This window comes from Struthio camelus, chromosome 1, assembly GCF_040807025.1.
Source record: "Struthio camelus isolate bStrCam1 chromosome 1, bStrCam1.hap1, whole genome shotgun sequence".
NCBI classification, from domain to species: Eukaryota; Metazoa; Chordata; class Aves; order Struthioniformes; family Struthionidae; genus Struthio; species Struthio camelus.
Genome location: NC_090942.1, coordinates 136,888,240 through 137,029,629, shown reverse-complemented (window position 1 = coordinate 137,029,629; position 141,390 = coordinate 136,888,240). Strand labels below are relative to the sequence as shown.

The 141,390-nt window shown below is 39.0% G+C and overlaps 2 protein-coding genes across 3 annotated transcripts; both read right to left on the bottom strand.

The window, feature by feature from the left end:
- Positions 1-24,229: 24,229 nt before the first annotated feature.
- EIF1AX (eukaryotic translation initiation factor 1A X-linked) lies at positions 24,230-35,116 on the bottom strand. The gene is made up of 7 exons (XM_068918182.1): positions 34,867-35,116; positions 33,770-33,853; positions 31,824-31,927; positions 29,229-29,279; positions 28,218-28,299; positions 28,022-28,113; positions 24,230-25,590 (listed from the first exon to the last, which is right to left on the bottom strand). The coding sequence occupies exons 1-7, from the start codon at positions 34,880-34,882 to the stop codon at positions 25,585-25,587; spliced, it is 435 nt and encodes a 144-aa protein (XP_068774283.1). The 5' UTR covers positions 34,883-35,116; the 3' UTR covers positions 24,230-25,584.
- Positions 35,117-40,141: 5,025 nt separating this feature from the next.
- RPS6KA3 (ribosomal protein S6 kinase A3) lies at positions 40,142-118,239 on the bottom strand. 2 transcript variants are annotated; one of them, XM_068918160.1, is made up of 22 exons: positions 118,085-118,239; positions 104,761-104,817; positions 82,156-82,272; positions 79,896-79,977; positions 75,094-75,174; positions 73,948-74,027; positions 71,498-71,604; positions 68,908-68,945; positions 68,360-68,502; positions 65,031-65,101; positions 61,021-61,109; positions 60,661-60,725; positions 60,454-60,556; positions 59,695-59,819; positions 57,536-57,661; positions 55,634-55,723; positions 51,938-52,096; positions 47,978-48,139; positions 47,712-47,788; positions 46,537-46,654; positions 42,182-42,322; positions 40,142-40,932 (listed from the first exon to the last, which is right to left on the bottom strand). In XM_068918160.1, exons 1-22 carry the CDS (start codon positions 118,154-118,156, stop codon positions 40,810-40,812), a joined length of 2,226 nt encoding a protein of 741 aa, XP_068774261.1. In that variant the 5' UTR covers positions 118,157-118,239; the 3' UTR covers positions 40,142-40,809. The 2 variants fall into 2 exon arrangements, with proteins under 2 accessions (XP_068774261.1, XP_068774271.1); XM_068918170.1 differs by having other exon boundaries at positions 57,536-57,658.
- Positions 118,240-141,390: the final 23,151 nt, after the last annotated feature.

The window sequence follows — 141,390 nt, the reverse complement described above, 5'->3', positions numbered from 1 at the left end:
TTATGACATCCTCTTAAGTTGAAGCAGTAGTGCTTTACACGTGGGCAAGTAAGAACAGAAAGTAATGATCTGGAATTGTCTGTAACTGTTTTTTGATATTTTCACATTCTAATGGTTGACACATTGCTTTAAAGGAGAGAATATTGGGTTTAATACAATAATGCATCTACCAGCACCTAAGAAACAAGACCCAAACTGTTCTTTCTCAGATTTTACTTTGGATACTTTGTGGTTCTGTAACTACCATACTTGATGGGTAATTTACAACCTTAAAGCCTTAGTATACACACATACACCTGGGAGTCAGGAGCTAGTTTCAGATATATTTTTGTTTCCTTCTTTATGGCAGATAAAGGAAGTCTGGGAAATCTTTTGATTTTGAACGTTTTTAAAGGAAGTAACGAGCTGTTTAATTTTGTCCGTACTTCACACAACCGGCTGATTTTCTTAACTGTAGCAGCTAAAGGGTCTTCCCCACCTGTGGTGAGACTACAGTTGGTACCTGTATGCTTAGAGTTGGAGATGTCACCTCACTGGAGCATCATATCCCTCACTAACTCTTCCTCCCACCTTGGACTACTATCCCTTCATATCACACTAAAGGAAATCGTTCTAGAGGAGGCATGTCACCAGGACCAACGTGAGGCTCTACCATTGAGTGGTAGGAGAAGAAATACATAATCTGACAGTGCTACAGCCTCGGGGAGCTGAGGGACAGGACTAGGGAGTTTCTCCTCACCCTTAAGACTAGTAGTGCCAATTACCATAGCAATGCCTGTGAGGGCAGGGAGATGGATAGAGAGAAGCTATGTGTGCTGGGGCACAGCCAGCCATTTATCATCAGCTCTTAAGCATGAATTATGTAGCAATGCAGGAATTCTCCCTGGTGCAACAAAGGCATGTCGTGCTGAGCCTACTGACCAGAAGGGTGTTTTTTGCTAATCGGTTTTGTTATTCTGCTTTCTTAATCTAATGTCCATTCTGTCCCTCCATGAATGAAACTCATTCTAGATAGCATAGTAGCTATCTGGATATTTCAGTTAGAGTGATTGGCCTAGCAGTGCTCAAAAACTGCATGCCAAAGATGCAAAATCCAGTTCTCCAAGGCAGCGTTTAGCTACTTTAACTGCAAAATCATCCTTTCTTTTCTAAAATTCCTAGATTTCCGGTGCCACGTTCACTATAGCTCTTAAAACTTCTGAAACAAATTGAGTTCCTGCACCACAACATTTCATAAATTGTACAAATTCATCTGAAGACTAGTACTCTTCTGCACTGGATGTGCTAGGGTCCTCTGGGAAAAACAGAACACAACTCAGAAGTTCAAAAGAGTACTGTAGCACTTGAGGGAGAAAGCTGAAGAAAAGTGGCATGTATAACATTATAGTTACTCCTAAGATTCCCCTATCATAGTTTGTAAAGCATAGTTGTACTTACAGAGTTTTAGAGAAATTAGGTTTGCAAGTGGCAGAAATGCTCATGAACTTAATGACCAATAAGAATTCTTCCTCATGAAGGCTACCAAAAAATTCTTGGACACTGAGTCAATAAACTTAGATGCAATGTGATAATCCAGAAAAATCTCTTTTTCCAGGTTGCTTGAGAACTTTATATAAAATGGGCTGGCGGTGTCATTCCTGAAGCTATCTTCAGCAAAATGGTGGTTAGTCTTGTAAACACTCACAATTTCAAAACCAAAAGTCCTAGTGGTATTTCAGAACAACTTCTACCTTTTAGTCAGGAATATTTTTAAAAATAAAGCTGAATTTGCCCCGGCTTCCATTTCTGTTAGTCTTTAGCTGTCTAAGAAGCCAAGGATGCAATACCTGTAATTAAACAACTACTTTAAAGTTCCCTTGGTTGAAGAGCATGACGAATGTGAGCTCAGTCTGAGAAAGCTTGAACTATATCTGTCCAATGTTTTTTTTATGTACTCACAAAGCTGAGAGGTGTGATTCAATGAATAATATCAGCCTGATGTTAAAAATATTTTCAGGATGAATCATAATGAATTGTTTTTATATTTGTCATTCAGCATGCCAAGGCTATATTAGTCCTCCTCCACATTAAAATATATATTCAAAAAAATTATACTGTGTTAAATCACAGATCGTCTACCCTAACATCCTATACCATATACAATTTTATACTCAAAGAAACTTTGAATTCAGGGCCTGTGCTCCCTTGCTTCTCACCTTTATCTTTGGAGGTTCAGCATGTCCTGCTGGAGTTATTCTGCTTTGACACTATTGGGGTCATCCTCACAAAAATAAGTGAAAACACAGAGAAAGAGACAGAGTCTCTCATCACCTTGTCCTTCACTATATACTGAAGGTACAGGCGTTCTAAGTCATGTACAAACATAGACCTGCCTACACCCTGCTTTTCTAAGCACAGTAGTGGAACGAGCAGTGGTGGAATGCGACACAAACCTATTTCATACCTGATTTAAATTGGATATTTTTTCATCAATGTTTCGTTAAAAGGGTTTCTATTTTTTCTCCAGCTCTCCCATAAATAAGGCATAGCTTATTTACCACCAGATATCTTCTCCTCCAAATTCAAAACCTTGTAAGTCCTGAATCGTAAGCGCCATGTTATTAATTGCTTTGCAGATTCATGGCGAGGTGTCATTGGGGGTTGTGACCAGAAGTTAGATTTTGACACGTTTTGGATTACTTTTGGTGCTGGCAAGATGCTGGAAAAGATTCTTTACTTCAGTATTAGGCAAAGAAAAGGCAAAAGCTCTGTTAGCTTGTCATGCTTTAACAGGATGTGACACAGTCTTAGCGTTTGCTGGGAGAGGCAAGAAAAGATAAGCCTTGCTTAGGAAGGAAAGAATGTCTGCCCTGCAGCCATAGAAATGTTTTCTAGGTTTCTCTTCACCACCTGCTGAAGTGATTGATATTTGCCTGAAGGATATGCAGTTATTTGTAGTATTTTTGTGTAACTGCACCAGTATACTTTGCCAGGAAAAGGAACATTCTTTCCCCATCAGTACATCTTTTCATGTCAGGAAGATTATGTAATATTCATATATGATAGAAGAATGGCCAGGTTTACTAATGAACAGTTCTCAAGGTTACGGAATATCGAATCCTAAGATATTTCTACTCTGACTGAACCCATAAAATGGCATTGTGGTAGCTAACTTGATTAGTTTAGTTACTGTTGAGTAATAACTATAATGCATAAAGTGGTGAACTGGGCCAGAAAATCAGTGGAGAATTTGGTTTTGTTTGATTGTTTTGGTTAAGCTAGCATCTTGTGTACAAGAAATTAAGCCATCTTGAAAAGACAGGAAGCCATGATCACAACGGGGTGCAAATCCCTGGAATGTATAGACCAGGGAGCTATAAGAAGCCAGGAGATCTTGACAACTACATAAATTTATGTGTAGTGCTACATAATGTGTGTGGACGACTCTTAATCTCACACTGCAAGTGAGACCAGTTGCATGCTCCATGCAAACTCCTCTGCGTTTGACTAGAAAGCCCAGTACCTCAGCTTCTCTGAGTGCTATCAGTAAGATGGCACTCTGGGGTAGACGTAATAATTGGAGGAGGAAAGTCAGTGTGGTTTAGGACTGCTTTCATTACTGCTGAATTTACCTATTAGGAATCTATGACAGACCCAGATACATTAAAAGAAAGATCAGTGACTTAAGAATGTATGTAATAATGTGCTCAGCACAGGAAAACAGAAGTTGCATTCTGATTGCGTCTGTTAAAAGAAAGGGCAAGAACATTGGAAATGGTGAGAATTTTGTTTACTTTCATAATCGATTCTCATTCTTCCTTAACTTTCACAGCCATTTAATCATTTAAACATTTAATCGTGCCTGTGACCTGACATATTCAAATGTAAAGAACGCAACGCTGGTCACTGAGATTCCTCCGGTTGCTTCAAAGCAAGCTGTATCAGGATATGCCTATCGATGCTTACAGACTGTTTAAAATGAGATCAGTATTTTTGAAGCCAGCAGTGTTTGAAAAATGGTAGCTGAACCTCAAATCCATGGGTCTAAAACACTATACTGCACATTTTAACACAGAGGGGGGAATTTTTTATTGACAAAACTTCTTGGAGAATGTCGCTTATGAAATGGATCCTTAGGCAGCCCTCCACTGATTTCATTGTGATTACCAATTACATAATCTGCCTGTGAACAGAAAAATCAGATATTTTAATTCATAATGTATAGACAATCAACAAAAATAAATAAATATAGATGCTAAAAAGGTAAAATAACTCTCTACAGAAATTTCACAGAAATGTCTTTAGATAGTTGTAGTACATTTCACAACCTGAATAAACAACAGATGTTAATCAAACATTAACTTACCTTAATTACATAGGTTAAAGATCACTCTCATGTACAATTAAGAATCAGTTTTCTATTTCCCTGGGAATCAGCAATTCATGAGACATGCTGTTTCCCCTCGGTTTGAATTATGTAAGAGTTATAACTAAGCAAACATAGTGAAGGTAGTTTGCAAGTATTTATGAGCACGTAATTGAAGAACTCTCTAACCAACAAAAAAGAGACTAAAATACAAAATAAAAATATCTGGTAACTGCTAGTAAGTTAATAAAAATCAGTATTACAGATTCTGTGGAAATAATGCAAAGACCTATACCAAATGCATAATGCTGTTTTTTCAGTCTCTTAGTTTATTTCATGGATTCTAGCTCTATTACGATTTAGTCTTCCCCTTGAAAATCAGGTCTAATTACATTTCTAGTACATATCTTGTAATTGGAGAATCTACCTTTTTTTTGCCTCCCACTGGACTGTCCAAAGTTTGTTTTGATAATTACTAGAGACACTATTTACTCTAACTTCAAGCTCAGGGATATGACCTGATGCAACTAACCTGACTAGCTGGAAAAAATGTTGATGTTCTTAGAGATGGCTAAACTAGAATTTCTGTTCAATGGGCATTCTACTATTTCGGAATTTATTTTTATTCCAATTCAGTAAAAAATAATAGAAATTACTTATCTGTAGTCAAAATGTTTTCAAGACAGACTCTGCATATGAAGACTGTTTTTCTTGCTGGCCATACAGTAGAAAGTTTTCATAGCAATGTCCAATAGCACTCGCACATATCTTGTTACTTCAGTAGAGATATCTATTAGCACATCCCTTCCAATCCAGGGACCTAAACTCTCCCATAATTATACAGTTATTAGGGGTACTTCTTCTCTTTTCTTAATGACATGACCGAGATCTCCATCTCTATCTAAATCCAATCCCAGACGGTCTAGCATACTGCAGACTCTTAGTGATACTCCAGTAGAGTATTTTTACTAAATGACTTTGACTCAAACAGAATTTTTATGCATACAGTCCCTCTTCTTTTCTAAAGCTATTAATGTATAATGCTATTTCACCATCTTTTACTTTTATCTCCTGTCTTTCCTGAGTAATGCATGTACTTCCATATCAATATTTCAGTCACAACTGCTAATCTCCCACAAGTCTCTGTACTAGGTAGTTTTGTATTTTGACTCAGTTGTTGTGGATCCTCTGTGTTGTTGCAGAGGCGTAATAGCTTCATCCTGGCCACCCTGAGTTTTCACCCAGTACTTTCTCATTCTGGTAACCTAATGACTGCTCTTATCATTATTGGCACTTGCACTGCTCTGACCCTCTGATATTTTTTTTCAGTATGTTATTATCATGGAGATTAAATGAGTCTTTCCCGGTTTTGTTCCTTACTTTTAAATTTAAGGTCTTATCAATCAAATTACCCTTGATCCCAACCCAAAACTCAAACTATTGGTTGCATGATCCTCTTCCAAGAATGTTTCCTATAGCAGACCAACCCCAAACTTTCCTACACGACTATCTGTTGATCTTCATTGTCCGGCTGTGTCTTTCCTCTAAATCTTTACAGACCAGAAGAATTCAATTTGTATTGAGATTTTTTATGAAATACATTTAAATTGAGTTATAATTTCAGAAATCTTTTTTTGTGTTTTCCTACTAGTAGATAATTGCTTCTGTAAGTGGAATCATTTTTCTACGTTCATTCATGAGTCTTGAGCTCTTGGAGCAAAAGCTTGTAATAGAAAGACCATCTCCTGTGCAGTTTAGATTACCCAAACTAAATAAAATTATTCTCATGTCTTAAATTAGCCACTGCCACAGGACAGAAGTAAAAGTGATCTTTTCCAGCCATGAGGAAGAATTTTGGCTAAGGTATGTGTCTTTTGATCAAGACCTGCAGCTCCTGAATGAGGAGTAGCAAGAGAACAAGCAATGGATACAGGTGTCAGCACCCTGGAACATGAATATCTGATAGCAAGTAGCAGTTCTAAAATGTCTTGGATTAAATTTTTCATTTTTCCTTAGCTACTAGAAGTTATGCAGAGTAGAAACCTTGGCTTCTGAACTCCTTGTTACTTTTAATGATTTTTATCCTTACAGAGACTGATCTTAGCTGTAAGCCTCTCTGAAGCCTACTATCACTGAATGAAGATGAAAGAGTACGTGTGAAGAAGAAGGAATTAAATTGCACAGCATAACCATCTTTGCTTATCTCTTAAGATTCACAGTGATGGAATTCCAACTCTAGACATACGGAAAAGGTATTCTGCAAAAACCTACAAAGTTATCAAACACAGAATGTTTTCTAGCTTTGTCATCTTCGTATTAAATGTAAGATCATATATCCAACCATCCAGTCAAAACTGGAAAGTGTATTACTTCAATTTATTGCTTTAAAAGCTCCTCCACATGTTGTGTCTGTAAAGGAGATGGCTCCTAGTTGAAGCTGATGTCTCTGAAAAGGATACCAAGGACAGAGGAAAAAGAAGACTTCTTTGCAGTAAAACTTAATAGACACAGCTAAGCAAAACACAATATCAGCTTATTTTTTCCAGACATCTGCTGAGAGGACAATGCAACATTTGGCACGCAATTCCCTAATGCAAATGCAAAGAGATGGATTCTCTATCTGATCTCCTGTTCACAAGCAGAGACGAAGTGGTGACAGCCCTGGTCTCACAGGGCAGCCCAGGCTGCAGCAGCCATGGGATGATGGAGGCTGGGTCTGGGGGAAGGCTGGGAGGGGAACCGTGGAGCTGGGACTTGGCTTCAGGGAGCAAACATTCAGGAATTGCCAGGCAGAAGCCCCTGGGGAGCTGCCGTGAAGGGGAGAGTGCTCAGGAGAGCTGGCTGGTTTCTGAAGGTAGCTTACTGGGAGCTCGGGAATGAAACATCTTGTCATGTAGGAAGACTAGGAATCTCAGGAGAAGGCCTGCTTGGCTGAGCAGAGAGTGTCTTGGTGAACTAGCACACATGGAGGACCTGAAGAAGGGGCAGAAACAAGGCCAGGCAGCAAAAGAGGAGTATAAAAGCAGTGTTAGGTACATAGATGCAATATCAGGAAGGCCAGAGCCTGCTGGAGCTGAGACTACTGAGGGCCAGGAAGGGCCAGGTAACAGGAGGGGATTCTACTGGAAAAGCAAGTTCAAGGAAAATGAGAGTCTGCTGATGAATGCCCCTAGTGACAACAGATGACCATGAAAAAGCTGATGTACTCAGAGCCTTTTTTCTGCCTCTGTCTTCACAGGCAAAGCCTGCTCCCAGACCTCTGCATGTTCAGGCACAGCTGGGGAAGGAAAGAGACTGTGAACAATGAGAGATGAACTTAGGGATGTATTCTGATCCATGGGACTGGATGGGATTCCCCCCAAACTCCTGGAAGGGCTGGTGGATTTGATTGTGAGGCAGCTGTCAATATGGTGATCCAGGCTGAGCCTAGTCAGCAGGAAAAAGACTACCATTATATGCTTCTTTAAGAAAGGCAAGAAGGAGGACCCAGGGACTATCGGCTAGTCAGCATCACCTCAGTCACTGGAAAGATCATGGAGCACATGATCAAGAGCAGTCAATTCAGGAGGGTAACTCAATCGTGCTTGACCTGCCTGATTACCTGCTGTGACAAAATGGCTAGCTCTGTGGGCAAGGGGGGCATGGTGGAAGTCATTTACCTTGACTTCAGTATGGCTTTTGACACCACATTGGAAACTGTCTGGACAGTCTGGCTCAGAGGCAGCACTCAGTGATACAACATTTGGGTGGTAGTCAGCAAAGCACCTTGCGGTCAATCCTGGCACCCATAGTCAATGTCTTCATTAATGACCTGGATAATGAGGGAGTTCATTCCCAGCAGATCTGCAGATGGCACTAAAGGGAGTGGCTGACAATTCAACCCAGAGGGATTCTGAGAAATTTAAGGGTTGGGCCAACAGAAATCTCCTGATGTTTGTAAGTTCTACACCTAGGGCAGCTGGAATAACGCCATGCCTAGATATGGGCTGGAGACTGACTGGCTAAGTAGCAGTCCTGCTACAGTGCAAACCAGGTTGAATGTGACCCTGCAGCATGCTCTCATAGCACAAGCTGCATGCTGTGTTACATTGGAAGTGTGGCCAGCAGATCAAGGGAAGTTTGTGGCTCAGCTTTAGTGATGAGACCATACCTGGAATACTGTGTTTGGTTTTGGATACCCCAGCTCAAGAAGGATGTGGAAAAACTGGAGCGGGTTCACTGGAGCGCTAATAATGAAGCTCTAATGAAGGAGAGGCTGAAGGAGCTGGACTTATTTAGTTTCAGGAAAAGGAGGCTAAAAAGTGATCTAACATCAGCCTACAACTATTTGAAGGATGATTACAACAGCAACAGAGCCAAACTCTTCTTGGCAGTGCCAGTTGATCTAACAAAGGGCAATGACCACAGTTTACAGCTGGGGAGGTTAAGGTTGGCCATGAGAAAATAAAATCAACAAGAGGGTAGCATGGCATTGGAATAGGTTGTCCATAGAGGAGGTGGGATCTCTGTCCTTGCGGGTTTTCAAGACTCAGCCAAAGCCAGGACTGCCATAATCTAGTGTTGAGCTAGTCCCACTTTGAGTTGGACTACATAACCTCCAACAGTGCCTGCCAACCAACATTTCTGTGATCTTGCAGCAGGTGTCAGGTCTTCTCAGCATCTTACCATTAAAATCCTATTATTAAAACAATCTGTTTATTAACCTGTTTGGTTTCATGAGTGGTGACTGAAGATTGTCACCTAGCCTGTTTGAAAAGAGAAGATTCAACAGATGGCAAACACCTTGGGTGAGTTATGTAATTGGGACAACTCCTCCTATCAGCCACTTTTCAGAGATAGAACTATAGTAACAAACTTCAGCTAAGCAAAGGCATTAAACCCAAATTCTGTTCTACATCCCTCACTAGCTTGCCCTGGCATCCATTCACCTTTCCAGTTTAGTTGACTTAGCCCTCTACTGCGTTAAAATCTATCTAGACTCAATCACTCTTTTTGCCATGTCTGAAACAAAGAGGACCTACATTAGTAATTAGCCTTTCTCTGGCCTTCTGTTACCAACTATACAACTTCTTTGCTCTATGGGAAATGCTTTGGTGTAAATAGACATCTTTTACTGTGAACTATATTGATACCATAACATCACAGCCCAGTAATTTCCCGCTCTGAGTGATACAGATGGATACATCTATTCCTCAGGCACACCGAATTTTTCTTGCTCTGTCAGGATACATTGAGATGATAATTTTCCTCTAAATCTGTAGAATGCCATTGCCTTTATCAGTTAGGAATAAGCTACATGTGAAAGACAGTCCCTTCTGAACAAAGTATAAATCTGTCAGATATTGCAATTTAGCTTGATGTGATGGAGTGAAACAAATTGTAATAGTCCATCTGATGCCTACATTTCAGTAGAAAGATAGTTTCAAAATTAGAATTCTATCCTCAATACACTAGAGTTATAGAGCATCCTCTGCAACACAGGAAAACAACTATGAAAGAATTCTGGCACTACTTTTCTGATGCTCTCTGGAGGCCACAAACTTGAGTTCTAGCAATGCTAGATGGTACAGAGGAGAATGCCTTCAAAAGAAGGTGAATTGGCTGAACCTTGCATACTTAAAAATCTAAGGAAAGGACTTGCCTTAATACTTGCAGGAGCCAACTTTCTATGATAAAGAGAGCCTACGTAATTTCTGTAATCTTAGGTAAATGACAGTAAGGTAATTTCATCAATAAGATTTTTTAAGTTCCACTACTAATAGAACTTGCTTTATTGTATCTGGGGGAATACTGATCTACTCTTTTCTTGTCTAGAGGCATGGGGATTTTGTTTTGTCTTAAGAAAAAAGAGATCATAGAGTGTATCCACATATTATACACAGCTGAATTCTTCCTTTTGTTGTGTGTTTGACCTTGAATCTAACCTTGGATCTTCCAGGTTTCAATGGAGAAATGACAGGACATGGTGATCTAAAGGAGAGGAGCAGAGCAGCTATACCAGGAGAATCTAGAATGAGAAGGGACCTGGTGGGATGCAGCCACGAGTGCTGAGGGAGCTGCCTGATGTCACTGCAGGGCCACTCTCAATAATCTTTGAAAGGTCATGGCAATTGGGGGAGGTTCCTGAGGACAGGAAGAAAGAAAATGTCACACCTATCTTCAAGGGCAAGAAGGACGATCCAGGGAACTACAGGTTAGTCAGCTCCACCTCAGTCCTTGGGAAGATGATGAAGCAAATCCTCCTTGAAATAATTTCCAAACATATTAAGGACAAGAAGGTGTTTGGGAGTAGTCAGCGTTTACTTATGAAAGGGAGATCATACCTGACCAACCTGATAGCCTTCTATGATGAGATGACTGGTTTGGTGGAGGAGGGGAGAGTGGTAGATGTTGTTTATCTTAACTTTAGTAAGGCTCTCAACGCTATCTCCCAGAACATCCTCATAAACAAATTGATGAAATGCAGGCTAGGTAAGTGGACGGTGAGGTGGATTGAAAATTGACTGCACTGCTGGGATCAAAGGGTTGCGATCAGAGGCATGATGTCCAGCTAGAGGCCAGTCACCAGTGGTATACCCTATTGGGGCCATTCTTGTCAGTATCTTCATTAATGACCTGGATGATGGAACACAGTGTATCCTCAGCAAGTTGGCAGATGGTACAAAACTAAGAGGGGCAGCTGAAACATCAGATGGTTGTGCTGCCATTCAAAGGGACCTCAACAGCCTAGAGGTTTCCTCTATTCAGTACTGGTGACACCTCATCTGGAGTGCTGTGTACTGTTCTGAGCTCCACAGTACAAGAAGGACACGGATCTACTGGGGCAAGTCCAACAAAGGGCCACAAAGATGATTAAGCACTCTGAACATCTGTCATACCAGGAAGGGCCAAGAGAGCTGTTTTGTTCAGCCTGGAAAAGAGAAAACTTGGAGAGGATTTTTTCAATGTGTCTAAATCCTGATAGGAGGGAATAAAGATGATGGAGACGGACTCTTCTCAGTAGTGTTCAGTGACAGGACAAGAAGCAATGGACATAGACTGAAATACAGGAAAATCCATTTAAGGAAAACTTTTTTACTCTAAGGGTGATTAATACTGGCATTTCCGTCCTTGGAGCTATTCAAAACCTAACTGCACAAGGTCCTGAGCAACCTGCTCTAGCTGATCTTGCTTTGGACTAGACGGTCCTCCAGAGATGCCTTCCAGACTCAACTATTCTGTGCTTCTGTATCTAAAGAAGGGGGGACAGAGCAAGCATATTGGGAGAATCTAGGAACAGAAGTGATGTACCTCAGGGTGTTCTGAAACATTGTATCTGACCTCTTTTTTCTTTTGTGAAGGTGGAAGCAACAGAAGTCTCCTTTTAGCCTCCTTTCATCCTTGTCTCTTGCAGGTCCAGTGCCTGATCCAGCTGTACAGTGAACAGCTGTGTGCTATGTGAACTGCCAATGACTGCTGGTTTGATTTGTGTATGCCTGAAGGTTGCTACTCAGCCATGGAAGAGGTCTTCAAGTTCTAGAAGCACTTGGAAGACTGATATGAAGCTACTTGAAGCTCTTTTGTCTTAAGTATTGGAGATAGAAAGCTGTGTCTTTACCTATTTTTAGTGGTTCCTGATACCAAGGCAGTAACAAATAAATATGGCCTTTGAGTAGACATAGGTTGGGAGTTTAAAATGGCACCTTACTCATCAAGCCTTGAACAGGCAGGCCCTCAGCAGTGACAACAATGACATTATTCCAGGAGCTGCACTTGCTGATTTCCTTGGAAGAAAATGCGTAGCTTTTCTTCCCTAGGAGAAAGGCTGCAATGCTAATTGAATAAAAATATGAAGAAATGATCTTACAGAATCAACACGCAACGGATCATAGACTTAAGATTAAATCTTCGTATAAACATGAACTTAATAATTCCAAAACCTCACAGCTCAAACAAGCACGCCTCTGAAGGTCTTTCTGATATGAGAAGTACGTCCTTCCTTCAACACTGGCATTTACTTTTCTCAGCTGGGATTCAGTAGATATAAATTAGACCTTTGAATCTTACCCTTAAGTTAACAAACTGAAATAACTGATAAAAGCCTTTCCACGTCCATCCTCTGCAGCCAATCCCTTTTGGCAAGCCTGTAGTTTTGAGGAAAAAAAAATTTAATAGATTGAACTGAACTTCAGCAATTGAAAGTTGAAGAAATGGTACGATAGCCTCAAGACAAAATAGCTTGAATTTAGCAAAAGTCCCAATCAGATCAAGATATAAGCACATATAAAATCTGCCATCTTGTGCAGGAGTGTTTATCTCCATTTCGGAAATCGGCAGTGACAGTCTGAATCTCACTTATTCTCGCAACTAACTCAATGGCTATTAACAAAACTAACTTCAAAGATGCAGAGTTGAAAAAAATTTCCAAAAAGAATTCAGAGGGTCCATAAAACATGAGAATTACATCACCACCCCACTTCCCCCATTCCCCATTTGCAGTCTATGTCTCAATAGTTACAAGAGTAACCAATGCCAGGGTCTGTGGTGCAGCTTACACTAAAGATACAGGCACATCTGATTGCATTAAAGATGAAAGCTGATCAGGAAAAAATTTATTATGCAATGCCTTCCAATTGTATTTCTTCACCTCATAAAACTGCTCCATTGAGACAGAATTACTCAGTTAGCATCTGGAACAGGGAAGTTAGGAGTTCTCCGATTCTTTTACTCAATTTCCAGTCTCGTCTTTCAGAGCGAGTGCTGCAGCCGTCACAGCGGACAAGCCTTCCAAGGAAACGCGAGACTCAACTTCTGAATGTAAAGGCAATCTGTATAGAAGAGTACATAGAGCAAACTAGAGAACAGTGTATTCTTTAGGAACTTTCAAGCACTAGTAATGCTGGTCCACGACAAATGCAGTTGACTTAAGTTATACTCCCATTGGTAAGACATATCGTATTGATAACTAGCTTCAAAGAAATGCATTCATTTTCAACTAATGTTAGTATTGTTAGCCAAAGTAAAAGAGGAATGATATTGTGGGGAGCAGAGCGGAAAACTGGTTGCTTTCTACATCAGTAGAAAGGTGAAAATGAAGGCAGGTAGTCAGAGCTAGGTGTATCGGAACATGTGACTGATAGTATAGACTCCTGCCAGCACTTCTGTTTTTGTGAGAGCCTCAGGCCCTGTGAAACAAGACAAGAAGGGAAAAAAAAAAAAAAAGGTCAAATAATTTCCATACAGTATGAGACTGCAATTAAAGTAAGAATGATTACTAGCACCCTCTGTAAAATATGAGATGCTTGTTTCAGACTGTAGCAAAGAACATGTTTGTGTTGAGACTGCCTCTGAAACCCTGTGCCTGTTTTTGTGCTTCCCAGCATGAGAAAAATGACCGAGTCCGGCAGGAGGCTACTAAGATGGTTAGGGAGCTGGAGCACATGGACAGCCTGAAAAAACTGAGTTTGTTCAGCCTGTAGGAAAGACGGCTGAGGAGAGATCTTACTGCTGTCCACAAACAACTACCTACTAGGGGGCTGTAGAGAAGTCAGAGCCGGACTTTTCTCAGCAGTGCACAGTGTGGGAGCAATGAACACAAGTTGGAACACAGGAAATTCCAATTAGATGTAAGGAAATTATTATTAGTTTTTTTTTTTTTTTTAACCGTGAGTTAACCATGAGGGTGGTCAAACCCTGGAACTAGGCTGTGGAACCTCCATCTTTGGAAAGACTCAAAGTCCGATTGGACAAGGCCATGAGCAACCCTCTCTAACTGGCCCTGCTTTGAGCAGAAGGTTGGACTAGCAACCCGCAGAGGTCCCTTCCAGCCTACGTAATTCTAGGATTCTAACACCTAACTATGGCCATGATTTCCTCAAAGTCTTCAGAGGCTATACCAGCTTACAATAGTCTTCATACATCCACTGCTGTTCTCATACCCAGTACATTTCTCCCTGAACTTGGCTGACACAAACGTGAACTGAACTGGAAAAGTAACTCAGCTTAAAAATAGGTTTGCAAAAAAACAAAATTTTTTTCTTAAGCAAATTAATTGCACTGATCTGGTTCATAATGTAAAGCACAAATTGTTGCATTAGTGCACAATGACAGAGGTCCAAAAAGAGCATTGTATGGGAAGTACCTTAAAATGAATGATCCAAAAGCATTGTCTTTCTAATAATCACACTGGTAGATTTTTTACTATTTAAGAAACTCTGATGCTTTAATAACAGACCTTTGTTTCACAAGGTTTCCAGTCCTTTGTTGTGCCAAGCCTGCAAATGCAACATTGTCCTGCCAACACAACAATGCAGAAATAGTCTAACCCAAACAGCAAGTTCATAAACTGGTCAATACTCAACTCTATTCTAATAAATGGAAATCTAACCTTCAGTGCCATTAAGAGACTAATTTCACACTAGAACTACAGTCGGGAACTTTAGTTAAGACAACTCCCATTCTAACGCTAATTGAGCTCAGCCCATGAGAGAATAAGGTTTCTGTGGCTTCTGATTTCTTATTATTGTATAAATCTGCTGACAAAATTAGACAAATATAATATTAAGTAAACTAGGTGCATTCATTATTACCATGAGAAACTGTGTGGTAACACAGGAAACTGTTAGCAGACAGGAGACTCTAATCTGAATGCTTGATGTAGGCGCAAGATGTAATAGTCCTTCTGCCTCGCATTTTCTCCTGACATACTGTGCTGTTCATTGTGCCCTGAGAATCAGCGCTAACTCCCCAAATATGATGAAAGTTTAAATTTCTCCAAAGTCTACCTTTGTCAGTAGTCTGTGGTTTATACCTTCTCTCTCTAGGGATGCATGTGTTATATACAGTGGCTTTGCACAGGGATCAAGCATACAGTTGGCTCTTACTTTGCAGCCCAAAAGAATAAGTTCTTCAAAACCTATTGTCCAAAGGCATATTCCTACTGTGCTACACATACATGTGATTATTTGAACTGGAAACATTTTTAGAGCTAACAATACTTTCCTTTGCCAAACTCGACACTGCACAATCAACCTATAAAAGGGGAAGAATGCGCCCCATCTTCTGAATCTCACACCCAAATTTTGTTGAGGGACTCAGACAGAAAGGAAGAATGTGTATTTTAAAGAGTTTCCAGTTCTTGGTGAATGACTTTTTGTTCCAGAAGACTTTCAAAGGGTGGATGCCTCTGAATAGTGAATCCCCCACACCTTCACCTGACCTACACAGTTGAATGAAGGAGGGTCTTGGAAATCTCTTAAAATAGAGGCTAAAGGAGCACACAGCCACTGCACCATCAAATCTAAATGCTTTTAGGCATACTTGGCACTAATGCTTCAGAGCAAAGGTCTGACCAGAGCTTGAGACAGCGGCCTTGCAGATCTCAGTAACTTCCAGAGAATGCTGAAGGGCTCAGAGAACTACCGTGCCGGCTAAGTGCAGGAGGGGGATCTGCTCCGTGGCATATCTTAGCAGTCTGCTAGCAAGTGAGGCAGACACCTCCATGACTCTACAGAAGCAACACAAATTTGAAGTCTTTCAGACAGGCTGGAAATGGGGAGTGTCCAACAGAAGCCTGGAGAGAGACTTGGTTTGAAGTTGAAGGTCTAGCCTAGTACATGATGAAAAGAATTGACCTCAAAGTTTTTTTCAGTGCAGAAAGATGAGCACACTTTCCCCCTTGTAAGCTACTGCTCTAAAATGAATCTGCTAGCATATATGTCCACTAGCATATATAGTGCTGCCAGTAGATGACTTACAGCTGCAATTTTTTAATGGATGAACAGATTGCAAAGGGAAATTGCTTTTTCACCAAAAAGAGCAAATCTTGTGCCACTAGCTTTATGTAACACAATTGATATATATTTTTGTGAACACTTGAAGCTCATGTCCCTGGACCGGAGTTGAGCATCCAATACACATTCCTAGTGATTCGCAGCACCAGAGCATGCATGTGCAACCTGATCACGTGTTGAACCAAAAATCTCTTTCCTGGTTTTTTTTTTGAATGTCCTCCTCCCCCCCTAATTGCCATAACTGAAAAAAGAAGAGGGTTGTCATGTTAGATTGAACACCAGCTGGGGAAATCCCTGTGCTGGTAAGGATGAAAATGGGAGATCATACAAGGAAAAAAAAATCATCATATAAGATGTGTTTCTTGCGTTCTTCTCTATCTGCTTTCAGTCATTTTCAAAAACAGGATGGCAGGGTCCAGATGGTCCTTTCAATCTGTCCCAGAATGGCTATTTTCACATGTTTTTCTATGAAGTACTTATGTTCCAAATTTGAGATATTGCGAAATACTGCCGGAAATGAAATGCATTTAACTTGAAGCCCTATTATTTTAGATTAAAAGAGGATTAATGGGGAAGTGCAATGGAGTGTGGTGGAGAGAGAAGGTATAAGATTGTGAAGGATAATAAACAGAACCTTACTTTTTCTGCTGCCTCTGGATTTCTTAACCCAGAGCTTAAACTTTGTTGCAATGGAAAAAGATGGGTAGTGGTGGGGACAGAACAGCCACGTACAACACATGTCAAATCTACTCACTGTTCTAGTAGTGTCCCTTAAGCATCTCTTATCCCATACAAGCAATAGACCGTTGCTAGAAGAAAGTGCACTGAACAATAGGCGTAGGCTATAGTAAGTGAAATGTCAAGATAAGATACCTCCTTAACTGAATTTTGCTTAGTGAGTTATGTATGCTCTTTGAAGTAGCTGCCATAGAAATCAATTTTGAAAATGTTTCTGAAAAATATTAAATTGCCTTTGGCTTGATAAAGTGTTTTCTAACTTTAATATCCACATTAAATTATTTTGTAACATAATTAGCTATGACATACAGTGAGATAACATTCCTTGATCCTTTGAAGTTTTTGGAATAAGCCAAGAGATCAGCTAAACAGCTTTATTTCTGTATGTCTGTGCTCAAATTATACACATAGGCTCTCCCCTTGAGAAAAGTATGCTTTTTGCGGGGTGGGGGGGGGGGGAGAAAGAAAAAAAAGTATGCTTACATTAAAAATTAGCCGTGGAAAGAAATACTGAGTGCGGTTTACTGTAACCACATCCTTATGAAAACAAGTAGCTGATGCTTCTACCAAGTTCACACATTTGTGTGTTGAGGTAAAGTCACAAGAATATTATCTTTAAAGAAAATACATGGAAAGGATAATTAAGGCATATTAAGCTATTAAGTATGCTGTGTTGCCATGATAACAATACTTCCCACGATAGAGGGCTGCAAAAGTCCCTTGAGAAATCTCAACAATGATCAGTACAAGAGAACCAATCTGCAATGTGTGTATGGAGAGAAAAAAAAAATGAAGAAATGAATACACAACAATTTTAAAGATATGAGGAGTCTTAGATCCTATATGAAAAAACAGTACTAAGATGAATGAAAGAAGAAGTATTAGTTTTTAAAAGCATATGTAGGAGAGCCTTTTCTGTTCTGAATTAGTACTTGCCTATCAGGAAAACATGGCTTCTTCCAGCACATAAATAGAACAGAAACGAGGCTTGGATGAAGAATTTTCCCAGTGTTTTGGGTTTTCAAGTCTAAGGAAGCTCTAGGAGGACCCCTCAATACCTTTTTGAAGAATACTGCAGTCTCAGCTAGGAGAGCTGTAGCACAATAGGGATGTCAGCAGAGCCTCCTAGTGGAAATGCAGCATATATTGACGGGAAAATTTTTTTTGCTGACCCAGTATTGTGTAACTAAAAGTGTCTCCGTCAACTTTGTTAGCATAGCTGCTTCTATAGCAAGGTTTTGCTAAGACACTGTTAACTAGACCACCAGACATTAAGTGAGAAATAGAGTTCAGGGACTCTCTCTCATGACAACCTGCTGCTTCTAAGATGAAAAGACACTTACTTATCCTTATTGCGCAATAAGAATAAATTAAGAATTTATAAAATCACATATTAATGTGCTACAATGATATATGCGCAGATGATTTCGTTCTGTACTCACATAAAGTAGTGCATGAAAATTCCTCTTAAATATAGAGTAAAGATTATTCTGAAGACCACTTTTAAGGAAATTAACTGTTTCAAGAAGGTTTTGGGCATTAAAGAGGAACACAATTGGGTGCTAGACTCTCCCTCTGCTGCTTTTATTATTTTATTTAGGAGATGTCAGTCTACACAAAGGAATCAGATATGGTCACGCTGTCTTCTCAATCTATATACAGTTATTGCTAATTGGCACTCAAGCTGTTTCTTCTAAACTTTTCCCCATGACCTAAATTGGTCTCACACCTTCAATATTTTTCGATCCTCTAACTTGTGCTTAGGTAACAATTGCTAAGTTAACCTAAGCTGCCTGTAATAATACATGTATGTCCAGCTATTAGCTGTATTCTTTTCTCTCATGGTTACCACATGTTTTTCCCTGTATTATCATACACTAAGTATTACAGTTAATCTTGCCTTTTCATAGTCCTAAACAGTAAGTTTACAGCAGTTTATTTTACAAGTTTGTTTTCTTTTCACAAATCAAGCTAAAATACCTACCAGAAAGCAACAGATTGGATCAAAACCTAAAGCAACATTTCATGAAGCAGGAGATGACTCTTTCTAGCTTTGTAGGCAAGATGAATGGCTAGCAATATCATAGTATCAATTCAAATTGGGGAGAGGAGGGAAAGAGAAGGAGGCAGCCTGTTGAGGTTTACTGCATGATTAAATACAGAAGAGCACTAGCTAATTTCAGCTTTTTCACTTACTTTTCAGCAATTGTGTGTTAGCTGACAGTAGTATACCAATAGACCAGCACCAGCATATATTCTACTTAGGGGTGTAGTAATAATATTTGTAGTGAGTCAGTCCCTAGGATGTTGCAGATTTCCAGTGCTTTGGTGAATTGGTGCCCTAATTTGGGAAGAGATTTCTGTTCACTTGCTTAAAACTTTGGCACCAGTAGTGGTCCAAAGGCATGTCACTACATTGCACAAGGTGAAAGCCACTGTGAAGGGGATGTAGCATTATCTATCAACCACAATGGGATACAGGGTGCCCATTACTTCTATCTTAGTCATTCAAGTGGTACCTAAAAAGGCTGGAAACCTGGACCCACTGGGCTTAGGGCACACACTTTTAAGATGCATTCAGCTGACAGGGCTGGCAGAACTATTCAACATCCTTATGAATACTAAGTCAAAAGAAACACCCACACTTTTGTTTTTTTTTTTTCTCTAAAATGGCCAGTTCCATGACAGTAGATGCTACAGAACCAGATATTCCATTAAAAAATTCACATGCCTTAGGTTCCCTGAGAATAGGACACTGCAGGTCCTTCTGGTTAGGCTAACAGCTGTAACAATCTAAACATCACTCCTCCAGAGCTTAGTATGTTTTTTCCCCAGTTATAGTGTGCATAGGAGTAGATTTCCCCTAACAACTCATCTCTGGTTTCTTCCTTTTTTTTTTTTTTTTTTTTTTTTTTTTTGTATTCAGGCACCTACTCTGCAGTCAATTAGAGGCAGAGAACTGTGAAGTTACAGGGTCAATCTGAAGAACAAACTCTATACATTCTGCCATACCCTACACAGTCACCTAGCACTGGATACTTCTGCCTTTTTCACAAAAACTCTGACTTAGGATCTAGCTGCATTCTTTGCATATCATTCTTTGCTAGACACATGGGTCCCTATGACTGAGTTGGTACAAGATTCCCTCTAGTCCGCCTGCTGCTTCATCAGCTGATAGTGAGCACACCAGTCCTATTCTAGAGCAACTTGACAGTCACTGCTCATATATCCCAGAAGACCTTAGGTACAGATGAACTTGAGGTCCTTCACCTATTTTACTTGTCTGGAAAAAGACAGGAGCAGGTTTAGGTTCAGCTGGCTTCTACCCAAGTTTGCAAAGGTGCAAGAGAATGGGAAAGTTGCAGGTGTGAAGTATAGCATGTCAGCTGGCACTTCTGATCCACAAGATTTGAGAAGCAAACTCCTCCTCAGTTTTCCCCAGAGCCAATGTGGCATCCATATGCAAAGGCAAATGTTAATTTCTGTTATTTCATCTTGGAAAGTGGGTCATTGGTTTCTCAGCTAATCTCCAGCGCTACAACTTCAACCACTGTAGTTTTGGTATAAATCTCTAGTTTTAGTCATCAGCAGGGGAAAACTTTCCACTAGCTCCGGCAGCAAAAGGGTACGATTCCTCTCAGAAACCTTGTTAATGCGTCTTTCTCTCAACATTGTCTAGCACAATTAGCTTTAAAGCTTTGTAAGTCAGAAGCTGTTTCCTCAAGTGCTTCATGGACTTGTTGGCCTTCCTCTGAAAGAACAGAGATTAAACACAGAGTAACTAAAAGACTTCTCAAAGGTTGGCACAAAGCTGAATCCTCTTTGACAATAGGTACCACTCGTGACAGGACACATGCCCCAGGCAAGTCTGGGTGTCCCATAGGAATACTCCAGTATATCTGCCGTTCTTTGCTATGTCTGCTACTGATGGGGACAGCAGTATTTATCAAATACTGTTGTTGTTGACAGTGACAGATTTGCACCTCAACTGATACTTACATGCATGAATCAACTTTAGGAAGAAGGTGAGCTACTTCAAAAACCTTGAAAAAAATCTCAGTTTTTTCCACTCCTAGCAATAATTACTATTGCAGACACTAGGCACTTCAAGAGTTCCCAAAAATCCAGTGGTAAAGACTCCTTCTACCCAAGTAGAGGAAATCTGCCAAGTGTTTTTTTCAGTAGCTTGTCTTCTTCCTCCAGAAGTCAAACAAGCACTGGCACTTAGCTGGTTATCTTCCTCAGTATGGGAATAAAACTTACTAACTAACCATAAGGAGTAGTGCTTGAAAGGCAATACAGTTGCTGGTGACTGTTGGAAGAGACTCCCATATCATTTCGGCTGCCACACAAGATGCTAGACTGGAGATACCCACTTTTACAAGAGGGAAGAATAAGTGTCTATATAATACCGTAAGGGTATTTCAGAACGCAAATTTACTGTTAGGCAAGTGATGCAGTAAAAGGCCCTTCTTTGATTGTTACCAAGGCTGTTTTAGCTTCTGATTAACCTTCCCTTTCTTGAGCTGACAGCTTGAGTATAAAACAAAACTGCTGTGCAAATGTCCTTTCTGCCCACAATTTGAGGAAAAATGAAGAAAGGCTGATTCATAAGACAGATAACACGAAAAGTGCTAGAGGTGGGGCCTGCCATAGCAGACAATAGATGGGGTGGGGAGGGAAGTGTGTGAATTATCTGAACCACTGTCTACACTAACACACTACACATCATTCTAGTTGAAACAAACAAGAGATTGGTCACTCAGTGCGGCTCTGTCTCATCTATAAGTGCAGAGGAAAAAAGAGCATGTCTATTCCATGAAACCTTTACAGGAAAATCTGAAAGCATAATGGGTGTAATTAAAAAAATCTGGATCCCAAATGTGAACCATGAGTAGACCATATATGAAGAAGCACTTTAAAGAAGAAACAGAGATTCAGGTGCTCCAGACAGTGGTACCCTACTTCTAGTTCCTATTTCCTGGATGGAATTAGGACAGGAAGGTACTTTTCCATTATTTTCAGCTAGCTTCTATACTTAGTTAAGATTGTGAATATAAAAATAAAAAAATTGATTTTTAGCATTAAATTTGATGGGCAAGATATATCACAAACAACTGAATTAATCAATAGGAACACCAACTTAGGGATACGTGCTTGTGATTGATTAAAAAAAAAAAAAAAAAAAAGGAAGGTATCCTCTCTGCTCACCTCTCCTCCTTCCTTTCCCAAAGGGCACGCATATCCACAGAAATAAGTTCTACAGATTAATTTTGTATTGCATCAGAATGAGAACGTGCTGTCAATAACCACCTTCACAAAAGCCAACAACAGGCACTGAATTTAAAAGGGACAAATAAAACTGTACTGAGACTACTCCAAGATTATTTCAGGTAATAATAACAACTCCTGCTTCGTCGTCTTTCAAAAGGCTAGGTTTATTCTAACTTTCACGTCCTCACTTCTATGAACTACCCAGATAACTTAGTGTTCACAGATGGAAAGCTAGACTTGAGCCCTCTAACGCAACGAGATGAGACAGGTGTTCAGGTCCCATGATATTCAAGTTAAATAACAGCAAACGATTATGATTTAGATAGACTGCTCCTGCTGTTGAATAAGCTTCAGCATCCATCCTCAACAGAAAACAAGACTTACCTCACAACCTGAGCCGCCACAGGGAGGAGGCAGTTCCAGCATTAGTTTGAAGTCAGATATCATGCCACAAATCCTATCAGTTCACCACAAAGAAGCTAATTAGGAATAGACCTGGGTACCACACCAAGCAAGTCGTCACTCTCAGTCAATCAGCTCATTTTCACTCATGCCATCTTTCAGATTCCCCAGCCCTACCAAGTCATACATTGTGCAGATGTATAATATTCGTATATACTAGCACATATGATAGAGTCACATGATATAACCTGTCAACAGTATCATCTAAATAGTACAGGCATCAACGTTCTTGGATTACCAGCTCCTCCTCTTCAACAAGGAAAGCAGAGTTGTCTACTTTTTTTTTTTTTTTTTTTTAATTGGCTGTGTCTGAATAATATCTGCTAAGGATTAGGGTGGAAAAAGAAATACCTGTTGTCCAGCCAAACGCACAGCAGCGATTACAAGATGCAGAAACAAGGGTCAAGATCAGATTTGGAACAATGAACAGAAATCATGTTTCAAAGTTTTAATCACAGAGAAAACAGTAAAGTGGGAAACATCTCAGAGAACATGAAGATTAAACTTGAGCTGCAGAAACTCATCTTTGAATCCCTGCTTTCAATTTACGCTACAAGTAAAAAGCCTGCAGCAGTTCCCTAAAACTGAACAAAAGTCTTAGCTACTTGTGTAAGTTGTTTTCCTCCCACCACGGAAAGGATAAACAAGAGGAGACTATATAAAGCTGCCTGAACTTGGCTGAAAAAGTTTTAACAATGGACAGAAAAAAGAGATGAGGAAGCATGTTCAAGAAAGGCAATGCAGTCTAGCACATAAGAAAAATCACAGTCTTGAGCCAAAGCATTAATCAAAAAATTAACAGCTAAACAGTAAATTTCCTAAAAAGCTCTGCAAAGAGGTCTGGCTATGCCAGACATGAGCACATGAACAAAAGTTGGAAGAAACCTTGGGGCAAAGCCAGGAACAAAATTTCATCCCTGTCCATCCCAGAGCTGAAGTATCCATAACACACCAGAGAACCCTGATACAGTGAATGAAATGCCTTGCAACAGCATGGTATTCATTTGTATTTCTCCTTGTCACTGTTCGTGTACTCTATATTTTTCACAAATGTACAATATTAGTTTTGGCAAGTATAAATTCCGTAATATCTGTCTCTTCAGTAAACATTCATCATGATTTAATCATTAACCTTTCTGCTAGTACAAGTAAAAAGAGCATACACCTTCTGCTCTTGGATCTCAAGGCAAATTTTGAGCTTTTAACCATTTTCAGAGCTGTTCATAGTCTGTTTAGTATGCTTAGGAAAACAATAAGCTAGGGAACGGTTTATAAACAATTTCATGAAACATTACAGCTTTTATGTTCATTTACAATTGAACTGTACAGGCATACAAAGACAGTAACTTAATACACTTTCAGATCAGTGTAGTAAGAATGTTATGTTAATAGCATCTTTTCCTGATATTTAGCAAGTCTTTACAATGAGTACTTAAAACCCATGAAACATGTGACAAAATTACTTAATACTGATGAAAGGTTAATAACCCTACAGTAAGATGCACAATCCATATAAGGATAATAGAAACTGCAGGAAAAGAAAAAGGTAAGAGAGAAGACATTTTCTTAAATGCCCTGGAAGTTTCAGATCTAGCACAGAACTCCTCCTTAAAAATCACATAAAGCAATGACGCCACTCCGTCTTTAAAGCCATTTGGTTTTTATCTATTGGGGTAGTCACTTTACATCATACCAAAAGACTGTATAACGAATACAAGTATCAAGAATCAGATTTTTATGGCACAAAATAAAGTTTTCTATTAACCTGCTTTCAGAGTTGTTAAATACATAATTAAAGATACAGAAACTAAGGCTGCCACAAAATAATATTTGCATGATGATGTTAGTCTTTATTCAACTGGTTAGCTGACTCCTCCGGTCAGAAGCTGGAAAAAAAATCTTTCCGTTAGTTTGTTTCAGTGATCAATTCTGGACGAAAGGATCCTTTTCCTAAATTTGACACAAATTTAATTTCTCATTTATATTGTTATTCAGAGTTCACATAAGCTTTAATGTTGTACCTTACAATGTATGGAATTAAAGATTAAAATAAAACTCTACTTTTAACATAACCTTTTATAGAATGTAAAAATATTCTACATGCTTAACATATCAAGAATGTTAGGCATTCACTTTGGGGAAAAATTATTTTATGTATGTTTCTGCACAAAACCAACTGTTTATGTTTTGCATTAATGTCTCTCTTAAGTTGGGTGCCACCCAGTGTTCATCTTCTGCAACTACAGCTTAGCTACTGTACTTATAATACAGAAGAGCTACGCATACAAGACCGTTTTTAACAACCGAAAATTTGAGATGCTGCTTACTTATCTTCACTTTTCCCCTACCCCTCCTCTGTGGCAAATTTATATCTTTGAAATAATGAGTGTTTAATTATCAAAATCAGTATAAAAATAGCAGCATGCTACTAGACATGAAAAGCAGATTCTTACATCATGAATTTAAATGCAGATTTCTGCCTTCATTTTATATTATCAAAATTTTTTTAAAGTTAACATCAAGGCAAGGGGTATAAGGACAGACACTGCATAGTATGATTTGATACTCATCTCAACTGGGTATTTAATCAAAATCCATGATAATTACAGGGTTAACAATTTTTATTTCAAAATACAGGTTTAACTGGAATTGTAGTGATGAAAGCAGAAGAGGGAAGAATGCAGTCTTTTACAGCCCACGTCACTGTATCTCGCTTACATCCAGAGGTAAAAGCTCTAATTGGTGAAGAGACAAAATATTTGTGGCATTTCATTTAACCTTTGTGATAATCCAGCATTATCCGTTTCTAAAGAAATATAAATACTTTAAAACAAACATTGAAAATAAATCCTTTTGATGTAACAAACTACACTCTTTACTGAGAATTTTCAGTCTTCTTAAAAGAAAGGGACTTCACCCAAAAAATAATCGAAACATCAATGTAGAACAATCCTTGGAGGAAAAAAGTTGGAATGTAAACCTCTTTGTTCCAATTTAGATCTGAAAAGTAAAAAAGAAAAGACTCATGTGTATTCATTTCATATACATTTTTCATCCAGCAACTCTGCCTTTAAACTATTTTCAGTTAAAACAGGAGACTTCAAAAACAGTCATGTTTCTGCCTCAGCTCATCTCCCATTTTTCTCAACAGTTACTCTTCTCCTACATCCTAACCATCAACCTTACCACCCTTCAGCTATGTAAATGAGCAATTATGCCAATATGTTTGCATATCTACATACATATTTATATGTGTACATATAAACAGTACAGACATAAGCCTAAAATTCTCAGACACAGACAGACTACAGACAGAACTGAGTTTAAGGGTAACTTCCCAAAGTACTTGCCCTATTAAAATGAATTCAGGGGCAAATGAACAGTTTTCAAATCATTCTTCCAATATAAATGACTAAGGAAAATTTCTACCAACTCTCTCGCTTTAACTATGGAGACCGCAATCCATCCAAAATATATTGAGATGATCTTCACAGAGCTCACTCATATTTTATTTCTTTGTGTGTGTTCCTTTCTTAAGGCATATGAGTATTAGATAGCACAGCAGACAGAAACTTTAAAAAGTCTTAGCTGCACAATTCAATACATTCTCCCACACAGAGATCCGTTAGTTTGCAAATTTTATTCTTTCAATATTCCTACAGCAACCTAACGCCTTAACATCTTACAATAGCTTCATTATTAAAAGCATGTATTACTTAAGCTTTTTTAACTTCAGTAAGCTAAAACCTCAACCAGTGACAGGTCCAAAGTGCTATTTTTAAATGTCTGGAAAAAAAAAATTCATTAAAAAAAATATTTGTTCAAATGTGTCAGATAGTGAGAACCTCAAAAAGGTTCAAAAATGATGTCAGAACGTTTAAAGTGAATTAGTCATATTACCCATTCAGAGAAAGGAATAAAAAGATGAAGAATTAAAACATAAGAATATACTTAGAATGGTCTATCCAATTAAGTTGACTCACAAGCTCAGTAAGTTACTACTTATCCTCTGAGCCAACTGACCCTGCACACATTCGTTCTTCAGTCCTCACAGCAGATTCTGCTTCTGCATTTTAGTATATAGATTTGAATTATAAGTAATGACTTTACTATTAGAATTTGAATTACAGAGTGTGCAGGGTCAGTTACCACAGCCTAGTGATAAGCAGTACCACAACTGACTCTGACATCTACGTTCAGGATTACAGATAACCTTAGTAGCTGCTAAGACTCAGCTTTTTATGATTTTTATGAAATTCACAACACACAACAAAAACTGAGATTTAAAGACTTCTTTTCTTTTTTTAAAAACAAATCCCTCAGTTATTTCTGCAGTTATTATTAGATGGTGAGCCTGCTAAAACTGCAGAGAAATCAGAAATCCACATGTTTCCATGCAGTCCATCAAAACAGTTATTTTCATTTTCATCATTTGCTACACCTATATAACCTGTGACCTGTTCCAGTAATCGGCGTCCAATGTAGTTTGCATCAACATGGTTTACGGCTCACCCTGCTCGGGATGAACTGGACACATCCACTCTGCATGGCAAAGAGGCAGATTCACAAGTCCTTTTGCCTTCTCCCTCAAAGATCTCTAGCCTACCATGCAGGAGACACAAACCAGTTCCACAGCTCTGGCTCTATCTTGCTATAACATCTGCTCTGCTTTCCATCATTAACTTTTTTTTAAGAAGTTTAAACTTCAGAGAACAGTGCGGAGGGCTACATTCAATTTCTTCAATATGAACACGGCCAGTTACACCCACGTACGTAGTCGGATGTACTGACTGTAATTACAAATTACTTTTGTAATTACAACTCCTCACATATATACGCACACACATATATATGTGCATACAGATACAGAATCACTTGAAGGGTGCTGCTATACAAATCTGGGTCTTTGGGACCGAATTATTTCAATGATTTAAGCATCTGAAGAAACATGGTAAAGAAGTTTTTTTTTTTTTTTAAGGTAGTGAGAAGACGCTTTGCAGCTCACCATATTTGCATTTCAACAACATGACACCAAGCATACATACTTTGCACAGAGGAGAATGGTCAACTAGAATAGCATTGTAGGAGAGAAGAGAAAATGGAGAGGTGGCACGCATCTATCCATACCACTTGCTGAAACAGGCCCTGGCTCAAGCAAACATCTGCCAGGCTTGTCTGAGGAAAAACACGCAACTGTTCTGCTCCAGAGAGGATTCTAGGAGCTGATAAAGTGGAAGAACAGGACCCTGGAGCAGTACAAACTGAGAACGTAAATACATTGTCATAAAAGACTAAGAATAAAACTCTTAACCAGGTGAGCTATTCTAAATATTAATGTTATTTTACTTGCACTAAAACAATGAAAAACAGTTTACTGCTAAAGATGACCACTTCAAGCATATGATATTAAAAATATATTTTTATTACTCACGTCATCAATATCTTCATCATCATCTCCAATATCATCAAACTGGATTTCATCATCATCCCCAGGACCAAATGTGTCTGTTTCATTGATTTTAGCTGAAAAATAGTTTAGAGAAGTTAAGGAGTACACTTACACCAGGTCAAGATGGACTCGATATTCTTGTCCAGGAACTCCCAATTTGAACTGAAAGGATTCTTACCATGTTCTGGAAGCTCCCCATATGCTTTCAGACTTCTAGCTTCATCTGCATTGTACTTTAGAATAACATCAGCCTTGTTATCCTAAATAAGAATTTATTAGAAGTTATTAGTCATCTGTGAAGGCAGACTAGCAAATCCCATATAATTTATATAAAAAAGGAATGTCTTTTTCTTTCTTTCCCCTCCAGCTCCTCTAATTCTGAAGCAAAAAGCTGCTCATTTGTAGAAGGATATCTTCATCTCTTCTGGGTGAGATTTAATATTCTACTATTGCAACTAGCCCGAGAAGTTCAGTTTTATGTCTTTGAGATTAAGCTTTCTTCAGAGAAGATAAATAGTGAGGTGTTTGGTGGTCTCCACAAAAAATCTGTCACAGCTTCCTAGTTTTAAACATTATTGCATATATTAAACTGCTTAAGATTACTATTCCATAATATATGTTTCAGAAGTAGAATCTATCTTCCAACAACTGATGACACTGGATTAACATTCACATAAAAGCATTTATCCAGTGAAAATCTGTTAAGTGTTTTTCATTAACCTTTAAATCAGGTGAAACTATATTATTCTGTTTTTGGAATTTAAGGAGAAACTAATCACCGATTAGAGTGACCTCTTAAGGTTAAAGCCTAAATACCAAGGCTCCAAGATTCTGATTACCACAATAAAAAAAAATGTTTGATGCTTAACTTCATCTTCCTTATATCACCAGGCTCAAGTACCAGGCAGCTACGCCCGGGAAAAAGAAGCCTGGTGCGATGCCAGCAAGTAGCTTCACCCACAAAGTCTCAGGGTACAGTTAAGTTTAGAAGAATAAGTGGAACCAGGATTTGCCATCTATTTATGGCAAGTTTTCTGCAGTACAAGGAATTAAAAATCACTGTTTAGCATAACAAACACAAACGGGAAGAAAGTTAGATGGGAATTCCCTCAGCAAGCTGCTACAATTTAACATTAAGTACAGCCATTTGTTATAAATTCTTCAATGCTAAATTGCATAGAGGTTTTACCTGGTAATCTCGTAAGCCCACCAATATAATATCAGATGTATTTATCCAAACCTGAAAGAGTAAACATTTGTTATAATCCAGGAATTCAACTTTTTGTCTTATAATACAGAATTCAAGCACAGCACATTTAAGTTTTTTGAAAGATATACCTTTCACTACAGCCTCTATTTCCACTTTCTAATCAATTAGCTGGAAATGTTCAATTTCATATTTTAACAGCAAAACCAAGCTCATAAATATTGGTAAATATATTACTTAACTAAGCATGTTACAGAGCTAAGGTACATCAAAGCCCTCCAAGAACTTCAAGCAGACAAGGTGGGCTATTTAGCTATAACTTTGGTGAAAAGAGCAGACACTCTGTCAGGTGACCACTCCACCAGGGCAAACTGAATCCCACAAGGGCAAAAATGAAAGAAAAAAGCTGATGAAGGGGGTGATGGAGAGGTACAGTGAAGAACCCAAGAAATCTGAACAGAGTTGTTTCTAGTGACTATGTTTGACTGATTAGTCAAAACAAAGCCAGAAAACTGCAAACCAAGAAACATTAATTTATATGCCCAAGCCAGTTCTGTCCTGTATTAGCTTGTTTTTTTTGGAGATGGAATTTCAGTCAAGACTTCCCTTCTTCTAGGTGCAAGGTATAGCTAAGGGATGCTTTCTGTAGTGAGAAACGAATTCTGCACCACCTAGCATTTATTTATGTACATTCTCCATGACCTTTAACAGTTTGAGTGAGTGTACTGACTACTGAAAAGTATTGTTTGCAGGCAGCTAGCAGGACTCGCACTGGTACCAAGATACATGCGTTCACTGGTCTGTGAAGACAAACAAGTGGAGCAATCCAGGACTGCTAAGGTGAGCACAATGGACATATCTTTTTACTGAGAACAGAATCTCAGATGCGCTCCTCTGTACCATATACCATGTCCCCAGAGAGCAAAGGAGAGAAAGCTGTACCATCCTGACAGTGGTAAGAGGGGACACTATCCAAAGGTGGCAAAGTTAAGACTGCAAACACTAACATCAAGCTTTCCTGAAGGCAAGAAGTTCTCCAGATCAGTTTTGCATTAAAATATTTTTGGAAACTAATGAGGGGACACTAAAGTAAGAGCATCTGAGGTGCCTGAAGGAAGCTATAAAGAAGCTTTCCCCAAACCCCTTACATAGTTATTCTCGGACAAGTCACCCAGTGGAAAGACAATAATTATTCAGTTCTTCCCGAGCTCAAATAGTTTACTATGTGGCATAAAAAAACCCTGATTCTTGACTGTTTCAGGAAATGGCATACAGAAAAGCATCTCTATGCAACCCTTTTACTCTTCTATTTTCCTATGCTGAAAGTCACTCTTCATGCTAACAGAAGTTCTCCTGCAAAGGTAAGCACTGATCACTTGGTTAAAACAGCTGTTTCCACATAGTCATGGAGCTCCCCAACCACATACGCAACAAAGGAACTTTTCATTTTGGATATGTTAAAAAGAAAAAAAAAAAACATAGCACATCAATTCCCATGTGTAGGAAAATCACTCTGCCATCACTGAGCGCAACAGCACCCACAAATCTTGAGGTCATACAATATTGGGATAGGCCAGTAATGCCAACAGAGTTTTAGCGGGAAAACAGTTCAGGGAAAGAATCTTCTTCCCTGATTATTCCCTTGTATTACTTCTAAAGAACTATACTAGTTCTTAGGCAACCTAATATTCCTGTAGTAATTTAGGGAGAAAAATACCTAGCCAGTATCTCAATTTTGCCAGAGTTGCCACTTAAAAAAGGCTTTTCTTTTCAAGCATCTGACATTTCTTTGGTCCTTTTCACATAATGACAACATTAAATAGTATAATTGATAGTCTAATTAGGTAGATTAGACAGTATAATTGATGTTTCTTTCCTATAAAATATTTAAAGTATCGTTTCACTAAGTTGTTTAGAGTCAACAGACTATGCATCACTTTTTATAATCAAAGCTATTACGGGTATTCTTCGTGGTGTTCAGCAAGCCTTGAGCGATTCAATGAACGTGAGAATACCAAACTTGGGCTGAAATCAATCTGGTTCATATTAGTTTAAAGCACATCAGAAGAAAAATAAGTCCCAAACATACTCAAAAAATATAGAAAGTCTTTGTTACAAAAGACACTGACCTAGTGACCTTAAAACTGGACTACTGACCCCTTCTGCAAAGTCATTTAAATAAGCATATTTTGCATTTAAAGCATGACAGTTCACCCTGCAAAAATTTAAATCCAATATAAATGCAATTTTATGAAGCCCAAGTAGTTAGGATGTTTCTTCAATATGAAAAGAGTTAATATTTCATAAACAACCCCCAAATCTGTCCTGAAATATACAGATCAGAAAAGCAGCCCTTCAGCTATGAGCTACACTTGGAATCTAAAGGTTGCCAACTTTTGTGCTCAGACAATACAAACAGAAGAACAAAGTAATTTAATATTAAAAAAGTTTGAAATACTTTTACTAAAAGACTAAAAAATGTAACTGTATTTTGAAAAAAGCCACATATGTATTAATTTTTACTGTCAATACTCATGCATAATACCACTATTTTCTACTTAAATGCTTTAGAATTACCTTTTTTCTTAGTTTCCCTCTGATATGACATAACCTCTTCACACCATCAAAACATAATGCCTCCAGTCTTCCATTGCCTAACATCTTGATCACCTGGGCATATTCTGAAAGAGATAGTAACATATGACAACACTTCCATACAAAGACAATTTTATGAAACAACTAGTAACTTTTGTCACCGTAGCCAAAATCTGCTGTAACATATTATAAAACATGAACAGCTGAGAGGAACTTTGATCAGTCATAACACAGGCTGCTAAAGTTTTCATATCACTGTTGATGCTAACGTTTTCCAACGTTTTCCATGCTCACCCTTGGTTGTTTCCATGCTTTTGTTTCCTCCAGAATGTTTACTAAAGATAATTTTACAGCTATCAAGTAGAGTACTCAGTCTTACACACTCTGAGAGTTTAAAAGTTTATTACAGCATCACATCTGCTCTCCCCACTGACAAAATCTTGCATATCATTGAGGGAAAAGGAGAAAGTGGCACTTGAACATTCATTCTCAATTACCCACTGATATTCTGACTCCCTTCTGCAGAGGTTCTATAGAGAAAGCTGCTGTTCTTAAAAGAATGATACTCTCAGAAACTGTCTGAAAGCATTCCCGTACTTATCAGGATTCAAACGAGAACACGAAGCTTCTCTCCAAACCTTGTCCCTCGCTGCAAGTCTCACGTTTCCTTCAATCTCCTTCTCTCACCAGGTTCCAGAAATCACAATTAAAGCACTTCGCAGACACTACTAAAGTTTGCAGCATGAGGTATTATGATTTAACTAAACAGAAAGAAGCTTGCAAGAATCATAACACCATCTGACCACCCGTACTCTCCAGGATTAAGAAATTTTCTCAATCGGGCAGAGCTGTATTTTAATATTCTAAAATCTTTCCTTAGCCCAAGCTAGACAGTTCAGCAAATCACCACATCGGAATCTCATTAACTGAGAACAGTATTTAACTAAGCAGATCTTCTTTGGGAGTTGGAAAGGATTTTAAGCTTTACAGGTGCATCAAAAGTCAACTCCTTTTTCCTTCTGTCACAGAATTATCAGCAAGAGATTCAGAAATATGTTCAGTTGTCATATATGCCTTTAAAATGATGAGAAAAGCTTCAGTGATTTAAGTCAGTACTTTTCATGTACTTCTTTTGATTAATCTACCAACTAATTAGTTGGCTGCTAGGCAAGTACTCACATATAGGCACGCTAGTATGAGAGCATTGCACGCAAGACAGGCTGAGCTAAAAAACAGATGAGGTCACTGCCACCAACAGCAAAGGAGAACGAAACAGTCGTCACCACCCTCTCAGTCATATACGCATGGTGCTTACTTTACTTGACAAGATCCAAATAAGGACCTTACCTATTGCTCCCGTTTGAACAGTTGTTAAGACATCCCACTCCCAACCCAGTATGCCAATTCAACTAAATCAACAGAGGACAGTGGAAGAACACTGAGCTTGCTTTTTTGCCGCGTTAGTGATTTCAGAGACTTCACAAGAAGATTCAAGAAATGCCAAGAAATTTGTTAGCTTAAAACAGGAAGCAGGACTGAGCTAGACATCCAAGCAGCTACTGAGAACACTGATTTAGATCACCTAAGCTAGACCCTCACACCGAGTAATCCAAAGAATTTCCACAAAACGTTTACATGTGGATGGCATGACACACAGCATCGCAATCAGGTCAAGAAAAAGCAAGCTTCGCTCTTAAGTGGTGAATCTCTAAAATTTCCCATTTCCTAATATCTTCCTCTTACACTCAATGTATCACTCAGAACTCAAATATAATCCCTATAAGAACGCATCCTTCTATTCTGTAGTAACTGTGTATGTCTCAGACAGTCATGCATGTTTGCTTTGTGGTCCAACATCCAATGTATGTCACTTCCAATACTGGACTGAAAACACTGGTATTAATGGCTTATTGCAGTTGAAAACTCACCTTGCCCGTCCTCCTTGAACACCAGTTCTCTTTTTTCTGATTCATTCTCATTCTTACCTCGTCGTCTATTTTTACCTCCTTTGCCTAAATTAAGAGGGGAAAAAAAGAGCATGTATTACTACCTAGTTAGTTTCTACCTATAAATACAGTCAATGAAATAATCTATTAGACCTAGGGGGATTTCTGTACTTGGTCTCAGTGTGGCAGTTTTGAGAGTTTATTATACAGATCTGGATTCTTGCTTGTTTTCAACATTTTCGGCTCTAAATTTTTAACTGATTGGGTACTGATGCACGAACTACAAGATTAGAGCTTCCACTATTTAAGATTTCTTGGTCGCTCAGGAACGACAGTGGCTTCAAAAGGGATTCGCCCAAGGTCTCCATTTGCAGTTTCTGCAACTGCTGCTACCAAACACCTCATAAATAATGGTGGGGCAACCAGATGCATGCATCCAACTAAGAACAGAAGCACTTGAGCTCTTATTGCAGCACTGAACCCCTGAAACTCAGAAGAAAGCTTACTTTCCCAGTGAAGATGTCCTTTTAAAAGGCACACACGTGGCAAAAAGCCTTAGCTGCTCCTCCTGAAGGAGCAGGAGAGCAGCACATACGTTTGTTCCCTCCCTCCTGTTAAAAAGCAGCTGTTTCCTCTCCCCCCCTCTCTCTTTCTTCCCGTCCCTCGGGCATGGGGCGGCGGGAAGGGGGAGAAGCAGCAGGTCGCAGCGAGCGCACGGAGGGCCCGGTCGACGGCCAGCAGGGCCGCCGCTGACAGCCCGGCCCGGCCGGGCAGGCCCCAGCGGCCTGCGCTGCGCAGCAGGGCCCCGCGCCACCGCCGCCGCCTCGCCGGGAGACGCCGAGCCGGGGGAAGCGTCCCACGGGGGCGGGAGGGCTCCTCCGCCGCCGCTGTGCCCGCCCCGCCCGCCGGCACCAGGCCGCGGCGGCGCCCACGTGAGAGGCGGCGGCGGCGCGCGGGCAGCGCCTCCCCAACGGCCGTCCGGGCCTCCTCGCTGCTGCCGCCGCCGCCGCCGCCTCGGCGCGGGGAAGGGTGGCGGCTGGCCGGGCGGCCGTGGCAGGCGCGGGGCGGCGGCTCCTCACCTTTATTCTTGGGCATGGCGCCGGCCGCTCCGCAGCGGGGAGGCCGCGGGCAGGGAGGGCGGTTGGGGCTTCACGCGGCGGCGGCGGAGGCGGCGGCGAGTCGGGGCGAGCGCGGGCGCTGCGGCTGCGGCGGACTCGTGCGCTGCGGGCGCTGGCGGCGGCGGCGGCGACGAATCCCCCTCCGCCGACAGCGCCCCCCGGCGGGCGGGCGGGCTCGCCGCAGCGCCGCCCCGCCACCCTCGGCGCATGCGCGCTCCGGCCGCGCCGCGCGCATGCGCGCCTCGGGGCTGCCGGCCGCCGCGCCGCGCTCGGCGCGGAGCCCCGCGGCGGAAAAGCATCAGTGGGCACCGCCGGCTCCGAGCGGGCGGCGCCGCGCCATTGGCCAGGCCTCTGCGGAAGGCGGGTCGCGGCGGCCAATGGGAGGCTGCGCGCCGGAGCGCTTGGCGGGAGCCTAGTGCGGGGCGGGGCCCGGGCGTGAGGTAGCGCCCGTGGGCCGCCCCTGCCGCCCGCTGAGGCTGCCGGGAGCGACCTCGGCCGCCGACCGTTGCGGGCAGGGTTGGGGGGAGCCGCGGCTGCTCTAAGGTTTCTTCGAACGCTCCCGGGACAACGGCGACCCCAGGAGTCCTGCTGCCCCCTTCTCGCAGCCCGGCCCGGCTCTTCCCCCCCACCCCCCTCGGCCGGCCCCCGACCCAGCCAGGCCTGCAGCCCCTCGGGAACCGCAGGCCCTGGGGTTCTGCAGGAAATGTAGGAAACGGGTCAAAAACCCCAACCTGGGCCCCACAACTCTTGCCTTGCAGAGCCTGCAGTTACCGGCAAGCCCAAGAGAAAACGCCTATCTCAGTTACGGGGGAAAAATAAAAGTTGTCACAAGCGAGGGTGTGAACGTCTCCCACATTCGAAGTACAGCGGAAGCGCTGTGAGGGTCCGGTGTTAGGTCTCCTCCTCCTCTGAGCTGCCCGAGGCTTGCAGGCTGTCGGTTCAGTTAATTCAGGACGTCTGAGTGTAAAATGTCCATCCATACACGACTTGGATCTGGAGTTGCACGTTTCAGGCGGGAGATGATGGCTCCCCGTTGACTTTCGATAGCTCCTGGCCTGGCTGGTTCTGGCACTTGACAGAGTTTGGCTTTCGTGGTCATTTACGTTCTCCTTGTGGAGAGGTTAACGAGACCTTTCGCAAATCCTGGGTATATCCTCCATCATAATTACTATTGCAGTCATTTTATGTAAAATATGACAACTCTTAAATAAGGTTACTAAGACTGCAGTCCTGTGAGCTCCTCTATTATGAGGTTATGAGCCTGGAGTCATTTTTTGTTTATGGGGGACATATGTGCATATATTCTCATTTTCTAAGTGTTTAAAAGTTCAGTAAGACTTGATAGCTACCCATGAAATTTGCCATTTTCAACAACTATAACAATGCAGACTGTGAATTTTTTTGGCATATTAAGTACTATTTAGCAGCGTTAAATGCAAGTGGTACTTCACAGCAGACTGGAGTCTATGTGGTATTAAAACACAGCATTCTTGCAGTTATTAGATCTTGCTGTTTCAACTGCATTGGGTTTATAGCATCTATTGAGTACAAGCGTTTTTCTTTCAGCTCCCCACTGACCTAAGTAATAAAGACCAACCTCATCAAATATGCAGTAATGTAGTAACGTATTTTAACCGACAAACACCTGCTTATTAAAAATTGTTTCTGGTTGGAAATGCACACTTGGTGGTATGCTGCAAATATAATTCAGTATTAGTTATGAACAAACACAACTACTTTTATAACTGTGCAGAACAAGTGATTATCCAACAAAACACACTTTTGATATGTTTGAAAGTTTATTCATTGTAGAAATTTCTTTTGAAGACTACAAAACCTGCCATTAGACAGGGGTACAAGCAATGATACCTTTCCAGAACTGTTCATAGTTACATCTGGAACAGTTCTATTTACACATTAATAACATGATTGGAACATTCCCTAGATCAGACTTTGAATAAAACAATCATTTAAAGTATTCAGTACAATTTTTTACTAGCATTTCAATTCTATGACAGCAGTGCCAAGCATCTAACAGATGCCGTTGTAACGGTCTAGAATAAGGTACAATACCCACTGATTTTCTGGAACAGTACCTTAGACTCACTTACATGCCATGCTGAGAAAACTAGTATAAAGTATGATTGTACAGAATTGTAGAAAAATATTTTATCTGTGATTTTGTCATTTTTTAAAAATGTTTTTAAGTAGACTTCCCCCCCAACTAGGTTGCAAAATAATTACATCCCTCATAAGTACAACTTCCCTTTGATTAGGTCAAGAGTATCAAGATAAAGCTAATCATTTACATCATTTTCATATGTGAAAATTCATCTATTAACCATTGCTGCTTACCAAGGACCAGCATACCTTGAATCCTTTCTTTCCAATAATAGAAAAGCAGAGCTTTAGTTGGTACACTACATTTATAAAAGCAAAATACACAGAGAAAACACCCAAACTCATATATCTCTTTTCTTATGCCCTTGGCTCTCTAAAAAAAAAAAAAAAAAGTTTTAAATACTTCTCTTGAAAAATTCCTTCCAAGTTTCGTTCAGTATTACAGTGATATGAATAAAGAACTTTGCCCTTACTACATACAGATGTCATTTCATGAGTATTGTAACTACTCTCTCCCACTATTCTCTCATGCTGTTAAACACGGTAATGGTAATTTTACACTGAAAAATAAATCATGGTTTATATAGAAAATTCACCTGTATTGGCAGTTCTTTTTTGCCCTCCATGACTTTGAATCCTAGAGTTACCTGCTATGCGTTTGCAGACCAAGATGCAGTCCAACAACAAAAATTTACACAGTGGGTCATATATTCTCAAACAATCTAACACAAAGGTGCTGGGATTTGTCAAAGACGCATTATGTGGATTTCTTTATAGCTTCTTAACAACAACTGCAGCTACAAGTTGTGTGTATAGATCCAAGAGGGGAGGTAAGGTACATAAACCTACCAAGTCTAGCCTGTAAAACATACTACCTGCATAGATCCCTTTATGCCTTGGTTTAGAAAATAACTTAAAAAGACTGTGGATCTAGACTTTAGCATATTCAAGTTAACTGCCATGTTTTGACTAACAGTTAAAGTGTTCATCCTATGCTGCTACATATATGACATAGTAGCAACACCCTTAAAGTCTAGTCTAAACTAACAGCTTGAGAACGTAGGTACGTTAAAATGCAGGAATTAACTTTGCTTGGCTATTTGACTAACAATCGGTAAGCTAGAAGGCTGCAAAATATGACTAAAATAAAACAACTGAAAGTACTTTTCATTATTTTAACACACATTGCCAATAGAGAAATGGCATAATGCTGCCTCCTTTTGGTCTGTTCTGTGCCAAGTACCTATATATATATCTATGCTCTTACAATGTGGGAGAAATTCCTTCCTGATCCGAAATGCCATTATGAGTGTACTTGGAAGTACTGCCATCCCTTTATTTCAACAGTACCAGTCTTAAATCTTATCTGTTGACTTGATATGACAATCTTCAGATAAATACATTTAAGAGCAACTCCGAAAGGTATGGTTTCCTGATTTGGATGAATCAGACTTGCAGTCACTTACAGAGCTGACGATATTTTTTTTTTCCAAAAGACAAGAAGCTTTTATACTAAATCCCACTGGAACCGCAGTCTTCATCAAAGAGAAAAAAAACCCCAACAACAACATGGCCTTTTTCTGCCTCTAATTAAAGATGTTTCTTGAAGAAAGGATAGATGCATCTGTAGAGCTAGAAGGACCTTCTTTAACGTTAGAACACCAAGTAAGGGGAAAAAAACACTAATCGCTCCGAACAGTTGTGTGTTCAAATTTCTGAGATAATTTAAGAATCTCTGTTCATAAAAGTGATTCTTTTACAATAAAAAGTAAGATATAAAGACTGTATACGTAAAAGCAAGACTATCATTAGAGTCCTGATGAAGTACTGGAACTTGATTTGAGGAGTCTAAGCAGCTAGCTTGGCCAAATTAAGGAGATTAGCATCAGAGCACATTATGAAGGATTAAATATTTATCAGATTTTCAAGAATGGCAATAACATTGGTTCTCTTGCAAGCTTAACAAAGGAAGCTTCCCCAAGGAACTCGGAAAATCTTGCATATAGAGCGAGTCAGTGGTGTTAAAAATGATTCCCCTTTCAACAAATCTCTGACGATTTCAGGGAAACCAGCAAATTAATCACTTCAACAGAAATTTAATACCACTAATCAAGAAAATACCTTCTAGAAAATGCTAGCTTGCACCTATCTTTTGCTTTATTAGATGTTATTGTTCACAAAGAGCTGTTCAGCCAGATCCATATATATTAAAGCTGGAATTCCTATAATGGCCATTTTCTTATCTGGAGTGAGTTGATGTAGCGTACTATTTTGGTAGAATGGGATCCGCCCTAAATTCAAACACACTCCAGTACACCTTCTCATTTGAGCAATTGATCTTTCAAGGCTAGACATATGCCTTTAACTACTTAAGACACCAAGAGGCCAAGATTATTAAAGGCCAGGATTATTAAAAGCTTGTACCAGTATTTAAGCTATGAGTCTTTCACTCTCATTACAAGCTTGCTTCCATCTAGGGAAAAGCTGACTCTGAACAGCTTCGTTTTAACACGACCTTGACAATACTACTTTCAGTTATAATGGTAGTTCCCCATCCTAGATGGACCTGGATGATTCTTCTCTCATTTTCCTTTGGCTATTAATTACAAGTATCAGACAATAACTGACTGAACATTAGCTTAATCAGTTTTGCAACCACAGTGAATGTAGTTTAAGGCTACTTTTTTCAAGCTTCTGCTTATTAGTGGACATCATGTTTTGCTTTATCTTTAACACCGCCTTCCTTATATAATGCCAACATTCACTGAACAAATCCTTTGCAGCTTATAATAAAAGTCAGAACAGAGATAAAATATTAACAATGGATTATAAGAATAAACAACACAGAAATGTCCTCTATCAGAAAGTATTCAGCAATGATTCCTGAGTCCAGAGATTAGATGGGGGAGAATAAAAGGGAAGAGAGGGGGGACAAAAGACAGTGAGATATGGAGCAAGTTATTTTTCCTCTGGGTTACATTATCTGTTGTGTATATAGTACGGTGAGAGACCCACTGTTTAAATTTTGAATACTATAAACAGTATTCTGATTTTCATAACATGACATGCAAATTCAAAAACATGGAAATGTAGAAAAGACACAGGCAAGGAGAAATACATATTCATAGTATTACATTCAATAGCTGTTTAACAGTCAGGCTTCTTTTAGAGCTGTCCAACAACACTGATTAATCCAGGTGAACTGTTTAATCAGACTTAGTTGTCAAAATGATTAATAAAATCTAAGTAAAACAAGGCATGTATACATTAAAGAAAACAGCACAGAAATGTACTGCTCATGAACTGTTTACAAAAACATACAAAATGTTGGATGGCACAAAGTATATAGTGCTAATATAAACAGATCATTTAAGCTAAGTGCTTAACATAAACTGTCCATTTCTACCTGTAACAAAGAATATCTCAGGGGACAAAAAATATTCCTTATAAAAATAATGCTATGTGGTGCAGAGTGCTTTATTCAGTGTATTTTTGACAGAGGTGGTGTTCAGAATTCTTCTGGTTTATTCAATCACGAACATGATAGTTTTCATTGTGTTTCCACTCATCACTCCATCTGAAGCTCCAGTAAGATCAGTAACTTGCCATCAACAGTTTAAAGCGAGAATAGATGAAAGCAGTAGCAGCAGCAGGAGCAGCAGCATTATAGGTACCAGCTGGGACAGAGTGTGCTTGCAGGTATCTGTCAGATATGTGCTACCTGTCGCCATGATTTGTGCTATCATCTTATACCATGGTACCAAATATCTGGTTGAGGTCACTTCACAGGGCTGTTGAGGTAATTTTTTTTATACCTCTTCTCTGAGCAAGAGTAGAACGACCGACTGGCTCCAGAACCGGTGACTGATTACGATTCAAAGCAGAGTACGTTGCTGCCATTGCACCCTGATGTAAGAATGCCAGAGGAGAAAACAAGAATAATACACTGTAATGGACATACATACTAGAGCTCACACAACATTAAATGACAAGAGATACAAACAAGTTTTAACTTCCAATCTGTTTTCATCTACAGAACGGAAAATACCACTGCGTTACACAAAAAACTGCAGTGTTATATGTGAACGTTTTAAAGTATAATCAACAGTTTTCAGATCATCTCAAGCAATTTTACCATGATTAAAAAAACAAAAACAAAAGGTATAAGATATCTTGCAAAATTAAGTTATTTCTCCATGCTTCGTAAAATAATTGGGGAATGAAATCCCATCAGTGGACTGTCCCTTTTTAGAACTTATATAACCATTTCAGTTTTCAACAAAATATTCAAGAGTTGTCCACCTTATTCAACTACATAAACATTTCTTAAGCTTAAAAAAAAACTTAGCAAATTGTAAGCGATAGAATCAGAACTTGCTCCTCTTCCTTCTTGTGCTTTTGGATGTGAGAAATTTGTAATAGCTGACCTGGATCTTAATTACACTCTTGAGATGCCTTTTTATGTTGTTTGGCAAGAATTTTTTGGATACAGGACTGAAGGCAGGGTGAATAACAAAGGAAAAGAATCCAACTATTTTTGATTTCTACGCTTGCTCAAAGTGAAAAAGTATGTTGGGGTCAACACCAGACTGTGTTTCAGACCACAGAGTGCAGTACTACATTCAATAGCTATTTAACAGTCAGGCTTCTTTTAGAGCTGTCCAACAATGCTGATTAATCCAGGTGAACTGTTTAATCAGACTTTAATCAGACTTCAATCAGTACAATACCATATTAATTAATATTGCCTCTTCTACTTCTTTTTAGCTTATACTGTGATCATGAAGTATTCTATTTTCATTTAGTCACGGACACCTAAATAACCTGTCATTAAAACTGTAAAAATAGCTAAGCTACAGTTCCTCCTCCCCTACAGTCACCTGACAACACTTTCACTGTCAGAAGAATGATTTATTTTATCCTGGTTTCTTAGGAAATCAAGCCTCCTAGTCTAAGTATGTAGATTTATTCCCCACAAGTGGTTCATATGAAATCCTATTATATATTACAAGTTCACTTCATGGCTTAACGCAACTCCCAGTCATAACTTTTAAATAGTACTTAGAGGAAACACATGGTACAGAAACTGCTTTTCTGTACATTTGTGTACAGTAACTTTGGCTAAACAGCGAGCTGAAGAAATAAATCTACTTACCTTCACCAGATGGGGAGCATCCTGCCTGTTCAGCTGGTATTGAGGCAACTGGTCACAGTGAACTATCCAGGGGTGGCTAAGTACTTGGGCTGCAGTCAATCTTTGATGTGGGTCAACATGAAGCATTTTTGAAACAAGGTCCTGTCAATAATACATAAAGAGTCAGCTCACATAATAAAAAAACCCTTAAGCTTTACTCTTAAGATCAGCTTTAAAACTGATTAAAACTGAAGCTTTCAGTAGTATAATATATATAATATATATGTGTGTGCATAGATATATAAAATGTAATATATGCTACATATATAATGTAGTATATAATACAAATTAATAAGCGTGTGTATGCATGTGTATATATATATGTATAAAATGTCAGTTTGAAACAGCTGAAAAGCTGCCCAGCAATGTCAATACTAGTTTATTAATTATGTGACCTATTGGAAATTAGGTCATGTAACAGGAAAAGTACCCAATTAAGGGATGCAAAATACACAAGCAAGCATAACAATAAGCGTACTGGGCTAGAGCAGAGATCCTGCTATATCGGGGGCAGGGGGATGGCAATGGCAAATAGCAGATATTTAGGAAAGAAGTATTGAAAAAAGAACAACTGAGAAAATAAAGACGATCCTTTCCCTAGCTTGTCTCCCGAGTTTCTAGTAATCTTTCAAGAACCGCACAAGTTGGAGGCTGAATTTTAGTACCACTGTTAACCATGAATAAACCCTCATTTTGCTGTTGATACTTTTGTTCTTCCTCCTCCTCAAATACCTTTTGCACTTATTTCACAATTAAAATAGCTTTTCATGCAATACACTATTTATTTTCTTTGGTTTATATCTTCTGCAGAAGATATTAACCGAACGATCCTTGATTCCCCTAATATAGCCATCACATGAGAAAAAAGGAGTTACTATTTTGTTTTTGCCTTCTCTGTGTTATTAGTTGAATGATCTCTCTCGTCTGTCAGTCACCTCTTTTCAGCTGAAACATCCTATTCTGTTTAGTCTTCCTATGGAGGGGACTATAAATTCCTGATCATGATTTCATCTCTTTTTGATACAGCCTTTTCTATCTTTTTTTCAAGTACAGCGGCAAGAACTGTAATCAACACAAGATGTCAGAAACGTAAATTTACGCAGCAGCATAGTATTTTATAGGTGGTTTTAGATGTCAACCTATCAGAAAGGGCAAAACATAAATAGCATTTCTACATCAGATGGCCACCGTGGATTGCAATTACATTTCAGTTACATTAGCAACATCAGTTACATTTTCATAGAAAACGTTCTCTGTTTTGTAATTCAGATCAAGAATCTACACAAAGATATTATTAAAAAGGAATCTAACAAGATTTTTTCATAGCTGATGAGGTTTTAAATAATTCCAAACTCCCAAATACAACTGAACAGAATGATTTTGAAGGAAGAAATTGCTGATGCTACAGGGTTAGTGTAAACATGTCAGTATTACAGGCTGATCTGTCATTCAAATGAATGACATGAATTGTGGAAATATGCCTGGGTTAACAGCACAGTAGAAAGCACATCACAAATTTATCATCAAGAAAGCAAAACGTAAATAAGCTCTCTGAAAACATTAGCACCTTACTGTAGCTACACAGAAGGGGCATAAAGGGTATCACTACATACTTAAGTTTAGGGTTAATTTGCTATATAAAATGTACTTTAAAAAAGTTGGCTAAATTTTTGCTTTGTGGAAGGGAAGTAATAGGAAAATATAATCACTTCAGTGATTTTTATTTTTTTAAGCAGATATGACACCCTTAAAGATTAAGAGTTCTTAAAGCACTTAAAAGAATAAACTGCTCAAATCCTAATGAAAGTCCATGGGACAAACTGTCTTGGGCAGTCCTGAAGAACCGACCCCAATAAAGGTCTGAATATATTTTTCACTTTTTGTAGCCTGAATCAATGAGGCATGTGATAATTAGCATAATATTATCATTATCCTGATTCAGATTTTCCATAGGATTTCAAATGTCATGATTCCACATGAAATTTTATCACAGCATTTCTCAATATGGATGAGAGAGTCTGCGTGTGTGTGTGTGTGTGGCAAACTCCTGGCAAAACTCCAGCAGAAGAAGGAAGTCTACAGAATGTGGAAAAGGGGACTGGCCACTTGGGAGGAATACAGGGACGTTGTCAGAGTGTGCAGGGATGCGACGAGGAAGGCTAAGGCCCCTTTGGAGTTAAATCTGGCAAGGGATGTCAAGGACAACAAGAAGGGGTTCTTCCAAGACATCAATAGCAAAAGGAAGACTAGGGAAAACGTGGGCCCACTGCTGAATGGGGCGGGTGCCCTGGTGACGAAGGATACAGACAAGGCAGAGTTATTGAATGCTGCCTTTGCTTCAGTCTTCACTGCTAAGGCCAGCCCTGGGGAATTCCAGACCTTGGAGACAAGAGAGGAAGTCTGGAGAAAGGAAGACTCTCCCTTGGTGGAGGAGGATCGGGTTAGAGATCTTTTGTCCAAACTTGACATCCATAAATCCATGGGCCCTGATGGGATGCACCCACGAGTGCTGAGGGAGCTGGCGGATGTTATCGCTAGGCCACTCTCCATCATCTTGGCAAGGTCCTGGAGATCAGGCGAGGTGCCTGAGGGCTGGAAGAAAGCCAGTGTCACGCCAGTCTTCCAAAAGGGCAAGGAGGAGGAGCCAGGAAACTCCAGGCCTGTCAGCCTCACCTCCACCCCTGGCAAGGTGATGGAACAGCTCCTCCTGGAGGTCCTCACTAAGCATCTGGAGGACAAGAAGGTGATCAGGAGGAGTCAGCATGGATTCACCAAAGGGAAATCATGCTTGACCAATCTGATGGCCTTCTATGACGGGATGACTGGCTGGGTAGATGAGGGCAGAGCAGTGGAGATGTTGTCTCCCTGGACTTCAGCAAGGCTTTTGACACTGTCTCCCATCACATCCTCCTAGGTAAGCTCAGGAAGTGTGGGCTAGACGAGTGGCCAGTGAGGTGGATTGAGAACTGGCTGGATGGCCGAGCTCAGAGGGTTGTGGTGAATGGCGCAGAGTCAAGTTGGAGGCCTGTAGCTAGCGGTGTCCCCCAGGGGTCAGTCCTGGGTTCAGCATTGTTTAACTTATTCATCAGTGACCTGGAGGAAGGGACAGAGTGCACCCTCAGCAAGTTTGCTGATGCTACTAAACTGGGGGGAGTGACTGATACACCAGAGGGCTGTGCTGCCATTCAGAGGGACCTGGACAGGCTGGAGAGCTGGGCGGAGAGGAACCTCCTGAAGTTCAACAAAAGCAAGTGCAGGGTCCTGCACCTGGGGAGGAATAACCCCCTGCACCAGTACAGGTGAGGGGTTGACCTGCTGGAAAGTAAGCTCTGCAGAGAAGGACCTGGGAGTGCTGGTGGACAGCAAGTTAAGCAGGAGGCAGCAGTGTGCCCTTGTGGCCAAGAAGGCCAATGGTCTCCTGGGGTGCATTAGGCAGCGTGTTGCCAGCAGGTGGAGGGAGGTGATCCTGCCCCTCTCCTCAGCCCCGGGGAGGCCTCACCTGGAGTACTGTGTCCAGTTCTGGGCTCCCCAGTACAAGAGACATATGGCACTACTGGAGAGAGTCCAGCGGAGGGCTACCAAGATGATGAGAGGGCTGGGGCACCTCTCCTATGAAGAAAGACTGCAAGAGCTGGGCCTGTTCAGCCTGGAGAAGAGAAGATTGAGAGGGGATCTCATCAACGTGTACAAGTATCTGAAGGGGGAGTGTCAAGAGGATGAAGCCAGCCTCTTCTCCGTGGTGCCCAGCAACAGGACAAGAGGCAATGGGCACAACCTGAAACACAGGAGGTTCCGCCTGAACCTGAGGAAAAACTTCTTCACTGTGAGGGTGACAGAGCACTGGAAGAGGTTGCCCAGAGAGGCAGTGGAGTCTCCTTCGCTGGAGATATTCAAAACCCGTCTGGATGTGATCCCGAGCAATATGTTCTAGAGGTCCCTGCTTGAGCAGGGAGGTAGGACTAGATGATCTCCAGAGGTCCCTTCCAACCTAAACGATTCTGTGATTCTGTGTGTGTGCATGTGAATACTGAAAAAATGTCTACAGAAATACAAATATACTCGTTAACAATGATGGTATAAAGGAATATATGTTTTTCTTCATACTGACTTCCTAGTGACTGACTGTTGAAACATGAAGGGATCAAAATTAGGAAACGATCTTTTATGCATAAAAAAGATCAGCTCAGTATTTTAAAATAACAGTAGCAATGAGTAAAACTTACCAAATCATGTAAGATATGCTATATGCAACATAAGCAACATGTTACATTGAAATCCATTTCTCATCCCCCAAAGAATAAAATAAATATACTTGCCTTAGCTGTATCTGAAACTGTATTCCAATAACCACCGCTGAGAGAGAATTTTCCACTACCTATTCGGGCCAAAATCTCCTCTGGGGTATCATCAGGACCATTTGCAAAAGGAGTGTAGCTAATTAACCAAACAATTTCAATGTTAACTTCCATAACCTGATCACAATATTCAGCAAGTTCAACATAATTACAGGTTAACACGGTTATTTACATGGTGCTAGCTGTAGTCAAATTAGGAATAATTTCTTTTAACAGCTAAGAGGTGAACATCCATGACAGATAATGACTAAAAATTTGTTCTTACTCTATTCCCCATGTACTGGCTCTAAAAAAACATATTTTTTTCCTGTATCCAGTCTAAGTACTGGTGGGTTCTGAATTATAAAAAGGAATCCTTAAGCATTTCTGTCTTAGTGAAATAATAAAACAAGCTGTTATAAGATTAAATATGAACACTTCAGTTGATGTGAAAAAGAATACGTGCTGATTTGATACTAGCGGAAGTAAGGTGCAGCAATTTTACTTGCTTCACTATAAGCATTCTTGCTGCTAATGAAACAACCCCAAACAAAAATGAGAATTTATATATATATGTATATATATATATATATATATATATAAAAACAAATGTGTTTGCTGACTTTGATTAAATCTATTTGCCAGGAGCAATTGTAACTATTTTTGAACTTGTGAAACTATTGTTGAACTTGTTATCATCACCTTTTTTAAAAGTCATTCTGTTGCATATAATAAATGTGTTTCTATTGTATGAATTATATCCTAACTGCATCATTCCAAACTTATCCAATGGCTGACTTGCATACAATCGTGCTTCGAAACATGCTACACATATATTTCCCTCAACATATATGCTGCTTAATCAGCTACTTTTCACATGAAACAATTAATTCTTACTCCTAAATCATCATGAAGCAGAAACTAGACACCTAAAACGAGACACGAAACACAAACTTCTTTGCATCAGTCTCTGCAAACTTGGATTCTACTAAAGCCAAAGCACATTCAACTCAGACTCCCACTGAAGCCAGGCAAATTGAGATTAATTAGTGCCTTGATGCAAACATTTTCAACAGTGGACCTACAATTATTATTCTTTTTGTTTACACAGGTTTGCTATTCTAAAGCAAACAAAAATACGTGAAAAATATTCTTACCCAGTAAGCATTGTATAAAGTAGAACACCAAGGCTCCATATGTCACATGCAGCATCATAACCTTGCCTCTTTAAAACCTGAAGGAGACAAATACTTTTCTGCAAAAAGTGCTTAGGGATGCTTTGATTATGCCATAAAAATGGTGATATCTCAAATACTTATTGTTTCTGAAGTGATTGCACTTGTTATACAAAAATGAAAGAAACACCTAACTAATTTAAAAAAACTCAAAATAAATCAAGGCATGTAAGTTAGGCAGGAGTTACCTCTGGTGCAACAAAATTTGCTGTATAACACGGAGTCATCAGAAGACCATTTTCTGCTCGCAGTTGTTTTGCAAAGCCAAAATCACAAATTCGGATTGATTCTGGATTACCAGATTCATCAACATAAAGAATATTGCTAGGTTTCAGGTCTCTGTGAACAACCTGAAAAACAAAATAAACCACTAAATATGACAAGCTAAATACAGGAAAGGGCTTTAAGTATCTACTAAGTATCTATTTAAGATATCTATTATTTAAGTATCTATTAAGTATCTATTCTGCTCCTTAGCGTCAGACTCCTACCAGGAATCAATTTCCAGATTTCCAGTTTCTAATCTCAACTGCCGTACTCTAATACTCAGTGCTACCCAGAGTACCACAATTCTAATGTGGAAGCTGTAATTATAAAAAAAAAGCATTTATTTGTACAAAACTTTTTTCAAGATGTCTTGTTCCTAGGGGTATGTATATATATAAATTTGCTATTTTTAACACTCATAACTACAAGGCTCTCTAGATCAGAATCTTTGGCTAACAATGTCTTCTGGAGTTACGGATGTCCCTAGGTGCTGATATGCCACCGTGCCACGTAACCACGCTCCACTTACTGCTGGAGTAGCTTTCCCTTCCACTCATTTAGATAATCTAAACTGATCTCAATGCAAAGATTTAAAGCCTGGCTAAGGAGGAACTTTAATACAGCTCTGCCAAAGAATAATAAAATATCAAGGACATATTCTTCTAATGGAATAGCATTTCATAAAAGCTGGTACTACTTCCCAAGTGGCTGTTTTGTGGGGGTTTCAGTTGTAAAATGCCTGAGAAAAAACACAGATGTTGCTAGAGTTCCGGCACAACGAACTTGATCTTGTTTGAAGATATGTAATAATGAACCTTAATAAAACCTGGAATGTGTAAAGACACTCTTTGAAATCAGATGACCTATTAGACTTTCCAAACAAGACAAATTATCTGAAAATTCTCAGGAGGAGCCTTTGTTTTCTGTAAAGAAAAGGCTATGTATCTCTGTACACAGTATAATGGATTTAAACTGCCTCTCTCAGAGATTTAAACAGTCCTACTATGAAGACCTCTATCTTCCTGATTGTCCTATATAATTTGATTACCACTAAATGCAGATTTTCATTAAATTACATTTAAATTTAACTAGAAGATTCATTTACTCTTGGAAAAGACTGTGGTGAAGTGTTTCAAGAATGTCATCACATTAGAACAAGAAGATACTCCAAATCTCCCCACAGTAAGTTATGAACAAAATCAGAAGACGTATGTACTCTTCCAGAATACTTTGTGTTCTGGAAAACAAGTAGCGTGATGAGACCTAGAAATAAAAGGCTGCAGCTGGGCCTGCAGTTTGTAAATCCACTTAACAGAGTAAGTCTACTTAGTAGAGGCTTTTTCCACTACGCCAGTACTTAGCAAGTACATGATTTAACAAAATGGATACTTAAAAGTCTTGGAAATGAGCACCTTGTAAGCTGAAAGGTACCAAACTAGCTTAACAGAACTAGAGTTGGAACAGTAGATGTTAAGGTGAACATCCTGGCTTGAGGTGTCAGATAACACACGGAAGAACTGGCTCCTGGTAGCCCTCGTTCTTTGATGTTTAGATAGATCAGAATCCTTTTTTTCTAAGTAATAACAAACATGAGGCAGAAGAAAAAAAACACTTTCATTGTAGTTGTTTTTTTGAGACAGCTCCTCAAAGGGGAAGAAAGGGAGAGGTGGGCAACAGAAACAGCACAGAACTGGATGGAGGATTTGGCAGACTATTTCTGGAACCAGTCTGTTCAAGTTGCACATTTTTTGGAAGAAGCGGAAGCAATTCTCAAGTCAAAGGAAGAGCGAGTAAGCATAACAGTCTAGGTCAAGTCCATACCCTAACTGCTAAGCAATCCAGCACAAAGTTTATGTGAAAAAGTAAATAAAACACCTTCCTGTATTAAGCTGTTTTCCCTATGATGATTTTAAAAAATATGTCAGCTTGTTTAGATTATATTGACAGTTTGCACAGGAATAACATTTTATTTTGCAGCAAAAGAACAGAGCAAAAAAAAAAAACCACAGGATGTTTCAGTTCTTTATTTTTAGTATCATATTTTTGATTAGCAGTCCCAGTCATCTACCATGCATAAGTGTTCTGCTCCAAGATGACATGATACTTCTTGTTTATCCTTTCTATGGTATCTATTATGCTGGTTTGGCAGGATTCCATTAAATCTGATTAATGAAGAAGGCCATGAACCTTAGGCATACGAGTTTACAAAAAAAAAAATTGTCTAAAGACTGAAAACTTCATTCAGCACTGTCTGTGCAAAAAGCCCTTAATTCTTACATGCAAACCTTAATATGTTTTAGAACGGCTTGGGTGAGAGTTGAAGCATTGCTTAATCTAAGGAGAAGGAAGAGATAGATTTCATTGCTTCCTTAGCTAAATTTTCAGCTCAAAAGTCTCCTATGAGTATCCTTGAAGGACTGCAGGGTCATAATGAAGGGAACGATCTCCTGGGAGGTGCTGTAGAGGTTGCACATAGATTGTAGACTGTCAAATGAGACACTGCCTACTACCATACTCAAATGAGCTCCTCTGGCTTCCAAAGGAGTTACAAAAGGAAAATCTGCTGAAGATGGGGACAACTCTCCCAGACAAAAGTCAGACTTCTAGTGGTAACTATTCACATATATTGCAGGCCTTCATTGTGAATGATACTTAAAATAAGGAAACGTGAAAACTTCTTAAAGTGAAACTCATAAGAAGCTTCAAAGAGTACATGCTCTAATGCAAATTAAAATGCCAGTATTTATAAAGATCTAGAGATAAAGATCTAAAATCCTAAACAAACAGAAATATTGCCCCCCCCCCCCAAGCTCCTCCCCACACACCTAAGATCTCCTACTTGACAAGTAAGCACTGGGCCTTTTGTAGCCAAGGGTGGTAAGAATGAACTGAGTTATGATTGGTGCTATTCTACTATTTATGCTTCTGTGCAGAGAGTATCAAGTTTTGTACATAATTCCCACAAAGACTGCTGGCCAAAGATTCCAGCCATGTGCACACAGGTCCAAATAAAAGACAACATACATAAATAAGTGCTTGAATAAAGTGATGCATCACAAAGGAAGGGACACCAGAGAATTCCGACTGTAAAATTTTTGAAATAATAGCTCCCAGAAAAATAAGGACAACATATGCTGAATTACTGCCATCTTTCATACAATAATTTCCATGCTATTCATTCTGAAGCTTCTTTTCTCTCAGATAACAACATTAAATGTTAGCAACTTGTCTTTTTCATTGCATTCTTACTCTCTGCCTTTTCTCTGTCCCATTTTCTCATTTACTTAAAAATGCAATAGGATTTGTCATTCTTGCCGTGTAATTGCCACACTTGCCTTCTCTATCACTGAACTACTTTATCTGTCTCCAAATTAACTTTTTGAAGCACTAATATTTTTTGTTTGATAACAATCCACTACACCTTCCTGACCCTATGGTGCAGGAGTTACAAGACGAAAATTACATTCTTCAGAACCAAGAAGAGGAAGAAAGTATAGAAGTGATAGGTAGAAAATAATGATTTTCAGGGTCCATCATAGGATGGGCTTAGGAGTACATTAGGCCCCATGACTATGCAGCAGTGCTGGTCCTAGCGGTTCCTCCTGGCTTACTTCCTCCCATATCCTCTCTGCCATCATCATTAGCTGCACATTCCCCAGAACTGCTTACAGGTGCCTGTAAAACAAGAGAAAGCGTGGTGCTTTCTGCTACCTGGACACCTACAGAATCCTTGAGGTTTCAGCAAAAATGTCTTTTGCAATGTAATTATTTACCAGAAATTGCTTAGCTACTGCACAGAAGAGCACAAAGATGCAGGTGTATATATCTGAAAGAGAAGAATACTAGCCATTTTATGCTTTTTGTCCAAGATGAACACTTACCCCTTGTGCATGGAGGTATTCAACAGTTTTTGTTATTGTGAACAAGACAGCACTAGCTTCCCGTTCTGAGAAAAATTTTTGCCTAAGAATTTTATCCAGCAGTTCTCCTCCTTTCATAAGTTCTGTTACTACGTATACATATTTTCCATCATCATACACCTGCAAAAAATAAATATGTAAACTTTAAAAATACTTATTCTCTTCTATCTTCCTATGAAATGCATAGGTAGGGCAGGTGGGTCGACAAGCTGTTTTGATTAGATGAGCCACTTTAATTACTTTTCCCATGTTTCCTCTCCCCACATGCTATTCAAACACTATTCATCTTCAAACACAAAGCTAACTACAAAGATATCAAGTATCAATTATTGCACCAAATTACAAACATGAACAGGGGTCATTCCCAGTGAACAGTCAGACACTATAAAAATAAAATTGAAGTTCACCTCAAATAATATCTCTGTGAACACTGAAGTTAACGCACAAAAAGTTACCATGATGAAAGCCTGCGACTAGCACATTACTCTGCACATAAAGCCTGTTCCAAACTCAGAAATCAATGTGTATCCTTAAGCCCATATTTTTAATTACGGAAAATTGCTTAAGTGACTCAATTTTCACGTGGCTTTTATCTTTTTAGGTAACAATAGTTGAGAAATGGGCAGAGAGCAACCTTGTGAGGCTCAGCAAAGGCAAGTGCCAAGTCTTGCACCTAGGGAGGAAAAACTCCAGGCATCAGCACAGACTGGGGGCCAACTGTCTGGAGAGCAGCTTTGCAGAGAAGGACCTGGGGGTCCTGGTGGAGACCAAGTTGACCATGGGCACTTTCATAGCAAGGAGGACCAATGGTATCCTGGGCTGCCCTAGGCAGAGCGTTGCCAGCAGGTTGAGGGAGGTGATCCTTCCCTCTATTGAGGGACTGGAGCACCTCTCATGTGAGGACAGGTAGAGAGAACTGGGACTCTTCAGCCTGCAGAAGAGAAGACTCAGGAGGATATTAGCAATTTGTATAAATATCTGGTGGGAGGGTGTCAAGAGGACGGGGCCAGACTCTTTTCAGCGGTGCCCAGTGACAGGATAAGACGCAATGGGCACAAACTGATGCAGAGGGAATTCTGTCTGATCGTAAGAAAATGCCTCTTCTCTGTGAGGGTGACTGAGCCCTGGAACAGGTTGCCCAGAGAGGTTGTGGAGTCGCCATCTTTGGAAATATTCAAAGCCTGACTGGACACACGGTCCTGGGAAACCTGCTCTAGGTGACTCTAGGTGGACTGAAGGATCTCCAGAGGTCCCTCTCAACCCCAGGTATTCCATGATTCTGTGAAATTATTTGTGTTATCGCCAGGGGGCACTACAGACTGTAAACTATACAGAAACACATTTTAATTGAATACTTAAAGCATTTCATTTCAGTTGTACTTCTTTGGGGCTTTAAATTAAATTTAACTCAGAAATTGGTTTCTGCTTTAGAGAAACCTTTTACAAACTGTCTCTCATTATTTCAGCACCTGTTTCTTCATGATGAAGTTCTCCTGTTTAATATATGTGAAATAACTAATTTGTATTTAAGCAGAAAAAGTTGTCCAAGGTGCGGTAAAATACATTTAGGAATAGATAATTACATTAAGAAAAAGTTATTCCAATTTCCTCCTCTTAAACTGTCTGGCAAATATAGGCTACTAAAGACTTGGAATAACTCAAATTTGTGTCAGTTTGAAAACTGAAATTTTCTAAGGTTAGAAGTTTGTGCATTTAAGTATATTAAAAGAACAGTTTGCTCACAAAGAAAAAAAAAAGAGGAAAGGTGTTAAATAATTCTGCAGACTTTATAAGCTTATGTTCTTGAGGAGAGGGAGACATGACAGATTTCTATGTTCTCAGTAATCTTTATCATGAAATATAAATGACTGAAGATCATCTGAATGCATTTGTATTAAGTCTTTAAATGTTATGCAGTACTGAAAAGCAGAATTACTTAATTCTAGATACTAAAATGGCATTTTAGAATCAAAGCATTTTTTTTAATAGGCATAAATCCTGGTAAAACGGGAAGAAAGAAGCTTATTTCATCCTGACACTATGAAGCACGCACATTCAAGTATTACAAAGGGACATTCAAACAAAATCTGGTTTCAGATAATATTTTATCTGCTCGTCCCTTGCTGATCCTGTCTGGTTGAAAAAAACAACCAACCAAAAAAGCCCTCCCCACCCCAACCGCTTAAAATCTCTCTAATGGTACTATCAATTTTACTGTCCAATCTCAGGAAGCCGTTTGTACTGAATAAATGCTATTGAAATTTCTTTGACAGTTAAGTGCACAGTATTATGGTGAACTGGTAAATGTGATGCCATTTTTTAAAATGAACCCCTGGGAGATCCCAAAGGCTACTAAAGATCAGTCAGTACATCGTCTCTACCAGGCAAACTAGAAGAAGCTACAGCGAAAAATCAGAAGATGTAGACAACATGAATAAAATACAATCTAATGGATAGAGCCAATATGGCTTTTTTAAAGTAAAATCGTATTTCACATATATGCATTCAGAGTTTTTTGAAGTTTGAAGCACTTGGACAGGGAAACTCGGTCGATATAAAGTATTCAGGTTTCCAAAAAGCTTCTGAAAAGGTTCTTCACCAAATGTTTTGAAGAACTTAATTCAAAACAGGATAAAAGCTATATAGAGGAGTTATAGAGGAGTAAGTAACGACAGGTTTAAAAAAAAAAATATATATATATATAATGGTGTGGCACAGGAAGTTCCTAGGGAATGGATTGTTGGAAGCTGTGTGCTTCCTCAGTCCTTACACCGTTTCCTAGGCATCCATTACTGGCCACTGTTAAGAGGCAGGATATTGGATAAGGACATCTGATTTAGCACAGTATAGCTCCTTCTTTTGTTTTAATGCTATGTAACTGAAAAAGACCACTGATAACAATCATAAGAAAAAAAACACAGAGGAACCTGCACTGCAGAAAGAATTTGGTGTTCTGAATATCCATTGTTCCAGTACAAACACTTTCAGAATTAAATTACATAAATAAGGCTGAGCCAGAACAAAAATTTTCATCCTAAGTCAAATATTACTGCATTTATGCTGCAGTTACAAGGAAAGTAAGAAAGCAATTATTTCTTGCAGAAGAAATATTTTCCAAGACAAGCACTTAGAAATGCTGAAACATTATATTTTGGCATTTCAAAATAGAAACAGTTAAATTTTGGTTGTGGAACTGAACGAAAAGTGAGTCAAATCAATACTAAGTTACACCTGTGTAATAATACGTCGTGTTCTCAATGAGTTTGAGGTCGAAATGCCCCACACTTCTTACTTTTTCTTTTGAAAGCTGTAATAGAGCACCAATATATTGTGGAAAACGCAAGGAATTTGACCAACGCATCTATATGAAAACAATGAAAACTTCTTTAAAACAATGTTGAGTTTCTGCTGCAGTGGACATACTCCATACGAATCCATACGAATTTCAGATACATATGAATCCCAGGTTTCTTTTCTTACACTGGGCATATTTCCATAAACTTTCCCTAAAAAAATGCCCTCGAGTAGAAATAAGCAAAAATTATACTACTGTCTTCGCTTCCTTTATGGAACATGTGCCATGGACTTTGTAATCTCTTAGGTTAAAAAGTGATATACAATTACAATACACTAACAGATGTTTACCACTGTACTTACATCTTTTAGGGTAATAATATTTGGATGCTGTCCGTAGCGCAGTAGGATTTCAATTTCTTCTGTTGGATCTCTTTTACTCTTGTCAATTATCTATAAGAGCAAATAAATATGTAGGCATCATTTTTTGGAACATCAAACAGTGCAATACTTCAGTGTGCTTATTAGTATAAACATACAAACAGTGTTTACCATTGTTGGCAAACAGCATGGATTATAACCAAGACCAAGTTTCCTAACTGAACAGCAAAACAAAGCAAAGAATAATAGGAAAACATGCAGAATCTCTCAGTTCAAAACAGTTTTGGTGGATAACTGGATTCCTCAGGTTGGGATAAATACTTCAGTCAACCATCACTGACTATAATAGAAAGTTCTCAACTTGACATGAGATACTGATTTGGTAACGCTAATGTACTGATGTTCACAAAGCTAATTTAGTGCAGCAAAAACCAGAGGAGGACAGTGCAGGAGTCAAACGTTAGAAAAAGGAAAAATCATCTAGAATTAATTCAGATAATCATCCTATTGTGAAAAGTTCATTTGAATCTCTGGAGACTTGCTATCAGGCTCTGAAGCTCTCCCTGTGCAAACAAACAAAATACTATTTTGCCTTGCTTAAAAGGACTCTTACTCATATATTTAGTTTAACTGGAGGTGCCCGCTAGGCTTACTTCTGCTGTCTGCAAATGAAGATAACAATGCCTCTCCTTTTTTCTCTTCTGAACTGCAGAATTTCCTCTAATGTCTTTTCCATCTCTATCTTACCCCTTCTTCCTCCCGACATCCTAAAGCCCTGACTGCTATCAGCATCACCCAAGCACACCAGACACTCATTGCCTTAGTCTTTCTTTATGATTTCTTGAGAAAAGAAGCCACAAGAGAGGCAGCATAAAATAACCCTAAGAGAGAAGGAAGAGCGGCAGTCTTAATTACTATGGCCCAGAGAAAGAACAGTAAAGCAAATTCTTTTCTTTCAGTTTCAAGAAATTACTCCAAATTTTGAGCAAAGAAGTCAAATCTGTTCCTGGTCAGAACTAGAATAATGACAAGTATGCAAACACCACATTGAAACTGGAGGGTTTCCAGTTGGCAATCTGTGTACAAGAATACAGCAAAACATACTTATCTTTGTGTTTTACATATTTGAGAAGTTATTCAACAATTAAAAAAAAAAAACCTGCTACAATAACATAGGATTTTAAAAGAAAAAAAAAGAAGATTTTAAGTCTGCTAACCTGTACTCCTGCTTTCATGGTAAGTATTCAGCTCCACAATGTTAAATGGAAAGACCATAAAAAAAAACAAATAAACCTATCACTCCATTTTTGTGAACGCTACTGGTTTCAGTAAGAATTTAATGCTTTCTAAGAGTTAAAAAGCCTGATGGAATAACTCTGAAATAACATTAGAAATCCTGTTAAAAACCAGCAAGCAAAGACAAACAGAATTGAAGTTTATTCTGGAAGACAAATTAGACAAAAGTACTGTTAGGAACATGTATCTGACAATCTGTAAATCTACTTTGGAAGTAAAAAAACCCAGAAGTTGAAAAAACATAATCAATTACACTTTTAAAAAATGATGATAAGCTATACAAACTTTTCAGAGTACACTTCCTTCTAGAAGCAGTCAGGTAACTCCCATTTTTACTGGAATTACATAGGTGTTTCAAAGACTGAAGATTGCTTTCCACCACCCAAATCAGTGTATAGATAACAAAACTATTGCATTGGCAGTAAGTATTCTGTTTGCTTAAATAGTAAAATTCCCACTGGCATCTAAAATATTTTCATTTAAACGCAATTAAGTTTGCTATGTTCTTTATGGCATACTAACAACGATTGAAGGCTGTGATGCTAAATCCTGAAAAACATGCAGCGTGTTTTAAAACAAAGTAGTTACCTTTACAGCATATTCCATGTTTGAAGCTTTATGAATACATCTTTTGCAGATAGAGTAAGACCCAACTCCGATATCTTCCTTTACTTCATATCCATCAGTAAACTGAATGCTGTTCCTGTGCAACTGCTACCAAAATAACATCAATTGATGAATATTCTAGAACATGTTACTGACATTTATATTACGAATGAGTTATGCAGTTCCTGCTGATTTGCTTCTGATTTTCAACCGATGGTCTGTACTAGCTCAAAGTATTTTCAACAGCCCACTGCCTTCTATTTGAGATTAGCACAAGGCAAGTGACATACTAGACACACTGTAAAGAACGCACGCTTTATTTCAGAAACTGACAATGTGACATTACTGGTTGCTCATTTACTAGTTTAAAGATAGACTGTCCAAGAGAAAGAAGACCAGAAGACTACAGTTAATGCTAGAAAAGCACCACTGTTCCTACTACCTACATAGATGAATGGTAAAGTCTATTTCTTTGCATGTGAAATGCTAGCTGGGAAATTTAGATGTGCTGAATATAAACAGAATAACTGGAAACTGCAAGTATTCATAGGAGCAGGAGCCGAAAAACCTTTCAGAGAAATAAAAAGCAGAAAGAAGGGGAAGTGTTCACTCTTGCATGGGAAGGAAATGGTATTCTGCTTTAAGGGAACAGTTGGAGTTTGTGCAAAGGATGCAAGGCATTTGCAGGAAACCATCTGGGTATCCTGCAGCAGAGAAAAGAGGAAATAGGAGTGAGGAAGCGGTTGAGGGGCACAGAGGAAAGGCAGTATAGAAATGAAGACTTCTACAAGAAAAGGAAACCATATACAAAGAGAAAGAAATTCATCCCCAAAACTATTCAAGAAAGAAGGAGCACAGTCAAGCTTGTAGAAACTGTCAGCAGAAGTCATTCTGACGTGTACACCAAATCAGACAGCTTCTTTAAAACAAAAGAGCATCTAAAACCCTTAAAATGTAACAGCTTATTAGAATTAAAATAGGCAATGTACAAATAAGCATATTATGCCTATTTGAGACATAGTAAAAGGATTAGGCAAGAAATAAAAGAGCTATTCATGTTCTGAACAAACAGCTTTTCAAGAATTAACTTAGACATTTGCAAAATATCCTTGCAATGAAAACAAACAAACCCAGGCTTACAGGATATCATTTTAGTTCCTGCCTACACACCAATAAGAAGAAGTTTTCACCACGTAATTAATTTTCCTCAATAATTAGAACTATTAAAAGCAGAAACAGGATGTAGAAATACAATTTTTACTAAGGTCTTTCATTTTCCTTTCCTGTAAATAGGTATGCTTTTTTCCTTTAGGTAACACACTCCAGTGCCAAAGCACGTTTTCAAAATGACCTCAATCTTTTAAGGAGGCAAGGCAGGCCTCTCCCTCATTCTAGCTTGAGGTCATCTTTTTTTGTCTCACACGTGCCTGTACGCGACTAAAGCTTTGTTGTCCAAAAATAAGCAGCACTGACAGTAATAGAGTATATAAGGATAGCAGCCACTCTGGGCTATTAAAAGCAACAACCTCACAATTATTAATACAGGAGACTGTATTGGAACCATTCGAATATTGCTAAGAATGTGCCTGTACTGTAACACTGATTTCTAGGATACTCTGAAATAGTCATGAAATATCACAGATCAGCATGTTTGCTTACTGTGGCCTGTGAAGGACTGATTATGTTCATACTTCATGGATTCTAAAATACACAGCCGTCCAAAACATCCAGATACACTAATTTACAATTGTATTCCAGTGTTTCTTACCTGTACTACAGGAAACAACTGAAATAACTGATTTCTTTTTGCATGAGAAAAAACGATGAAAATATCTGCTGTTTCACCCCCACCTTAATAACTATAGCCTGATAGTCTAGAGGCTTAAAGAGTTATTACAGTTCAGATGATAGAATGTTTTCATTTAAGGGTTGAAGCCCACACCTGTTTACACCTACAGCTGCTCAGGAATGGAACAGCTCCTGCATCTTCAGAGATCTTGACTGGATAAAATAATCTGAGCTTCACTTTTCTGGCACCAAGTTGAAGACTTTGTCACGATACTTCATTTTACGATGGAGGTCCCTCCCCCAAAGGGCAGAAACACTGCTTTATTGCCCATTTTCCTAGCAAAAGTATTCACCTGGACAATTGAATGAACTCCAACAGTCTGCATGGCTTGGCTTTCATCATCCGATGTAATAGCTACAAAACTAAATCCCCGAAAAAGTTGATGTGCATTAGCGCTAGGTGGAATACCAGGTGAATCTGAAAAAACACACATCATCTACTTACAAATGCAACAAGAATAATTTTTAAAATGAAGAGATGACATTATATCAATATTTTATTACATAAAAACAGTATTTTAACAAAATATTTACATACAACAGCATATTCACACTTACGGAGGAAACGTACCGAATTTTGGTAACACTGATTAGCAAAGACAAAACTTTCTATCAGATGTTGAACAGAACCGAGTAAAACTACGCAGAGATATTGACAGCACTGAAACAGCAGCTTTACCATCCACAGTCTGAAATGACCAGGTTTCTACATATACATAGCATGCAGAGTAGCCACAATGAACTAAACGAAGCAATAGGATGCATGTCTTTGAAGACAGATATGCATAACCTTATTAGCTGAAAGAATGAGATTACTCAGATATGTTCAGTTTTACATAGGTATAAGTTTTGTTTCTGAGGACTTTCTACTGATTTTTAAGTTAGACAACTCAGTAGTCTCTCTGATATATTCATGCCAAAGAACACAAAAACTTTATGAATAATTGAAATTAGTCTTTGAGCACTTATTTAGTCCAACAACAACTAGAAGAACAATACACTTTACGTATAGTTTATCATTGTTTCTAATTTTTGAATTTTGATCTTGTTACCTTTTGGAGTTTTTGCTGTAAACTCAGGATCAAAATAAAATGTATCTTCAGGTCTGCCAGTTGCAGGTTTAAAAGGGGGATGAATTTCTCTCCTGTACAATTTCTGAGGAGAAGTTATAGGCCAGAGTAGATTAAAAAGTTAAACTGCATCACCAAATATTATTTTACAGTGTAATTTATTGAATTATTTTTGAATTAAATACTCACATTCCAGTCTATTTTTGAAAAAAATGGATGCCTCTTAATTTCTTCAACTCCATCTGGACCTGCTCCTTTTATAAGGAAGAAAAATGGCTATGAATTATTTTCTTCTTGATCAGAAGAAGGCCTGGCTAACAATTTTATTTCTTATTTTTACTGCATTAGTTTTTGAAGCACGAATAGCAAAAATGATACAATATTTTGCTGATCATTAGAAAAAACAGTAAATAGACAAAACACGTTCTTGCTTCAGATAGCATTTTACATTTGAAACTAAACCTACGTCATTCTAATGAACATTTACTTTATGAATTTTACGGTCCATTCAAAGCCAGCCAATTTAAAACATTCCATTAAACACTTCACCTAATCTGTTTGCTGGGTTTCTTTTGAAGAGCATTCTGAGAAGACTCTGTGCTTCAGGACTCAAAAACTGGGGCATTCCAAGTTTGGCCCTATACAACAAAAATAATTAATAACATAAAAACATATTAAGGTAAGGATTAACCTTGTACTCCCCCCGCCCTAGGTCATTCAACACATTCGTATCGAGCAAAATAATGTCACCAAGATATTGGCTTCAGACATCAGAGACAGAGCAAAAGTGCTGTCAGTCATGTAGGCATGTAACTTCAAATTTTCTGTTTTGAAAAGTACTGACTCAGGAACGTAAGTGAAGAATAATGTTATAAAAAAAGGCAAAGCAGGACAGTTACTGGATAAAGGTTTACAATTTTGTAAATCTTTATCATCTATTTTGATCCATTTTAAAGTGTATGTATTACCAAACAACATCAAGCAAGCAAACTCATTTTGACAATAGGATAAAAGACATTTTAGAAGGGGTAAGAAGACTACCGCAGTGCGACGTATACCTAGAACACCCAGGCAATACAAGAGGAAACCTAAACTAGAAGATACAACTTGGATTCAGGCAGGACATATTCTCAAGATTATCAGGCAAAAAAAGGGAAAAAGATTGCTCCCCTCTTTGTCACCCTCCCACCCCCTGCCATTTCATTTCAAATCTTACCTTGAAACTTGCCACTCTTTTGAAATCTTAGCTTTTGTACTTCAGTCATTTCACTTTGTTTTAAAATCTTTGCCCCATTTTTCTCCTCCCCATTTAATGTTTTGTCTCTAATCTAACTAATCCTCTCACTGTTATTAGTTCTCACTTTTTCTTATGACAGTTACAATGGATACCATGAAATAGTTCAGGATGAATGCAATTCCCTCCTTTCCATCTCTTACTCAACCTGTGTCCTAGTCCTACTCTAAAGCCTCTTGTATTTGTCTGTACAATCTATGACACAAGTTTTCTCTGTTTTGGGCAGAAGATACAGTTTGCCATGCATTCCAGCTTTTACAGATGTCTTCCTCTCTGTCACTTCAGCAAACGCATGCATGCTGCTATCAATCGACTACTCATTACTTTTAGAACACAGAATTTACTAAATCTTCCAATCCCTTTGCAGGAAAGAAGCTGGAAAAAACACTTTACTGTCTTTGGGCTCTTCAGTAACATATTACAGGCAGTTCAAAAGATTCAAAAGATCAGCAGTAGCCTGGTGGAATGGGTAATGGGCCAACCAGCACTTCCCCGACTGGCATGCACCTGTAGCAGCTGAATTCTCACACATGCATTTTATACTCAGTGGTTTCATTGCAGTTTCACTTGATGTCACTTCTGCTCACAAGAGCTACAATGTAAGAAGAAAGCAAGGATCACAACATCTGCAGAAGCACAACGGTATCACTTACAGTAGAACCATGTTATTAATGGACAGAGAACAGACAACTAAATGTGATGGGATGGCACTGGAGTGCGAGGAAATCTCTGCCCAATTATTACAATCGAAAGCAGCTCCAAAAGCAGGATGCAGCTCTGGAGGTTCAGCGTAAGAGGTCCACTGCTTGGAAAAATTAAAAACCAGTCCAAAAACATAATTGCAATCAGTCTTATGGAGAAGATACTCAATGAACAGAAATAGAGTACGTAGAAGAAATTCTAGAGGATGGGTATGTTCACACTGGAGTGAGACAAAGGCCCTTCTGTAAACCACAGAGACTAAGACTGTCAGTGCTTACTTTACTATGAAGGAGCATCTTTCTGAAAGTGCTATACTGGCCACTTTACACAGAAGAAAAAACAATCACACGTCCTCCGAGTCCCTAGGTTATATGACTACATGAGTGACAGCAATTTTATTCCGACATTCCTGATGGATGAAGACAGAAATGTTACATAAAGGCATATCTCTGCAGCATAGGAGAAAAGGTACTTCAAAAAATTAACTTTTTTGTCGCAAATTATGAGTTCTTCAAATGGCAGAGTTTCTCAATTATAGATAAAACACACAAAAACAAACAAAAACTTGCTTTGGAGATGTTGTGAGAAATAAAGAGTCCTAGAAAATATGTTGTAGAAAGAGCACACTTTCTGTGCATTTTGAGGAACAGAAAGTAAGAAAAACAGTATATCTAAAAAGATGCACTAAGTAAAATATGAATTCAGTATGCACGCATCTCCAAATAGTTTCTGCAAATGGTTTGAAGAGTAATTTAAGGAGAATTATAGTAAATTTGTTAGTATAAGGAAAATAAAAAGAAAATATACTGCCATTCAGTAATTCTCAGTAAATGTGGCCAGAAAAAAAAAAAAAACTTATCAGAAAGAGTTTAAAATATTTTTTGGTTCCCAGCTGTTCATATTACTAACAGCAAAATAGATTCATATCTACATAATAATTAGAAATGTACAGAACATTAAAATAGAAGTAAAATTTCTTCCACTTCTTTTAATTTGCACCACATTTTTGTACGACTCCCCAAAATAAAGAATACAATTACAGAGACTAGAAGGTGAGAAAAGAAAGTATTCATAAGGGAACTAGAGATGCTTAGATGAAATCTGAAAGCAGTTATGAATGTCAATTAACTACAGGGATACCAGGAAGATATTCTATATGGCAGCTGAACACAGAAGATTCTTGTACCAACAGCGGAAAGACTGTTGAGGAACAGAGTGGAGTCATATGTGGACAGGCAGAGAAAAGAAGAGAAAGACGTGACTTGTGAGACATGGCTAGAAAAAACAGATGGCTCCTGAAATAAGTGAGAGCACAGCAGAGCTATCTCAGACTCGCTTCTTGTAAATAGTTGGTGGGCAGAAGTAGTTTACGCTTGCTGTGAATAGACAGAACCTCTTAGTTACTAAGGCATTCAACAATCGCAACGCAACCAACGATTTGGACTGGCATGGTGGTAAGGCAGTAGAAGAAACTAGCACCACTAAATACCTTTGCAAATACAAGATGAAAAAGAAAAACGAAGGCCAAGAATAACATAACATGTATGCATTACGAACACAAATGTGAGGGAAAGAAATGGGTTTGTGTTTTCTAACAGTTTTCACATTAAATTACTTGAAAAAAAATCAGAAAGAATTTCATATATTTACTTTTCAAAACAGGCTGTTGGTGCAGAAGTGGGGTTAGCCTTCATATATAGGTAGACGAATGGCAGACAAGACTAAGGACAGATAAACAGGGAAGTGGAAAACAAATGAGAAATCAAAAACAGTCTTAGGAGCATCCATGATAAAAAATGGTGTTAGCAAATAATGGTTTGGAAACACAAGTGAAACTATGACACAAGGAAACAGAAATGTTTGCACAGAGTTAGGCTACAGTCCTGAAAGTGGGACTATTATAATGTCACTGTCCGTACTAGTTCAAAGAAAATACAGGGAACTTCAGGGAGAAAAAAGCAGGCCTTCGTTAGCGAGAACAAGAACGTTAACTGCATGAAGGAAAGCAATTTCCACAATATAGCTAACGCAAAAAATATACTGCAAATAATAAAAGGGAAAAATTGGAGCTAGAGCAAGTCACAGGAGAGTACTTAAGAGAGGATGCCCTTTAGCAAATAGGGGAAGTATCAAGGAAGCAAGTTGTTGGCAGCATCAGCACTATAAAGAAGTCGGGGGCGGACTTGGTAAGAAAGAGAAGGATAAGGAGAGAAAATATTTTCAAAAAAACCATTAAAACAAAAAACATGGAAAAATGTACAGGGTACCAAAAGGGATAAGAAAGTTAAAAATATTACGGAAATAAGATGGGAAAGATCACATGGCTGGAGAAGACTATTACAGATTGAACAGTTGCTATGAAATTCTTTGTACCTGGTATGGAAAAGGAGTAGAAAGGCAAATTAAGTGATAAAGGGAAATAAAGGGAATTAGTAGTATGGAATAGGGAGTGAGGATTTACCAGTACCTTTGGAAATGAGGGAAGAGTAGAAATTAGATATTGCAGCCCGGAGGGCATTCCTGTAGAATACCTGATGAGATATATAAATAAGAGTGTACTCACTTGAGAATCATAGTCATGGTTTCTTTTCTGTCTTTCCCTTGGAAAGGTAGAGTACCAGTGAGCATTTCAAACTGTATAGAGTAAAACTTTCATCAATTATATTACCTGAACAAAATCTACTTTTTGACAAAACTACTTAGCATCTTAACCTTCCAAAATTCATGCACGTTAACAACCAAGTGTATGCAAAACAACTTTTCATTGTACAGACTTAAATTACGATGAATATTTAGTAGCCTCTGTCATTTTTAAAGCTGCAAAATGTTTTCTTATATTAAAATCTTACTTTACATGCTTTTGTCTGAACAGTGTAGACTACAATTTTCTGTGCTTCATTTCTGCCTAAACAGCAGTTTATTCTTGGAAAATGTGAGCTATACAACTCTATTTCAGTTTTCAAGATGGTGGCGGTAGGGAAAAACATTCCCCTTTCAAAAGTTAGTGACAATTTATCTTCACGCAGAGATATTGAAAAGGTCATTTTAAAAAAAGAAATTGGCGTGTGCATAGCCTTCAATGGAGAAAGGAAAAAAGTTAGTTGATTGACAGGACATGCATGATGAACAGTGATTACTGTAGGCATACAGTGGAAATAAAGTCTGACGGAACACCTAAGATGCACAGCACACGCATGCACATTCTGCAATGCCTGCGAGTGGGCAACGGGCACTTACAATACCGATCTGTTCTGAAAGCGACTGAGCAAAAATAGATAAGTATAAAGGCACTTCTGAGGAGCTGCAGTACACAGCAGAAATACCAGCGCTAACTCAGGTACTGAAAGCTGTCTACGCCAGTGGTCATGGCAGCCAAAACTCTGTTGAGGCAGGAATTCTTACTTTTGGTTTAAGAATTGCAAAAACAATTTAAATATCATGAAGTAGCATGGCAGACATTTAAAGCTACCAAAATTAAAATAATTATAAAGGTACACTGTGATGAACTTAGGTCACCCTGCACCTTGTATCCTGTATTCCTGATTTTTCCCATATGACCCAAGGGTTCAGTCCAAGTGTTAGAAATGTACCTGGATAACTTGAGCAAATAATGAGCAGCTATAGTATTTTTAGATCTAAAATAAGAGCATGAAGTTGCTCTAATGGCATTCTTTAACAAATCTTTCCATGGAAGTTAATAATTAAACTTTTTACTACACTATATTCAGAGCTGCCAACTCTGCACTACTACTAGATACTTTGGTTTTGGAGTCTAATTATTAATGTTTAAAAATTTAATATAAATACCATTATGAAAAAATGCTACTTTTACCTTTAATAGTTCTTACCACAGCTGTCAAAAAGATGTGCTGAATCAAGGCCTAAACTAAAACTATCAAGACATAATTCAGTATTTTTCCTTATAGTTTAGAATTAAGTGCTTCATAAAGTACACTTGCCAAAAGTTTTTCTTCTTGAAAAGGTAAATTTGATGCTGTTTCTGTTATGTTTGCTTACTCAAAATTCTGTAGGTTAGCAATAAAGTTTCTTTAGCAAGCTCCTATTTGTCGCAAGCATACTCACTAAAATCCAGACAAAATTAAGTATTTCTTGCATAAACTCAGCATGTATGTTCTTTGTCCTCCTCCCCAAAACACTATAGTCCAATACTTAAGGCCAACAGCACTTTAAGGATAACCCTCAACATTGGCCTTAACTATCATTTTTAACTTCAGCAGGAAAGCACTTCAACAAATACCTAATGCTCTCGAAAACTTTTAAATGATGTTTTCAAAGGTCTGGCATCCCTTAAAGCATTCACTGTTTTAAAAGGCAAATTGGAATATACCTCTCAAGGATTATTTAAATATACTTACTATGTAACACTAGGAGAAAAGGGACCAAATGATTTATTAAGATATCTTTCTAGTTTCCATTTCTATGCTATAATTTCTGTTCAGCCTCAGACAACGTGTACAACCACTTGAATTCCTCTCAATCAGAGATGGACTTATGAATGACTTACGAGTAGGTATGTGTAGATTGTCTATGAAAATTAGCACATGAACTTGAGAGGCAGGCAAAGAAAATATGTCCTAGAGAAAACTATACTGTATTCCATACACTAATTTAGAGAGGGTTTTTTAAGGCTATGTTTTCAAATTCAAAACAGAAGTAAAAGTATTTTAAACGTAGTGCACTTAGACTGTGGAAGTCACACCAGTCACATCCAATATCTCTCAGCAGCTTTTCATTTTAATTTATGTACTTTATGAGCGCAAAATTATGTTTTCCAATTCTGTAAACTAAAGCCGAAAATTTTAAACTATGTTTGTGCTATCAGCAACGAACAGCCTGCAGCTACACTGTAATTATTTAATTGATGCCCAAGCTTCATTTCAACATATGGGCTGCTCAAAGCTTACAATAATGCTAGAAGGGGTTCTCACTGATAAAATGGGCAGTTGCAAGGGTGTGCATGTGTGTGTTTGTCTGCAGAAAGCTTAGTTTTCAGGTGCTACTTTTACACAGTCAATTTTCAGATCACAGCAGCATTCTAAATGATTAAAAGTTGATAGGATGGCTTATTTTCAGACACAAGAGTCCTCATACTGCAAAGCCCACACAGTATTTGTACTGTTACAGTTATATATGGACTTACAGAAGCAGTAAGGAACAAAACAAACATTTCCTTTCAAAAAAATACAATTATTTAATCTTGCTGTCAAAAACACACACAAAGATAAATATTAGAAAGTATTAAGCATTCCTAAAATACCAATCATGATCTATTTTTTTGTTTCAAATCTGTATTTGCCATGCAAATTATCTCCCTGACCCTGCAACTTAAAAGAAGTTAGCTCCTTGCAGAAACATCATAAGGATGGTCCTGTTGACAACTATAGCCCATACCAGCTCAGTGTCATTTAGAATATTTTGCGATGTGTAAAGCAACAGCTGCCATTATTCTCCTAACTTGTAATTACACTGGAGAATGTAATCAGAAAATTATAGCTCACAGTTTTTCCCACTTGAAAGTAAATTCAAATTTAAAATTTGGATCTAGATTTCTCTCCCACCTTGGAAAAAAACCCAGTATTTTTCTCCCGTACACTTTAGTACTCGTTTGTCTCCGTAATGTTCAACTACAATACCTAGGTAATATTTCAGTCAAACAAAAACAAAAGGGTAGCAGAATATTGATGCTGAAATGAGACCTAGTTCATGTTCTTCATCCAAGCTCTGCAGTGCTGTTAATTAATTTCACATGATTTAGATTTTTTTCGCAGTTAGAACTCATTTAAAGATCACTTTACAATTTAACGTTTGATTTCTTTCGGCAAACCTTGCTCAGCACAGTTTTGGTATCATTTACATTTACCAGAAACCTACCATTAAAACACCAAAAGACCACCAGTCTGCACTCTGTGTATGGCCTCGTCGATTAACAACTTCTGGTGCCATATATTCCACTGTCCCACAGAAAGAGTAGGCTTTTTTTTCATGATCAATTGATTCTTTGCTTAAGCCAAAATCTGGAAAAAAAAAATGTCTGAAATACTATCTATCTATATGTGTATGCATGTACGTATGTATGAGTGTGTATGTGTGCATATATAACAAATATATATAAATCATTCATACATATGAAATGCAGTGCTTTTACCATTCATGTATACAGCCAAGTATACATACGTAAATTAGATTTCCCCCCCACCAAACATTACAGACCCATAGCATCAGCTTTACATTTAAAACAGATGTCTTATTTAAATGTTAATATGATTCATTTATTCAACATTAAATAACACTATCTACTCCACAGTAAAATTACTTACTACTTAAAATTACTGATTTTACCATATTTCTCTGAAAAAGAAAATTCAGAGATTCTACTATGAACGGAAAAGATCCACTTGTTGCAACTTCCCTTTATTCACCTGTCAATTTGATATGTCCTTCTTCATCAAGCAGTATGCTAAAAAAAAAAGGAATAAAATAAGCTAATTTGATTATCTTCAATGTTATTTTCAAAAATGCAGTGATAAAGTTTAAGAATAAAGAAGAACAGTATACACAAAGACATGTAAAAGTGAACATGCATGGAAATGGAGCATTAGGACGAGATAATTTGAATTTATACGTTTTGTTTTCCTTTGAGTCTTTCATATGAAAGAATGTAAAACAGAATCAGTATATCGAATTTTGTTAAATCATTTGCTTATATTCAGCGTGGCAGGCAATAGCTTTTATCTTGAACTTTCATTTTTAGCCACCTGCAGCATATGCCATTATCACAATACCGTTAGAAATACATTTTTATTTCTCTTATACTGAGCCATAAAACTGTAACAGTTAATATAACATATGTTTTCATAAATATAAATTGTATATTCATTTGCATTCAGGGTTCAAAAGGGTGTTGACCTCCAAATAAATACCATCGTGTAAAGAATACTATCCTGCTGTTTTTATCAAGGCCCGGGACACTAGTCCTATGCTTAAAGCAGGCCTTATGCTTCCATCTATATTTATGCAACCACAAAAAAGGCCACACTTCTCTCGGACACCATCTATCCTCAACAACCACTGAACGTAATGACTATTCAAAGCATTCAAAATACAGGACTATGACAACACCTACGCTGCAGTCTTAGTAGGTACTTTGGCTTCTCCTGTGAGAGCCGCGTTTCTTCTCTGTAAGATGCAGAGAGTGGTCCATTACCCCCTCTTCCCTTTTCCTCCTTCCAGTTTCCATGGCGGGAAATTTAGCCCCACAGCATAGATATAGCCTGAGAGAGTTACTATCACCTCATCCATAACTTTCAAAATCTTATCAAAAGCTGAAATTTTTTGCATCAGAGGCATGCAAGACTTAAAATTAAAACCAAAGCTTTTTGATAGGTATGGACATTTACAGATTAAGAAAAAAAAAAGATGCACGAGCTATTTAGTCTTTTAATAAGGAGAAGAATGCAATCGTAATCGTCCAAGTAGATGGTAGCAAAATTACTGCAGTCCTCTTGCTTTGCCTTAAAAAATTCTTTTTTACTTGGTAAGCTCATTTTCCTCACTTCATAACTACTTAATAGGACGCTTTCAAGGTTTAAAGGTAATTCATTTCCCTGTTTGTCTGTAAGTAATCAAGGAAGATAGTATAAATCTGACGATACTGTCATAGACAACACAGAATATTAAGTATTAAATACCTCAAGATACGCTCCAACTGTTTGGGACATCAGACACAAAAAAAAATGAGAAAAATGATTTTCCCTGCTCAGATTAGGTGCAACTCCCATCCAACCCCTAAAAAGCTCCAAATTGCCCAGCCGCGTGTGAGTCTTCCTGTGAACGCCCTTTCTTCACAGAGCACTAAACATTTTTAAATTTGTGTCCACCTTTTACAGGAGATGCACAGAAGAACCAGCTATGCTAACGGAAGCTCCATGCAAGTCAGCTTCTGTGCTTTTTCTTACTCATTCTTGCTCTTTCCATCAACACTTTGCATGAGACTGTTATCTCACGCAGACTTTTCAGATTCTCTATATAGCCATAATGGAGAACTGGGATCACCAAAGACATCGGGACCGCGGAATAACTACAAATTTCCTGACAATGACGCAGAGCACGTTAACTATCTGATTAAGCACAACTGAGGAGATTCCCCTCATTGTATTTTCACTTAAGGTACTTCTCCAGGTAAACAGTAATGCTACAGCACACGTTAAAACTTTAGCATTTTATATCTGAGAGGTCCAAACGTTCCAGAAGGTACCACTGACAAGAGGGAAAAAAAAAATTCCTTCTTTATATCTTGTAAAACTGAGAAAACTAATGAAGGAGAGACAAAGAGGAGACAGAATTCAGTCATGTGAAAAGGGCAGGGATGACCACACTATTGAGAGGTAACACAGCATCGGAATTGGAGCTTCACGCTTGATCCAAGTTTTCTGTGTAATTACTTCATTTGTCAATAGTTTAAATAAAACGGGTGACTTAATGTTTTCATATTTTACTTTAAACTGCAAACTCCTTTTTGCTGTTACCGCAGTGTATTTTAAAAGTCAGCTTTGGAAAAAATGTTTATAGTTAAGCTTTCAAATGCAGAAATACAAAACTCAGCCGTAACCTCGAGCCATGCATGTGTTCTTAACCTTATCTTTAGTCCAAAAATTCTACAATAACGCCAGAAACAAAGGCCTAAGAAGATCCCCCTCCCCCCAATACAAAAAACCATATCCTTCCCCATTCTGCACTCAGGAGCACTTGGAAAGTGAAAGGCATACATTTTTCAGTATACTTTCTACTTAAAGCTACAGTAACATGGATGTAGTATGTGGCATATCACTCTCACACTAGATGCTCATTTTCTAGTGGAAATGAAATCCAACCCTTCTAATTAAAGAATAAGCTTTTCCCCCCGCTGCTCAGCTTACAAGGTAACTTTAACAGCTGGAAAGAAAAGCACATAAGCAGAACTGCTATAAAAATATATATTAATATATTGCATTTGCTGCAGCTGATTCTTACTTTTCTGGTTTCAGGTCCCTGTATATTATTCCAAGACTATGTAGGTGGTCTAAAGCAAGTGCTAATTCCGCCAAGTAAAATTTAACATCATCTTCTGTGAACATCACCTGAAAAAGCAAAGTGATATATTTTAAATGTAAAACTTGTACAGTTCACGTCAGCACTAACTGAACGATTGAGTGGTTTTGCAGGATGAGTCTTCATAACAACCGCAGTCATTCTGGTAAAAAAAATTAGAAATTTAAATTGCTTGCTTAGACAAATTAGTATTTTATTATCCATATGGTTTTACAGTACGTACTTGAAAAACAAGTTCTGAAACCAATATAATCTCATATCATTCTTTCTGCACACCTGTGGTTATTTGTTTCTGGTTATTCAAGAGAAAAATAGGCGTGCTATAGCAGCACTAAAAATTTTTGGGAATCATTTAAACAATGTGACTACCTCTTTACTGGACGTGAACACTGGATTTCCAACCAATGAGTAGGCCAAAGAACTCCAAATGCCTCAATTTCTTCTATTAAATCGGAGAGGCGAGAAAAGCGTACACACCTTAATTTTAAGCAGACCGCCTCTAAGCACTAGCAGAAAAAAATTAAACTGACAGTAAAAATCCCAAGATGCAGCCTGAGATGTAACTGCAGAAGAGGAGGATCAAAGAGCGAACTGCGGAAATGGCGCTATGTAAAAGCACAGGTAGGATCTCAGGTAGCGGTCCTACACTTTCTGCTAGGAAGATAAACTAATCACTGCCTACATTCTGCACAATGAGTCCACTCTCCCAATAGATCAACAAATGTTGCGATCCACTGAAATATTCAACTGTTCTGAGAATGCAGGGGAAAAACACTGCCATGTGATCTGCTGCACGATATGGCACATGACACCAAGGATTAAGAACAGAGAATACCACACGTCTTCACCTTAGTAGTTTAAAGCGCGGAAGTGATATCAAAGCTTGTACAAAAGGTACTTGCTGATGTTACTCCCACAAGAGCGCCAATATGTAGTACAGGCACGTACAAAAAGGGAAATAGATTTAAGATTTAAAAGCTCAAATAATGCAAGATCCCATGGGGATGGCAATAAACCTGCACTGTATACTTTAAAAACCTTATGCGGGGTTCATCTCACCTAAGCTTAAACATCTGTAGCATAGACTTCTACCTCTGAATTAATCACTTTCCTGTTTACAGTCAGTGGAAAAAAAGCAGAACTTTTAGGCTAAAATTCTGCTGGTCTATTTTATGATCACATGAATTGACCTACATTAGGATGACATGAATTGTACCCAACACGCCCATTTAACTCTCGTTATAAATAAATAGCTTAGATGCAGGTGCCTAAAATGAGTATTTGTTATTCAACTGTATTAAGTCTTATAAAACTTGAGTGGCTCAAGATGAAAAAGTCATCAGCAGGAAAGTGACTATTTTTTCCTCTTAAAATCCACGATCCTTTCTTGGGAAGCAGGAAAGGATCATGGATTTTAAGAAAAAAAGAAGCATCTCAGTTTTTCAGTACAAATAACACGCTATTCATCTGCAGCAAAACAGACTAATTCTGCTAGATTTTATAAGCTTGAAGCAGGCAGCTTCACTGAACTAAACGTGATAATTTATGGGGTCATCACAGAAATGGAATGATATATCTACATTAAGTGTATCGCATTCTTCTCTCCCCTTAACTACCATCAACTTCCGTATTGGTGACCCAATTGTCCTGCACACTCTGTAGTTGGGAAGATGGAAGGAAGCTACAATTACAAGATCGGGCTAGCAAATATACATTGGATATATTTATACCTCAATCATAGAGTCATATTTGTTGGAAACTTTCGCGTATGAGTGACAGCAGAATAATACAAAATTCTGACATACAGAACGTTAACGTTTGTTTTAGGAGTTAAGATTAGTTTCAAAACGGCTTTTCAAAGTCATTATTTCACATATCTACACAAAGATATCATCGGCATGACAGATAGAAAATGGTTGGGCTTGGAAAGTCACTAATATGAATGGAATACAATTCATGTTAATTTATATTTCTAAATGACAATTTTCTGCTTATGTACTAATCATACAAATCTATCTGACATCAAATTATGGATATTAAAAACATACACAAACTACTTCATTTAAATCCAACAAACACTTTTTATAAGTATATATTCTTTCTGAGACCTGTACTAAATTATGGCAAAAACTATGCCAGATGGAAAGCAATACGGAAAGACTGCTTGCCTAAGCTTTTCCAGAAGCAATGTAAATTACACCAACAGTGTTGTAATGAAATGAATACTCTGTGTAAAAATTATCTGAAAAAAAAAGATTTTCAAAACTTTATTCAATGAAAACCGAAATTAAAAAACTAAACTCTCCTAATATAGGCAGTTTGTAGTCAAATTTTATCAACATATATTTTCTAAATTCAAAAAAAAAGTTTACCTCTTTGGATAAACGTGTAAACAAGTCTCCTCCCCTGAGAAAATCCAAAATAAGATATAGCTTCCCTTCTGTTTGAAAAGCTGAAAAGATCAACAACAACAATAACAAAAATTAAACACCATCTAACTTTACCTATGAACAGAGGAATAATATGCCAAAACAATTTACTCTTGCTTTCATTATCAAAACTAATTCTTCTTTCTCCTTTATGAAATAATTTAATTTAAAAATTAGGTAACTACTTTGCTATCATGAAGTAAATAAGTTCTGTATTATGTGAAAGTAAATTAAATCATCAATGTAATTCATAAAAAAAATGAACAATTACTCAGCATTTCATTCCAAATTTTGGAAGTAAAACGTCTAGACTTAAAAGGGCAATTAACTAACTAATGTACACATTCCAATGCTTTTGAAAACTCAGCCTTATAGGGAGGATCTAGTATAGTGTGCAACAGAGAGAAAATTAAACAATAAAAGCTACGTTATATAAGCCACCTCAGAGAGGGACATCGATCTGAAATCGGAACTGCAGGAAAAACTGGATCTTATAGGAAAAACATGAATTCAAAAAGTGAATTTCTGTTTGAACATTTTGTGATGCTATTCTTAAACAAGAACTTTATGTTGATACAACTAAAACTGTTCTCCTTTTTGGTTCACTTTCTGCATGACGTGTCAAGAATAATTTCATTTTTTCCCTAATAATTAAATTTTTATGGCTGCCAATACCATCGAAATTAAAAGGCATTTTCCCACCAACTTAGATGCAATTGGAAGTAATGCCATTGCATATGTGGTTCTGTATAGATTAATTTAAGGATAAGAAATCATTTTAAAAATAAGCAAAAGATCTATACAGAGAATAACACATTTTAGAACAAAATGGCTAGATATAAATAACTGTCCTTTTAATAAAAAGGCCGCACAAGGCCGCAGACTCAACTCTTCAAAGACTTACTACTATGCATTGTTAGCCGTGTGCCTATATTGCAAGAGAACTACTACACAGCAAGGCTTTGCAGGATCAGCATTTAGGTAGCACTCTAATTTCTGTGATTCTCTGAACTGCTAGGCAAGTGGCAGGCACTGTCTTGTCAAGGACACTTTTTATTAAGATATAAAAATGCATCTTTTGCAACTCACCATAATGTAACTTGACAATAAAAGGATGATTAACTTCTACTAGGATATCACGTTCCATTTTTGTTCGAACTCGATCTCGAACTACAACAGAATAGAGCAAAAAATCAAAAACAAACAAAATCCCCATCACACTATGAATCAGTATTTCTCCTACATTTCCTGATATACTCAACAGTGGTATTACAACTGTCCATAGGTCACTATACTTTACACAAAAGAGATATGAGACCTGAAAGAGAATTTATTTCACAGTACAGTTTTCCAAAAAATCCTGTTATGCATTTCACTTTGTTCCAGTTTCTGCAGTTGGGAAAATCTGACACTGGGTAAATAAATTTAACAAAAGCAAGAAGCATAACAAACTAAGTATATAGCAGACAGAGGTAACTGCTTCGACAGCATAAAAAGACGGTCACACCAAAAAAAGTAGGGAAAATTTAAGTTATAAACAAATTTATAACATAGATACAATTACACTGTCAAAGATACTTGTATTAGTGCTCATTCAAATAACTTAACACTCTTAAGACATATTAAGTGCCTTCACAATTTGGAGGGGAAAAAGTTTTACTTTCTTCATTACGATCTTACAATATACTCAATGTACTGTATTCTTCAGACAACCTTTTTATTTTAAAAGAGATTTTACTGACAGAGCGAAGATGCACATGGAGGAATGTATCAGAGCAGGACACCAGAAGCAGTTAATGCTTGGGCTGTCTGTGCTGTCCCACTGCGATGGCTCAGAACGGGACACGTGTCTCCTCCCAAGCCACTTGAGACTGAACTGAGGATCACATGCAGATGCCCCTGCTACAAGGCTGGCCATGCACAAAGACAGGGGCAGCTGGGCACGGTACCCGCACCAGCTACCTTGGTACCTTCCCTGCCATTCCCCAGTCAACGCTTGGCTCCCCTCTGAAGCTCAGCCTAACCCAGGACACAGGCAAGATCGACAGCTCTGACGGCTGGCAAGGTTTGCTACAGTGGTGTAAGACATTGCGTTTCTCTTCCTCTCCCTTATTCATCAGCTTGCTACCATCCCCTTCCCCAGTGTTACAACTTTTTGAAGTAAATTAACATTTGCAGTGGGGCTGCAGGGGTGCTTTGTGTGGGAGACGGCCCTGTGCCAGTCACAGCCAGCTCTGAAATGGATGCAAACAACCCACGGCACACCAAAGCTTAACCAGCCACGGGAACACACGGCGCTGCTGCTCAAACATGTTTGAGAAAAGGTGGTAGCCGCTCGGGGCAGGATACACAGGAGGAGGAACAGGAGGATGCATGTGAGAGGAGACACAGGAGGGGACACAAAAAAGGAACATGTAAGGAGAAATGTGAAAGGATGCATTTGGAGAAACAAAATGGAAGAGGCACAGGAGGGGGGGCATTCCTGGGGATGTGGCAGGAGGCACTCTTTGCTGGAGCAGGGACACCCCCAAAGGCATACAGCCCATGGGGGACCCAGGCCAGCGCAGAGACACCCCTGAGAGACTGTAGCCCATGGAGAACCCACACAGGGGCAGGGACATCCCCAAAGGGGCTGCCACCGCAAGAGATCCATGCTGGGCCAGGGACACCCCGGACGAACACAGCCCGTGGGGGACCCACGGCAGGGTAGAGGAAATGAGTAAGAAGGACAGGGCAGCAGCAAGAAGCCACCAGCTACCGACCCCAATATCCTGTGCCACCCGTCGCCTCACCAAAGGGACTGGGGCAGAGGGTGAGCGCAACCCATGGTGAAAACAAGGGGAACAGAGACGAGGAGCGGGGAGAAGAGATCCTGGGCTGAAGCTTAGCCTAGGGAAGGGAGGAAGAAAGGTGCTTCCCTAAAGGTATTCATTTAATTCTCCATCTTCTTTGGTCCTCAGTACCTGAATCTGTAATTAAAAGTTTTTGTTAACTGGATATAAATTCCTTGAGTCAAAACTGTTTTGCCTACAACAGCACCCCAGCACAATGCATGAAGTCCAGTTGAAAGTTTAAGTTGCCGTCATTAAAAAGTTTAGCTTTTCTTTCTAGAAACAGTCACTTCCAATAGAGATATTTAGTAATATAGATACATTTTCATGAATGAATGAGCCCATCAACTTTCAATGTCTGTGCTGAACATAAGATCCTTAAAAACGAAGGCACGTAAAATACAGTGACTCAAATACAGAGCAAATATCACATTTGAATTTTGACATTAACATCTGAAGTCATGAAAATGTCACAAGGCGCTCATGCGATCTCACTATTCAGGTTCAGTTCGGTTGAATTACAGTATTTAAATCTGGAACATTTCTTCTTTGAGCAGATTCATTTCAGAAAAAAAAGAAAAAGTTTTAAAAGTGCATATAGCTATGAAACAGTCACATGGATAACAAGATTTCTTATCAAAGAGCCAGAATAAGTCCAAATTTACAGAACCTTAACCAAAGAAATATAAGGAAAGAAGCACATTTCAGACATTGGTATTAACCATTAGTGACCTAAAACCTAACTTTTGTCGACTACTATTTCCATATGTGTACTGCTGGAAGTAACAAATTGATTTGGCAGTGAAAACTATTTTTCATATATTTTGACCATTTACAGATTGCTTGGGCTGCAGTGTACGCCAGGAGATTGGTAAGTTTCATAGCGATGTATTAATGGAAAAAAAAAACCTATTGCTTTGTCAAATTAACTGAGCCTGCTCATTTTAAATTTCTTTCTTAGTATGTTTGATACCAGACTCTCTAGCAGCAATTTAGCCCTGTTTCTTTCCATCTCTCATGCAGGGGCTTTGAAAGATGATACCTTCTGTCATAGTATATTAATAAATAGGTCTCTGCACTCAATAAAATTGGTGTGTGTACTCTTGAACGTACTCTAAACATTAAAAGGCTGGACTACTTACATTAACGTGTTTTGGCTAATATAGCTGCATTCCTATGAAAACTTTCTCCCTAAATCTGCTTTGACAGTCATGCGCATTGCCTTAAATTAACAAGCAATCCTAAAGGGTATTTTTAACTCTAATGTCACATCACAAAAATAATCTTCTGAAGTAGATTTAAAAGAGCTAAAGATCCTTAGACAAATCAGGTAATGCAGTGTATTATTTAAAATCACAGTATTAGATCTTTAAAAATTTATCTACCCAGTTCTTCCTTTTGGGAAAAAATAATAATTTTATATTAAGACTTCAGTAGTAACCTTCATTTGTGTGTAATTGCTTTTCTTAAACCATGAACTGAAACGGAACAATGTTCAAATGCATCTGAAAATTCAGATACAAAGCGCTGAGAAATGTTGCATCCTCCTGTTAGTGACAGCTTTCTGCTCATGCCTTTTGTATCCTTGAATTCTTAATGTATTGAAGCATCTACTTTTCTAACCAGAAGTCATGCTTTCAGTTTCAGGGAGTATTTATCAGTTTCCACATCCACAAACCGATCCACAGCTTGCACTGGAATTTCTATGCATAAGGTTAAGAGACCATCAAGAGGTGATGGAGAGGAGCCCTCAAACATCTTATGAAGCAATTGCTGAATGATCTTTGACCCTTAGCTATTAACAGGCTTGGGAATGAAAGTCTATTGAGGATATCAAGGCACTTTAAATAAATGGAAACCAATTTCAAAAAAATAGAAAGTATATAATGAGAATAACACCTTCCACAAAACACCAAGATACAAGAAACTCCAATAGTTTTAAATAGAAGTGAGGCAAAATGAGATCCGTGAGATAGATATTTGACACTAGTTCTTAATCAGGAAAACTTCAGGTTCAACATTTTAACAGAGTTTGCAGTCCAGTGCAAGTATGCAGTTTTCATTCACTAGTCACTATGAATGTTTTCAGATGAAAACTCATGTTAAAATTGCAAATCGGTATGATAGAGCAATAACATGGCCCACAAGCTCTTGAAATGGTCCCAAAACTATCATTGCAATTTCAGCTGCAGCCATGAGTTACTTTAAAAGAATTACAAATAGTCTCAAACACGGAAGTATAGAATAAGGGTATAAAAAAAAAAAATACACACACACACACACACACACTGCAGTTACAGGATTGCTGTGTGAAAGATCCCTTTCATTTTAATCTGTAATTGAAATTATATTTTTTTCATTTTTCTTATGATAAAACTACAGGACAGAACTGACACTGCTCAGATGTGAACTTTTTATTTTGTTACTGATACCACTGAAACACCCAAGAAACTGAACATTTTAAGGACTCATTTTAATATTCATTTTTGCTTAAGCAAATAAGAAGATTGACTTAAACTTTCATGAGACGCATTTTACACCCAAAGCAAGTGCCAAAGTACTGGGAAAATGTACAATATACTTCTGATGCAACAGAGGTTAAACTCTTGTGTTAAGAGCTTTTATATAAAATAGCTGATATAATGCCCTTGTAAATATCATGACCTAAATTTAACCGGAGCAAAAGGCTGGAACTGTATCCTTAGTGATATACAGCAAATGAAAAAAGGAGGGATATTAAGTTTCAGCTAACTGCTCATGAGCAAGTCAGCTAGCAGAGGTAACACAGCTACCTTAGTAAAAATCATTCTGCTACTAACAATGAAAGGGACCTAAAGGACTTAAAACAGAAGGGAATTTATTTTCCCCTATAACCCTATGAATGAATATTTCTGAGTACTAAATTCTTCTGGGTTTACAATAACAAAGCAGTACGTTCTGCTACTTACTGTTTGGTAATAGTAAGCTCTAAGATACAATCTTTTGGAAAGACTGTGTAAAGATTAAGTGTTAGTATAATATCTATGATTTCCCACTTTCTTTGCTCTGAACAGTGCTTACCTTTCAAGGTGGCCTTTTTTAATACCTTCATTGCATAAAGCTGTCTAGCATCTGATCCTGAGATTTTTTTGACAAGAAATACCTGCATTGAAAAGGAATTTGCAAAACGAAATAAAGGTAAGTCAGATTACTATACTTTGCTATTTACTTTTTTCATCACCAGCATTTTTAGATCATACAAAACCCAAATACGAGGTTTCCTTGCATTTTTACATACCATCCCTTCATTTCTTAAACTAAAAGGTTCACTCAAGGCCAATCTGTCAATTTCTGATTCAACATAATTGATTTCAGCGAATAAAAGGATGAATCTGAATTCTCTCAAAAGGTAAAGACAAATTTACTTGACACATGAAATTCAACTTCCTAATCTTCTTCTGTTAAAAAAACCTTTAAATATTAATATATAGAATATTAGTATAAATCTCAGAAACATGAATCTCTACATAGTTTCATCTTACAAAAATTAATAATTTTAATACAGCAAAATATAGCAAAAGTGCCAATAAAAACAATTGTCAGATATAAAATTGTGCATGTGTAAGAGCTAAATCAGAAAACTATATACATCAACATAAGTCAAACAATTCAGTTCAAACAAGCAATTCAAGAACTAAATCACAGTAAAATTGTGATAAAAAAACCTATAAAATTATGTGAACCAACCTCTAACGCCACAAAAATACACCTTTTTTGATATGCTATGGTTGAATTTTATATATACCAATAAAGTAAAACCAGATTCCAGTAAAATGAGTTTCATTTCCTTCTCTAGGATAATAGGTTTTCTTGAATGGGATTGATTTTAATATCCTTAATCCAAAATGAATTCCAGTAGAGCCAAATTTTAGATTTAGTAATGAGGAAAGTAAAATATATCTGCCATAGGTTTTTTGGTTATTTAGAAAAAACATTAGCGATATTGTGGTAAAGGAGAAGGCTGAAAAAGTGTTCTATTATATGAACCTTATCTGCTTTTTTTTAAAAAACAATTTGCATTTATGTTAACATTCCTTTGCATTACCAGAACAGCGCCAAGAGGCCTTGAAAAGTGTGCAAGGTAGTCTCTTTAACTTTAAAGAGAAGTAGTGAGATCTTCCCAAATTATTACAAAAAATGGATTCCTGTTTTTGCATAAAGGAAAAGTAGTACATTTTTTGATATTATGAGTCAGATGGATAGTTATTTTTGCTTTTCCAAAACTTGACTAAACAGGAGTATTGCAGCATTGAATTTAGTAATATCAAGAAAAATCAGAAGAAACCCTGAAGTGATCACAAGTTTATTAGCTTATAGTTCCTTACCCGGAATGATTTACTTGTCCTGATTTGCAGGATTTCAAATAAAAACTTTTCTATGATTCTAGATGAAATCAAACAACATAGGAACCGAAGAACCTCTGAGATCAGGCTTCTCAGTAAATGCTTACTAAATTGAGAGCAAAATTTTACAGTTTTTAAATATCCAGATTTCCAATCTTAATTTGAACTGCTATTCCAATAATACAAGTAACTTCCTATCACAAAGACAGGATTGGACATTATTCTAATCTTTCCCATATCAAAGATTAGGACTTTAATGTAAGGCTGAAAATAGTCTTCAAGTCTCTGTTGGCTTACATGCCATATTCCATCGACTCTCAATGATTTCTGCCACATGAAATTAATGCTTTAAGTTGGATTTGGACAGCTAAAGGTACATGTACAGTTAGAGAGAACTCAGTGTGGTCATTACCCACTAAAATCAAGATAATCTTTGTCTTATCCAAATTATGACAGATAATGCCCAGCATAACAACACTGGAGTATATCGAGTTTAATGCAATGACTAAATTGTCCAAAATCTGTTCTTTACAATTACAATTCACTACAAAAATGAATTCTTCCTACAGTTTCTGTAGAGTCAATAACCCACCATTTGCAAGTTAGCAACTGGGATTATGGTTTTCAATAAATCTCAGTTACATTTACTATGTTGACTGCATTTTAATATGTCTCAACCTCTGCCCCTTCAAACACAGAAGATTAACAAAGTATAGAAAAAATAACACTCATCCTTTATTAATAGTGAATACCTTTTACTTCATATCAATTACTTTTTAGAGATCCAGTAAAATTAGCTACTTAGTGCTAATTTAAGAGAGTTTTGACTGGCAGCTTTGCTTGAATGCAAGACTGTAGTCCTTTTAAATAATTCACTCTTCATACGATTCAATAGTAGATTTCTGAATGCTTTCTCTGGAAGGAGTTCAGTCACCAACCTTTCCAAAGGATCCTTGCCCTAGTACTTTCAGAAGTTCAAACTGTGAAGGGTCTGCTTTCTCATGTCCTTCCTTTACATGATGAGTTATTGCAATTTCTTTGATAGTTCCTTCTTCCTGACAGAGGAAAAAAATGAAGCATAGATCAGTGAAGTACCTTCCTAAAATGCTTATAAATTCACAATAGGATGAAAAATACAAATGCCACTGAATCTAAACAACATATTCCCAAGAGCAGATAAAAATACTGAGCAATACTATCCCCAGAATTAAGATACTTACAAAAAATAAATTACACCTGTTACAAAAGGCAGTATTAGTTTAGTTACTACGTGAGCTGAATTTTTAGGTACGCATTAGAATCCAGACAATAACGCAGAGTTGCCTTCAAGGCAGCAGTTCCCAAGCTTTGCTACTCAGGCCCACATTGTTTGGTTTGCAGCCTCAGTTCCAGATTCACAACCCATTGCCGGAAACCTTTGTCTAAATATTTTGAAAGATCCAGTCCTCTTAAAGCACACCTTGTATGTATCAAAAGGATGAGCTCTGTTAGGAAACCTTCTTTTTTAATACTCGAATGAGGATGATGACGAGGCAGTGTGGGTATTCACCTTTATAAAATGGTCTAGAGCCTAGGGCTCTGGACATTTACCCATGAAGCAAAAAATCCAACAAGTTCTCCACCTGCCACTGAGAAAGCTAAAGCTCTGGTGAGGGAAGAATCTCATTGCCACTCAACCCAAGGAGAGTCTACTCTGTAGAAACTGCCAGTCTTTACGATTCCCCTTTTGTGAGAAAATAAAGTCATCAGAAAGCTCTAAGGTGCAGTGGATCTTCCAGTGTTTTGTGCTCTTCACTTAATTCTATATTTACTTTATTACTATTGTTATTTTTAAACAAAATTTAAAAATCCTCTCAAAAATCAATGCTCCTTGCTGTGCAGGGAAAGAATTACAGAACTTATCAGCAGCTGTGAAGCAAGGAAGGCAAAGACTGCATTCCATAATCGAGGCATTACTTGCGATTCAACCTAAACAGCACTGACTGTAAGTTAACTGATTAAAACATAACGCAAACAAGCTAAATGCAATTTCAACTTTTTGTGCGCTCTCCTCCTGTTCTTCTTACAGCCTACAGTGAAGAAAAGAGTTTAGATTTAAATTTCCTTCTTTGGTTAGCGAAGCATTCTCAGACCCTTATTCAGTAAACTACAGAGTAATTAACGTTAGCGGTGGGGAAGAAACAGCAGCATTCTAAATCTGTGCTTCTGCAGTGCTGATTTATACATTTTTCCAGTGTTCAGCAAGTATTTCTGTGCCTGAATTTTGGCTGAAAGTATCCGTTGGTGCATGATTGATCAATTCAGTACCACGTTTAAGCGCACCGCTGCTCTGCACATGCCTCTGTGCTGAAACGCACGCTTCTCCTTGGTAAACCTTCCCTTCACAAGATTCTAACCTCTTAGCAAACAAAACTACAAACAAACCAGACCTAACAAATCCTGAGCACCCGACACACGCACGCACACACAAAATTCAAACGCATACTTTGGAAGAAAAGCACAGAACATCCGAGCAACTTTTAAAATCAAAATGTGAAAAAAACCCCATACTTTAATGTAAGTTTTTTTTTTTTTTTGAGTATTTTAACACTAGTGAGACAATTAAGGACATGTGCCATTTTCTGTTGTAAAACGACCAAAATTTGCATGCATGTGTATGTATATTACTCCTAGTATCAGAATCCAGCCAGAAACCTTTTTCTCAGGAGAAAAAAAGGTATGTATGCTACTATTACTCACTCAAACTTGAGTCTTTAGAGCTTGAAAAAAAATACTGACACCTCCTACTCGTCAAAGGAATTATTTTCTGGTGGGCCTTCACATTATTATCTTTTATATTAGCATGTGATCAAGTGGATTACACACTACAAAATCTGCTAATTACAATCTTAGTGAAACCCAGGGGAGGAATAGCACAGTAGAAAAGGTGGCTGAGTACATATGACTTTGGGTACTTTGATCCATTCCTGGTCAACTGTTTTATCTATTAGCTCTCAGGCAATCTTGTGAAAATGAGGCGGGGGGGGGGAGAGGGGAAGAGGGGGAGAGGGGGAGAGGCAAATAGAACGAAAAAAGAAGACAAGACAAAACAGAAAAAAGAAGACAAAAAATGACAAAGAGGACAAAAAATAAAAAAAGACGAAGAAAAAAGAAAAAAGAGATGAAGAGAAGGAAGAGAAGAAAAAAGAATAAGAAAGGAAGAAAAGTCAAGACAAAAAAAGACAAAGAACAAAAAATGACAAAGGCAAAGAAAAGAAAAAGAAGACAAGATAAAAAATGAAAAGAAGGTAAAAAAGAAAAAAGATATCAAAGAAGACAAAAAAAGAATGAAGATGTCAAAGAAGACAAAAGAAAAACACAAGAGAGGAAGACAGAGAAGAAAATAGGAAAAAAGAAGAAAAGAAAAAATGAAGATAAAAAAGACAAAAGAAGACAAAACACAAAAGATGAAGATAAACAATGACAGAGATGACAAAAAGGAGGAAGAAAGGGAAGAGGAGAATGAAAAAGAAGAAAAGAAAGGAAGAAATGGAGAAAGAAAGAAAGGAAAAAAGACAAAAAATGACAAAGAAGATGGAAGACAAACAAGAGAAAATGAGGAAGAGAGGGAAGAGAAGAAAAAAGAAAAAACGAGAAAGGAAGAAAGGATAAAAATAAAAAAGAAGACAAAAAATGGCAAAGAAAAAAAGACACAGAAGACAAAAAGACGGAGACAAAAGATAAAGACAAAAATGAGAAAAAATGACAGAGACGACAAAGAAGAACACAGAAAAAAGAAGACAAAGAAGACAAAAAAATGACAAAAAGGATAAAAAAGAAAAAGGAAAAATGTCAAAGACGACAAAAAAGAAAAAAGGAAGATAGGGAAGAGAAGAAAAAGAAAAAAGAAAAAAGGAAGAAAGATGACAAAAAATGACAAAGAGAAAAAAAGACAGAAAAGACAAGACAACAACAACAAAAAAGAAGATAAAAATAACAAAAAATGAAAAAGACAAAGACAAAAAATGACGAAGTTCACAAAAAAGAAAAAAATGACCAAGACGACAAAAAAGAAAAAAAATAAGAGAGGAAGAGAGGGAAGAGAAGAAAAAAGGAAAAAAGAAGCAAGGAAGAAACGAAGAAAAAGACCAAGACGACAAAAGAAGTCGAAGACAAAAAAGAAAAAACAAGATAGAAAGAGGGGGAAGAAAAAAAGAAAAAAGGAAGAAAGGAAGAAAAGACAAAGAAGACAAAAAGGACAAAAGAAACAAGAAGACAAGATAAAAACAAGAGAGGAAGAGAGGGAAGAGGAGAAAAAAGAAAAGAAGAAAGGAAGAAAGGAAAAAAGGAAGAAAAGACAAAAAAGAAAAAGGACAAAAAAAGAAGCCAAAGAAGACAAAAGAGAACAAAACAAGAGAGGAAGAGAGGGAAGAGAAGAAAAGGGGAAAAAGAAAGGAAGAAAGGAAGAAAAGACAAAAATGACAAAGAAAAAGACAAGATGTCAAAGACGACAAAATACAGGAGAGGGAAGAGAAGAAAAAAGAAAAGAAGAAAGGAAGAAAGTAAAAAAGGAAGAAAAGAAAAAAGGACAAAAAAGAAAAAAGATGTTAAAGAAGACAAAAGAGAAAAAAGTAAGAGAGGAAGAGAGGGAAGAGAAGAAAAGAAAAAAGAAAGTCATAAAGGAAAAAGACAAGGAAGATAAAACGACAAAGAAAAAAAACAAAGACAAAGAAGACAAAAGAGAAAAAAACAAGAGAGGAAGAGAGGGAAGAGAAGAGAGAAAGAAAAAAGAAGGAAATAAGGAAGGAAAAAGAAGAAAAAAATGGCAAAGAAAAAATGACAAAGAAGACAAAAAATGAGATGAAGAGAGAGAAGAATAGAAAAAGAAAGGAAGAAAGGAAAAAGAAGACAAAAAGAGAAGACAAAGATGACAAAAAAGAGAGGGAAGAGAAGAAAAAGAAAAAAGGCATAAAGGAAAAAAGGAAGAAAGAAAGAAAGGAATTAAAGGAAAGGAGACAAAAGATGACAAAAAATATCAAGACAAAAAGAAAAAAGATGTCAAAGATGACAAAAAAGAAAAAAATAAGAGAGGAAGACAGGGAAGAAAAGAAAAAAGAAAAAAGAAGAAGAAAGGAAGAAAGAAGAAAGGACTAAAATGACATAAAAGGATAAGGAAGACAAAGATGACAAAATGAGAGGAAGAGAGAGAAGAAAAAAGAAAAAAGCAAGAAGAAAGGAAGAATAAAAGACAAAAAAGACAAAGGAGACGACAAAAAAGATGTCAAAGACGACAAAGAAGACAAAACAAGAGAGGAAGCGTGGGAAGAGAAGAAAAAGGAAAAGGAAAAAGGAAGAAAGGAAGAAAAGAAAAAAGATGAAGACAAAGAAGACAAAAAAGATGTCAAAGATGACAAACAACAAGAGTGGGAGAGAGGGAAGAGAAGAAAAAAGAAGAAAGGAAGAAAGGAAGAAAAAAAGAAGAAATGCAAAGAAGACAAAAACTAGAGAGGAAGAGAGGGAAGAGAAGGAAAAAAAAAGGAAAGAAGAAAGGAAAAAGGCCACACAAAATGCCAAGTTGACAAAAATGACAAAGACGACAAAGATGAGAAAAAAAGAGGAAGAGATGGAAGAGAAGAAAAAAGAGAAAAAGAAGAAAGGAAGAAAGGACAAAAACGACAAAAAATGATAAAGATGACAAAAGAAAAAAGACGTCAAAGAAGACAAAAAAGAAACAATGAGAGGAAGTGAGGGAAGAGAAGGAAAAGTAAAAAGAAGAAAAAAGAAAGTAGAGAAAGGAGAGACAGGAGAGAGAGGAAGACGAGAGAAGAAGAAAGAAAAAGAAACATAAGAAATGAAAAAAACAAGAAAAAAGAGAAGAATGAAAGAAAAGAAACAGACAAGAAGAAAGAAGAGAAGAAAGAAAGAAAAAGGCAGAAAGAAAATGGAAAAGAAGAGAAGTGCTGAAGAGGTGAAGAGAAGAGGAGGTGAAGAGAAAGAAGAGAAAGAGGAGAGGAGAGAGAAGAAGAAGAGAAAGAAGAGAAAAAAGAGGAAAAGAAGGGAAGAAAAGAAGGGAACAAAGAAGAGAAGGAAAAGAGAAGGGAGAAGAGAGAAGAAAAAAGAAAAAGGAGAAAAGAAAAAAGAAAAAAGGAGAAAAGCAAAGACAAAAGAAAAAAGAAAAGAAAAAAGAAAAAGGGAAAGAAAAAAGAAAAAGAAAACAAATAGAACAGAAAATGAAAAAAGAAAGAAGAAAGAAAAGCAAAAACAAAAAAGAAAAGAAAAGAGGGGGAGAGGAGAGAAGGAGGGAAAAAGGAGGAAGGGGAAAGGGAAGAGGGGAAAAAGAAAAAAGAGAAGGCAAGGACAGAAGAGAAGGAAGGAAGGCATGGAAGGAAGAAAAGGAAGGGAGGCCTGGAGGGATGGAAGGGGAAGCGATGAAGGGGAAAGAAGGGATGGGGAATGGAAGGCATGGAAGGAAGGCATGGAAGGGACAAAGGGGATGGAGGGGCAGGAAGGCATGCAAGGGACGGAAGGGAAGGCAGGCATGGAAGGGAAGGAAGGAAGGCCCTGACCCTTTCTTCCAGTTTTAACTACAGCATATTGTTGCATAAAAAGGAGCTTTTCAAGCTTATACGGCAGCAAATTCTAAATGAAAGTCCCAAGACATGGAATTTCTTTTTTTCCAGCCACACAGCTATCTCTTGAGGCTTTCTTTACACTGAAAAGCAAAGGTGTGATAGAAGCCTTATTTTTTTAAATTAAGTTGTGTTAGTCAACTTAACGTGATTGCTGCTGGCCTCCCCTACTGTGAAACTAAATATAGAATACAAGGAAACAAACAGAAGGTAACATTACACCAAGTTTCCTTAACGTGTCCTAACAGTATAATAGTGTTAAATCAACACTGGCCTACACGGGAAGTGAAAAAGGCAATGGAAAACAAGTTTGGGTCTGAATTTAAAACATAACTATTTTAGAATAGCTTCCTGTATTGACATAATATGCAACTCGGAACTACTCTGGCCAGTATTTTAAGTGCAAGTCAGCTCTTAGTAGTGCACCTCACAGCCTATGTCTATGCCCAGGAATATACGTATGGAAAAGAACACTGAACTGACAGGGGAGTGCTCTGCAGGTAAATTAAATCCAAAAGAAAAAAAAAAGCTAAAAAAAAAAACAATCAACAGCAAAGGTGACTCATTTTTCTCTTCAGGACTCAGCTGCAAATTGGAATAGGAAACATGAACTCGTCAGGAAAAAGGATGTACACACACCTTTTAAGCAAGCAGTGAAAAACTAACAGTTTTTAAGTTATAAAAATAACAGCCTAATTATATTGCTGGAAAAAAAATCTGCATTTTAGGTGCATATTTAACACTAAGTATGTACTTTCTGTTCTACAGTTTGAATTTATATCAAACTCCTTTACATTCACTTTTTATTCTAGGCTACCACTGTAACATAAAATACTTGGTTTTGTTTGTGTGGTCTTATTACAGGAATAACTACTAGCTTATGTATTAATATGAAACTGGACTTCAAACCCTAAAGGCAGTAGAAAGAGAAGAGTCAGCTGCTTAAACGTTTCTCAGCGGTAACGAAGCAAGGAAAACTCTCTGCTTGTCTTACACAGCTTAGTCTATCTGCAGACCTTTTTTCTGAAAGGTATGCTCTCAGGGAAAGAAATTAAAAGAAATTAAGCAGGTCTGTTGCTGGTGCACCAGGCTCTGAAGTGCTGAGAGCTGACAGTATTGTGGATGATGCTATTCCTACTGTTCTTACAGGCTTATACTTTTCACTTTCATTATTGCTCCCAGTAACTCTGACATTTTTAGAGGTTGATTTTTTTCCGTAATTAATGTAACAGCAGAAAGAACACATAGCCCATGTCTCTTGATTCCAGGTTCTTCACTCCAGATGCCTTACAAAAGGAATTAAGCTCAAAATGATTTGACAGTGGTGAGAGAAAAAAGGTCCAAGACAGAATTCTGGAGTCTGGGATTAACCCTTATGTATATTAAGAAAGTAGCAGGACATACACAACGACAAGGCACTTGTCCCAGGAACACTGGGACGGAAACTGCAAATGTAGCAGAAAAGTTTCCTTACTCTCGGAGATATGTAAGAATCAGAAGTGAGTTAATTTTAAAAAGGTAAAGATAAGTGAGCATTCCATAACTGAAATAGCACTTAGGAAAGCTATCCCTGGAAAAACACCTTTTCTGGATACTCAAAAGTTGTGTGAATAACAGTAAGGACTGAGCCCTTAACTCTTCTATTAGTATATTTTAGATAGAACATAGTCATTAAAACACATTTAGTTCATCCACCTCACAACGAGTAACACAGATCTGAGCATACATTCCTCAATATAAAATTCCGATATATTACTAAAGAGAAAGAGAAGCAGCTAACTTAAAGTCTTATAGCAATAATAATAACAGAACAGTATGTTTAAATTGTCACGTGTGTAAATGTAGGGACATTTAACAGGTGTAAAGTCATTAAGTGACATAAATCTGAAAAGGATAAGAGAATACAGGAAGCACTTGGAGCTTAAGACACTCAAAGCATTCAGGTCAAATAGAATATGACATCTTAAAATAAACTATGTCCACCCTGACCAGAAAGACATTGTCCCTGATGTCAGTTTCACTGAAATTAAACTGCAATCAATCAGTTGAAGTATAGAAAGGCAATCAAAAAGAACTGGCATTACATTTTTAATGTCTGTTATTGTGGAGAATAAGTATTCTAGTTGGCAACAAAGAGGGGAAAAACGTAACATTTAAAGGCTAAACAAAATTAATGCTTCCTTCACCATATCCGAAATTCAACAGAAAGCTTCTAACAAATTCAGAAATAGACTTTGGAGAAAGATTTCTTTTAAAAGGGTTCAGACACGCATTTAGAAAAATCCAAGAAGTTCTTATAAGATATAAACTGAATAACTATATCACCATGAGTCCCTAAAGTCCCCATAAAGATTACGACCAAAACTACTCATCAGGAAGGGAATATTAAGGATAACAATCACCATCCATATTCCATTAATAAACAGGACCAAAAAATGACTGCAAAACAAGGTCATGTATTTGTTTTGTCAGGAAACCAATACTAGAGATAGGTGAAACCTCCCTGGGAACTGCAGTGAATTTTAGTTGACAGACAACTAAGCATCGATCAAAGAATTCTCCCTCTGCATGCTTGCCGACTATAAGAAACATACTGAGAAATGCAAGAGCAAATCTGTAACATATGAATAAAGCTTTTGTGGTGAGTGAAAGTAAAAGGCCACATAGCACCTCCTGTTTCTAACAGAGATGGATATTTGAAATTATGGAAAAAATGACAAAAAAGGAAAAAGGGTAAAATACTCAGCCTGGCTGAGTGGCAGGGCTCAGGGGGTTGTGATCAGTGGCACAAAGTCTAGTTGGAGGCCTGTATAGTCAATACTGGGTCCAGTCTTGTTCAATATATTCATCAGTGACCTGGAGGAAGGGACAGAGGGCACCCTCAGCAAGTTTGCTGATGCTACTAAACTGGGGAGGAGTGGCTGACACACCAGAGGGCTGTGCTGTCCTTCAGAGAGACCTGGACAGGCTGGAGAATTGGGTGGAGAGGACTCTCCTGAAGTTCAACAAAGGCAAGTGCAGGGTCCTGCACCTGGGGAGGAAGAACCCCAATGCACCAGGACAGGCTGGGGGTTGACCGGCTGGAAAGTCAGCTCTGCAGAGAAGGACCCGGGAGTCCTGGTGGACAAGTTAAGCATGAGGCCGCAATGTGGCCTTGTGGCCAAGAAGGCCAATGATCTCCTGGGGTGCATTAGGCAGAGTGTTGCCAGCAGGTGGAGGGAGGGGATCCTGCCCCTCTCCTCAGCCCTGGGGAGGCCTCACCTGGAGTGCTGTGTCCAATTCTGGGCTCCCCAGTACAGGAGAGACATGGCTACTGGAGAGAGTCCAGCAGAGGGCTACCAAGATGATGAGGGGACTGGAGCATCTCTCCTGTGAAGAAAGGCTGAGAGAGCTGGGACTATCTAGCTTGGAGAAGAAAAGACAAGACTGAGAGGGGATCTCATCAATGTATATAAACATCTGAAGGGAGGGTGTCAAGAGGATGGGGCCAGACTCTTCTCCGTGTGTTCTGAGGGTGACTGAACACTGGAACAGGTTGCCCAGAGAGACTGTGGAGCCTCCTTTGCTGGAGATATTCAAAACGCACCTGGACGTGATCCTGGGCAATGTGCTCTAGAGGACCCTGGTTGAGCAGGGGGGTTGGACCAGATAATCTCCAGAAGTCCCTTCCAACCTCAACCATTCTGGGATTCTGTGATAGTTATACATACACAGGTTCATCAAAACCCCCAGAGGGGAAGAAATTCAACATATACCAAAAAGTCCTTAGATAGGTCCTGTATCCAGTTCTACCTGGATAGCAAGCACTGCTGATGTGCTGACCAAACCAATCAAAATGAGGTTCATATTAATGTAAACAACTACACTGAAAAACAGATTAACACATTTTAATCTCAAGAAACCATTAAAACAAGCTTATCTGCCATTCTGCATAACAACCACATTTTCATATCATTCCTCCAATAGCCCTCTTAAACCTCTATACTTTTAAAAGAGAATTCATCAGAAAGACATCTGTTCTTTATAAAAAAAATTAAGTGAAAGAGAATCCAGAACATCCAAGTCAGGTTAGGTAACTACTGAAAAACTTAAATTGAAAACTGACATACTCAAGTTTCACCTTTAACTCTTAATTCTGTCCTGGACTTTTAACTTAGAGCTAAGAGAGTGCAATCAGAATCTTTTATGTATAGCTACTTACATACTTAGTTACTATTTAACTTTACCCTTAAAAGATTCTTCAGTTTTCACTGTCAAGCAACTTTCTAGCTCCTGGTCCTGTAAGGTTGTCTCTGAACCACTTTTTATTCTCAATATTATTTTGGAATATTATTTTCCTTGCATCAGAATTAGATACAATAATGAAGGACATGTTTTATGCTACATATAGAGCAACAGTACCATACTACTTCTAGCCAGAAATCTTCCTACTTTGACCTGCAAAAATTGCAGTTGCAAATGCACTGATCATGAGGTTGTATTCAGATGAATGTCATAAATAAAAAACCATTTCTCAACGACTGCTTTCCAAAATAATGTAAATCCCCCCAGACTTGTGCAATATTCTTTGTTCCTAGTACACAATTTAGCACTTACCTATATTAAAGCATACTATTTAGGTTAGATCAGTTCACCATGGGATCCCAATCACTGCAAACTGAATTTTCAACACTGGTATTTCAGCTTTCATTTGAAGTATTAGCTTCATTAGTACATAGATTTTTCCGATTTTGCTACGGAAGCAGCAGCTTTGCTTTCACCCTTCTCAATCTCTCAGGAAGGTTTTACTTCCTCTAGAGAGATGAATTTTTTTTTAAGTCATAGGTACATTCAATACAAGCGAAGATAGGGATGAAAAGAAAAATGGATTCCCTGGCAAGTGACTTAACACCGCACCAACCACTGCTACAAGTTTCCTTCTATTACATTGTTAGCCTTCATTGTACCTCTCACAGTTGAGTTGGGCACTATTATAGGTGACAATACATTTTTCTGACTGTCACATATGAAAGAATGTTGATTCCTATAATCAAGTACTTGGTATTTAAGGAATGATTTCAATGATATTAAACCTTGCAGCTGTAGTTACGGCAGTTAGGTTTGGGTACGCTGTTCAGGACAGTAAGCTTACTCGATGATATCAAGTGATTTTAAACAGATGACTCAGTGTTGGCACAGCTCTCCTGCTCATATACATAATTTCCTTTTCCTCCCCTCCCTTAAGTCAGGAAGTCTCATAGATGCATTTACTTTTCTAACTTGCTATGAATGTAGGACGAATTTTCAGTGTTACCTGAAAAAAAATAAAGGCTTTATGATTTATGCCTTCTGAGGTAAAAAGGGGCCTACAAACTGAAAATCCTTTATTTTCACCTTTTCTGCTAGGCCATAAGGATATCTTTATCGAGGTAAAAATGAGAGTTAAAAGAATGGGGAGGAGCGCACCACTTAGATGATTTTGAAAACCTCACTCACATTCTATATAGTGCTACCTCCAGAATCATCATAACTCCTACCCTTCTTTGAAAGGCAGATTTGAATTTAATGTCCTACAAATATTTCAGTCTCCCATAACTTCTAAGAGCAATGTTACTGAAAACATGGAATAAAAGCATTTCTAATAAATATCTGTGATTAGCATTCAATTTCAGTCACTTGACAGAACTGATGATTACTTAAACGCTTGTACTATTGTTCTAAAAGCTGGTTAAAACTGATGCTTTTGAAGGAGTAATTATTCTAACAAAACAAAAGTCAAAACCATGCAATGCTTAAAAGTAAGTCAAACTGACTTAAGGATATTCTGTATACGTTCTCTGTTCCACACTAATACCCAAGAGAAGCAAGAACAAAGTAGAAGTAAATTCTAGTTAACATGAATATTCAAAGATAGAAATATAGATTTTCACAATTTGACTGTTTATTTTGAAAAAGACTGGAAAGTCACACTTTCAAAATATTAGAAAAATCTCATTTTAACTGACATCAAATTATTTGTTACAGATGGCACCTTACTGTTTTACCTGACAGAAGGTAAAATTTTCTAAAAGCAAACTATTTGCAAGTGTTTAATTTCAATTTTATTTTATTCTTACACTGTTAAATCTCCAAAATAAAACAGTGTGTAGCAATAACCAAAAGGAAGCACTGCATTTATGTATTCACTCTGCATGCCTTCTGCTCTTTTCCACTCCTGGCTTTCTAGTGTAGCCCAACAGCTTCGAGACCTAGGCGGACGTCCATGTCCATGTCTGTCCCAGGTAGCCAGCTCACTCATATAACGACGACTGCAGCCTTGGTTACTGTGAACTCCTCCTGTCCTTTTGGAGGTGTTACAGATGAGGCAACCGATTTTGAAGGGATTTTGAAGAACTAGTCCTGTCCCAGAGCACTGAATCAATGGATAGATGAGGCCCTTTGGATAAATGTCACTGGCCAGTCTGGGAAAGCTCATTCTGAGGAGGAAAAGTATCTTCAGAATTAAATACGAAGGCCAGGACAGAGGAGTGGGGAGTTTACTTTCCTTCCCAAAGCAACTGGGAGTGGTAAGTTGTTTAGCAGGTAGCTGTAAAGCTGAGGAATTCCTGCAATCATTTTAAAAGCTCGGTGTCTGTCACTAAAAATTAAAAACAGTTTTGTAATGCAATTCTCTTTTTATCAAACACCACGGAATTATCTCATGAACTAGACTGTGCATGTCAGCATTGGAAAAAAAACACTCATAGGATGGAATTTGCACTTCCCAGTAACCTTGGTAAGAGTTTTTCTCCTACTTCGTAAGCACTGGTACTTAAGAGCATTGCAATATAAAAACATTTCAAAGTTAAAAAACCAACTATTTAAAAAAATGAATATATTTAGTACTAGTCTATGAAAACTATAAGTTTCATTTTATTTCAATAATACTCTAAAATCCATGCCGCCTGAAAACCCCTAGATTGGTCATAGCTATAAACTGTACTGTCTAGCATTTTAAACTCAGCAAAACATTAAAGATAATACAGGAAAGCTGCTATAAAAGATAATGTCATTTTTTGCTCATGTCTAAGAAATACTGCTTACCTTGCCTGTGGAAAATAACTATCTTTCAGGATTCTGAGTTTCATAGCTGTTAATTTTACAGAGTTTACAGAAAAACCTGTATATACTTTATCCTATGTTATGTTGTCCTACATGCAGGTCCTGTTTTAGTGTTTCAGTTACAGCAAGTGGATTTAATTTCAGTTTTTAACACGTATTGCAAAGTTTGAGCCAGTATGTAGGCTAACAAGTGTTAAGTTACCATCCCTTTTATTTACAAATCAGTAGACCTACATCACTTAAGATGTCAGGGCAGTATAATAGAGCATGCAAGAAATTTTTTGCACCGGGAAGTATTTGCAGACTTAAAGGAAGAGAAACATGAAAATTCATTTGAGTTTCACAGATAAAACGCCCCATTACAATGCACATTTACATATATTGTTAAATAGCTCAGTGCTAAGGATAAACTTAACATTTTTATATAAACATATGCTTAACAATGAGACAAACTGTACAGATTAAATATCTGTTATGAAAATTTCAACTCTAAAGTGATTTAGTCATAACTATAACACAAGTAAAACCCTTACTATTCTTAATACTGTATTCAGAAGTAAATTTAAGATATGAGCCTGAGTTCTTTCTACTGTCACTCCACAAATAATCATATTTTACCATTTAAAGTACTATATAGAAACATAACTATTAAAAAACCCACTAAACATTATTTTTTCTTTTTTTTTAATTAAACCAGACTAGCAGCTAGAAGACTTGAAAAGTAGCTACACTCAAATATATTTTTGGAGAAAATACAATACTAGTAAGTTTTACAGCATTTTCAGAGACAGTAAAAAAAATTTCAATAAGGTCAAATTATCCATCATTTTAGAAGCTTCAGGATAATGTCAACAGAACATATGAAGGTTTTTTAGTAAAACTAAAATATTTTGCATTCAAATAGCACTGTTTACAAAGCACTAAAGACTAAAATTGCTTAAAAATTAAAAGTTTAATCCCTACTTGTACTATAATGAAATTTTCCCGTATCCTTTTAAATAAGAAACTAAGCTCACCTGAACAGAACGGACACGTAGACCCAGAAACTTAAACATGACTAAGAAACCATGATGTTTAGATTTTCTGACTGAGCGATAAGTCTAGCAGGGAAGACCAACCCTAGCATTTCTGCTGTGACCAGCTGTTCCGGCAATTAGAAAATTTCCTGTCAGGCAAGTCAGACAATTGCAGGGGGGAGGGGGGGCAAAGGGAGGGGGGAAAAAAAGGAAAAGAAAAAGAAAAGTAGTCCAAGAAATTGGACTTTTTCTTTCTAGGGCAAAGAAAAACTGGGCAGTGGTGGTACTCATGTTGCTGATGCTAGCTACAGAGATCAACACAAAAACTTCAGATTACCTGATAGCTACATGCTGTTGCAGATGTTATTTATTCCTGGTTCCCAGAAAAGAACAAAAAAAACTAACATCTATTTTGGAAATCAAGTTACTAAGCAACATATTAGTAGCTACGCAAAACAGCAACTACTCTAAGTACTACATGAGATATTTGTATTTCTACAAATTTTAGCTTAACTGGAGAAAGTATTTTAACATACCATAAGTGATTACTTCCCAGACTTCAAGGTAGAGAATGTGGCAGGATTATGTTTAATGACAACTTATTTACTAGAGTTGTTAAGAGGACCAAACTGACCTTGTGCATAGTCCTTTGAAATCTCTGCGCATAGAAAACCCTACACAGATGCTATACAGAGTTAGGCTAAGACAGACTGCAGAAATTATTTGAATTGGATCACCCAGCTCAAATGTCTGACTTAAGCACAAATATTATAATGCTCTTTAAAGAATGCGTTATTTTTTAAATGAAAAACCACTAAGCTTTCTTTGAATGTTTAAACCCCCTCCCACCAAATCTCAAATGTTTCTAGGAATTACAAGTCAATCCATTTACATCTAACAGCTAAAGACAAAGTATAAGTTTCTAATTCAATCTATTTGGTACCTAAATTATTGATCTGTTTAGGGGCATTTAAGTACCTTTAACTTTTTTGACATTTGTTAAAAACACTGAAAAATCAGTGCATGCTCCAGTAGTATATGCAGCAAAGCTGCATTTCTTCAAACAAAAAAGAAAACGAAATACATGCAGGTAAAGATATAGTCAAGGACACATCCAAATACTCAGCTACAAATGGCTCCAGGTGATTCCACTTAGTGAATCTGTATCAAAGGAAGTATAAAGCAAAATACTGTACTACTTCCTGCACAAGACATTAAAACAAACAGAACCCCTGAAGTACCATTCCTCCCTTGATTGGGTTCGAACTAATGCCTGGATGTATGTTTCTTCTCAAAACTGGATTACTGCAATTTCTTTAGGTTTTAATTCCTCTACAGGAGACAGAGCTCATAACCTTTTCAAGTGAAACAGAACATGCTACACTTCCATCTCTATACTGCTTTCCTGTATCACCACCTTGCCTGTTGACAGTATCAGTTTCTAACTTTGCCTTTAAAATCTGGTTTATACATCTCCCCAGCACAAGGGAAGCCCCTCTTGCCTAAATACAGAGCTGAAATAAAGACTCCTCTTATCAGGACTACACAAGCAAGAACGTGCTTCCCTTCCCCGACCTTTTTTGCTTTTTCTTGTACTTTTCTGTGTCTTTATGTTACAGCCACAGGGAATGATCTTCTAAATTCTATGTATTAAATATATACAATTAGTAAAATTATACAGACATTCTGTAAGTACTACTATACCTTGAATCCTCAGTTACAATTTGCTATTTACACTCTAGCACATCACAGCCTGTTTGGAAGAAAGAACTTGGACAGCAGTAGAGTAACATAAAGCACAGTGATTCCATTTTTGTTTTAGGATAAACAAAGCTTCTTGAACACAAGGAGGTTACCGCAACAGAAGGATTTCGTCAAGTATTTCATAAATGGTATGAAAATTATTTGAAACTTTCCTCCCTTCAGTCTCTTTAACCCCCCAGCTACTTCCCCTTCAAAAACTGTAATTGAGAAACTACAGTTAACAACAATACAAACTTTAGACGCCCAAGGCAAAAACAAAACAAAACAGCAGTACCATTCAAGGCCCCTGCCTTGCCTTCTCAAGAACATGTATGGAGGCATAAAGCATGAATCTCTTTCTAATCACTACACATTTTAAGTCTGTGGTAGTAAGGATCAATAAAAGTGGAAATGGAGTGTAGAGTGGCTCACATCAGCTACAATATCTTTTAAAACTGACAATTACTGTGAGTAAACATTTTTCTTTTCCCAGTAAAGGCATGAGTGTACTCCTCTGCAGATAAACTGTTATCTGCTAAGGGTGACAGGAATAAGGCATTTCAACTGCAACATGTGAACAATTACTGACTACTGTTCTCCCAAACCTTTTCTCTGACCTCGCAAGGAAGCACAAAGCCTGGTGCTCAGGGGTCAGTGGGGTTACTTCACAATAATAGTTCTCCTGTAACTGGCATGGGTCTGGAGCAGGTGAAAGAAATTGCTTGTGTTCTGGGAGAATAAAGCCTGCCTGGTTCCCAAAGAGTGCTACCAGTCGACCAGAAACGTAAGATATCTGCTACATAATCCGTTTTGAGACTCTCTGAGGAGAGAGCTTGCCCTGTTAAATATTCCTTCATATGAGAAGGAGACAGGTTAGAGGCCAGCAAGCCCCAATAGGCAACTTTGGGATAACAAGGACAAATTGCTCCAGCAAATTGCTCCCCTTACCTTGAAGTCTTTGATAAGGATTTGCATAATACACATTTATCAGGAAACACAACTGTCCCCAGAATAAAAGGACTTTCCTATGCCTGTCAGCGAGAGCTGAGTCAACCGCAGAGTGGATTAAAAAACCCAAAACAGATTGCAGAAGTCTGCTTGCCCAATACATTTCCTCCTCCTGTATAGAAATGTAAAGTGCGTTTACCTCACATCTTTCCCTTCAATAATTTCAGCTTGGATGCTTTGAACTTACAGAAGTAAAGACAAGATTTCATCACACTTGCCATCCAGCAACTCAAGAGTATGGGACTGACAGCTTCCACTGAGAGCAGAATAGCTGAGAGAAGCTGTAGGAACACTCAAAGCAACAAGTTTCATCAAATAAAACTCACTCCTACACATAACCAAAAAAGTCACTTGAAGCATTCAATCCAAGTGCAATCTACTAGATGGATTGGCATGGTTTTCCAATACCCTCAGCCTGAGAGGCACGATAACGCAAATTAAGTCTTTATGCCGCTAAACAAGCGAGGCTCTGTAACATGGATTGCCTTTAATCATCTGTAACAAACAAACAAACAAAAAACCCCCACAAAGATGGAGTACACTACAAAGAACGAAAAACCATCATTTGATGAAGGTCAACAGTTGAAGAACTGACCTACTTTTTGGAGTTTAGAGGCTGAATAATATACTTCATAATAAACATGCTTGTATAGCCAAAGCAGCAACAGTCAGTTAACCAGAGGGTGTGGCAGTTTCCATCTGCTAGTCTACAGCTTTTCAGGGCTACCATCTGTTTTTCCTTCATGTAAGTAGTAAACTGCTTGACTTTTAACGGTGCGTACGCTCTCAAATTATACCGTTTTCTGATCAAGATCCAGGAAATATGCTGCACCTAGGACACTAAGAACAAAAAAAAAGCCACTCACAGAAAATCCATTAGGAGACATCAATAAAAAAGTTTCACTGTGACCTTTCTTCCATATCTGAAGACATCTTGAAAAAATATTCCAAGGCTTGCCTTTTCTACCTGGGTTTGACATATAACAGCTACATTTCAGATTAAGAGCTTTGCAACATTTACAAGGATGCTACAAATTCTTATGGAAGGGCCATTAACTCCATCCTTACAAAGGTAAGATGCAGACACTTCATTGTAAAAGTCTAGCAGAACTCATCCAAGCTGGAGCCCAGCCCAGCGCTTTGGAAGATACTGAGCTTACGGTTTCATTAAAAAGGCACTCTGCCTTTTACAGCTTCTGGAAGAGCTGAGTATGGAGAAGGAAATAACTGCGTTCAGTTTTTACAGACTTCAATTTTCTGTTTGCACAACTTATTTGTTCAAGAATCAAGCTATATTATAAAACAAAATTAAATGCATGTGTACATATATTTAGTAAAATACATTAGAAGGAAGGTAAGAATTATGAACCAACAGCATTAAGTCCTAGTCCAGCACTTGCATCCCAGATCGCTTCTTTCACTTCATTACATATTGGACCTTCTTTCATTAAATAACCACATTCTCTGCTGGCGTTAACTGAAACTACAACTCACTACCTAACAACAAACACAGTGTTATATTGAATTATGCAATAACACAGATTCAAAGAAAACTGCGTTGGTATGGCTGTAAATAAAGCTTCCTCAATTTGATTTCTACATAAACAGGTACTAACACCACCTTCTTGAATGCGTAGGCAACATGAAAGAATAACTCATGTATATGCCTCATGTCTCAGTAAAACTACAAAAATAGTAAAAGTTTCATTGTTTCGTTCCTGGTAATTATAGCTGAAACAGCCACTTGGCTACCTTAAGTGTCAACCGGACCTCTGAAAATGAGAAATATCAGCCGCAATAGTCACTGATTATTGGTCTATAAATACTTGTGAACTCAAATGTTTTGGTAGCATTTAAGAAACTCTAGCTTATCGCTTACAACCTCTACTACAGTTGCATTAAAATAATGACAAACAAAGAAGCTTTGAAATTAAGAGTCCTCACTGGTACAATGCTATAATACTAAAGAAAAAAAAAAAAAAAAGAAAACAAGGTGAAACTAAAACCAGCTGAAGCCTCTCTTGAACATTTTCAAACCTAAACATCTATCAGTTTAATGATGTTTTTTTGCTGAAGTACTGCACTTTAACATTCTCAAATCTTGCTTGCTGTTTTCACAGGTGGTGATAAAACAAACAAGATGATCCCAGATTAGACTGCTTTTAGTATTACTGCCTGCATAATGAGAGGCACAGGAGAATATGTTCACACGATAGCTTTCTGTATGTATCTGGTACACATCCAAAAATATGTAGCATTGAAGGATGTATTATTATGGTCTCTTGTTATTTCTGCGTGTGCGTGCATGAGTATGTGTGTGTATTTGTCCAGTATTTTTCCGTACTTTCCTATAATACTTATGTGATTCTAGTATCAATCTTTCTTCACAGTCCAAGATGTCAAATATTATATGGCTATTTATAAAATTATTTTTGTGTTTTTTTAAAAGGTCGACCAACATTTTATAGGTCTTTAGTAAACCCTGCAGTGTGTGTTTATGTGCATGTGTGTATACATACAAACATGCATAAAATATATTCCTCTCTCTCTATATAAACATTATTACTTCATATAATTTACTGACAAAATACAGTATTTCCTTAAACAAACGGACTATATTGCCTGCATGCCTTACGTTATTTTATTACTCTATCTCAATGCATTTTCTAAGATTATATTTTCCTCATAACCTTTCCTATTAGAACACTGGTAGGCAAGACCAAGACAAGATACCATTTTCTTCTGTACTGACTGCATGCAAACAGTTATCTTAAAAATTTGTTTAAGAAAAGGAATGAAAAAGCCATTTGTAACTATTGCCTTGTCCTTGCAAGCATTTCTCATACTACCTGTTGACTACCCACTACTACTAGTACAGGTAGGAGAGGGACAAAAGTAATCAGCAGTCCCTGCAGGTTACTGAAGAAAAACATACGTGAGCGGATCCATAACTTAAAAAGCATTACTGAACACAGCTTTTCACAAAGTCTTGGAACTTCATGTTTTTACATATTCAGTAATCATGCTTAAGCCAGCTCAGCACGATGATGCATCAGTTGGAATAAGTATTTTAACAACAAAATTGAATCCAGATAGCAGAACAAAAGAAACAACATGGCATGCGTGCATGATATGCTCTTTACCCGTCAAAAAATGGGAAGCTACTTGCTGGGCCAGCTGTAGTTTCTGGCTAGCTTACTACTAGTAAGAGTACTAGCTCTTGCATCACCGTTGCAAGAGCCTAAAACAATTTATGTTTGGTCAACCTCTATGGATACAGAAGTAAACAAAGCATTGGTAGTCAGTACAAGAATGAGAAAGGTAGCAACATAAAAGGCTTCATATAGCTTCCCCTCTAAGTAATTTGCACGTAGGTTTTCATGTTTGGTCAAGCTTCGGCCAGATGCTGCTTCGTTCTTACATTTTATTTCTGTTGGGCCCAGATCATTTGAGACATATCAAACATAAAATGTTGAGAGCAAGCTGTAAAGCCAGATATAACCAGCATATTAATGGTAACAAAACTAAAACATGGAATGATTCTCTTTTAAGAGCAAGACTTTGAACAATGCAGTATCTTAGACTCCTCAGAAACAGGAATGCACTGTTACAGTTCTTGCTTTCCATAAAACAAACCACTGGATTTGAATCAAAGCTATGCAACTCACTCCCCAGCCAATCCATTTTACTTTTGATCAAGGACGATATCATTTTAGCAGATAAACACACACATGTCACAAAAAAGCTAATAGCAAGAAGGTGAAGCTACACACTCAAAATAAGGCAAATACCAAGTGAGGACACTAGTCAGAATAAAGGAACAAGTGTTTCAGTTGATTCACTACTGTTACCAATGTTTCAAAGTTAAATGCTTTCCTGAAAAAGAAGCGCTCTAGTTCAAACAAAAGTTAATTCAGGTAAGCATTATAGTCTACATTACACAGAAGATCAAAACAAGTATCTCCTTCCGGTGTTCTGTTCTAACCTTACAAATCTCGCTCCTTCCTTATTCATTAATATCATGGACTACCTTGAAGCCATCTGTCAGCACCTGACTTGTTTCTTCACCCTGCGTCAAAGATAGCAGAGCCTTGCACGTTATTAGAAAGAATCTAAAATGTTTATATAATGCAGGCTTCCAATCTCCAAATTTTCACGCCAGTCTCGCATGCTTACGACCAACATCTATTACAGATACATTTATTAAAATAAACATGGAAAAGGCAACTCCACTCAGCATCTAACTGGCTTTGTCCACAGCTTTAGCCATGAGAAACTGCTGCGTGGCTGCATCACGAAATAGCCTTGATCATCCCATGCGCAGACTTCAGTTTGCGAATGTGTGATACAAGCACACAAACAATTGATTTTCTTGATCATGATCTTCCCTTTAGCAGCTACTCCTATTTTCAAGAAGCTTGGGTGGAGACTGCCTCTGAAACTGCAGTTTCACGCTCCTTCCTCACCTTCTGCCTTCCCCTGAAAAACTACTGAATTTAGCAAGATCTTCCCCACTTAAAACTGAAAGAGGAAAGGAATTCAAGGTAGGGGCTTTTAGAATTAATACATAATCAGAATTTAAAAAAAAAAAAAACAAACATGAGGAAGGAAGAAAAGAAGGTACCCCACTCTTTTGTGTTTATTTGCCAGTTCAAGTTCAGAAAGGTTGCCCTGGTTCTTCTATATGTACTTCATAAAGCTCAGTGTACCAAGTTGTAGCTCTCTGTACCGTCCAAATCTGAATCATAGCTCATGCTCGACACCTACATTAATATAACGACCTTGGTCTTTAGCTATTCCACCACCAAGTTTTCATATGTGTCAGCATCTAGCATACTGAGGTGGGTACGCATCTTAAGTGACCAGCTAAACTGATACCTACAGCTGTCATCTTCAAGTAACTTCATACAAGCAGTTCCAGAGCTTTGTTAGCTCTTAATTGAAAAAAAAAGAAGTTGTCTCCAACTCTACTTTAGGCAAATTAACATCATAAGAACAAAACTGGAATCCACATCAACAGAAAAAAGATTTAAGAAACTACTGGACTTCAGTCAACCTGCAAGAGGGCCCATTCAAGAACAGTAGTGAGACATCTAAGATTCAGTCAGAAGTCCAGGAAGACCTACAAACTTGATTATCTTGGTTTTGCACAATCCCCATAATTTATAGAGAAAGGGAAAGAAAGAAAATCTTAGGCTAATGAAGAATTATGCATATATTCTATTTTTAAACAAGTCAAGAAGGAAAAGGAAAAGTGACTAACGCTAACAACAAAACAGCACAGACAAATACTGCCAAGAAAGCTGCCTTGTAACTATGACCGTACACAAAAACAGAGGTGATAGCTTCTCTGCTTCTAGTTTGATATGTAAAGTATAACAGCAGCTGTGATATACACTGCCACTCAGAGAATCATATTTCATACAGTAAGTGCACATCAGCTCACAGCGGAATTTGTGTGGAATTTAACCACGAGAGAATCATTTGTTGCGACACGACCACAACTGAAATTTTAACTGTTAATAAAGCACACTGGAACTCACAGAGGTAAAACATTCTCATCTACGCACTGATGAGACTAACAGAAGCCAACAGATATGCTTTGTTCACTGGCACTAGAAGAAACGAATGGTAAAGGAGAACGACCTTAAAGGAGACCTGTTTAAGGTTTGCTAGGATAAGAAAAGAGGAATTCAACCTCCTCCCTCCTCAGGATAGTGACATCTCACTATCCAATCTTCTCACTCCCCCATCCCAATTATATTTTCTACCCATATTCAGCTTTGTACTTTCAACAGAAAAGCCTGCATCATACTAAAAGCATGAAATACTATGAGCATACTATGAGTATACTAAAAGCTTACTACGAAAAGCATGTAAGTTCATCAGAACAAAACACAAGATACCAAAGCAGGCCAGAGAGTCGGCAACAAAGAACCCCTCTTAGAACTATCAGGACCCTACATTACACTTTGTGTCTACCAAACCAAAACTTCAAAAGATTAGTGACAACCTGCCTGTAAGTTAAGTGACATTACTGTACCACAGTACAGTACTATTCATTTTATTATGCCTACCATATACTCACAGTTTGTGGGTTGATATCGTCTTCTCCCATTGGTTCATCCACAATTTGCTGTCCATTCTGTAAAAAAATATCAGACACACAGCAAGTTAATAGAAACACTGAATCCAACTAAAGAAATGAATGTATTGCAGATATGCTTTTACAGCATGTTTCTCTACAGGATCAAGGACTCTTTTTCCACACTCAAAAAAAAAAAATGAACACAGAAAGCACATACATTGGTGATGCTACAATGCCTCTCACTCTGATTCTCATGCATTATCAAACTGGACCAAATCACAGCAAGAAATACACAGCACACACTGGGGCTTTTGAAGCCCCACTATAGCACAGCTAGACATTGTTTCCCACTGCTACAATCTCTACAAAAGACGTTAACCTGATGAAGTGTGACAGTAAAAAGCCACAACAAAACAGATAAACAGGTTATCGAGACCTTATGTAAAAATACTCAGTCCTTTCTCTGCAATGACTACTTCAAAAACATACATAGCTATGGCACATCCCTATAACACCTACAAATACGACGCTTAGGGTTACTGGCTATCCTCTGAAAAATCATTCATTCATTATTTTCAATACTTTTCTAAGAACCATTCCAAATGGCCATAAAGAAATAGGCTTCCAAATTTAAAGTTTAGCCATACTGGTTAAAAAACAAACACACACAAAAACACACAAACCTCAATCCCTTCTTGGTCAACAAATGCTCTCTTTTGCTTGTCAGTTGTATTGGAGAATCTCTAGAAGGTACTTTTCCCAGAAAGACTCAGTGATGTACTTACACAACAAATGAGTTCTAATAAGTTGCAAAGAAAAGTATTTGGTGTTACAGTTCATTTCCTGAAGTATGGCGAGGGATATCAACTAGGGGTTTAATTCTTAATTTACTGCTCCATTCAATTGCAGTTACCATTCATTTGTGTATTGCTTCTGTAGAGAACATTAGGGCTAATTAACCTATTTTTGTAGAACTTAATTCACTTGAAATATAGTTACATAGAAAATATGTACCCATATATGCATATGTTTAAAAGTTTAAAAAAAAAAAAAGCTGCTAAGCAGGGTTCAGAGACTGATAAATGGTGCTGATTTTAGCATTATTCCACAATGGCCTTCCCACAGTTCAGTTTTTCAACAAACTTCTTATTGGGAACATTCATAGCATAACTTTTCTGTAATGATTTCTGATTAATATAGTCTTCCAGTTTGTAAGTGGCTGGAGGATAATCTTTTCTATGAAATGACAGATCATATCCTAAGTACTTATAAATTCCAGTTTTCAAATATGCCAAACAGATTATCTAAGTGCTCAATCTCTGATGATTATCAGCTGTCTACCCCAAAAATTTTTCCATTCTGTCTCTTTGGCTAGAAGACGAAGCTGGATAAAGCTAGGTTACAAGAATTATGGACTGCCCAAATATGGCACAGGCAAAATAAATAAATAATAAAGAAAGCTGCTGATGCTGTCTCCAGTACAGTATTCTGGCATAGGATAAAACTGACATTTCTCTCATCTGAACTGCCTGGAGGAACATACTAGAGACTTCTGGTTAGCAATCACATTTCTGTGAGGAAAGACTACTAAGAAACCAGCCCTACATATTACAGGTTATTACACAGATCAATATTATTTTTATATGCTACATCAGTTGAGCGCACTCAGCATTATACCTTCTCCTAATTGTACAACTAAGGTTATTTGACAAGACCATATTCTAAAAAGCCTAAACTTCCCTCACTTTAACCTTTTTAACTTATAAAGCAGAGGCAGTGACTATTGCACTATTCTTAAGATACATAAAGTTAAAGTAATCAGATAGAAGATCATAAAAAAACAGCTTAGCTAAGTTACAGAAATGAGTGTTTTTCATAAGCTTGTTTACACAGAAGCATTAAGTAACATACTTACCCTCTTCTCAAACCTATGGCATATGTTTAAATTAACATTTATATTTTAGCTACACATCTCTATACTCTGTCCATGTCAGCTTCCAAAGTAACTTGTCAATAGGAAAAAATGAGAAGAAACATCAGAATGAGTAAAGACAATTGACTTTAGCCTGAAAGGAGGAGTGTACAATGTCCTAACATCTCATGATGGCTAAACTGTGAGGCCTACAACAGGGCAACTTGCGTACCAAAGCCATATACTCTAAACTGACCCCAAATGCAAATTGTCAGAAATAGTGATTCTTGCTACAACTATCATTCCACTGGATAATAAAGGTACATTAACTGAAGATGAAGCAAGAATTTACTAAAGAGCAAGCTTGAGGTTCTCACATTTACTATTTCAAGGCAACTGAAACATATCTGAAAGTGGAAGACACTGTCAGAAGCTTGAGGAAAAGCCTTTTTTCAAAGATAAGATACTGAGATGAGCCTCTATTTTTGAAAAGGCTCTAAACCTTAACCTTACTGACACTTTCAACGTTTTATTAGTCTACCAAAAAGATACAGCAAACTTTTGCATCACAAATGAAGTGTTTTGTACAGTCTGGTTTTCCTCTTTAATCTTGCATTACTTTGCTACTTTTTCCCACTGAATTCAAGAAGTGAATTCCAAACACACGTATTGGGACTAGGAACAAACTCAAGAAATCAGCATGTATGCTGTGTGGTCATATCTGAGCCAGATCACTGGATTAGCGAGATCTGTTTAAATAGGTCTACCCAAGCAATGATTATACTAAAGAAATCACTGGATGGTAAAACCTGTTTTGCTCAGAACTGTCTTGAGCCACGTTAAGGTAAAGAAGAACATGTACGTATGATTTATGGTCTGCTGGTGTATGATAGTATTAAATGGAAAGCAGTTGTGTGTTAAGAAATTCTGCAAGGCGTATCACACATCTTATGAGTTTAAATGTAAGGCCAAAAGGCTCACACCAGAAGAGGTCACTTTAAACCACTGTGCAGAAAGGAAGTCAGTAACATCCTTAAGAGGAAAGCAAAAATAAGTTCCCTTTTGTTGGGTATAGCCTTGCTCTATTAAGTAACTAGAGCCACAGACTTATCTCAGTGACACAATAGATTGGGACTAAAAATGATGAATGCAGAATAAGACAAGGCTGCATCTATCTTTTACATGTACAGATTGGCCTAAATCAAAAGACAGAGACTCTAGAACTCTAATATTCCTCAACTACACTCCTGTAGTGGGATGCTAAGTAACTCGGTCTTTGATTCCGTCTGTTTATTTCCAGTATTCCATCTCCAAAAGCAGTGAGCACCAAATATTTGAGATGGCAGCAAAACAACTGTTAAGAAAAATACTACAAAATGTGGCCCAAGCAAAAAAGTTTCTGCTTATCCCCTAAGCACACCAGCAATTCATCCTACAAAATAAGGGTGAACAACCCTTATAAGAAGTAACCTACAAAACCTTCCTCCAACCTACTTGAATACTATTTCCTATCCTGATTTCCAATGAAAGTAGTAACAGACAAGTTATGCTGTCCAGAAATTGCACCCCCAAAGACTTTTGGGCCCTGTTGCCACATTTCACTAAACTAATAGAAATGAATACTCAAACACAGTTAAGTTCCAGCAGTTTTCCTGGAAGCATGCGGAAAGGAAAATGAAAGAGATCCTGCAGGTTCCCTGTTTGAGCATAATGCAGACAAACATCACAGAATCCACACCAGACAGCTGGTTTATGCATGTCCCCCATACAAGCTTATATAACCTCTGACACAACAGTCAATCCACTACAAAACAGGAAAGCAGGCTTCAATACTTCTAGCACTCAAAAACTATAGGTTCAATCCCACTGAACTCTTTCCCTAGCAAAATGAAAATGCAGTTTAAGACGGTTGTTGTGTGTGCTTGGGGTTTTGTTTTTTTTTTAAATTCAGATCATCTTACTTCTTGACTAATAATGCGCTCCCGTAAATAACTGCATTAGGAGGGACAAAAAGTAGCAAGCGGTAAAACAGGTTTGTGAACTGATTTTACAAAGTTCTGTTCCTGGAGAATATATATCAAATTAAACCCTTTATAACACAGAGTACATCCAGAAATATAGCCCCTATCCCACCCACAATCAGTTCACCACTTTTTGTGAAGAAGAGAAATATTCTGCATTCGTACACACTTGAACTTATGTATTGATCTACAGTCCCTAAAGTCATCTTTTTTTTGTAACTATGGTTCCAACATTTGCTGCAACACATCCAATTTATCGTGGAAGTTTGGCAAAATTGTACTATTTTGGGCAAAACTGTACTATTTTGGGCACTTGCAGAATCCACCTAGCACTGTCCTCACCTATCCTTCTGATTGGCACTGGGCCTACTTACGTGTGTAGTCTTGTACACAAAATATCTCATATAGCATCTGTTACAGCAATTTGAAGTTATCAATTTGTGGCAGAATATCTTATTCTAATAATAATAAAATTAGGTATCCACCATTCCTACTACATATTCTTCTGCAGGTATTTACACTGTATTCATTGAAATATTAAATGGAGAACACATTTGGGTTTTCTGTAATACTTTTTCCCCCTATTTTTCCCTTTTATTTCACAAGTACTGTTACAGACAGCATACACTTGAAGCTTTTAGACGGAGTTTGGTATCTATATTCTCTTTACAAATCAAAGTTCTGCTAATTTTGCCTGATCTTGCTGAACTTTACGTTCATTTCTCCAGCTTTTATGGCCAAAACTTATTTTTCTGGAGGATATCAATTTGGCCCCAAAACTTCATGACACCAACACATATCTTTTTCCTTCCTCCTCCGAAACATCTCTGTTTTGTGTTTAGACTATTGCTAGACTATTTTGGTATGTTTAAGTAGCCTCTGTGCCAAATATTTTAACTTCTTCACCTGACTATGTTTATCAGTTATTTTACATCTCCTTATGAAAGTGATAGCGGTTATAGCTCTTGCTATAATTCTTCCACTAAGAAACTTTAACATTTTCTGGTGATTAAAATTGGTCTTGAGCCTATAAATTAGTAACAAGTTTTTACGCTGTTAGCGGAATTCAGCATATTATAGGACTATTGAGTATTCCATGTCACTGGTGCCATTTAGAACTGAAAATGAAGATACAATAAAAAGAAAGTGTTTTCAGTTTTTATAATAGGACAAATCAAGAATGAACTGTATATCAATGCAGGATCATGTTTTGAGTGCACAGATAAGCAGACAAGATAAGAGGTCTGAATCCTATTTAAACACCAGTACCTAAAAATTATAATATGCCAATGGGTAAGTCTAACATAGTCAGTGATTTAACTATGCTTTGGGAGTACAATTGAAATAAATTATCTGGATAAGTCTAAGGTTTCTCCTAGTTAATTCCTCATTTGAGCTGCCAGAACTTCCAGACTCATCCAGTGACTTCTAATACACAGTTATAACATGCAAAACTCAAAAAAAACAAACCCCCCCCCAAAAAAAACACACCAAGCTTCAGAGTCCGAAAATAGTTATTTGAAAATATACAAGAACTTTCAGCATTATTTATTGTTTAGTCAATAAAACACTGATTCTATGAAGATTTGAGCACTTTCTGGTGTTTTCAAGGGACTCTCAGCTAACAGATAAAGCTCAAGAGCCATGCAATGCTTGAACTGAATAAAGCTGTAATAATGCTTCTAGCTTGTTTCAGAGAAGCACAAAATACAGTATTCCCACCGAAACATTCATAGAAAATTTGCTCTTAGTAACACAAGGTACTGCGTGGAACTATATTCGGTAAAAGCCATTCCTACTGTACACAGTCAAACTTGCTATTCTAGGCAGCAGTGAACTACTCAGGAGAAAAAAAAACAAAAATAAAAACATGTATCCATAGAAAAACAGTTGAAAATAGACTGAAGGGACCTTGAGAGGTCATCCAGTATATCTCAGTGTACCAAAGCGTGATCAGCTATTCCTAAAATGTCACCGACAAGACATCATGTCCCACCCCTTCTTAGATCTCCAATAGTGGAGTTTTCACAATCTATTTCAGTGCTAAACTAAAATATAAAGTTGTAATAGGATCTGAATTAATGACTTATGCCCTAACTCCTGAGGTATGAAGGCACACACATCCAAAGCACTTACCTAAATCCCGACCTGATTATAAGCTTATCATTACACGTAAGTAGCAGAAGTGAGCTAACATCACCTTAGATTTCTCTACTGTTATCTCTTAGTAGTGTATATTCAATAGATTTTGCATAAGCTATGTTAGAAATAGTATAAAAGAGTCAAAGTTTTTGGTTTTTACTAAAAATTAGAGTTTTTTTATGAAACAGAAAATGACTGCAAGCATTTCTTTATATAAAACATGGTTACTTCACATCCATTAATACCACATAATTTATTCTAAATTTTAACTAAGGGGACAGATGACTTTGCTATGCATTAAGAAATAGCTGGACATTGAAACTTCTGCTTTTTGTAAACAATCAACCTGAGATACAAGCCATTGACACACAGATCATTTAGGCATAAAGCCAAGCTCCCTTAAGTTAGGGAATATTTGGACAACTTTAACTATGGCATTTCCCAAGACCTATCTACTTTTACATAAGAAGGTAGTGGCAGTGTAAATGACTAAGTCTAGTTTAACAATACAGCCTAGATGCTGCTCAAAAACAGAACCCTCCACCACTGCGCTTACCTTGGCACTGGCGTTTGTCCAACCCTGCGGCAAGCCAGGCCAGAAAACAAAACTTAAAAAAAAAAAGTTTGCCTCTTTCAGTCAATTTAATTCTCTGAATTAACACAGCTTGAAGTCAGACAAGTACCATGGTAATATCCAAGATGCTGGATATATAGTATCATAAAATCTTTGTCCAGGCCAACCACTTTCTGTAGCTTAAAACAAGCTCAACAACATACGTTCACTTGCTCTTGAAAGAAAAAAGGTAAAGAAAACTTTCATTTAGTTCCCTACCTATACAGCTGGCAAATTATTACACTCAACACAATTCTCCAGCAGCCTTAGTAAAAAATGCACCTCCTATTCTCTGTCCCTCTGCTCCAAGAAGGAAGAACAAATATACATGCAGAAACCACTTCAATATATCCAGACCCCTGAAACACATCTGAAAATAAAGGAAACTCCCTCTTGTGCTTGCACACATTATCCTAAGAGTCACTCTAGCACCTGATAACAAACAAACTCTGTTAGTAAGACTGCGTTTTCACGGGAAGGCAGGTATGCTCGATGCCTTCTGCAATCCCAGGGTGCACCGAAATGCAGTGACTGCCTGCCTGGCTCCCTGTACAGGGCCTTGGGCACCCTGCAGGAGCGCACCAGGCCCTCACACCGTGAGTCAGTGTGCAGCAAGGCTGCAAACCGCATTCCTTACAAAGCGGACAAGTGTTTTCAGACGTGACGTGGTCTCTTGCAATCTCTTTTTATTATAAATGACAAGGATTGTAGTTTAACATTGAGGTCCACTAAAGCATTGTCCATTTACATGCAATTTTTCATTTATCTGTTTTAATGAATTCTGCTAAGACGATACTAAGCTGTACAGTAACTTTACTATTTCCTAAACTTCAATGTTTCCAAAGCTGACTATACAACGATTGTTGATTGCTGGAAAACAAGAGGTGGAAGACTCCTTACTAAGTGGAGGAGGAAAAAAAAACAAAATTAAAACAAAAAAAAACCCTTAATCTGTTGGTCTAAGTTCTAATAGTAACTTACTTTGGCACCCACGTTATGTAACAAACAACCCAAATAATATTCATCATGTTCCAATTACATCAAGAAACCACTAACTTTTGAGCCTCCAGGACAAAGTAGTCTGGCTTTAAGAAACAAAGCAGTAAGAAGATTTACTTTTCAAAGCTATGTTTTGACGGACATTTAAAATCATGACAAAACAGTTTTCTTTACATCTCCTGTGTACGCTTAAACATGAACCGGCCTAATAAATTAATGTGTGAAGTTAAATGTTAACAGGATTTCATTCTTAAAAGTTATGTTAGAAAATAGACTTAGCCAATAATAATGTATGTTAGAAGACACATGCCACAGTTTGCTTCACTCAAATTCCAAAAAAGAGAGGCCCATTTCCTCCAAAAAGAGTAAGTGGAGCTTTAAACGTACCACAGGGGGTTCCTTGCATCAAAAAGGACATATGGTAACTGTTACTGATAAGAATGAGCTAGCAGTAACTTTGTGGTTGAGCCACTGGAGTAGGTCCCTGGAAATCAGAGCTGATCTCCTAGCTCTAGAACAGACCCTATGAATTATGCTAGATGGAGTCACCAAGCTGCTGAGTCTCATTTTCCCCATCTGCTAAACAGGAGTTCCCCCTCCCCCCCATTTCCAATGGGTGAAGCATTTAAATTCTATCTCAGACAATACAGAGGCAAGAGAGAATACAATATTAGGTATGCAAGGGCAATAGTACAATACTTGCAACAGTCTACAGCGTTAGTTCATCTGACCTTAAAAATTCCTTGAAGAGATTCTCGCTTTTCCAGTTTTGCCAATTAAATTATCCAGCCTCTCAGCAGTCATTAAGACAGGAAAAAAAACCTGCAAATTTTAAAGAACTCTTCAAGTAAGAGCAAAAAGTTCTACAGCTGGAATATGGCTATGAATTATATTTGAAAGACAAAAAAAAATATCTTGAACAAGCACCTAAAGCAGACAGCTTTGCCCACTGCCAAGATCAGTTAACCATTAAAGCTAATATTCTGCTGTGCAGAAATAATTAAATAGCCACCTTAGACTCGCAGTGATAAATGGTTCATTTTAAATGAAAACCAGCTACAGTTAGTATAATGCATCACAATTAACATAGAGAAGACAAACTTTCCTTCAAACATTTCAATCTATTTACATCTCTATTAAACATCCAGTTGTGGGAAATATTACATAAGCTATAATGAACAACACAATTACATGCTCAGAACTGCTAAATTCAACATCTTACACGAGGAAACCAAGAACTATGAAACAGAACACTGTCCAAAGGTACTTCACCAAGCAGCGTGACACCCCCCATCAATATCAAGAAACTAATACTAGGTCATATTTATTAGGAATGCGTTAACTGAAAAACATCAGAGGTAAATTTGTACCATTAAGGATCTGAAAAGCTGGTACCGAGGGAAAAAACAAAACCAAAAAACCCAAAGATAAACATCTTTCTTGCAGATGGTATGTTTCTGAAAACAGTATTCACATAGATATAACATCTGTTTTACTGATGGAATCATCAAAATCCATAACTCTCTTCTGTCACACCATTTATTTGAATGCAGAGTACACTTCTTAGTATAGATAAGAACTGAATCGCTAAAGTCCATTTTTACCAGGTAAGCAAAATTTCACTTAATGTATCTGCAAAAATAAAACCTCAGGATACAGCACCGTATGACAATAGATATGTATCAGAAGCAATTGGTGAGTGCTGCAAGGAGAGGCACAAAAATTCTCAGTATAATGGTGACATAATGAATGGCCTTCCTAATCCACATATAACACCCCATTTAGATGATTCTACTTTGGTTTTCTGACCATTTCCCTGTTCTGACTATTCAAGAAATTACTGTAAATATAACCTTTGTTCCTACACAAGAACACTGATTACATTGTGTAGCATAGACTGCAAGGATGTAATTGCAACCGGAATTTTATAGCTTAAGGTGGCAAGAAATCGAATAAATTTCAGATTCCATACCAGAAGCATACATTGACTTAAAGCATGTCATACTGAAATTAGAATCGAATTACAACGGAAAAGTTACAATATACCAGCTTCTTATAAGCATCAGCATGACTTTTTCTTACTTCTCCTGTCTGTTAAACGTTGGCACCAACCATTGTCTTGTGCAAGGTTCAGATAATTCTCGATACAGGATATAAAATAAGGAGTTCTGAGAGGGGAAATTCATACCATATATGTAATCACCTAAGTAGGCAATCATGAATCCACTATTAAGAGCAGTAGAAAAAACTGAACTTCCTCCACAGCCAATTTAGATCACCTAAATTAAAACTCCTAAAGAGAAATAGCACAAATGCTTCCCACAACACCTAACAAATGAAAACCCTTTACAATAGCCAACTCTTTCAACATATTGGTGTCTACAGTTTGGCTGTCATAACTATTCATTCTCCTCCAGTCAACATTAATATGCACTGCTGGGAATACAAATCAAAGGACCAGGCTAGTTATTCAGGCATTCAAATCACCAATGTTTAATTTGCTTGAAAGCAGTTGTCTTGGAATAATGGGCACACTCTCACCATGAAAAACAGATCCATGCTTTGTTGCAGGTCTTGAATCAGACAGACCCTGCATCAATAAAATTGATTCCACAATTCCACAGGCTTTAAAGGTGCCATGATTTAAAATAGGAGATTTTTAAAATATTTGTATATACCCACACACTTCAATATGCAAACTTTAAGATAATGTGTCCAATAACTTTGTTCACTGAAAAAGCTGTCAGAGACGCAATGGAGATTACCGACATATTTCCGTTGTACTTGTAGAAACAGAACTCCTGCAGCTTACCTCTGAAAACTATAAATCCATGTCACATCTAAAAAACTACTTGCATTATTTCTTAAGAAAGACCACGTTCTACAGATCTGTTGATTATACTCGCACTAAGTTACAACAGTTGTTGAACGTTAATAATGTAGTCTTTCAGAGTAATGCTAGTTAAAGGTATTTACTCCTCCCATAGAATACGCCCATGTATCACAATAATTCATCTCCTCAGTGATGCCAATAGGAAACTGAGTACAGGACTGCATAGTCCTAAAAATTTAATCCAGGTAATAAAAAATGAAAATTAATCCAATATGAAAACTCAGAGTTAAGATTACAAAAAAGGATTTGAGATAAGTTTTAAAGCTCTTAATTCCATGATTCCATGTGGATAACACAGCATTACAAAAAAATGCATCAGCAAATCTGCCATGTTAGTGGAAACTCTTTACCCTGTTATTACTGCTGAAGACATTATTATTATCAAACTATGACTGAAAGCACAATGAGGATGTAAAAAATATCTTTGCCCAAGGATGTGCTTGCAGGATAGGGTCTGTAATTAGGATACTGCTATGCTGCAGATGACTACATTTTCAATTCGCATGAGTTGTTTATGTACTTAGGTCATTTGTTTATTTGACTTAAATTTATCAATTTTCATTAAAACATCTTCTCTTCTTAAAAACTCATTTCAGGTAAGCAACTTCTTTAAGTCTACCTTTTCCTTTTGAGGAAAAGCTTTTACAGGTGCAATCTGGTCTTTTCAAGCACTGGATATTTATTTTAGACTAGGACCTTACCTTGTAAACCTGTCAGTTCAGTTGCTGTTTCATGTTTTGTTAGTGTTCCCAGTGAATTTTTTTAGATGCCTTATGACACACTGCTGTAGACTCAAGACAATGCAAGTGCTTTACTCCTTCCTCCCTCCCTCACTTTAGGAAGAGGTAGAATACACCAGTTTCAAGAAATCTATGACAGTAGTTTAAAAACAAATCATGGAACTAAAGTGCACTAAAACAAGGAAGTAATAAAAAGAGCATAATTAACCACATACATAGGTACTTTTCAAATTATCTGGTTTTATTACCTTTCTAGTATATATACCCTAGCGTTATTCAAGACGCATAGAATACATGCAGTGAGCAAGGAAGACTGAACTAACAGTTAAGATGTATTCTCTAAATCATTAGTGTAAACGGCCTTGCAGAAAAATCCTTCCTTGCCACTTCTCTCCCCTGAGCATCACACTATTCCAATTACTCTTCACTAAAAAATACTCATCTAAGAGCACCACTTCAAAAGTCACTGAGGGAAATTACAGTAAACAGCAAGAATTTAAGACAGTTAGATGCGTCTGTTAGATCAGAAGTCCAGGTTCTTCTGACTTCCAGAGATGCAGTCACTTTAAGCAGAAGGAAGACAAACATCAAGAGGACAAACACGTTGATACTGCAGAAACTTTTCAGTTTGGTCTATCTTTCTCTGCTTCACTCATTAGGAATAAGCCCTAACCTTGAAACTAATTTTTGTGGGCTGGCCTGAATCCACACTGTTCAAAATCATGGTTTGGAGCAGACTGGCTGCGTATCAGCTGGAGGAGATTCAGGTACAAGCTGCACCATCAGAGGAAGCTCTTCCTTTCCTTTCTGATGGGAGTCTGACCGTCAACTAGGGTGTACATTGCAGATGACTAGGAAACCACGAAGCAAGCACAACTGTCTCTGTACGTGTGGTGTTTACGTAGATCCAAACCAACAGAGCAGCAAGTACTCGGTAAAGAAGAACTGGAAATAACTGGAGGCGTCCGTAGCCCCCGATCTCAGGGTGCAAGCGAGGCTAATTTCCAGCTCCTGGCATTATCTCAGCCTGGAAGAGCTCACACGCGTCCTGCCCGACGGTGACACGAGCGCAACACCAACTCCCCACTACCAAAAGCAGGAAACCGCACTGGGCTGCATCTCAGGGATGTTCCCACAAAACGCGGCCGAGCACCGAGCTTCACCAATGCGAAGCGCCCGTGCGGTTTCCCAAACGCTTGCGAAACTGCAGAGACACAACCCCATCCTGCTTAGATAAGGGGACAGCGGCACCCGGGCGGGGACAACCCTTCCCCGCCGCAGGGGGAGCAGCGGCAAGGCGAGGGCGCCGGCAAAGTGACGCCGGCGCCGGCCAAGCCCCGCGGCCGAGGCCAGGGCCAGGACCGAGACCGGGCTGACCGCCCCCCCTCCCCTCCCCTCCCCTCCCCCTCAATCCCGGGGCCGGTTCCGGCCGCTCGGGAAGTGCGTGCGGAGGCGGCAGGGCCGCCCCGGGGCAGGGGGAAACCCGCTCCCGACGAACGGGCACGGCGCCGAAACAAAAGCCGCCGCCGCCGCCGGAGCCGCTGGTCGCCCTGCCCGGGGCGGCGGGCGGAAGGGGAGGGAGCCGGCGGCGGCCGTGACCCGCGGCGCGGGGCAGCCCCGGCCGGCGCCGGCCGTGAGTCAGTGCCCGGCGGAGGGAGCGGCGCGCACGAGGCGGCCGCCGCCGCCGCGCTCGTCCCCCAGCCCCGGCCGCCGGGGGAGCCCCAACCGCCCCCCCGCCTCCCGTCCTCCCCGGCGGCGGCTCGCTGCCCCCTCGCACCCGCCGCGGGAAACTTTCTCCGTCCCCCGAAGAGCGGCGGGAGCCGCGCTCCCGTCTCCGCCTCCCCCCCCCGCCCCGTCCGCGGCCCCTTCGCAACTTCCCCTGCCCCGACCGCCCTCACACGCCACCGGCGCCGCCACACGCCCCGCTAACCCCCGGGGCACCGCGGCCCCCCGCCCCAGGGCTCGGCTCTCGCCCTGGCCGCCGCTCCCCGCCGCCGCCCGTACCTCCGTGCTGCTCTCGGCCGCGCTCTCCACAGCCATCTTCTGCCAAGGGTCCGCCAGCTGCGCCAGGGGCATCTTCCCCGCCCGGCGCCCGCGGCCCCCGCGCCCCGCTTCCCCACACCACCCCCCCGCGGCGGCGGCGGCGGCGAGGCGCGACGAGGCAGGCAGCGAGCCCTCGGGCGGGCGCGGGACGCCCCGGCTGCCAGGACAGCCCCGGCCGGCTCTCACGGCGGCGGCGGCGGCAGCAGCAGCGACTGCGGGGACGGCCGCCGAGCTGCCGCCGCCCGCCCCTCCCCCACGCGCTCCCCCCTCCCCGCCGCCAGGCGGGGCCGCGCTTCCGCCCTCCCACCCGGGCCGCCGCTCGCACCCGGCTTCCGCTCGCACAACATGGCGCCCGAGCCATTACCTGCCCGCCCCAGCCGAGGCTACGCGCGCGTCACCCCCAGCGGGCGGGGCCGCGGCCGGGGCCGGGCCAATCGGCGCCGCCTGCAGGTAGCGGGAGGGGGCGGGGCCTGGCTGGGAGGCGGGGCGGAGCCGCGGCCCGGCTCGGTGGCGGGTGGCGCCGCGGGGGGGGGAGGCCCGCGGGTCGGGCGGCGCAGCGCGTCGGGAAGGCAGTACCGGGGGGAAAGAGAGGGACGGGGACGACGTAAAGACCGCGGTCGGAGGTGCGGGTTGAGGAGCTGGAGGCTTCAGCGGCCGAGAAAGCGGGGCGCCGGGAGCCGTTGCGGAAGCGGGTGGCGTGTGCGCGGCGGCGGGGTGGGCTGCGTGGGTGGGAGCTGCCTGGCAGCGGGCAAGCCGTGCTTTGTGCAGGCCGCGAGGGCAGAGCTGCCAGCGGAGCCGGGGAAAGGGCTTGTTCTCCTCGCCGTTTCCTCAGCTATTAGCTGGGGCGCGGACAGCTGGCTGAAATACAGGCTGAGATCCCCCCCAGGCCTGCGGCCTGGCTGCAGCCGCGCAGCCCCGACGGGCCGGAGCCGCCGCCGCCGCCGAAGGTGGACGCCCGCGTTGGGCGCCTCGCTGCCAAGTTTTCCCAACCCTACCTGAGAAGGGCCGCTTCGTTTTCCACAGGCCTCGCCCCCCTGCCCACCGACTCTGTCCTAAAGCCTTTCCAGGTGTTGATGGGCGTAAGTCACGTGCTTTGCTTCACCCCCGATAAAGGTTAATGTCGTTTTATTTGGGTGGGGGGCAAGGGGATGATGGGGCAGGAGTGCTAGTACCTAAAAAAACGCGTGTGCGCGCATGCATGAAAGCACGTGGGTGCGCACACTGATGTGGCAAACAGGCTACTTCTGTTTCTGCTCGGCAGCGTGTTTTCGTCCCGCTTTATTTCTGTAAGCGTGACTGCCTGCCGGCTAAGAGGTGCCAAGTAATGGACAGGCCGTGCTCCATAATGAATCGGACTTCAGCCGGTGCTGCAGCGAGCTCCATATCTGGCGTAAAAGGTCATCGCGGAACGATCCCCCCGAGCCACCACCGCTGCCAGGAGCAGCAGCTGTGCCCTCCCCTTGCTTGCTGCTCTTCGTGCTGGCCCTTGCCGCAGCCTCTCTTTTGAACGGGTGAAATTGCTGGTGCTGCCACGTGGTGAGTCAGACTGCAGAACAGCGCCAAGTAAAAACTAAACCCCCCAAACCACCACCACCTCTCAGAAAACAAACCCAAGCCCATCCAAGCTTGAGTTAAAAGTTGAAAAGAAATCAGGGCTGCCCCCTTTGACAACAGGGGGGCGGTTTGTAAAATTCTGGCCTGTTATTGATATGAAGTTTAGAATAAGGCAATAGAAAACAGAGATAATTCAGTAGTGCTTGACAGCTTTTACGCTTAGGTTAATAGCAATTTTGTAGTCTGATCAGAACCAGGTCACTTTAGTCTCGAGCTGGCGGCTGGAATGTTGAATGGAAAGCTTATGTTCACAGCAGTTGTACGTTGTGTGTTTGACACACACATCAATGCTTTTCTTTATCTTTTGAGTTCGTGTAAGAGTCTGTAAAGAAAGAAAAGTTTGCTTCCATCCCTTTAGAGGTGTCAGCTTCTGTTCCCTCACAGGGATAATTCAATTTACATTATTGCAGCTCATTCATTTGTACCCACGCTAACTACACGGTCAAATACCCACATCTGAGACTTGCCGTTATGAAAAAGAACCTGATCAGCTCAAGGGTGGCAACCGTAATAGAGAAAAAAATTACTTAAATTTGCGTTTAACATAATTCAAGCAATCCCTCTTTATATGGTAAGACTTCCTTCCTCTAAATAAAGGCTATCGTCTCCTGTCTTCCCTTCCTACTTGTCTGGTCATTTCCTGCCATAGATACCTGTTCCAAATCATTTATTTAGAGTTTGAAGCTCTTCTCAGAGGGAGAGATGGTGTCACATTTCAGTCAGGGCCTTTGAAAATGTTCATCATCTGTTGTCCTTCCTACGAATCCAGAAGAATAAAGGCAAAGATTTTATGTGCTAATATGTAAAAGGGCTGCAAACAACAGAAACCTGACCTTTTCGAAGGCACTGATGTGAGGAGGATGGGCTGAAGTATGCCATTTAATTGTTTGGGGGCTTATTTGAGTATTATCATACCACACATTTAAATCTTACAAAGGAGACAGCTTCATCAGGATTTTAATAAGAGCTACTACAGAGGAACAGAATTCAGGGCAGAAAAAAACATCTGTAGATTGTCCCCATGGGGAAGAGAAACACATCAGTTGATGTCTGGGAGATGCGGGGGTTTCTGACTTTCGGATCCTGCTAAGTTCTGGGCTGGATCGTCCAGAGAGGGGTAAGACACTGAAGGTATTTTGCCTCGAGACAGCAACTCCTGTTTTCATTCCTTCTGTCTCAGGCCAAAGCAAGACTCGTGCTTTCACCTGTGGCAGCAGACCTTTCCTTCTACCCTCTTCCCCTTTAAGCACAGCTATCACATGTTGAATGTAGTCACCATTAATAACCGCCTGTCACCAGAGTCTGTAGGGGTTGAATTCACCTTGGCAGAAGTGGTCGCTATCATATTGCATCTACACAGATGTTTTACATGCACTTCAACTTGATCACATTTTTTAGGAGAAGAACAGCATGTGGCAGCTGAAGTGACAGTGCTCTGTAAAATCTTGTTAATGTATCGTTATATGAACTCGTTATATGAACGTTATATGGGCTCCACAAACTGCACCTTTTTTGATACCACTTATGACAAATATAAGTTGTCATTGTATTGAAAGGGGAGACATGAGCTTAATAGGACTCATCTATCTTTCCCCTACTCAAGTCAGGTTGAGAGGTGAGCGAAAGGAATAAGGGAAGCTTGCTCATGGTCAATCATTTCCAAGGCTTTGTATAGCTTTGAAGTAATACCTAATAACTCTTTGCATGTAAGGCAGAATTCATTGCAGGGTTAGTAAATGGCTGTAGTCACACCCAAAAATCAAATTAATAAGCATAAAACGGGAATAGTTGGTAGCATCACTACAGTACCAAAAGGATGCCAAGAAACCGGAGCAAAGTTGTATTTCCACTAAAGTGGAAGGCAGAATTCCGGTTTATTTAACTGGTTTGAAATCCTGTTTCCCTTGGTCACAGTACCACGCTTTTAGAAAGTATTCTGACAGGACTAATAAATCAAATGCATTTAGGGGTCACAGTATAGTATTTAGGAGCTTGAACTTGTATTTTCTAAATATAAATAAAAGGGAAAAATGAGTAAACCAAACAGTATTTATGAGAGCAAAACCCACACGCATTACATAGATGGTGTAGTAGTGTATTAGGTATGAATTATAATGTAGTTTCTTCTGGATTAAAACGCGTAGAATATGAAAAAGTAAATGCCTTCTGAAAGTGCAAATTGAACTTCAGTTTCAAATGTTACAACCATAGTGTTGAGGTATATAATTTGAATTGACTGTATGGGAAAATATGCAAATGTTATTATTCAAAATTATGTAGAAGAAAACTTAGGAGTTAAGTAAAAAACTAAAAAAATCAATACAATTTATTTTTATAGCCAGTAGGAGCAGAAGAGCCTCTTACTCTCGGGACACCTGGATTCAATTCTTAGAGGATCACAAAGGACAATTGTGTAATTTGGTCACTTAGTGTAGATTCAACTAAGGAGACTTAAGTCTTTCTTAATGATGTTTTCAAAAGTGTGAAGAGACATTAACTGGAGAAGCGTAAATATATCCTGCCAAAATAGAATAAGGAAGCCTTAGCGGAAAGTAGAATTGGTTGCTCTGTGCTTTAGTCAGTGCTTTACTTGCCTCGTTGGGATATTGCAAGCATGTTTTCCCTGATGTTTGGAAAACTGATGATGGCTGGGGAGAGAGACTATATGCTAAAAGAAGTTCCCAGCTGGCATGAGTTGTCATGAGTGAGAGGCACTCAAGAGTTGCCTAATCTGCCCCTGTATGCATGGAATCAGCTATGCAGAACAGGGTTGAAGAGAGTTATAACCTACAATTAAAAAGCAAAACCTGAAATGAGTGACAGTCGTGTATGAATACTGAACCTGACCTTACAAACAACGTCTGCCGAAGGGTGCTTTCACCATTACAGGCCCCTGGATGATGGAATTGTGCTGGAATGCAAACATTTCCTACAATTTCCTCTGGCAGGCTCTGCTTTGAAGTTCTGATCCTGCAACTGTGGCGGGAGATGGAATAATGACAATAAGCACGCTCCTAAATCCTACATATACTAGAGATATGGTGTCTGACTCACCACTGAAAATACTCTGGCTTTTGTTTATGTGTGTATGTTAGTTTATATGGAATTGCACTAGCACTGAAATAAAGTAAAGCATAATGGATCAGACTCTATGGTATTTACTGATTTGAGTTTTATCTGTGGTTACTGCACTAGCAGGAAACATTCTGCCTGTGGTTTCTATATCCTGAGTGGAAATGTGGAATTCAATAAAATATGGTCTCATTACAGCATACCTGTCTCCAACATATGTTCTCATTTTAGTTTTTCTGTCCATATGGATAGCTCAGATTTATATTCTGAGCAATGGAGCTTATCCGGTACACCACAGAGTTTGAGAAACCTTTTGCTGAGTTTGGTATCTTACATGGAAACCTACTATCAAATACAGAATACAAGTTATCACCTATATATGGTGCAACATTTAGAAGCATACCAGAATTTCAGATTGTGGCATTTTGAGACAAGAAGGGAACACTACAGTACAAACAAGCATCCATCTCCAAGGTTGAGAGCTCTGCTGGGTTACATGTTAAATGGGCTATCTGTTCACAAGTTAAAAAGACTCAAAGTTGACAAAAATAAAATTCAATGTTCTGTTAATGCAGTAACAAAGTAGTCAGCTTCACAAGTTACTGCTATAAAACACACCAGGCCCCAAGCAGCCGCAGCCTTACAAGTACTCTACACGTCTCCTCCCTTCCCCTTTCAGCTTCCTAGGCCTAGGATGGTAAGGATCACATACCCTTCAGTTATCTTAGTTACTAAATCAGATCATATTTAAAGAGCCTCCTGACAAGATAGACACCATTTATCTAGTACTTCTGAGATCTAACCTTACTACCTCATTTTCCTCATTTTAGGTTCTAGCCCTCTCCCAATTAAATAGCTATCCTCCCCCAGCTCTAGATCTCTCTAAAAGCTACTCACCCAGTCATCTACTCTAATGAGCCTTAATCTTAACTTCATTTTACAGAATAACCAGTCTCTTAGCCAAGAATCCAGTTTAAATCTGGAAAGCTTTACTATCTTCTCCCTACACCTTAATTATGCTCAACAGGATTCTCCTGACTGTGCTAACAGCTACTCTTTATCGTGCTTACCAACACTTGATACTCGTTCCCTGTGGTCTACTGATCTTTTCCAGAGCTACCTGTTGTTGAAGTGAGCGCACACAATCACAGAACAGCTGAGGCTGGAAGGCATCTCTGGAGATTGTCCAGACCAGCCCCCTGCTCAATCAGGGTCACCTAGAGCAGGTTGCTCAGGGTCATGTTCAGCCAGGTTTTGAGTATCTCCAGGGATGGAGACTCCACAAACTGGGCAGCTTGGGCCAGTGTTCAACCACCCTCACAGTAAAAAAGTGTTCTCTTATGTTCAGACAGTTTGCTGTGCTTCATTTTGTGCCCATTGCCTCTCATCCTGTCACTGGGCACCACTGAGAAATCCGGCCCTGTCCTCTTTACATGCCCCCCCCCCATCAAGTGTTTATGCACATTGATCAGATCACTCCTGAGCCTTCTCTTCTTCAGGCTGAGCAGTCGCAGTTCTTTCAGCCTCTCCTCCTATGAGGGGTGCTCCAATCCCTTAATCGTCCTTATGGCCTAAATATAATACCTAAAAATACCATTTGCTACCTCTCCTGCTTTGAAAAGGTAAAAGGTCCATGTGTTCTCTCCAGACGGTTCACTTACTCTTTCACCAGGATCTAATATATGCACCCTGTCTTTTGCTTTGTAGTTTAACCGAGCGGTGCCTTTCGGAGGGAGGCCCAGGTCTGTGGCCAGCTACAGCGTCCGTACATTCTCTCCAGTGATCGATAAAACCTGTAGCATTATCAACTGTAAATCACAAGGGATTATAGTTGTACATGCTGTACAATGGGCGGTCTGCATTATTTTTGTCTTCTCCCTGTATGCTGTCTGCTGTTTCACTGCGCTTAGGGAATTCCTATGGTGAGCCCTGCCCACCTTGTCATTCAGGTATGTTGCTGATTCACACGCACATATATTGCTAATATATGACTTACCTGAATAAAGAGCTCCACTGATGGTTGCCTTATCCCAAAGTGGTTTTCCACCACTTAGTATGAGCTGGAGGTTGGCTAGCTCCAAAGCTTGCTGGTGCACTTCTTTTCAACAGGATTTTGTGTCCCATGGGTGAAGGGCAGCTACCCACTCCAAATATGGAAATTTTAGACACCTGGCAGCCATTCCAGGACCATATGATGACACAGTCGCATGGTGAGAGCATTTCTATCAATCACCCAAAAACAGTGCTTACTGAAGAGGAGGCGTGAAACTGATGGAAGCCAGTTCAGGATCCCAAAGGAGTGAATAGAAATGTGTTAGCTGAAGCAGCCCTACCCACCTTGTGGGTACCACCTTCGGCTCCTGCTGCGTTGACCCGCTTTGCCCTGTTTGATGGAGCAAGGACATCCTCAACGTATTTCTCAGGAGTCATGACCTTGCCAACAGGGGTAGCAAGATGAGGAGGCAGCAAGATTTATTCAAGTATTGCAAAGCAGCACCTAAAGGCTGTGTCAAGGCATGGAGCTTTATGGAGAGCTGCGGTGTTGAAAGAAGGTATATGTGAGACAGATGAGTCAGAAACGATAAAGTCTGTCTTGTCTGAGCTGCAGAAGGTTCAGGGTTAGCTGTTAGGGTGGCTGTGGTGTGCTTCAGCTAATAAGTGGTATGGACTTGACCTAGATCAGATAAGATACTTTAGGTGGAGGATGAGAGATTATGGAAGATTCTTACATTGCTGGTCCTTCTCCATTACGTGAAAAGAAAGAGTAGGAGGAAACAGAAAGGGAAGGCTAAGAATAGGTGAGGGCTATTTAGAAAGAGAAGAGGAAGAAAAGTAAAGCAATTTTAGGGAGCATTTAAGGAGCAGCTGTTCCTTGCAAATGAATAGCTTGTTAATTTTGTGTAAGTTTTTTTGTGACAACATTTAGCAAGTCACAGAAAATGGGAAAGGCTGATGTTTTAACACTGATAAACCGTAGTTACTCTAAGCAGTTGTAGCAATCTGCCAATATTTTCTTTTTTAGAATCACTTGGTACAAGATTAATGAAACAAACAACCATTCTGTGTCTCATTAAATCAATTACAACCAGATAAAATTTCCAATGACTTCAGCTAAATGTTTGCAATAAGAAACAAATTTTCAGCTCATGAGTGGGCCTGCAAGTTAATAGATCACAGTCTTCGGTATTAAATCACCACAGACAGTAGAAGGGATTAAACGAGTTGTCAGGATCATTTTCCTCCTCTTCTGATTCACTTTTAGCAAAACTGAAACTTTGTCTGACTTCAAAGATGCTATTTTAAAAATCACAGTTTTCAGGAAGGAATGACGTTATTTTGCCTTTTCCACCAGAATGAATGCTCTTATGCTGTGCACCAACGAGCTGCTTGCCCTACTTGAACAAAAGCTACGACGAGGGCCTTTGATCAGTGTTGACAGTGTTCCTGCAGTATTTCAGTGCCTCATTCCTTTGTGCTTTCTAGAACCACTACTAATGACGTTGGTTAAGAGAGAGTGTAAATTGCAATAAGATGGCCATCTCCAGAGAGCGCTGAATTGGTCTATTGCAAGGATTCTTTAATTATTAATTTCCTTGCTACAGATTTTTTTTTTTTGTTCGTTTGTTTTAATAGTTTGTCAGGACAAATAGATCCTTTATGAATTCCCTCAAACCACCACTCATCCGTACTAACAAATTTGTCCACTTTAGTCCACAGAAACCCCTTTCACAGTTGTGACACACCATCACGCTTGTTTAACGGGTTACATTCCACACTGGGTTTATTTTTTCCTTAGGGACAAGCAGGAAATCTGTCACTAATTTCCTTCCAGCCAGCTCTAACTGCCGTTTCTCAGTCCTCTTAATCCTCTGTGTATTTCTTCCTCCCCATTTTATCTCCTGAAGACTGACCTGGTTCTCCTAACTTTGTGCTTGTGTTTCTTTCAGGGTATTTTTCGTTCTTCTTACACAGCCTCGCGTTTGGCACTTGGCAGAAGAAAGGAGTCCCATGCTCTCCCTGCAAGATATTAAGTAGGTCTGAGGTATTCACCTACCTCATGTAGATCTACTTCCTCACTTACCACATCTCCTCTTTCCTGCTCAGCCATCTTTATTTTTACCTATCTCCCATTGTCGCACACAGCATGTCCAAAACTTCACTTCCCTTTTTTACACCGAAACCCTTTCTCTGAATAACTTCCCACTTGCTGTATAAGAAACCACTGTACTCCTTATTGTCAGGTCATCAGCCCCTCATTAAATCAGGGACCTTCAAGAGCTGCATATCTAAAATTCAGCATTTCCTGTGTATTGCCACTGCCAGAAGTTGCAGTCCTGTTTTTTGCAGTGTTGCCATCCCACCGCCTCCTGTTGCTTACTGACAAGGTGAGGTTGCTTGGATCTCTCATGTCATTCCTGCACCTTCGCTCCGTTCTGCTTCCTAGTCAAGCTCAGCTTCACGGTTCAGCTGACCTCTGTCCTGGCTTATTTCATTTTTCTCGTTTCACCCTTTACCTTTTTCATGGTTCTATATCCTCCTGCTTCTTCTTTCCTACTTTGTCTCTTATGTTTCTCAGCCTCATGCATTTTTTATGTCACTCTGTGCTTCAGGCCTCTCATTTAGAAAGCCCTGCTTTTCCCCAAATCCCCTGGAGTCTTCTTGCATTCACCTTAACAGTGTCTTTCAGCTGCTGTCCCAGAAAGTATATTTTTCCCAAGTTAGCCTGTAAACTCTTCAAAGTGTGGCTTTTGTACTGTCAAAAGGAGAAGCATTTCCACCTCCACTTTAAAAGTAAGCAGAGCACATTCTAGAGAGATTTTTGCAGATGTAGAACCACTTTCTATAGTGTCCCCTAGGGCTCACAAATTGGGCACCCAAAGACTAGCAAGCTCTAAGTCAGACTATACTTTTGAACATGTTGGCAGATGGGTTACACTCTTCCCTGTGTTATTTAGGTGCAATTCCAAAGTCTTTGGAGGACTTGCTCCCACTTAAGACAAGGCTAAAATTGCTGTAATCCTTAGGAATCTGTTGCCCCTTAAAGTATAAAAAAAAAAAAAAAAGCTTTATTCAGTTACCCAGACTCTAAAAAAATTACATGTATACTTTTAGGTGTATAACAACAATCGCAAAAAATGCCTGATTTGAAGGTGTGGGTGCACAAGCAAATATATCAGGGGGTAGGCATAAGAAAAAGTTAAGCTTCCCTTCCTTCTATGCTTCTCCTCTACGGGTGCTATAGTGACTGAAAATAACTCTGCTTTCAGTGATGTCATCAACACTGGAGGCACACTGTCAGCTTAATTTGTTTTCTGACTTCAGCAGAGGAAACAAAATCTGACAGCTGACTCACTTGTTAGGTTTGAAGTAAAGTAGTTATGTTTTTTTTCATCTATTTGGCCATGAGATTGCTGTTTCAGATATCCATCCCCTTTGTAGCAGGTAGAGGTACTCGTATTCGTGATAGAAAAAGGAAATAAACAGTCTTTGAAATAACTCTGCACTTTGTTATCATAGAGAAGATGTGGTCTGAAGCAGGAATGTGCAAGATTTTTGCAAAGCCGCCCTGTTTAATAGTTCTCTTCTTTCATCCTAGGCCACAATGTGCTGGTAGCCGAGCTGTGCTCTTAACCTCAGCAGCTGATATAGCACCAGCAGCGTCAAGGAGAGATCATTTGGCTGCAGATCCCTTGATCATATGCTTTTATTTTTCTCTCTTGGCCTGCCCCCTAATGTCTCATCAAGAAGTCTTGTGGAAAATGTCTGTGTACATAAGAGTAAACGGCTCCTCTTTCGTCCACGAGTGTGCTTGTATTTCATTATCCTTTGTTTTCTATGTAGCTGTGAGGTTGGGGCAGGATTTGCCTTGCCTATGAAAAGTATTTTTGATGTCTATGTTACAGATTTCGTACTGATTTTGAAAAAAAAAAAAATTGCCATTTATTCTGGACTAGCAAAGCAGCAGCAAACACAGACTCCTGTTCTCCTGAGAGCATACTTCTTTTGGCTATCCTTCTTTAAGTATCTGGGGGCCAGATCCTCTGCTGGTAGAAACTGAGAGGGGCTCTGGCTTTTTTAGCCACTTTGCCTCCTCTGGGGTTTTAATCCTTTGACTGCCACTGACTCGAATGAGTAAAGTGCAGTTGTGTCCCTAATCAAAAGATAAAGCATATTTGAAGGAGATGAATGGCTCTAAATATTTAGAGCAAGGAAGAAGCACACACAAGAAACAATAATAATAAAGAAGATACAAATTGTTTCAACCGTGTGGTTTTCCTGAGGATGTTTAGGTAGCATTGCTTTAGTTTCATTTTATTTTTCTGTAATCCTTAGAAGTTATTTAATATCAGATCTAATCTTATTTTCTGCCCTCACCTTGTTTATTTGTAGTTCCTCCTTCCAGAGTTTAGGTGGGGAATTATCCCTTGCTATTTTCTCTTTTGTTAGGATGCAGGACAATGTAGGAAAACATATACTGACATATTTCTAAATTCTCATTGGATTCAATGACTTTTGTTTTCAAATTTGTCACACGTTTAATCATGTGCATGCATTTTGAGTACAGAACTGTGTATTTCTGTAGGAAAAACCAAGGAATTCTGGAAACTGACGTCACAACAACATTCACAATGCTCTTTTATTACTCTTTCCTCCTAGGATCAATTGCCATTATAGAATGTATCTTCTTAAAAGCAAATTGTTAAAACTAAAGGCAACATTTCATTTAAATGTAAGATACATGGGAAGGGAATGCACCAGTGCCTTCAATCAATGAGTACCATCCTTTCCCCATTGAAGCCATACGTATAATTCAAATAAATACCAGCAGGAGCAGAACACAATTTAACCTTTTAATTTTGCATTTTAAAGTGGTAAAGTTTGTCCGGATGTCCAGATCACTGCATGGCACCCTTCAAATTGTCAGCTTTGCAATAGGTGTCAAAACAGCTGCCTGATATAACAGCATTCATTCAAAAGACATAGTCTCTGTACTCAGCATCAGATGCTGTAGGCAGTTTTAGGATGGTCTGGAGAATATTTTCATCCTAATGCCGTAGGCCAGGGTAGTCTAACTTAATCCTGCTTTAAGAATCCCCCTAGACTCAGGGTAGGATGAACGCATGATGAAGAAAGCTTACTGGGACTAGCTTAGATGTACATGTCTCCACTCAGGCCATCTACATTTGGTCAGATTAATTTTGTTCTAAATACTGCAATGGGTCATTCACAAGGGATCAAGGACTTTACCTTAGAGAATCAAAATATCCATGCTTCAAGGGCTCTGTGTCATAAATAAGGCAAGGAGAGACTTCATTGTCTATCCCACAGTGATGTTTGCAAGGCTCATTCTCAGCTGTGCGTCTTAGCTCTGCATACACCGTGGCGTACTCATCACACAAACTGCTCTGCATCCTACCATAGGGCTTATGCTTAGGGGCTTTCTAAAGGCAAAGGCTACTGAAAGCTCATGGGAGTTTTGTCTGGTGAGGAACAAAATAAAACCTAAGTCATAGCCTCAGGATTTGGCTCTGAAGAAATTCAAGTAAATCATTCTTCACTGTTGCTACTGGCAGATACTGAATTTGGTAAACAAGCTAAAGGAGACCTCAGCTAAAGAAACAATATCCAAAAGAAACAAGAATGACATGGAAAGAATAAGTAAACAGCATTGCAAGAAATAGAAACAGCCTTCTTGACAGAAAGACGGCTTTTAAGATGACTTTTAAGTCAGTCAGAAACAGATGCTTTAATACTTTCTCTACCATAGTATTATTCTGTTTAGACAATTGTAAAAACTGGATTGAGTCTCGTACCTTGTTTGAATTCACTGAATTTCTCACATCTAAAGACTGGAGGAGCATAAAGGGAGAGCTAAGCCATTCCCATTTTTGATGCTGTGTGCATTAGCTAAACATGCATACTAAATACTTTATAACATATGTGAAGAATCAATTGAAGGGAAATTCTTCTTGTCTTATGCACAGCGTAATTTTGCATTTCAAAACAGAGTAAGGCCCAAGTTCTCAAATATGAATGCCTCAGATGAGACCCTGAAATAAGCTATGGATTTGTTTCATCCATTGATTCCTGGCACATCTGTTGATTTGTCCTGCTTCTTCTCGCTCATGGGCTAACCATTTCTGCAGGCACCATTCAAAAAGAATACCTGGGCAGCAGCTGACCGACATGTTTTCTCCGTGTAAACAAAGCAAAAGAAATACAAAAGCCAACAACAGTTCACCAAAAGGTAGTTCAGCTGGACTTATTTTAGCGGGAGGAAGAAGCTAATACTGCTGTTAATTACAAGCATTTAAAAATGCAAATCTTCATTATAGCTATTGTTCCCAACTCCAGTCAGTTAAATTTCCTGTCTATCACAGTCCATAGCTGCAATTCTTAAGCACCAGGGACTGCCTCCATACAAAAGGCTGCAATCAAGGACTTGCCAAAATTAAATAGATGCTAGCATCAAAATGCTCATCATAGCACTTATGATGTAATTGTGCCAGGTGGACGCATGGACCATGGTAGATGAAAAATTATAGAGCTGTTACAGTTTTACAAGCTTGTATTGTTTTGTAAAAGTTTTCTAATGCCCTCTTTTCAGAGGCATTGAGACAACTTAGTTTTAAAAAACTTTCCCTATTTAAATTGGAAAGTCAGGGTTAATTAAGGTTGAAAAGTATTGGTTTTATAGCACATCTTTAGCATATTTTGATGGTAATGTAGCTAAACGTCACCATCTGACTGAAAATTGTAAAGTAGAATGTGACAATTATAATTGACAATTTTTCTGTCTTGAGGTGTGTGCTCTTAACTTTTAATGTTTTTTTGAAACTTGCAAACAACAGAAAGATGGGTGTACATCTATGCTTATGTGTAGTTGCATATTGCGTCCCTGCTTAAGGGGGAACTTGCAAGTGTGAGGAAAAAGTACTTATCATTGACATTCATTGTACCTGGAAGAGGGTTTCTCTGCTCAAACAGCACTTTCCCAAACAGGATGACAAATTGTTGTGTTTCTTCTGGGTAAGCCTCCATCAAGCTCCTCCACCCCCTGTCCAGCCACTGGCTGGGCCTATGTCTCAGCCTGCTGCTCGCACACACAGATGTTTCCCACCACCTTATGCCCCCGAGAGCAATGCAGATGTGGGGGAGAGAGAAGACAACTTGGCAGAAGTCTCTCCTCTTGCTTGAGGTCAGTATTGTAAAAAAAGGATCACCCAGTCACTTGAAGGACCTGGTAAAAATCCTTCTGAGCCTTGCTGCACAGCTCTGCCTGCAATTTCTAGCATTTGGCCAGGACGTAAGAGCCCCCTTCCTCTCCACTCTCAGGCCTGGCAAGAGATACCCACCCACCTGCCCCACACAACACAGAGGGTGGCTTCACACCTCAGGCGGAAACTTAAAACCAACAGAGCCCCAAGCATGTGGGTGACTCCTGGTACTTCAAAGTGCCAAAATATCAGAGTTGGCAAGAGCAGGAGGGTTATGGTCTGGGGGAAGGCTGGGAGCGGAGTTGAGAGCCGAACTCCAAGGAGGGCCAGCTGGGCAAACTACAGTGAGAGAAAAGTTGCTCAGATAAAGAGGTTCAGAGAAAGTCAAAGCACCTGCCTTCCCGGTTCTGGAACGGATGGATGGACCTAGACCTAAAATTGGTCACCACCTTGTCAAATCAGACATTGGGGCTGGGCTCTTGAGCCTGGGATTTTCACGCAGAAAAGTAGAAACACAGTAAATTAAGTGGTGACAAACTTTTCCTGATCTTCAAACATATTTTTCTTTTAGATAGCAACAATAGGTTTTCCTATTGTAAAGAAAACTATTTTCCTAGTGTAAAGTGGGGGCTTTTCCCACCCTCTCTCCTTGCTTTGCCCATTTTAAACACTGAGAAAGAGCACAGATGTGTAGATAAAAGCTATCTCCCCATCATTGCTCTAGCTCTGCTTGGCCTTCCCAAACCTATACTCAGGAACCATCCAAGAGAAGTGATCTTTGGAGAAAAGGCCTGTGCTCAGAGCATAAAGAAAGGCCTATTAACCTTTTTCTCCTTAAAGTATCTGAGTGAGAAAAGACATGGCAGTGAGTATTTATTTTGTTCATACTGAGGAGAAAGTGTTTTCCTCAGCAGCTCCCCTACGCTTCATGCAGCCATTGCCTCAGCTGTCCCATAGTCTGTGCCCTCAGGCATTACCCAGAGCAGTTCACCAACTTCAAAGCAGACCTTAGGTTTAGGTCTGTCCATCCATCCATCCTTTCCAGGACCAGGAAGGCAATGAGTGCACTAGTCTAGTCCATGTCTTCTTCCCAATATCTCTCCCAAGTCATGTTGCTGCCTTCCAGCACATCCTTCCCTAATCCAGCCTAAAGTCTAGAGTAATTTAATCTAAATGGTTTCTGTAAAAAAGACATCTCACATCTCTCTCCAGGGTCGAGTCACTGACCCAAGGCCAAGAGGTCAATGTTTATATAGACTGGGTGAGCCTCATTGACCGTGTGGGAGCTTTGGCTTTTACTCTGAGTTTGGGTTGGCCAGGGGAAGTAAGTTCAGAGGAAACTGAGGAGAAAGTGGACAGAAATAGGTCTTAGAGGACTAGCAAGGTATAGAAAAAGGGCCCCAGAGTCCTGGGCAAGGGCTGGATGTTTATGTTGGAATATGGCCTGCACACGTTACAGAATCTGCATGATTTTTGGTTTTAGACATTGAATTAGTACCAGAGATTCACTGGAGATAGGTGGGATGAATTCCAGAGTAAGATATAATTGCCTAAATTGCCTTAGAAAGCTTCTTTAAATTTGATGAACCTAGGCATTAACATTTAGATGGCTAAAGTTGTATGAATGAAATAATTCCCTGCAGAAATATCCTGGCGCACGTATTCTGGGAGTACCAACTGGGAATGACAGAGGTGAAAATACACTTTGGGGTGTATTGACTGATCAGAGTATGACTATGAGCTGCTAATGAGAAGCTTCCATGAAGAATGGCTATATCGGCTGAGGTAATTTTAGTAAAAATGGGACATATTCATGCAGGTGTGCGTGACTGCCAAAATCTTATCATCTGGTGTATTGTATGCACTTCTGAGCATCAATCACTGAGGAAGAGGGAATTCAGACTGGAACAGGTGCTGAGAAGTGATGACAGTTATGAAAAATGTTTTAGAGAAGAGAACTTGCTCAGCTTAGAAAAGCAAAAGCTGAAAGAGATTATGGTTATTCTCTATGAATGCATAACAAGTTAAATACCTGGGAAGGAGGGAGCCACTTATGCTAAAGAACAATACTAGCACAAAAACAAATGAGAATAAATTGGCCATGAATAAATGCAGATTGAAGGCTACAAGGTTTACAACCGTCACTAAGACAGTGATGGAAACAATGGAGGACAGAATCTAAATAGTTTTCAAACAACTTGGCCAGTTCACGAAAAGGATGATACAAGCTGCCTGCCTATAATAAGCAGATAAGTAGAACTTGGTCTCAAAATTAACCACTTTTTCATCATATTCCATGGCTTTGTATCTGAATTTCAGCACTGAAGATTCCTGATGCTATAAAAAACACTATTACAGCACAACATAGTATTAAAGCACAGCCATGTCTCACTGATGCAGACTGTCTGGTTTAGCCACCCAGCATGACAAACTGCTGCAAGTGCCAAGCCAATATATCTTTTTTTCCCCATAATTATACCATTTTTATCCCTGAGTGAGATTTCTCAGACATGCTATTGTTGTCAGGGACATAAGACTCCATTGCCGCTACGCTGGAAAGTTCTTCCCTGCCCCCACAGTGCATTCAAATGAATCTTAGCTTTTAATAAGCAGTGGTTTCATAATCAGAGACTGAACAAAGTGTAGTTTTCCTTAATAGAAGTGCCACAGTACAGACATGGTCATTTTCTTACTTAAATCTAAAAAAAAAAAAATCCAAAATCTGTACAATGCTATTGTAATTATTATTTTGAACCACCCACATTCCTTCCCAAGACCCAGATAGTGTATCAGAGTTAAAAAGAGAAGTCTGTGACTTGAGTAGGGTAAAATATGTGGGTGTCATGCCATAAAAGAACTAAAAATGAAAACAAACTGGAAAGCTGTATTATACATAAAATATCTTCCAACTTCACCAGTAACTGATAATCAGTAATTTAGGGTTCCTGTTATTTTCATACAACAGTTCAAAGGCCTCTTTTTTTAAAGAAGTCTCATTTTTATCGTATTAAGTCTCACTGAAGCTGATAGAAAGACTTCCACCGATACCTTAAAAAGGGATACCTAGTTGGTTAGCCTAATTAACCTCCTTAACGGCAAACTATATAGTCTTATGAAGTTTAATAGAGGCTGACTGGGGCTAAGGATTGACTTGACCTGCCGCTCCTAAGCGGGGAGGAAGCGCTGAGGGCTCTGGCGACACCAGGCAGCCCAGGCTTCAGCAATCGTGAGATGATGGAGGCTGGGTCCAGAGGAAGGCAGGGAAGGAAGCTGCAGAGCTGGGACTTGGCTTCGAGAAGCAAATGTTCAGGAATTGCTGGGCAGAAGCCCCTAGGGAGCTGCCGTGAAGGGAAGGGTGCCCAGGAGAGCTGGCTGGTTTCTGAAGGCAGCTTACAGAGAGCCGAGGAACAAACCATGTAGGAAGACTGGGACTCTCAAGAGAAGGCCTGCTTGGCTAAATGGGGAGTGTCTCGGTGAGCTAGCACATATGGAGGGCCTGAGGAAGGGGCGGAAACAACTTGGAGACTCCTGAGAGAAGCTGGATGTACTCAGATCCATGGGACTGGGTGGGATTCACCTGAGGGTGCTGGAAGAGCTGGCCAGTGTGACTGTGGAGTCATATATGGGGAAAACATTTTTCAATAACTATTTTTTTTTTAACAGTAAAACTACTGTGAAGAGAAAAATGGAGTCTGCATGTAATTTTAGCTGAGTTGAGCTACTTTAGCTACCTTGGCTATTATAATGGAAAGAAATTCGCACAGCTGAGGGGGCCATGGGATTTGATTTTCATATTTCTTGTCCTACTTTTAAATGTTTCTGGGACATTACATACAGCAGCCTTCATTTTTAAGACCTGGGATTTGGAGTATTACGTTTCTAAAACAAAAAGGAAAATTTTGCTTAATCTAGCGCTGAGGGAAGAGGTAAAATACAATACCAGGTGAAGTGCTACTTTTAGAAGCTAGACTTGATATGAGCTTTCACAGCTGCCCTGGGTAAAATAAGCTGGTATTTGGTGAAATAGCCTTTTGACATCTGGGGAGAAAATGCTGCGAGGAAGTGAGCTCTTACCACCAGTGGGCTGAATCCCAAAGTTTCTGCTAAGTTTTAGCTCAGTCAAATGCTCTTTTAGATCAGTAGGATTTACCTTCAGAACTTAGATTTGCACAAAGACTGCGAGTCATGATCACGCTGAAAAAACCCAACAAATTACAGACCAGTAAGTTTATAGGTTGTAACTTGTGAATCTTAGTTTCCACAGACCAGCATCCAACCTACCTAAGACTCCTATCACACTCATCCTGCTTCATCTTTCTCTATGTTTTTCAATTCCTAGCTACTGATCTTGCTATCCTCATTTCCCTCCTGTGTGTGGTACTTCCCTCCAAGTACCACCTTGGCCAGGCTGGCTCTGAGCTGCCCACAGGCCAAGCAGAACGAGTAGCTATCAATCTCACACTGTTACCTTTGCCTTAGAGGAGCAACTCATTTGGCTTGCTTTCCTCTTCTCTGCTGATTTTCCCCAAATTTGTAAGAAAGAATGGAATCTTTTTGAGATCAGTAGCTCTCTCTCAAATTAAATTAGAATTAGTCAGAAGGCTCAAAAGTTGCTGTGGGAGTGAAGGCAGGCAGACACACTGTGGTCAGTTAGGCTTCTTTTCATTCAGAAACAGGGCTAAATGTATAATGAACCTGAGAAGGAAGAGAAAAAAGGAACATAATGCTGGGAGTGAGAGTTAGAACTAAGTCTCATTTTCCTCTCGTTTGCATCTTTGGCAACTCTGCTCATTGGTTTGGATAGGAATAGAACTGGACCCTAATTCACTTATGTACATTTCAAAGAAACACATTTAAATTTTGGGATAAATAGTGAGGTTATAATTTAAAAAGAGGCAAAGAAAGACATTACGGAATAAGCAATAGTGCTTATTCCATTTATTTTTTTCTGTTCGAAATGAACAATATTCTGTAATTTATTGACAACAACCTACGAATAACTGCATTGAGGAGCAATTCAAGGGAAAAGTACTGGTTTGGGGGCTAGGTAAGGATATGAAATAAATGTATTGATACACTGAAAGAAACAGAAAACAGAGAAATGTTGTTTGATCAGGCATATCATGATCAGGAAGCAGGATGTTTTCTGTCTTGCTGTGCTTAGGTGAGTTATATGCTCTTTAAATAGTTTTTAGTGGACATGTAGGTGATAGGATGCCAACAGATGTATTGAGATCAACTCACTTTCACCTGGGTTACCAGATGTACATGGTGAAATGGAGTTGCTACAGAGATTTAATATCCTATGTTTTTTTTTAACCTAAGACTATATTAACATCCTTTCTAGCAAGATGATCCATGTTAACAAGTTTTCAATCTGCTTCCTTGAGATTCAGTACAGGGTGAGCATTTGCTTTGTTAGTCTGACCACACAGTTTCACCATCACTGAGCACTGGTGTTACTAGTCCTTATGGATTTCATTTGGCAGGTAGTACACAGCAGTTAAAGCTTTTGTTCCGGAAAGAGCTTAAACACATGTTTAAAGCTATGTGAATTCTGCTGGATATACATGTCCCTCCTCTGAGTCGTGGCCTCGGGCTGCTGTGATTCACTGCTCATATTCAGGGAGAGAAGGCAAAGAGATGAGGGGGAGAAGCTTTTCCGTGGAAACCTCATCTTCCCAGGAGCCTGCAAGTGGCTCTGGGCACCTGCAATGTGCAACCTCCAGATGTTTAGAGATGAACCAGGCAGGAACCAAACTCTGCAACTGAATTCCCTGAGGAACTGGGGAACATCCAAACTTTTTAAATAAAAACTTTCAATGAAAACTTTCTGCTTCTGGGTTATTGTGCTGAAATCTGCAGGCTACTCCTCCTGCTCCCCCCCGCCCCCCCCCCCCCCAAAAAAAAAAAAAAAAGATAAAGCATCCTCTAACTGCCTCTAACTGAAGAGTTTAGTTTCTATTTCCTGACAACTTTCTCTGCTCCTGGTTCTCTCTTTTCTTCCTCCTGTCTTTGTTCCAAAAAAGGGTCATCTGTATTATTCTCTCCAAATGTCTTTATGAGGGGCTCAGCATCTTTCCATAGCACAATTTATTGCTTAGTTATCACTTACCTTGGGTATTCAGAGTTGAAAACTGGTTTGCCCTGTGCCAATAGCTGAGAATGTCCAGCAGTGACACATTAAAGGGCCACCCAGGATTTAATGTCCCCATTAACCTTGTGCTCCCTGCAAGAATTTGCCTTGTTTCCTCCTATGGGGTCTATGTAAATTAGGAGGCAAAAGACAGAAGCGAAGGCAAGAGAGACCCACACTTAGAATGATGGTTTCTGCCTGACCCGTATATGCAAGTGCCTGATGAGAATTAAAGGCCAAAAGGAGATACATTTCACAGATCTTTGCAGTATTCAGGACTGTTCGTTGGGCTGCCACACACTGCACGACTTTCAGTCCCAGGCCGTAAGATATCTAACTGTTTGAGGCATGGAACAGTTTAGAGAGAAAATTCACTAGATAGATAGGGTAAATGACTATATGTAGTGGAAACCCATGAGCCTATAAAAGTCACTCTAGGCTATGTAGAAAGAGAATGGCTAGGATCTGAGAGAGAACTGCCTGCTAAAATGGTGCTTTCTCATCTTGTAAATACCAATTTTGGGCTGTACTTAGAGCTGTAATCAGTCTTCTGAAAGGAGTTAATCTGAGTACGAGGAGTGACTAATGTTGTTATTCTCTTTTTACATGGCTTGCACAGAGTTTCTCCTTCTGACTATTCTGAAGACATTTTCTACCCAAAAGGCCTATTTACTTACAGCTTCTGGATTTGTGGGAAAGGTTTGCTTTCATTTAAAATATTACTTGCATAATTTTCAAAATGTGAGCAACAGTTTCATCTGCCATCTCCCATTTCTTCTCTTGCCCTTACTCTTGCGCGTACTCCTGCCGTACTGGCCTGCCCTTCACAACGTGCTCCCCAAAAAGCAGAGAGGTCACTAGGAACCTGCCTTTCTTCCTGAAGATTTAGTCTGCAGAGGCTGACTTTCAAAACTACCCTATTGTCAGGTTCCAGTGCCATTTCTCTTCTTTAAAGGAAACACTTTATTAAAGAGGCAATCACCTCTATAGTTTAGGATTCAACAACCCAAAACCAAGTTAGAAAATCTGAACACTTCTGCCACTCAGAAGTTATGTATTGGCTAAGTTAGCAGCAAAATTATGCACAGAGAGAGAGCACATCTCCACATCCAAGCCCAGCTTGAGACACTTACTCAGGTACACATGCCAGAAAAGGGAAAAGCCTCCCTTGCCTTGCTTCCTTCCAAGACGCAACTTGCCTGCTTTTAATAAGTTCCCTCTTTATTACAAGGTACTGTAGTTACAAGTGACTAAAGCTTCAGTAGTTTGCTGCTGCTTTTTTTCTCCTACTCGGTTTCAGAAGGGATCCCCACATTGGGTTTGAACTTCCCTTCCAGCAGATGGTTGTCTCAGTTTCTGTAGCTCAGTAAGCTACAACAGCATCCCAGGTCTGATAACACTTTCTCTTCCTAAAGGAACTAGCTTTTGGCCTTTGCGTTTCCCTCTTGGGGCCTCCACAGCTGGTCACGGTGAGACAGTTTGGTAGCACAAGGGAGCAAAGCTCACCCTTAGAAATGTGTCTCTACCCAAAAACAACAATTCTCAATCCTGATGAGCCGAAGTAATAAATAAATAAATAAATAAATTTGTGGCTCAAATTCTTAGAATGAAATATTCCCACCTCTGACCTGCGTTTAGCGGTTCCTATGAGCTTAATCTTCATTTGTTCTTTATCGATTTTACACTTTGAATTTGTTGTGAACTACATGGGTGTGGTGTACAACATGCTCAGATCTACAGGAGTCTTTTTATAGATTTCAAAGAGTTCTTTATTATTTGACAATTCTCATTCAGTAGGAGGTAGACATTTCTGGCTCACAAATTGGTAATGTTATTTTGTTTCGCTTTTATAAGTAACGCTTAACTAATGTTTCTAATAATATTGCAGCTAAACAGATTCTAAATATGACAAAGTGTTGAAAACACTGATATGCAGGGGAAGTTGTATAATTGAATAAAAACTTCACTTCTCGTGCCTAATGCTTTAATCTAATTCATCCAAAGCCTAGAGGTTCCTTGGTTTTTCAGCTGCATTATCTGATAAATGAGCTTTTAAAAATAGAGATAGGACTAAATTCAATAGGAGTATTGGAACCTCTGGGAGTATTGGGAGAGCACAGATAATCTGGAACTTAGATTAAAAGCAGCTGCTGTGCTAACCCTCTACAAAACCAGAAACAGGGCCGAAGTGGAATCATTTATTGAAATATCATAGTATTTGGACGTGGCTCTCCACGTGTTATTCTACAAAACAAAACCTGATTCCAGGTCAAGATCAGTATTATTATCTTCTGGAAGGCATGTGCTATTACTTATATACACTGACATGAACTACACACACGTGTGCTAGGAACTGGCTGTGGTTTTGACAGCTGGTCCTAACTAATTGCCTCCAGCAAAGCTTACAGATAGACATGGTCATGGAGTTTGATCAACTACTTTTTAGAATAAAGGGCAAATGGAAGAGAGCTATGCACTGTGGAGGTCCAGGAGATTAACAGGAAAAAGAATAACACTGTCACGATATTGCCATATCAAGGCAAAAATACTATTACATATTTTGTGCTTTTAAGATACATTCCATACAAGCCATTTAGAACAATCCATGATTTTACCCTTGCTGCATCCCACAAAGAACATCTCCTTTCCTGCAGTGTTATTTTATCTAGTAATAGTCCCAAGCTATTGTACTTCCCACACAACAATTTGCAGCCAGAATTATAACTGTGAGGGGAAACACATTGCTTCAATTTGTGTAAGAATATGTACCCCACTCTCACTTGGCATGAATTTTTGATCTAATTTATTTGCAACTGCTCCTAAAATCTACTGTTATTATTTAGTCTGGCACATGAATTTGGTTCTCAAAGAAGAATCTGCCTCATCCTTGGTACTGCTGTTCCAAAGGCACAAACTTGACAGAGGCACCTCTCTCTTCTCAGGCCAAACCTAAGTAACAGGAGGAATAACATGAAGAATGCTGAAATCTGTTGCGAGTTAGACCTGGTTTTATATTCTGTGGCATGGACTAAACTTTAGTATTCCATTAAGACAAAGGGGAAAATTCAGTTTTCACTGTGGATTTATTTCAGTTGCATGCAAATTTCTGGATGATGAGGCTGCTGTGACTTTTTCCACATCTATAAGGAATACAAATATCACAAAAGAGAACTTTGAGATGAGGAAACCCAGAGAAGCTAGCAAATTTAACTTCAATATTGTCTGAA

Bases quoted from the DNA above. Each gene is read 5' to 3' on its own strand.
- EIF1AX (XM_068918182.1), bottom strand. The intron at 31,928-33,769 runs GTGAGTTTTCAA...TATCTCTTTCAG, and splicing joins GTTCAAGGAGGACGGGCAAG to AATATGCCCAGGTGATCAAG. The intron at 28,300-29,228 runs GTAAAACCTCTA...ATTCTTATTTAG, and splicing joins TGGGCTTACGAGATTACCAG to GATAACAAGGCTGATGTTAT.
- RPS6KA3 (XM_068918160.1), bottom strand. From the start codon at position 118,156: ATGCCCCTGGCGCAGCTGGCGGACCCTTGGCAGAAGATGGCTGTGGAG. The intron at 60,557-60,660 runs GTGAGTATTTAA...ACTTCTCCTCAG, and splicing joins TTTCAAAAATAGACTGGAAT to AAATTGTACAGGAGAGAAAT. The intron at 42,323-46,536 runs GCAAGTATATTT...TATTATTGACAG, and splicing joins CAGTTTCAGATACAGCTAAG to GACCTTGTTTCAAAAATGCT.